Source organism: Peromyscus leucopus, chromosome 9, assembly GCF_004664715.2.
Source record: "Peromyscus leucopus breed LL Stock chromosome 9, UCI_PerLeu_2.1, whole genome shotgun sequence".
NCBI classification, from domain to species: domain Eukaryota; kingdom Metazoa; phylum Chordata; class Mammalia; order Rodentia; family Cricetidae; genus Peromyscus; species Peromyscus leucopus.
In genome coordinates this window covers 20542368-20676469 of record NC_051070.1, presented here as the reverse complement: position 1 = coordinate 20676469, position 134102 = coordinate 20542368, and the positions used below count along the sequence as shown (strand labels likewise).

At 41.7% G+C, this 134102-nt stretch overlaps 1 protein-coding gene across 4 annotated transcripts; it reads left to right on the top strand.

Annotated features, from left to right (window-relative positions):
- The first annotated feature begins 15253 nt into the window (after positions 1-15253).
- On the top strand, positions 15254-71282 carry Slain1 (SLAIN motif family member 1). 4 transcript variants are annotated; one of them, XM_028864820.2, is made up of 8 exons: positions 15254-15935; positions 21959-22098; positions 48497-48646; positions 49651-49800; positions 51976-52317; positions 61690-61845; positions 68212-68494; positions 69526-71282. In XM_028864820.2, exons 1-8 carry the CDS (start codon positions 15382-15384, stop codon positions 69599-69601), a joined length of 1851 nt encoding a protein of 616 aa, XP_028720653.1. In that variant the 5' UTR covers positions 15254-15381; the 3' UTR covers positions 69602-71282. The 4 variants fall into 4 exon arrangements, with proteins under 4 accessions (XP_028720653.1, XP_028720654.1, XP_028720656.1 ...); XM_028864823.1 differs by lacking the exon at positions 15254-15935 and adding an exon at positions 16945-16984; XM_028864824.2 differs by lacking the exon at positions 15254-15935 and adding an exon at positions 16983-16999.
- The last annotated feature ends 62820 nt before the right edge of the window (positions 71283-134102 follow it).

Below are 134102 nucleotides of genomic sequence, written 5' to 3'. Positions count from 1 at the left end.
AACACTCTCTAAATGTGACAAGACTCACAATGAACTGGTCTCCCTCCATGAGAAAGGCACAGGAGGGGTCAAGCCACGCCCAATTATGCCACGGTACTGTCTGGTCCCCCCGACAGTTACCATAGCCGCTTTGAAGCACTGGAGTAACAGATGGTAAATTTAAAAGAACAGCTTTTAAAAATTTAAAACAAGTCCAAATGTAAACCTCCCTCATCTTCTCCATTTCTTTCTGTGCCCAAAAGAGAAAACATCACAAGTATGATTCTGAGTTGCTTATTTTAAAAATATCATTTATCCTAAGTTTTAAAATCCATTACAACTCATATTAAACAGTTTTTTAAATCAACCCTACTATATATATATATATATATATATATATATATATATATATATGTTTGTTCCTTGCTGACACCAGGATATAGAGACAAGAGCCACAAATCTAGGACTCCTGGGAGGCAGGGGCAAAGGAACAAGACATAACCCCTTCCCACTTCGGTCTACCACATAAGTCACCACATCAACACAGGTGGGAATTTTTTTTTAGGAGAAAAATATGACATGCAATTTGTTCTTTTGTATTTTTGAAGTGGGGATTACAAAGCCTTGACTGAGTTCTCTCCTCGGAGTGCAGCAGGCATGCTGGCGGAGTAGCGTGCACTGGAGGCTCATTTTCAGTTACAGCTGAGTGTGAAGGAAGCAGTCAGGTGTCGACTGTGCTGGGGGTTATGGTCCACTGGGTTTTTTTTTTTTTTTTTTAAGTAAATGATACAAGAACATAGACGTATCAACGACATTCCAAGTTCATACTTGTGAATCACTCATAAACCTTATTATGTCCAAGCACAAAACTACAGGAGAATGAAGAAATAAAACAGTAAAATGACTAGAATGATCTTTCTGGATGTGAGCATGTGCAGACATCCTGACGTTGGATGTCTCAGGATGACTTGTGCAGCAACAGAAGCAGCAGAGGCCATAAGAACACCAGCTTCAGGGCCAGAGAGAAGTAGAGTCAGGCTCCCCGTCACTCTCACTCCCCTTCCGTTTGTTCCACTCCAGGAAGAAAAGTCAGAGCCAGGGAAGGCTGCTGACACTTGCTGTCCAGAGTTACAGCCTAGGAGACTGAGTGTCAGAGAGAAAGACATCGGGGCATAGTCACCATGACCAAGCCTGCCCAATACACCATCAAATTGTCAATGTTCCTGATGACATGGCGGAGGGAAGTCTATCATTCTGTCTGTTCTGTTCCTCTAGAGAACCCTACTAATACAGATTGGGGTATCAGGAATGGGGTTCAACCCACACAGAATAGGTCCATTGGGACAGTATTCTCTATAAATAAAGTTATGTAACTGGAAAATAAATGACATTAAATAAAATTAAAATGTTATTTTAGAAGACTTAAGAATAAGTCTATTCTTATTATTTAGAGATACCAAAGATACACACACATATACCTATACATATATGTATATATATAATTAGCATCATTCCAAAGAAATAGGAATGATAGAAAGCTTTTGAAATTCAGTGAACTAGATAAATTCTAGCTGGTATAATTGAAGTAGTACAAATAGGTTAAATGGTCAATACTAATGAATTTATTCAGAATTAACCCAAAAGATAAAAGAAAGTCAGAAAGATCAGTTAACAGATAAGGAAATAGAATAATATGTAGACATGTATAAGTGAATGAATGCCTACAAATTCTACAGATAAGGTTTAAATCTCAAATATGTAAGTGTAAAGTACATAAAACACATATATACTATTGTAATGGATTTAGATTTTTAGTGATTGCTAAGATAGTTTATGCAAGCATTTAATTTCAATCAAATATAGGTAAGTTACATATATATCTATAAATACTAAAAGCTTAGATAAATGTTCTGTATTTATGAACTGATTACATGTGCATATAGTATATACAATATTTAAGTAGACATGTGCTAAACCATAAATCATATCAAATTTTACTGAACCAGATTTACATAGACAATGGTTTCTTATCACAGATTAAAAATTAGTAATATTGGCCAGTAAAATATATACAGCTTGTGAACAAAATTATATCCTGAAATGGCACCTGAGTCAAGACACAATTATAAAGCATTTATGGTCAAACAATTACAAAGACAGAATGTATGGGAAGCAGCCAAAATAGTTAAGGTAAACTTTGGATGTAAGTTTACTCAGTAACAAGTGACATTCACGTACAAGACAGTGTTATAGACAATGTTCTACACCAAACACATCCAGCCTTCTGATCACACAGTGTGGTGGTACATCATGCCTATTCCCTTGAGGTTGTGTACAGCTGTATGATGGTATGGCTGGTTTCGGTCAATGGACTTCATAGAGAATGAATTTTTGCTGTTTTGAAGATGGGAGCTATATGGAGCCAGTACACAGTTGGCCAGGTCCTTGCTTCTTACTCTGGTAGTTTTCAACCTTAGCAGAGCAAACCTCCCTTGGTCTGCACACCTGATGATGTAACAGTCTGCTGTGCCCTGGATCCCTGTCATCCTCTGACTTCTGACCTCTCTCTCCGTTTGTGTTACAGTATCAGAAAACTTAATGTGAAGAGAGATGGCTCAGTGGTTAACAGCACTTGCTGCTCTTACAGAGAACCTGGGTTCGAGTCCCAGCACCCACATGGTGGCTCACAACTATCTGGAACTCCAGTTCCAGGGGATCTGATGTCTTCTTCTGGCTTCGTGGGCTCAGAGGCAGACACAGATAGACATGTAGACAAACACTCTTACACATAAGATAAAAATAAATAAATCTTAAAATTCTCCTCCCTGGTGACTTTGAAAAACAAATAATGCAAGAACTTATCACCACATCTTATTACCCAATTAGGCTTACACAGTCATTGTCTAAGTTTCTGAGCAATTATTTTCAATTTTTTGGTCATAGCTGCACTTGTCTTCTGGAAAAATCATTAAATGAGCTCTCTCTCTCTCTCTCTCTCTCTCTCTCTCTCTCTCTCTCTCTCTCTCTCTCTCTCTCTCAAGACAAGTTATCACTGCAAATCTCTAGTTGGCCTCAGACTCTCAATATAGCCCAGGATGGACTTGAATTTCCAGAGATATACTGCTTATGTGTGCTTTCTGAGTTCTGGGATTAAAAGACTCTTGACATGAAGGGATCTTTTCTTTTTTATGTATCACACATACATACATACATACATACATACATACATACATACATGTCTATATATATCAAGCATGAAGTGGCCGAAGAGGCCAGAGTGGGCATTGGATTCCCTGGGACTGGAGTTAGGGATGATTGTGAGTCACCATATGACTGAGAGGAATCAAACCCAAGTCCCCTAGAAGAGCAGCCAGTACTCTTAACTGCCGAGGTATCTCTCCAGCTCCATGCATTGATCTTTTAAAAGTATTGTCCTGGTTAGTTTTATGTCAATTTGATACAAGCTAGGGTCATCAGAGAGGAGGGAGCCTAGATTAAGATAATATTTCCGTAAAATCATGCTGTGGGTAAGCCTGTAGGGCATTTTCTTAATTAGTGGTTCGTGGGGGGGGTGGGATGGGAGGGGTGGCCCAGTCCATTGTCGGTGGGGCCAACCCTGGGCTGGTGGTCCTGGTTTCTGTAAGAAAGCAGGCTGCCCAAGTTATGGGAAGCAAGCCAGTAAGCAGCACTCCTCTACAGCCTCTCCATCAGTTCCTGCCTCCAGGTTCCTGCCCTGTTCGAGTTCCTATAGTGACTTCCTTCTATTATGAACAGTGGTGTGGAAGTGTAAGCCATACAAACCCTGTCCTCCCCAGCTTTCTTTTTGGTCATAGTGTTTCATCACAGCAATAGAAACCCCAACTAAAACAAGTTGGGATTAGGAGTAGGGCATTTCTGTGACAGACATGACTATGTTTGCAGGGAGGACTGGATGAGGATTTTGGAATTTTGGGTTAGAAAAGCCATTGAGCGTTGAGAGCTCAGTAGGATGATCTTGAGGAAGCTGGAAGATAAGAATGTTGAGAGCAGCACAGAAGATGAAGGCCTGACTTGTGAAGTTTCCGAGAGAACTTTAAAGACTACCAGAGCGATTTGCTATTTTGAAATTAAATTCAGTCATTCTGGCCATCTGCAGCTGAAGTGTCGGTCATGGTTGATGAGAGACTAGCACCATTGAAGAGAAACCTTTGCATCAGTGGGACAATTGATGCTGGTTGGCAGGAGCTAAGGAATCAGCAGTGAGAAAAAGACCAGCATCACTGAGGCAAAACCTTTTGGGAAGTATTTCCTCAGGGTTAGCACACAGAAGCTGTGCTCCAGAAATGGCTTTCGTTTATACCTCAAGCTAGCAGCTGAACTTGGTAGTATGAGTCAGTTACTCAGGTGGTACTGGTTTTGAAGGCATGGAAGGGTCATGGAGAGCAGCTGAGTCCTGGCACTGGGTAGCAGGCTAGAGTCCCTGAAAAGAGGCCAAGAGAAGCTATTAGTGAAAGTTCACCCCAGTTGCAGCTAAGACATCCCAGAAGCTTGGAGATGCCAGTACCACGGGACAACCACCAAAAACTTCAGTGTAGTCGGATTTTTCTTTGGGCTGCCAACTCACAAATAATGACACAGAGACCTCTTACTAATTATGAAAGCTTGGTCTTTAGCTTAGGCTTGTCCCCCCAACTATCTCTTATAACTTAAATTAATCTGCTTTTTTAAAAATCTACATTCTACCATGTGTTTTTTTTTTTTTAACTTCTTATCCATTTCTGTATGTCTGACTTGTTCTGAGTCTCCTGGTATTTCCTTCATAATTCAAGAGCCTAGATTCCTTCTCCTCTTCCTCTTTCTCCTTGGAAATCCTACCTATCTTCCCTACCTAGCTATTGGCCCTTCAGCTCTTTATTACACTAATTACAGCAATACATCTTCACACGGTGTACAAATATCCCACAACACATCAGAGATGGAGGGGCGCCAGCCTAAGCCTAAGGGACATGCTTCATGGAGCTGGAGAGTGACCCAAGCCCCTTGGAGGAGCCAAGAAGCTTGTGATTGGATCCCAGATAATTGGACATTGAGTTACATGCACAGTTACAGCTTTGTTTTGCTTTGTTCATATTGTGACTGTGCCTTGGTTCTTTCTGATTGAAGAACGTATTTAACTTAATTTTGATTTTTACAGGAGCCCACATCTGAAAAGACTTTGGACTTTTAAAAAAGATTTTTTTTTTTATGTTTTAAAAAGATTGAATGTTTTGCCGGGCGGTGGTGGCGCACACCTTTAATCCCAGCACTCGGGAGGCAGAGCCAGGTGGATCTCCGTGAGTTCGAGGCCAGCCTGGGCTACCAAGTGAGTTCCAGGAAAGGCGCAAAGCTACACAAGAGAAACCCTGTCTCGAAAAACCAAAAAAAAAAAAAAAAAAAAAAAATTGAATGTTTTAAAGAGACTGAGCTTTTAATGTGTTTGACTTTGTAAAGATGGTGAGACTTTCAAAGTTATTTATGTTTTATATTGTGATATTGATAGGCCACCTTGGGGATAATTGAGAAAGGAAAGATTTTGATTGAAAAGTGATGTGTTCGTGTGTCAAGTTGACAAGGGGTCAGTTTTACTAGCTAAATTTATGTCAACTTGTCACAAGCTAGCTCATCAGAGAGGTGTAGCTGGAGTTTTCTCTAGTCCTGCCTGGTCCCGCAGTCAGGACAAATCTCTCTCACCTGCCAGTCCTGCAGCCACAAACACACAAAGACTTACATTGCTTACAAACTGTATGGCCATGGCAGGCTTCTTGCTATCTAATTCTTCTATCTTAAATTAACCCATTTCTATAAATCTATACCTTGCCACATGGCTCGTGGCTTACCAATATCTTACATGTTGGTACTCATGGTGGCGGCTGGCAGCGCCTCCTCCCCAGCCTTCCTGTTCCCAGAATTCTCCTCTCTGCTTGTCCCGCCTATATTTCCTGCCTGGCTATTGGCCAATCAGCATTTTATTTGTACAGAGTGATATCCACAGCAGAGAGGAAGGAGCATCAATTGAGAAAATATCTCCAAAAGATCATGGTGTGAGTAAGCTGATGGGGCATTTCCTTAATGAGTGATTCATGGGGGAGGGCCCAGCCCATTGTGGATGGAGCTGGTGGTCCTGGGTTCTATAAGAAAGTTGGCTGAGCAAGTCATGGAAAACAAGCCAGCAAGCAGCACCCCTCCATGGCCTCTGTGTCAGTTCCCACCTCCAGATTCCTTCCCTATTTGAGTTCCTGTCCTCACTTCCTTCAGTGATGGACTACAATGTGGATGTGTAAGCCAAATAAACCCTTTCCTCCCTGGCTTGCTTGTTGGTCATGATGTTTCATCATAGCAATAGAAATCCTAATATCAGTATGTATTGTTTTTGTTTGCTCTGTCTTCTGCTTTCTAGTAGCATCTGGGAACGTCCAGATATTGTTTTCCATGAGCTAGTAAAAATTTTACATTTCACCAAACTAAGTCCAGAGTCTAAAGACAGAAGCTTAAGGGTGTAAAGCTGTAAAACTCTCCTGTCACATCTGATTGGTTATTCTCTATTTCCCAGAACCAATAATCTTCAAGCTTCAATTCTGGTTTGGGAAAGGCGATCATGATCATGTTTTTCATAAAGCATCCTACAGCAATGAATACATATCATTCTTTCTGGTAACAAGCTATTTCCAAAGATTAAAAAAAAAAAAAACAAAAAAACAAGGACATACTGCCATATACTGCTTTATAATAGGGAATTGTCTTGGGAAATGTATTTTATGATGATTTCATCACTGGGAAAGTATCATATAAATGCATTTACAGAAACTAAGATGGCAGTGTCACGTAATGACATCATCCTATGGGACCACTATAGTAAACGTCACTGTACAGTGATTGGCTGTCTGTGTTAGTTCTTTCTGTTGCTGTGATAAAACTCTATGACCAAAGAAAGGCATAGAAAGGAGGGTTTGTTTGAGAGGGGAAAGAGTCTGTCACCGTGGGGGAAGCGTGAAAACAAGCAGCAGACTTGGCAGTTTGAGCAGAAGGTGAAGGCTCACATCTTGTCTCACAAGCAACATATGAAGACTGTGCACTGAGAGGGCTTTGGAATCTCAGACCCCACCCACAGTGACACACTTCCTCCAGCAAGGCCACACCTTCTAACCTACTCAAAGAGCACCACTAACTGGGGACCAAGGACACAAACATCTGAGCCTATGAGGGACATTCTTACTCAAAGGACACGTCCTTAGGCATGATGGTGCAGACTTTCTGTGACAGGATTATAATCAGCATCTCTGTGGAGACCAAGGCCGCTCCCAGATGATAACTTCAATGCATATCCTCTTATTATAATCTTATTATTATTGTTTTTTGAAAATAATTATGTGTACAGAGTGTGTACACTCCTTTGAACAAACACGGACTCCTGGAACATGATGACTGGGCAGCCTTTTGCTCTCTTGTCTTAAGTCATCTTTTCCTAAGATAGAGAACTAATTCTCTGAGTGAGTGAAAATTCCACTACATAGACTGTTGAGATGAGAGGAACATTCCATGAAGACATGAAAACAGATTGTGTTTAAAGTAATACTTTCCACACCTTAAACCCATCCATCCCCTATGGTGGTGTAAATAGCATTTTTCTTCAGCAAGACTCAAATTATGCCAAAGTCATTCTGTCCTATATTGCTAAACTTTGAAAGAAATTAAGGTAATTTTTATTTATTTACCAGCTCACACTGATTGTAAAAACTTGGAGGGATGGCTCAGTGGTTGAGTGCGGCGAGCTCCTCGGCCATCGAGGAAGAACGACCACCACTCGAGGATTCTTCTCAGATCACACTTTATTGGAGCGCCTCTTGATTAAGGGAGAGCGGGAGGTGAGGGGCCCCGAGAACTAAATTGCAGCTGCTTATATAGGGAATCAGGCAAATGTGCCATACTGTGATTAGGTCCTGCCAGAATGCAAGCACCGGGAGCCACGGGATAGGCTGAGGACATAGAGCCAATTACCATATACGCGCATGCACAGGCCTTAGGAGCATAGCCAAATATGGAGTTGTTTACAGCTGGGCTACCAGGAATTCAGCGCCATCTTAGAATGGCGGCTCCCTACGGTTGAGAGTACTTGCTGTTCCTGCAGATGACCTAGGTTCAGTTCTCAGCACCCATTACCAGCAGTTCACGACCACCAGTCACTCCAGCTCCAGGGAATCCAAAGCCCTCTTCTGGCCTGCAAGGGCACCTGCATACATGTGGCACACACACACACACACACACAAACAAAAAAAAACCACACACCCCAAACTCAAATCAGAACAACTCCCCCAGAGCTCACTAAGCTAATGAATTTCTCTGTGACGTCATGACTGGGCACAGAGTGTGCCTCTGTTATGTCGATTATCTCTCCCCTATCTTGTCCCTGCTCCCTCCTCCCCTCACCACTCTCTTCTCTCTCCTACGGGCTCCCTCCCTCTTTCACTTCCATGCTATATAGTTCTCACAGATGAGAGACAAAGTCTGTGGTCCTCGTCCTTCTACGTCTGTATTACTTCGCTGAACACAGTACTGGCCGCTTCTATCTTCTTCCTTCAAAATTTGGCACTTTCTCTTCTTATGGATGAACAATTCCCCCTTGTGAACAAGGACCATACTTTATCCATTCCTCTGCTGACCGTGGCTGACTATGTAGCTTCACTACTGGGAAGAGTGTTGCTTTGTTTATCTTGAATCAGTTTTTAACTTAGGATAAAGTGGTGCATTTTCTTGTGGCATTTTTATATACATCGTGTCTCATCTTACTGTGTTCTTATTCACGCCCCTCCACACGCCCTTCCTTCCCCACTTGCAGGTTTCCTTCTCCCCACGAATAGTCCTCCCTTCAGCTTTCATGTCGAATGGGTTCCATTCCCTTTCCTTTACCCCTTATCTTAACATATCCTTTTCCCCCAACCCCCATCCCACTCCTCACTCACCCCTCAGAGAGGGTAAGGCCCCCCCATGGGGAGTCAACAAAGTTTGACATCCTGAGGATAGGGAGAAACCTGGTGCCAGGGAGACTCCCAGGAATCCACAAGGATGACCCCAGCTTAGACCCCTAGCAATGGTGGTGAGGGTGCCTGAACCGGCCTTCCCCTGTCATCAGATTGATGACCACATTAACTGTCATCATAGAACCTTGATCCAGTGACTGATGGAAGCAGATGGAGAGACCCACAGCCAAGCACCAGAGTCCAGGTGAAGAGAGGCAGGAGGGATTCTATGAGCAAGGGGGTCAAGATCATGATGGGGAAAACCACAAAGACAGCTGACCTGAGCTACTGGGAGCTCATGGACTCTGGGCCGAGGAGCCTGCAGGGGACCTAACTAGGCCCTCTGAATGTGGGTGACAGTTGTGTGGCTTGGTCTATTTGTGGGGTCCCCGGCAGTGGGACCAGGACTTATCCCTGGTGCACGAACTGGATTTGGAGCCCATTCCCTATGGTGGGTTACCTTGCTCAGCCTTGATGCAGCGGGGAGGGGCTTGGGCCTGCCTCAACTTGATCTGTCAGACTTTGTTGACTCCCCATGGGAGGCCTTACCCTCTCTGAGTGAGGAGTGGGATGCATTGGGGGAGGGGGGGAAGGAGGGAGAACTGTGGCTGGTATGTAAAATGAAAAACAAAGAAAGACATCCTTCTCCCTCATGGCTCATGGTTCCCTATCAATTTTCATCTCTTTCTCTCTCCCTCCTTCGCTACCTCCCTCCCTCACCTCCCCCCCTCCACATACAGCTGCACTCCTATTCTGCATATGAAATATGAGCACGTGGTATTTAGGTATGTGCATACTTTAAAGATGCTTTAAGTATATTGCTATTCTTCATGGTTTTTAGCAATCTTAGGTACTTATTTTCAAGAAGAGAAAACCCCAGTCAAAAAAAAAAAAGCCTATTAGCCTATTTGTTTTAGGTAAAAAACATTTCTGACTCTTTTTAAAAGTGTATGTACTTTTATAGTTTTACATATAGTTTTAATTTAAAACTATTTTATTATATATCTTATAGATAATTATATAAATTATAAAGTAATTTTAAAATAAAATACTCTAAAAATAGAGTTTCAATAAAATGTTTTCCCACACAGTGTGACACTTCTTTGGGTGGATCATTGTTTCTTTGGGGCATGTTTAAGAGAGGAATTAGCATGTAAAGAGCTCTAATGTCCAGACATGGGAAAGAGTGCAGAGATGACTCATACCATCCTTGTCATCTGCTCAGAATTGAGCCTTGAGTGAGAGTGAAGAGTCGCCTCAGCATTGCATCTGCACTGGCAACTTTGTAGATCTTAGAAGCTGCCTCTTCTCTAATCTGCGCTGGTGACGACCTTCAGAGTTGCAGAAACACCTCCCCGTCCCTTTGTTCAAGGCAGCCCTGGCCACTGAGTTTTGCAGTAGTTCTTCTTTGCAGGAGACCGTGCTGGCTAATTTTAGGTCAACTTGACACAGGCTGGAGCCTTCTGAGAGGAGGGAACCTCAATTAAGAAAATGCCTCCAGAAGACTGGGCTGTAGGCAAGCCTGCAGGACATTTTTCTTAATTAGTGATTGATGGGGGAGGGCTGAGCCGATTGTGGGTGGGGCCATCCCTGGGCCTGTGGTCCTGGGGTCTATTAGAAAGCAGGTTGAGTAAGCCATGGGGAGCAAGTCAGTGAGTAGTACTGCTCTGTGGTCTCTGCATCAACTCCTTTCAGCTTGAGTGACTGTCCTGACTTCCGTCAGTGATGGACTATGAATGCAGAAGCATATGCCAAATAAACCCCACACCCAACTTGCTTTCTGTCATGGTGTTTCATCATAGCAACCGTACCCTGAAATAAGACAGACACCAAACCAGAAAACTCTGCCAGAGATTCCAAAGACCCAAGGAGAGATATCATGGTCTAGGAACTTGGACTCTCAGGTAGAAGCTAGGTAAGGCTGCCTCGCTATGGCTCCTACTTATTCACCACATAAGCAGTGGGCCAGTTTACCTCCCTGTGTCTCAAGTTCCTCATTTATGATTAGAATGATAACCACTCTACAGGCTGTTTAATGAGCAGATGAGTTCAGATATATGCAGTTAGTAAGGACTAATACCTACTCTTAAGAAAAACTATATGCAATTTCTTTCTCATGACAATGGCAGAAATGAGAGTTTTTAAGAACAAAAGCAAAGTGAGCACAGAGGAAACAATTCTGAGAATTTAGTACTGAGATCTGGGAGCTACATCCTCACTGTTTTGTTGAATGGACGCATCCGGATCCTGAGTAATGGATATCGTACTTGTCTTAATGCTTTCCAGTTGGATGGAAGGGACCAGATGAAGTCATGTCTCTCATTACACGCAGCCTTACCCGAACTTACGGCTAAAATGGCTGTGTTTGGCCACCTCCTACACTGCTTATGTGTTTTCACTTCATACTTGTTACACTGAGTCTTGAGCTATAGTTAGTCATCTGTGTCCTGCTTTCCTCACTAGATAAGGTCTTAGCAGAGACACTGGCTTACTCACTTTGTAAAAATTATATACTAGCGTGACTTAAGCATAATAGACATATAATAAGTATTTATTGAAAGGGGCTTTTAAAAGTATAGCTTGCCAAAGAAACAGACAATTATTATCACTATTACTCTTACTGTAAGCACTACTGTATGGCTTTATAGGGTATAATTACATGACTTTTTGACATGAGTCTAAGCAGGAGTGTTGAGTGAGGTTAAGACATGCAACCCAAACACAGAGTATTATTGATGTACTCATTTCTCTCTGTATTACCCCCTTACTTTAAAACACAGCACATTCAATGTAGCAAGGGTTTTTCTAGTTCTGTCTGGGTCGTATGTAACATAATCAATTACCATGGGTCTACAGAAAGCCTTCTTATCTTCCCATGTTGCTACTACATGATAAATGGGGCATATGCAAATAACTAATTAGGTTCTGATCTCAATTCCAGATACAACCGGGGAATTTACTTATTCATCTTTAAAAAAAAAAAGTATTTCAATGTTTCTTTGCCATGTGTTGGCCACCCCATGGCGCACTGTGAGACCACATGGGCCTCGAGATGGACAGCATTCTACTCTTTCCTGTATGGATAGCAGGCATTTCCATCCAATGAGGCAGACTCAATGAAGCATCGTCCTCTGTATTGTCAACTTGAAAATACAGGTGGAGATCCTTGATCTTCAGTTTACGCTTCAGGTGAATTTTCATTTCTTGAGGAAATTGGATCCATGGTCGTGAATTTATGCAGAACAAAGAGGAGAATCACTGGGCCAGTAGAAACTGTTGAGGGCCAGTAGAAACTGTTGAGGATGCCTGTTGTTTTCATGGCTAAACTTTGGCAAGTAACTGCACCTGGCTCTTTTGTAAAACTAGGATAACAACAGGCATGGTGTCTCTAGATTTTTTAAGGAATTCTGTTCATATCTTCAAGCAGATATTATACTGTGTCTTATTGAGGATTACTATTGCTGTGATGAAATACCAGGACTAACAGCAACTTGGGGAGGAAAGGGTTTGTTCGGCTTACACTTCCCCATCACTTACTGGCTTGCTCAGCCTGCTTTCCTATAGAACCCGGGACCACCAGCCCAGAGGTGGCGCCCCCGACAATGAGATGGGCCCTCCCGCATCAGTCACTAAGAAAATGCTCTGCAGACTTGCCAACAGCGCAATCTTATGGAGGCATTTTCTCAGTTGACCCTCCCTCTTCTTCAGTGACTCTAGCTTGTGTCAAATTGACATGAACTAGGCAGCACATGCCGTTTGTACCATTTTGTTGCTGGAGAAGTGGCTGAACTGCTAATTGATAGTTGTAGGTACCATTAGAGTTACAGGTGACTAAGTTAATTTTAGTTTTTAAAAAGTATCTTCAGTGACCTTGTGTGATTTTAAAGCGTGATGAATAAGGATTATCGGAAAATATGCATTTCTCTGTCCAGTTTTGAGTTTGTGATGTATGGATGTTTCCCATAAAGTTTTTAATGAGACATGCATTTTCCTGTCGATGTCTTTTCTGTAAACTCTGAAACCACCTTTTCATTTCATTTAAAATACTAAAAATAAGTTGAGCAGCTATGTATGCAATTTCTTTCAAAGGACACAGCTTGAAATTTGCATCAAAATAAAAAAATCAAGACTGCTTAATTAAAACCTTGACACCATCAACCTCTCCAATTATGTGTTAAAGAGGTAGGCACCCTGGGGATCTCGACTTAAAATCAGTGTGCATTTTGAGTGCCATTAGCATGTATACACGCACAGTTCTCTGAAGGGGAGAAAAGAGCTCCAGCAGAAAAAAAAAATCTAACATTTCTCTTGTGCATGAATTATTTCACCTTTGAAAAGCAAGGAGAAACCAAGCCTGCAGAACCCCTAAGACAATGTTCACCCTCTTTTCTGCACTTAAAATTTCAAGTATGCTTTCCTGTAAACAGCAAAACATTTTGACAATAATTGTTACTAAAAAAAAAAAAAAATTTTTTTTATAGCCTGAGTTCTGTTTTCTGGGATGTGTTCTATAGACCATAAAGAGTCAGTGCAGGAGGGGAGGGCTGTTTATTGCCCTGCTTCTTAAGAGCATATGAATCTGGCAGTAAAAACGACTGCTCTTCTTTGCTTGGTAATTCTTGTTGTCTTCACTAGTATGTGCTGGCTCCCAGTTTCTTTCACGGATGTGGAAACCCAGCAGCTCTTTGTTCTCATTGTGTCTGTCCTCTCTCTTTCTTTGTGTTTCAGGGATACTGCTGCCCGCATCTGCCACTGAGCATGCGGGAAAAATCCTTCAATAGATTCTTCACTTAGGAGTTTCGATAGTATTGCTCCACTTCTCCAGGTTTTAGTAATAACCAACACACTCAAAAAGATAGAAGGAAACTTGGAAAGGTGAGGGGAGACACAGGTGGTTCAGGGGGCTGATGGTCAGCTGGGACTCCAGGGAAGGAAACTTCAGCGTAGTTACCATGCGTATAACTTATGCAGCTCTTGCCAGCCAACTTAAATTCAGAACACCCACCTTGCACATGCACATAAATTTAGAGATGAAGCTTGACAACTCAGAAGACACCCTGTTTCTGAGCAGTAAAGCACAGGGTCAAATTAAAAACTACTAGATGCAACATCCTAGCCCTGCCACAGAGATGTGTGATCTGTTTTCATCCTCACTGTGTGTACAGCACGAGCGAGGCCCTTCACCAGAGAGGATACTGTCTGAGGATGAGAACCAGCGGCGTGGATTTTTCCCGAAGCATAACGTCAGGCTTTCTTTTGTGTTAAACACGCAAAATGCCAAGTCAACATTAACTGAACAAAACGATTCAATTCGTCTGCTTAAAAGCATTTTTGTTGTTGTTGAAAAATAAATAAAAAGCATGGTTTCCAAGAAGTTTTTTTTTTTTTTTTAAAAAAAGCAGGTGATATTAGAACCTTCCTCTTTCTGCTCAGGCATACCTGACTTTAATAGTGTAAATTATGTAACAGATGGAGCACTCTACAATTTTGCTATATTTCTCCCTGCACTGACTTTTGTCTGTTCACTTTGCTCGAAAAGCCAGCTCTTAGAACAGAGTGGAGCACACAGGGGATGCTCAGATCTTTTTGCCTAACATGGAGTATGAAAATGGAACTCTCGTTTGACGGTGAAAGACTGGTCCAGGAGATAGTTCCAATATGGCTATTTTAGACAGGCTGAAGTGAACACCTGGCTTTAGCAGCTGGCCATTCTCCCTTTTAGTGACAGGAATTTCTTACTTTCCTTCCTCATCCTCCCCTGTCCCACCATTTTGTTTCTGTGCTACCCGATGCTGCCCCGAGCTGCATCTTTTCAAAGCCTTTCTACTACTGAGTCTGTTTAGGGAGTCTCAGCATCAGGCTCCCCAGACCTTCTGTTTTCGATAGGCTTTATCAGCTCGTGGAAGTCCGGTGAAGTCTAACTGTGCTCTTGTAAGAGAGCAAGCCCTTGGCCCAGGGATCGTTTCTCTTAGCTGCAGGCACCTGCTGCGACTTCTTTAGATCCCGCCCTTCAGCTGGGGGGCTCTCCGGCCTGAAGCGGGAGGAAGTGCGAGCGGCGGGAAGTTCAGGCCAGGTCCAATCAGGCACCTGGGGTTAGGTGGCGTGTGTGCATGCGGATGCTCAGGGCGGGTCCCTGCCGCAGGTCCCGCCCCCTCAACACAGCCATCCCTGCAGGCTCCGCCCCTCGCGCCCCGCCCCGCCTCGGGGCCGCGGCTAAAACCCGGAGCCGCTAGAGCCGAGCCCGGTGCAGAGCTGCTCGGCTGCTGCTGCTGCCTCGGCCCGAGCCTGGGCCCTGCCTGGTGCTGATGCTGGTAGGCGGCGCGAGCTGGGCCCGCGTAGCCTCCTCGCCGCGGCGCTCGAGGCTCCCACGATGATGGCGGAGCAGGTGAAATGCGCCTCGCCCGGGGCGGGCTCCGGCGCGGGCTCCGGGCCGGTGGTGAACGCCGAGCTGGAGGTGAAGAAGCTGCAGGAGCTGGTGCGCAAGCTGGAGAAGCAGAACGAGCAGCTGCGCAGCCGGGCGGCCAGTGCGGCAGCCGCCCCGCACCTGCTGCTGCTGCCGCCGCCGCCGCCCTCCGCGCCGCCGCCAGCCGGGGCCTGCAGCCCGCTCACCCCGCACAGGGCCCCGGGCGGCACGACCTCCTCGGGCCCGGGGGCGCTGGGCCCCGGGTTCCCGGGTACCTATTGCCTGCCCAGCCCGGCGCCCTCCCTGCTCTGCAGCCTGCCGCCCGCAGACGCGCCCTTCGTCTACTCCAAGCCGGCGGCGGGCTTCTTCGGCGGGGGTGGCAGCCCGGAACCGGGGACCGCGGGGACCCCGCCGGGGGAAGCCCCCACGCCGCCGTTGCCGCCTCCAACGCTGCTGGATGAGGTGGAGCCGCTGGAGCTGGAGAGCTTGGCCGCCTGGAGCGAGGAGGACGACTACACCTGGTATTGACGAGCTCCACCGCGGTTCCCCCCAGACCCCGGAGTTCTGAGGCCCAGGGTGCGGGGCGGGGCGGGGCGTGGGAGGAAGGGGACCCAGCGGCCTAGCAGGTGCCAAGCCCTGGGCCGAAGCTTTGCATGAAGGCAGAAACCTGTTTTCTGATAGCGTCAATTGGTCCGACTGGGGACTGGGGAGGAACTGACGATCCCCGCCATCTGCCTTGTGTTCTGCTCTTTGCTGATTACCGGGTCCCAAGCGCCTCGTTAGCTTTAACTGCACAACTCATGTCATCCTCCTGTCGTTCAGTCCCGCTCTTTATCCCCGTGTGTGTGTGTGTGTGTGTGTGTGTGTGTGGTGGGAAGGTTTGGCTTCTGCCTTCCCCCTGCTTACTGCTCTTTCCTTTCAAACGAGTGTTGGACAGGATTGGTGTGCAGCCCTCCTTGGTAGCATCCGAAGCCACCTAGTGATGGGTCTCTTCTCAGACATCAGCTCTTGCAGTTGAGTTGTGCAGTTGTGTGTGCCCTCTGCCTGTGATTTCACTGATAACCTCTCAGATACTGGTTTCATTATTAAAGATGTGCTACCCTGCCATGTCAGGAATGGTGTCGGAAGCGAAGACTTGTTAGGGAATGGAGTAGATGGAGGCACTACTTATTAAAAAAAAATTGAACTTAGAAATTTTCTTTAATCTTAAAAATGAAACCAGATTGAAGAAAAATGCTTGCACTGGCCAGTTTTATGTCAACTTGACATAGGCTAGAGTCATTAGAGAGGAGGGACCATCAATGAATAAAATGCCTCCATAAAATCAGGCTATAGGCAAGCCTGTGGGGCATTTTCTTCGTGATTGATTGGGGGAGGGGAGCAGCCCATTGTGGGTGGTGCCATCCCTGGGCTGATGGTCCTGGTTTCTAAAAGAAAGCAGTGTGAGCAAGCCATGAGGAGCAAGCCAGTAAGCAGCACCCCTCCATGGCCTCTGCATCAGCTCCTGCCTCCAGGTTCCTGCACTGTCTGAGTTCCTGTTCTGACTTCCTTTGATGATGAACAGTGATGTGTAAGTGTAAGAAAGGTAAATCCCTTTCTCCCGAAGTTGCTGTTGGTCATGGTGTTTCATCACAGCAACAGCAACCCTAACTAATACAGTGAGTGCTGTTAGAGAAACTTTCTTACCTAATTTTAGAAACTTTCAAGGTTGATTATACGGATGGTCGAGACCTGAAGCATTTATTCAATGGGAATCTGGTTAGCTGTGTGTCTGTGCCCCACGAATTAGTACTTTTTGGAGGGGACTGATCTCTAGACCTTGTCATGTTTTCCTGCTGCCTGGTCAAGGAACGCTTGTCCTTCGGGAGGCTTCTGCTATGGTTGGCTCGGTCGCTAGACGTTCTGCAGGGAAATTGAGCAGTGTTCACTTCTGGATAACAGTGGCAGGATGAAGAATTGCATCATTTTTTGTGTCTTTGGTGCTTTTATTTAAGAAAATCGGGTTTCCCCATTCCGTGCTCTTGTGACACAGGTGCATAGAGGGAAATGGGAGATGGAGAATCTTCCTGGTGTGGCATTGGGAACGACAATATTTCTTGTTTTTTTACACTCTACATGGCAACTAAACTTCTAAGTTTTAAACATGTAAACTTCAGTCATCAATTACTTTGATTTGAGAATAAAAAGCCATAGACTTGTAATAAACCTGTTGTGGGCTCCTCTATCATCTGCCTTGACTCTGCTTCTGGGAACTGTGTGGGTAGCCTGTGTCTGCTCTAACAGCTCAGCATTCCCTGGAACTTTAAGCCATTCTATCTAAACTACTTTTGTGTGTGTGTGTGTAAAACCTAAATGTCTTTCAGCCTGAATATAGTATTGAAAAATGGTCTCGCAGTGGCTTTTATGTTTCACTGATGCCTGTAAATCCTTATGCCAATTGCAAATCATTTGAGTTTGGCTTTTTTTAAATGATGATGTACCTAAACAGTGGGAAGAAATTCTACAATTTTGGTAGAAGTACAAAGAAGCAATCTTTTTAAAATATGGCATAATTAAAAATCTACTATTATCATTAATATTATTTTGTCTTTCTTGAGATAAGGTCTCACACTGTAGCCCAGGCTAGTCTTGGAGTTCATACCTTGCTCCTTTTGTGTTCTGAGTGCTGGAATTATGGGCATGTGATACCACAATGGGCTCTCAAGTTTATTATAGTATTGCTGTTTACCTGGTTACAGATAGTACCTATGCCAAATATAGTTTTTATATTTGCTTCTTTTGAATGGGCTTTTACCACAGTTATTCAGTTATTAGTATATGGTTGACTAGCTTTTTACTCTGTTTTGTCAATTAAAAAAATCCACAGAGTATTGAAATAAGTTTTAAAAAGAGCTATTTAGTGAGACCAGCATATTAGCCCTTACTGTGGTTTGAAGGAAATCTAAATTAAAGGAAATTTAACTTTATTCATCAAATATGTTGTCAAATAATAAGAATTAGTCCTTCATTGCTTTACAAGTGCTTCTGTGGACACTGTTCATGGAGTCTCTTCCTTAAACATGGGAGGAGATCCCAGGTGGAAAAACAGAGGGATCATTAGTTGGATACACTTAAAGAGTTTGAGATCACCTGATTTATGGAACTTTTTTAAAAAACTTTTTATACATTGTTTTTGTTTTGAAACATTTTAAACATTTTTTTAATGAAAAAGTAGCCAACCAGGTTTACTTTAAAAATGTTAAGCCATCTATCTGCTAATGTTCACAGAATACTCCAAATTCCTGTATCACTGTAAACTCATGTCCCCGCCCTGGAGTACCACAGTAGTGTGCCTTCCCTTTGGATTTTGTGGTAGGTTTGCAGCATGCCTCATTTTTATTTCTTATGCACATTAAGCAACAGCTGGAGTGGGTATATATAGTCTACCTTGAACTCTTTGTTAGGCACATGGTTTGCAATATCTTCCCCAAACACGTGGTTTGCTCCTTAATCTTTTAGCAGTGTTTTCCAAGGGAAAAGATTTTATTTTTGGTAAGGGCCCCCCCCCCCCCCCCCCCCCCCCGTATCTCTCATTCTTCTGGATCATGCATGATGTCAGTCTTAGAAACTACAGGGAAGCCATGGTTGCAGGGAAGCCATGGTTGCCGACCGTGGGACGCAGACTTTCACCTAAGGTTTCTAACAGAAGGTTTTTCTTTTTCTGTTTCTAGTTTTGTATCCTTTTAGTTAATTGTGGATGTAGTATGAGGTCTAGAGCTCACAGTTTTGCGTGTGAATATCCTCCTCCCTGCATCATTTGTTTAGAAGACCATCCTCCATTGACCTCTTTGCATTGATAAAATGTCCTGTTCTAGGGTTGGTTCCATTTGGGGACTTTATTTTTCCATTGCCGTATTTACCTGTATGCCACACTAAGCTGTCTTCATTACTGCTGCTCTGTCCTGATTCACCAGGTGTGACGGCTCTCCAGCTTTGCTGCCTTTAAACATTGTTTGGCTGTGGCAGCATCTTCCCATTTCCATGTGAATTTTAGAATCATTTTCTACACACACACACCCTACTAAGATTTTTATTGGAATTTTTTTAATTATAAAGATAACTTTAAGGACCATCCACACCTTAACAGTATTTAGTCTCTGAACCAGGTATATCCCTCCATTAATTTACGTCTTTAATTTCTCTCAGAATGGTTTTGTGGTCTCTGTTGTATGAATCTTGCACACATTTTTGTTAGATTTACATGTGTTTGGCAGTTTTCCAAGTGCTCTTGTAGACGGAAAAGGGAAGATGTGAAAGTGTCAGTGTTGTGTTGCTGGTATGTGCAGATGCACCACGAAGTCCGTTAACCTACCATCTATGAACATTGCTACTAGACGCCCTCATTTTAAAGAGATGGTGTTTTCTGTGAATAAAGAGGTTTACTTCTGTTCAGTTCACATATCCCTAGTTGTTTCATGATTGTATTGGTAGAACCTCTGTGGAACGTTGACTGGACATGATGAGCCCAATGTCCTCATTTTGGTCTGGAGAAGTGCTCATCTTTTCCCATTAGAATGCTTGACATCTTTAAATAGCTCTTCAGTTGGGTTGAGGGTGTTTCCTCAGCTTCCAGTTTTACTGTTTTTTTTTTTTTCTTTTTCTTAATGGCTGTCAAATGCTTTTTCCTTTGTCTGTTGAGATCATCACATGGGTTTTGTTTTTTTTTTCCATTTTAGTTAAAGTAGTAAGTTACATTGATGTTTGAATGTTAAACTAAGCTTTCATTTCTGGAATAAACTTCACGTGGTGATGATGAAGTGTCTCTATGTTGAGACTCAGCTTGCTAAAATATTTAGACTCTGCATCTGTTCGTGAGTGATAGTGGTCATTAGAGACTTTCCCTCTCCTTATAATATCTGTGTCTGGCTATAGAGTCAGGAAAGCACTGTCCACACAAATACTGTATGGAAGAGCTGATGAAGAATTGGCATTTTCTTCAGATATTTGGTAGAATTCCACAACCAGCCTTGCTTCCTAGCTTTGGTTTTTCTTTGTATGTAGTATTTTTTTTTAAATTTTTAAATTAAAATTTTTACTTTTTGGCTTTTCTCTACGTCTCCATTTAAGTTGATTTTCTATAAACAGCACGTACATGCCATTTGTAATCCTGGATTGGTTTAGATTGGCGTAGATTGTATCTGAGGCTTGGGTACGAACAAGGCTCTGGGCAGAGTGGGCCAGTGGAATTCCCTGATTGGTTTATCCCAGTGTCTTGAGTGCGTCCTTGACACCAGAGATACCATCATTGCCTGGGAACTCGTTAGACCTTTAGATTCTCAGATTACCCTGAACCTACTGAGTCAGAGAACCAGAGCTGCTGTGTGCTCCAGTAATTGTGTTTGAAACACCAACGAGCAAGAACAAGTGGCCAGCCTAAACGTGGACCAGAGAGAAGTACCTGGTGCTGGACACAGCAGGAGTCTCTGGGCAAGGAATGGGGGAGGGGAATATTACCCACCTGTGTCGATGGAGGGCAGAGGTGGCACCGGGGAATGTGATGGATGCTTAGTGGATACAGGACTATGGGCCACATGCCAAGAAAAGTATGACTTATTGCAGTTACCATGAAATTAATTAGATATTTTAGGTTTCGCATCTGTAACAGGAGTCACCAAAGAGAGAGTCAGCCAAGCTGCTTTCTTTGTATGACTAGAAAGATAGCTTTTTAGACTTTTAAATGATGCAATGAACTTGTAAAAGAATGTGAAGATCACTGTATTAAATTTTTGTTTGCTTTTTTTTTTTTTTGAGACAAGGTGTTACTATGTAGCTCTAGCATTCTAGAACTCACTATAAAGATCACGGTGCCTTGAATGCACAGATCTGCCTGCCTCTGCTTCCCCAATGCTGGGATTAGAGTGTACAGGAATGAAGTCATGCTTTTTTAGTTAAATTCTGACTGCGGTGCTTGTGGGCAACAACAGCAGAGTTGAGTTGTTGTTAACAGAGGTTGTTACAACTCAAAACCAAGGATCATTACTAGCTGGTCCTTCAGAGGAATTACTTGCTAGCCTCTAAGCTATTGGAGTGAGTTGCCAAAGTAGAAGACAGCTTCCACCTTTGTGGGCCACTGCTGTCACTAACAGGTGGCCAGCTGTTAGTGGCTGTCTAGGATAGCAGAAGGGTAAATGATAAAGCTTGGTGTTTCAGGAGTAGATGCTCGTTAGAATCACAGAAGTTTGGAAGGGTTCTGTTGCAGACAAGAGAGATGGCATTCATTTCTAGACATGTCAAGTGATATCGTAAGATGCCGGTTGAGTAGCAGAAGCTTCTCTCAAACAGAGCTGGGAGGATTTTAGTTGTGTTTTTAAGCAGTTCTCAGCAGGCTTTGGAAAAGTGACCTATTCTATTTGGGGATATTTGCCTGTTAAAACTCTCGGGCCTTTGAAGCAATCAAACTCGGTTCCGTCTCTATGGGAACTGTTCAGTACATGCTGTTTCCTCCAGAAGAGAGATGCTTCCTCTAATCTATATCATACCTATAATGTAGATTTCTTTTTTTAAGGTTATACATCGGCTCTTCAAAGACATTCACCTCACCAGAGAAGGCCCTGAGTCCTCTGCAGTGGTGTAGACGCGTCCTAGATAACCCAACTCCTGAGATGGAAGCAGCCAGACGCTCCCTGCGCTTCAGGCTGGAGCAAGGTACTGTGAATGTGTGCGCTTTCTTTCTCCAATTCTCCTGCCCTGCTCTTGGCTTTGCTTCTGGTTTGGGAGTAGAATTCAGATGAAGAACCCTTACCCTGAAGTGTAGGCTGTTGTGACATGCAATCCCCCTGTCATGTATTACACACAAGAATTCCTCAGTGTAGGCTCTATTGAGTTTTGGGACTACTTTTAGCCAGAGTTTTAGCTTGTAATATGGAGCATGTTTTTTTTTTTTTTTTTTTTTTTTTTTTCTGTTCCAAAAACATGTCAGTAAAGGAAATGGATCTGTCTTCACTCTTCCAATTGGTAATTAGGGTCTGTGGCTCAATTCTAAGTCAAAACTGGGAGTCTATTGAGACCTAAGGACTCACTCATTGAAGTCCACATCATGTTCTGCTTCCCTGTTTAGTTGGGTGTGTAACTGGAAGTCCGTCCTAACCTCCATAAACCAGGAACTAATCCTAGTAGTGTATGAAACATTAGTTAACTGATAGATACCAGCAGATGTAGAAGTATTAGTATACACACACACACACACACACACACACACACACACACACACACACACACGGCAGAGACACAGACAGAGATGGATGATGAAGACAGAGACAGCAGAGAGAGAGAGAGAGAGAGAGAGAGAGAGAGAGAGAGAGAGAGAGAGAGAGAGAGAGAGAGAGTTGTAGGAAAGACACTAAGGAAATGAGAAGTTTGTAGCTTCTTATCTTTTCCTGCATATTCAGTAACTCGAGGCTGGGATTGCTTGGATGTTTGCCCTGTTCTTTAACCTCTCATTGTCTGGTCATTCTCCAGGCACACCCTTTCTGCCCATTCACCCACTGCATCTTAAATCCTACTTGAACTTGAAATCCCAGGTCCCGCCCTCTCCAGGGTAAAGAATGTGCACATGTGAGGGATGGGCAGGGGTGATCTGCACTGGTAAGATCAGGACCAGTGCTTAGGTACACTGAAGTGTACACACTGCTTCTTAAGGTTGCCAAGGATAATGGGTGGTTCTGAGACACTTGAGTGGAAGACAAGCATAGGTAGAATTTTTTTACTTCTTAATTCTATGGTAGTCAGTATTTTATGTTGACCTGATGTAGGTCACTCACCTGGATGTCATTCACCTGTAGAGGTGAGAAGAGTGAAGTTGAGTGACTTATAGAATTGCCACAAGGATATTGGGGGCAGGGTCAGAGCTGGGGTCTCCCTGACATCAGAGATCCAGTCTTTAACAGTACATAGATTCCGGACTGCTGTATTGGCTTGGCCATAAGTTAATATCAACAGAAATCTAGCTTAAATATTTGGGGAAGATAGAATCAAGGCACATGTTTCACTACCATTTTAACTATTGATTTATTGATAGCATGTTGAAGAGGGTCGTAGGAGCAAGGATATACTTGGATCAACACTGGTCATTAGTGGTGTGGTACCCTGATATCCAGAGAATCTAGCATCAGTTCTGCTCCTGCTCAACAGCGTGACCCTCAGAAAACCAGCAAGTCCCTCTGAGTCTCACCTTCTTACCCTAGTAGTCCTTGATTTATGGACATTTTGTTCTATGAATGTGGCTTAATAATTGGAAACAAAAGTCAACTGACATTCAAGAATTACAGTACTTTAACTCAGAGGTCAGTGAGGGTTTTTCTGCAAAGCGTCATGTAATGGATTTAAGTTTTTCAGGCTACACACTCTGTTGTACCTGTGCCATTTAATCATCACCCAGAAGCAACTGTAGATTTACAATTACGTGAACAGAGCTGTATTCCGAAAACACGTCATTTATGGATACAAATCAGAATTTAGAGAGATTATTTTTTCTGTCATGAGACATCCCCTTCCTCTTAAATGTAAAAACAGTTCTTAGCTGATGGATACCACAGAAACAGAAGGCAGCTGGATACCACAGAAACAGAAGGCAGCTGGATGTGGCCCACCATAGCCACAGTGTAGCTGACTGGCACAAGTTAGATTACAGGGTTGAGTTTTGAGAAAGAGGAAACATTTAGTAAATTTAATATAAATCACATTAATATTTTTGATCAGATGTCAGATTATCTAATTTTGCTTTTATTGGCAGATGTGAAGTCATGAGGACATACAGTGAAATGATATATTTTTATTCATGTTTTAGTTTATTTGAATTTTATAGAAACATTTTAGGGAGAGAGCTAATTTTTCAAAACCAAAATCGGTGCCTGACCAAATTTGTATATTAATCTGTAAACTTTTGCTCTGGGACTAAATGCTTCTGTTTCAAAGATCTGTAATTCCATTGTAAGATAACTTGCTGATTTGTGCTGCAGATCTGGGGTGTGGTGGGGTGGAAGCATAAAGCTCCTTGCTGGCATTCTGCCTGGCATGCATTAGTACCTTGAATCCTACCTCTGCATTATGCAGAAGAGATAGGTTGTTTATTGGATGGTTATTTTAAAATGAGCATATACCTTATAAAATCTCTTCAGCTTGAAAAATATTAATCATGAGTATTTTGAGAAAAATTAGCTTCAGAAAATTGCCTCATGCTTTTCCTGCTTATTTCCTAGATGCATTATTTAACAGAAGCTGTTTGTTTTTCTGTTTATGCCTTTTAAAACTCATTTGTTAGATGGCTGTTGAGTTACAGTATCATTTTAAAGTTTTTAATTTTTTTTTGAGAATTTCACACACGAATACTCTATTTACATCATTTCCACTGTTTCCTTCCTTTCTCCCCAACTCCTTCTGTGTCCCCTACTCTTCCTCAAATTCATGACCTCTTCTTCAATTATTGTTACATACATGCTCACTCGCGCTCTCTCTCTCTCCCTCTCTCTCTCCCTCCTTTTCCCTCCCTCCCTCTCTCCCCCCTCATGTGGGCTTTTGATTTTGAGTTGTGAGGTTTAATTTTTCAACTCCCCTCTTTATGTTTTCTTAGCATGGCTTTCCAATTTGTCTTTTTATCAATTATAGGATGCACGAATATTTTTATGCTAGGAATGCTTATGTCTAGGTATTGCAATATTTCATCATATTCGTATCCCACCTTGCTTTTTAGTTAGCTGCTAAGGATGCTTAGCTAGTTTTCTTAGTCTTTGTCCTTAGTTTGTTCCAGACTCTCTGGGTAGACCCTGAACCCAAGGGGTTTGGTTTCTTGTTCTCAGCTGTGCCCTCTTAGTACCAGGTCTCCATTGCCTTCAGCGGCTGTCGTGGTGGAGTGTCCTCTGCTTTATTCCGGACACTGTCCTGACCTCTGCTCAGTGGCCTCGGATGTAAGGTCCCTCTTCCAGACTTCCCTCTTTTGTTGGAACACCCCTTGGAAGGAGAAAAGGCAAGAAAGTAGCCAGGGGGATGAGAACTCTCGCAACTGAAAATGGCATTGTCTGTTCACCCGCCCAGCCGCTGGGCTGCTCCTGGAGTCCGTGGCTGAGTGTTTCCTGGAGGACTCAGCAGGCTTTCCATCCAGTCCCCTTCAGGACTGGAGTCACTCTGACACTGGCCTGCTTTCTTACTTTTTACTTACGTTCCATTCCTACTACTTAGAAGATCATGGGTACTTTAGAGTATTATCCTGCATGTGGGGCATTTTGAATTTATTCATTAATATTTTGGTTTTGCTCATTCAGTGTCACTTTAAACCTGGAAACTTTAGCTGCACAAACATTTCTTGCCTTATTATAAGCTCCCTGTCCTACCCTCTATTTGTTCTGGGTAATCCTGATGGCTGGGTATTCAATTCCTGGATTAATGTTGGAAATTCCCGTGTTTCTAGTTACTTTATAATATCCTTGAGTTTCTTTTCTTCCCCTTGGGCATTTTAATAACTCATCTTTCAAGCTGCTGTATGCGTTTAAGCACTTCCCATGGGTCAGGCTCCGTAGTGATCGCTCCCTGTCCCTTTTGTAAGTTGTCCTTGTTTGTGTTTGGTACCTAACGAGTTTCTGTTTGAGTGTGCAGATGTTAAATCTGTTTTTGTTTAAATGGAGGGAGAAGGAGTTGCCTGTGCTGAGAGGGAGCCAGCCGACTTGAGTGTTTTCCTGTGTCTTTCAGCACAGAACTTACAACCACTGCGCATCAGCACCTCCAGACCCTCCCAGGTTCTTAATGCTCTCCCTCACTGTGGGCTCATAAAACAGAGTGCTGGTGTCCATCTGCCAGCTAGTGCTTACCTGTCTTTAAGGTGCTGGGACCCTCCAGTCAGATGCCCTTACTCTCAGTCTTCCCCGTGGGCCAAAGCTTTACTTGCTGACCTGACACGATTTTGTAAGAAAATTAGGGTTTTCTACTTAATCTTTCCTCTTGAAAATTTACTGGCTTCTAAGGAATTTTTTTTTTTCTTTTTTTGTCAGTGATAGTAGAGATGAGAAATCAGGATATGGCTGTATGTTCCTCACACTGCAATCACTGGAATCATGGGAGCTCTCCATATTTTAGAAGTTTCAGTAGCTTTAAAGCAGCCATTTTCTTTTCGCGTGGGTTTTATTTTGAATGACAGGTGTCACAGAGCACTTTCTTCCAGACTATTCTTCGAGACTAGTGTGGCTTGCAAGGGCAATTGTATCGTGTCCATCACTAAACAGACAAAAGCTTGTGTTTACTTTCTTCTTCCTGTTACCCCCACTTCCAACAAAGGGCTGCCTGTTGGAGAGCAATCGTTTGAGATCGCTGGCCTCTAGTCCTTGACCTTGATGCTCTGGAAAAGAAAAGGGCTTCAAACTTGAAGACTTAACTCATCAGACCCCGTGGAGAGGGCATGGCCGTGAGGTGCCTGAGGGTATCTGGTATACAGGCCTCTCTTGGCTTTCTCTTTTCCTCTGCAAATCCTCCTTTGCCCTAGGCTCCTGGGCCTGACAGATTAACTGTGGTGACCAGGTAGCTCTCTTGCTAAGGAGGAAACCACCCCAGGGATGTAGCTCCAGAAGGCTTTGTCATGGTCTGTTCCCACTCACTTGGCATTTTTCTGTTTTAGACATGTTCTTTCTGTGTGGCCCAGGTTGACCTGGAATTCACTGCATACCCAGGCTGTCCTTGAACTGGCCTCCTGCTTCAGCCATCCATGCAGAGACTGCAGGCCGGGGCTGCACACCTGTCTCCTTCCTGCATGGTTTCTGTAGGCACATTTGGCTCCCTTTCTTCCAGGATTCTCTCCAGGCTTACTGCTACTGTGCTCAGTCAGATTCTAGCTTCTTCGACCGCCGCTAAGCGTCTTCCTCCAGTACACCCTTGACACTCTGGCTAGAGATTACAGACCGTGGCAAACTGTTTGAGAGTTTATGGAAAGTTTCCAGGCTGTGGCTCGAAGCTGTGAGAATAAACTAAAAATCTGGCACTTTTGAAGAAAATGAGAGAGAGGAAGGGTATTTCGTGAGGTATATGTTTTTAAGGAGATAGCAACTACACTATCACTGTCTTAAATATTTTGTTGAAATAATGTTGAAAGTAAAATAATTGCTATCTTTTTGTAGTATCTCTAAATCTCTAGTCTATTAGTATAAAGTTAGTTGATAAAGCCTGGAGTGATATTTGTTTGTTCTGAGCGCTAATCTCACTGTGGTCTCAGGGAAATTCGTACTTGATTCCCTGGTTTGAAGATGGGCAGAGAAATGTTTGTTCTCTTTCCACAGGAACCCTGTTTTGTCCATTCTTAAATTTATGTCTTTTCTGAGTCGATAAAGGATTTGTATCTCAATTTTCTATTGATTACTAACGCTTAATACAACTTTTAGCATGTTAAAATGTTGACTCTTGGGTTTTCTAATTGACTGATCTGATGCATTTAGTTTTCTCAGACGTACAAAAGAACCACTTTTCGTTGAACATTTGGTATTGTCAATGACATCCTACTAATGAAGACAAAAGCCCACAAGTCATATGGTGGTGCTCATGAAATGTTAGCTCTGTGGCTGGGGTTTAATTTAAATCTGTTTTCTTCCCTGCTGTAGCTGCCTCCCTTAATCGAGTAGCTGCTATTGCATCGTAGGCGTTGAATGCTAATTACTGAATGGATGGCTATGGTGGAAGGAATTTTCAACGAGTGACTAGGCTCTGTCCTCAGTGCCTCAGCCTTATTCAACTCTGAGTGAGAGTTTCCAGTGTCTCCCGTGGAAGGAAGGAGCACTCGAAGATGTCACGGGGCTAGTAGAAAGAGTTCAGGAATAGGGAATGTGAATCAACTTTGCAAACTGTGAAGTGATAGAAACACGCAGACATTTCTCCTATGCAGGCCTTCATTTTTTCAGGACTTGAACCTAACACAGGATTCCTCTTTGTGTAGCCGCTTCTGTTTCATAGATGATGTGTCATTTCCCTTCTGGGGGCGGGATCTCAGTGTTTTACACATAAAGAAGCCTGTTTGAGTTAGGGATCTTAACCTGAAGTGTTTTAGAAGGATAGTTTATTTAAACAAATAGAAAATCCAAAACCCTTCCTTAGTCTGTTCTTTCTCTTCTGATTCTTCTTAGAACTATAGGTACATACGGCATCTATAAGGCATCTATAGGTACGTAGGGCAACTATAGGGCATCTCTAAATTGAAAATGGTTATAAAGTGCTCTGAAATTGGCGGCGGGAGGTTGAAAGCCAGCAAGATGTTACAAGCAGAAAATTTCATGCTATGAGTTTTATTTCATACATAAAATTCTTCAAAATACTGTATATGTCCACCTTTAGTCTTTTATGCACAAAGTATTTATGTAACAAGTGAATTTTGTGTTTAGATTTGGGTCCTTTCTATCACTAATATCTTTCATGAATTAAAAAAAAATTCAGGTTCCATGCATTTCAGATAAGGACTACTCAACCCATTTCTGAAAGGCTTATCTTTAGTCTCCTACCCTTTTGAAATGCAAATAGCAAACCCACATTGAACTAGGTAGGGTCAACTCATTTGATAGCCTGAACTGGAATAATGATAATGTAGAGGTTTTGGTAAATTCATGTCATGAGGCTGGGATGTTGACCAAATAATGATCAAAAAGCTTATCTAGGTAATTTGAAGCGCCCAATATGTGGCTCACTGAATTTGCGTCCAGGCAATAAAAGCTTATCTGACTTAAGGTGCTCAGATGTCCAGCTGAATCAGGACAGGTCACATCTGAGGAGTGTGAGTGTCGTTTTCACAGATGGCACAGGCCTCACAGTTACTGTCCTTGGTCGTGTTTTGCTGTGGCGGCCACATCTTATTTCCTTTAGGGTCCTATGCTGAGAAATGTGAATGGACACTGGCCTCTGTTGTTTTCTTCTTCTATTTGTGGGTGATACTTGCCTCCATTCTCTTCTCAGTTGTTATGATGCCGTGTTAATGCCTGAGTTTAGTCAGACCAGAAGAGCGGTTGATGTGACCCAGTGATCTGAAGGTGGCCTTTTCATTTGTAAAAACCACACAGATTGAACGGAGCCATTAGGAGCTTATCAAGTATCTGTCTGCTGGCACCCGCCCAGTGTCTCCTTGCATGGCCTAAGATGCTATCCTTGACAGCTCATGTTTCATCTCTTGAGGTGCTCTGTCACATTTGGAACACCAATTTAAGACTTAGCAAGCAGAGTTCATTTTAGGTAAGCTTCCCAAAAAGATTCTTTCTTGTTGGAAAAAAAAAAAATAATTTGGAATCATGCTAAGTACTTTATGTAGAGAAGGGTCTCTTGGCATTTGCATATTTCTGTGTGCTGAAAATTAAAGACACATTGTCACAGCTGTGGGGTTCCATCATGTGCTTGATTTGCTGTTATGTTAAAATAGCCTCCATGCTTGTGTGTCAGTTTGGGTGATGATTTAGGGTAGTAAGTTACAAATACCTAAGGACTGGGCCTCTATTCAATCTGCCATTATATCCAGCAACCTGGATGTGTTTGCCAAATATCCTTAGATAACCCTTTTTTCTTTTATTCTGCCAATTATATGTGTGTTTATGTGGTATTTTGTTTTGCATTTCCACCAAGTTTAGAAAGGTATTTATTAAAATAACCAGAAACTCATGACAGTGCAAAGTGGTTGTGGTGAATTTATTATTGATCTTCTATTTTATTACTCAATAAAGAAAAAAATAGTTCCCCCAAAGCAGTGTGTGTGTGTGTATGTATGTGTGCATGCGTGTGCATGCGTGTGCGTGTGCGTGTGCGTGTGTGTGTGTGTGTGTGTGTGTGTGTGTGTGTGTGTGTGTATGTATTAGGGGTTGAACCTAGGCCTGGTGTGTGCTAGGCTTATGTTGCATGAATGGTTTCTGTGTCCAAGTCCCCCACATAACTTTTACTACTTTTATACTACTATGATGGTTGGTTAAATTTGATTATGTAAGGATGAAATTAGTTGTGGTAGATAGTTTTGCCTGATTCTTGGGGCTTCTGAAATGTATAGTTACACTTCAGAATCTCTAGGTTCTCCTTTTAGGAAATGCTAGAGCTTGATTGGAGCTGGTTAGAATACTAGGTACTAGCTGTAGGCATGGTGCTATGTGCTGATAGCCAGAGAAGCTCAGTGCCTGGCCTTTGGACTTGCCAAACTCACTCAAGGGACAGATGACGCAGGTAACAGCTCTTGCTCTAGTTCTTCTTCTTCCTTGAAACATTATGAATAGGGCCAATGGGATGGTGCAGGTGGTAAGGGTACCTGATGACTGGAATCCAGTCCCTGGACTCAGGTGGTGGAAAGAGAGAATCAGTTCCTGTACCTTTTCTCTTGACCTCCACATGTGCACTGTGGCCTGTGGCCTCCTCTCATACCCCGGTTAATGAAATGAATGGAATTAACCTTTAGTTTTACAAAACTAGCATGGTGAGGCTAACAGAAAACCTGAGCCTCAGGGATTGCCAAGGATGGCTTTCCTTGGGGGGTGGGGGTGACCTGTCAGAAGAGATGTGAGAATCAGTGGGTTCTTCAGCAGCTGACTCTAGAGGCCCAGGTCAGGGTGGAAGACTGTCCTAAGTGTCTGGACAGATAGAGAAAGGTCTAGCAATGGGATCCAGATGTGCAGTGTGAGCTTAATTGGCAGGACATAGTGGTTGTGGTTAGCGTGGTGGTAGGAAATGAGAGGGAGAAATCCTGAACTCAGTGGCTCTAAGTAAATTGGTGATTATCCTGGGCTTTCAGAGCAGGTAAGGATTCCTAAACCAGTTGGGAAGCCCTTTGGAGTCCAGAACAAAAGTACCGGGTGTTTTCTGGATTGCATTAGAAGGCAGACACTTTTTTCTTTTTCTTTTTTTTTAAGGTGAACTAAAATCAAACAAGACATTGAGTGGCTGCCAGTCTGTGGATGTTCTTCATCTGGTGGTTAAGCCCCATACTCACCACTTAAACACATTCATAGGATAATTTCACCATAGCCTCCCAATTACACAAAACAAAACTCATAGAAAGTGGTTGTAGGTGAGAAAGGAGAGACTTGTATTTTGACTCAGTGTATTTCACTATTTTGCATGCAGATATTATAATAAAGCCATGAGTAGGATAGTTTAAACACTCCTGTTAAAAGGTTTTCCCTTGATGGAAAGTTTAAATTCATGTATTCACTTTCTGTCATCTCTTGGGATGAGGTTCATAGGTCACTGGGATAGAAGGCATGTATATCATATCCCTGAGTGGAAGAAGAGCACCTTGGCCCAGAAGACACTGGGAACAAAAGACTGTTAGAATTCTGATCTCTTTTGGGGGGACCTTTCCAGTGCTTCTTATGGTTGGCTGGGCGTGGTTTTCTCACTGCACCATAAACAATTATCTGTGAGAGAGACTTTACAAGTGATACAAGCTAACCCCATTCTGGGGATGGAAGGACCTTATTCTTTTCGGTGATGAGATTATTTGCCCATTTTTCCTTGAGACACAGTGGTGTACTGTCTTCATTTGTCTAGTCCTTGCTGTGCGGAATGTAGAGGCTAGCTTTCTAGCTGTCTGGCATGGCTTACGTTGTGGCTGTAACTAAGTGGAAAGCCGGTGTCTACTACCTGAGTGACCACATCAGATCAGTGACAAGATATTAGGTCCTTCTTTCCCCTTTGGTTTTGGATTAAATTGTTGCTTTCACAGGGACCTAATTCATGCATTCTATGGCCCCTCTCCTTATTTTTAAACTATAGCAGACAGGTCTAAAAGATAAACAGCTTCCATAAAAAGACATGCATTTGAAGAATGTTTTTAACACATGTATTTGAAGTATCTAACATTTAAGTTGGATTTCTCTCTCTCCTATCAATTTCAGAGAAGAAGGTTGATGACTTGTCAGACCAGTAGGACCACTCCTGCCTTGGATAGAGCTGGATCTGTGCTGGATGTGTTTTAGTCTGGAGTCTCATCTTCAGTTTTGAACCATGATTAAGGAACAAGTTGACAATGCAGAGAAGTTCCTCTTTCTGACCCTGGTCTTAGCTTGAAGTTAGACCAGCATTCTGTCTAGTGAAGTCCTCCAGAAAGAGCCAGTAGTCAACATGACAGTGAGCAAACAGTATTGTGATGTAGTCATGAGGGATGCTGAGGATCTGAGAAATAGAAAATACCCAGGAACTTCAAACGTTCAGCTACATTAGCCATTAGGACCCAGAAAACATTTGACCTATTAAACTTAATATTAAGAATAACTATAAAAAGATGATGATCTCTGCAATGTTGAGTTTCACTATTAAACAATATACCTTAAATTTAATAAACTTGATGAAATTTTGTAGCTCATATTAAATAAATATTTTTGAGCTCATTGTTAATTGATCCCAAATATGTGTAAAGCTTAATCTTAGATAATGAAAACAACTTTCTTTGATTAACTAGATATTCGCTGTATAGGCAAATGAGCTTTTATTTGACTTTTTAAAAAGTGGTATGTAAATCACATTTTTGTAGAATGTCATGATACTAATGCAGAACATCTTGGGCTCATAAATTTTATAATACATATCGTATTTAGTGGTTTTAAATAATTGAATGTATCATCATAGGTAAAATGAGTAAGAACTGTAGGAAAAAACCTAACCCCTGGTGTTCCTAGTGATACTGGGAAGGTTAAAAAGCTTGGGTAGAATGATTGACAACACTGTTTAAATAAGGCTAAGCTGAGCTCTTTACCCCTTTACTAGTCCTTTAGGTCTCCCTCCTACATGGGATTGACAGACACATTACCCTTGGATCCTCTTTCATCTTGTGTATGTTAGGGAAAAAGCCTCATGGACATCTGTCTCAAAGCAGCAGTGGGACTTTCTACACCTCCCTGGTCCCCATATGTTTGTTTATCAGGTCTTGGGTGCTATAAGGAGACAAAGGCTACTCAGGTTTACCCAGGGAAAAGCGTGGATCAGATAAACTGCACAGCAGATGCTGCTCCTCCTGGGGCCTTGCTTAGAGAGGAACCAGCTCAGTGGAGCCGACACACTGAAGATGTTTTTGTTTTTGTTTTTTTTCTTTAGTGTAGTCAGTTTACAAGAGGGAAGTGAGAAAATACAACCTTCCACTGGGTGTTAAAATTCTTTGGTTGTCCAGATATTTGAGTGTGTCCCTGAGCATTTCTGAAGGTTTGTAAAGAAATAACATGACCACTAAGGGACTTTGTACTGGAGGGGATTCTGTATAGAGATAAAAGACTTCTTGTCTTAGTGGGTTTTGGGTATAGCTCAAAATGCTATGGTCTGGATAAATATTTTGGCAATTTGTGGCATAATAAAAAGTCTTAAAAGAGATAACATCTACAAGAATTAAAAGAGCTAATAATAATGCCTCTTGTCCTTCACTATTCTCAGATGAGGCTATCACTGATGGAGACCAACCACATGGCCTTTACTATGTGGCTTGAGTGGAGGCCCAGCTTCTTTTGTATAACCCTGTCCTTGTTACAATGAACAACATGTTTGAGTCAAGATACTTCAATCACCTTGGAACCCTGTGGTTTATGAGGAAATTATTTTTCATTATATATAGATCATTGGTTTCTGCCTTAGTTCTGTTGTTGTGAAGAGATGCTATGACCATGGTAACTCATAAAAAGAAATCATCTAATTGGTGTTGCTTACAGTCTCAGAGGTTTAGTTTATTGTTGCTATGGTAGGGAGTGTGTTAGCACACAGGCAGACATGGTGCTGGAGAAGGAGCTGAGAGTTCTACATGTGGATCCATAGTCAGCAGGGAGAGAGAGAGCTCCTGGGACTGGCTTGGCCTTTAGAAATCCCAAAGCCTACCCCCACTGACACACTTCCTCTAACAAACAAGACCATACCCCCAATCCTTCTCAAGTAGTGCCACTCCCTGATAACTAAATACATGAGCCTATGGTGGACATTATTGTTCAAACCCTCATCACTTCCTTGAGGTAGGTTTTGAGCCAATACATGTTGACTGCACAAACTGCCAGAGGCTCACATACAGTTCAGTACTTTGTTCTGAGGTGTAAACATCTGAGGAAGCCAAAACACCTATGAATGGTCTAGATAACATAAAACATCTGCCTTTGCCTCAGAAGGTAGACTATGTTTGTTACAACTCTCTGGAACTTTTTTTATGAAATGCATTATAATGTGATAATAATATGCATGGTTGGCTTTCATACTCTACACCATGGTCTTATCACCGTTCCATAGATTTGCTTTTTTCCAAACAAGAACACACCAGCTTGAGGATACTGGTGTGATTTGCTCAAGTCTAACAACTAGCCCATGGCAAGATGGAGCTGGAACTCAGGTGTCTAGATCCTTATTCCTGTGTCCATTTAGTCTTGTTGACCTTTATTACAATGTTATGAAAAACTGTAGTAAAGAAGTATTTAGCTGGGTGTGGTGCCGTATGTCTATAATTTCAGCACGTGGAGGCTGGAGTGGGAGGATTTTGAATTCAAGGCCAGCCTGGGCTACATAAGTTCGAGAGGAGCTTGGGCTATATAGGAAAGCCCTGAATCAGATCAGAACACCTGTTTGTTTGATTTTTCTCTTTTCATCATTCCTCACTTTTTTTCTATTACATTTTTATTGTTTAAAACAATTTTTAAATTTAAATGTTTTGATCATATTCTTTCCCTTATCTGAGTCCTTCCAGATCCTCTATTCCTCCCAACCTACCCAACTTTAAGTTCTCAAACAAACAAAAAAAAAAGACCAAAACCCAATATAGCAGCAAAATTCCCCAAAACCAAGAAAACAAAACACCACCCAAAAAGAGAAAAAAACCACCAAACTGTAACCAAATAAAAACACACAAAAAGCTTTGGAGTCCATTATATGTTGGTCAACTACTCCTGACAATGAAGCCTGGCCTGGAGTGGTTGACATACCCAGTGTCTTTCTATTGGAGAAAATTATTTTCTCTTTTCCAGCAGATGTGTGACAGTTGAATTGTTAACCTTTACCCTAGTGGCTAGGTATTCATTCATTTTAAAAAATACAACAAAATAATAAAACCTATCACATTGACAAAAACAGAAGGAAAAGAACCCAAGAGAAGGCACAAGAATCAGAGACCTACTCATTCCCACATTCAGGAACCCCATAAAAGCTCTACACTGGAAGCCATTATGTAAGTGCAGAGGACCTGGTGCAGACCCATGCAGGCCCTGTGCATGCTACCACCATCTCTTCAGCTGTGTTCATGTTGATTAGAGAGCCTTGTTGATGTCCTTCATCCTCACTGGCTGTTATACTCTTCCTACCTCCTCTTCTGCAGGGTTCCCTGAGCTCTGAGGGGAGGGATTTGATGGAGACATCCCCAATAGGGCTGAATGTTTTAAAGTCTTTCACTCTTTTGTCTGGCTGTGGGTCTTTGTATTTGTTCCCATTTGCTTCAAGAGGAAGCTTCTCTGATGATGGCTGAACATGGCATGGATCTATGACTATAGCAAGTATCATCAGGAGTCATTTTATCACTACATTTTTCTTGTTTTTATACCAGTATTTGGTGCTACTCTAGGTCCCTGGGCTATCTAGTCTCTGGCTCTTAGACACTCAAGCAGTGTTGGGTATGGATTCTGTTTTGTGGGGTGGGCTTTAAGTCAGATCAGTTGTTGGTTGGTTACTCCCACAAGCTTTGTGCCACCATTGCCCTAGCCTATTTTTCAGGTAGGACACCATTGTAGATTAAGGGTTTGTGGTTGCATTGGTGGTTACGTTTCTCTTTTGATAGCTTGCAGAATACCACCTTATGCCAAAGACACCGGAGCATAGCATAGACCTATGTAGGTACTGTAGGTACCAGCTCCACATCGCTGTGTTCAATGTTGGATAGGTGTTGTCTTCAGCATTGGGGCCTTGCTATCAGTTGATGGAGAGCAACCTATAGAACACCCCGGTTGTTTGGGGGTTCCCATGGGGCTCCTTTGGTCAATAACTCAGTTGTAATGCAATCACAGTACTGGAAGCTTCATTTCGTGACGAGAGGTGGCCATTTAGGACAGTCTCCCCGATTAATAGGTGGTTTCATTTGGATTGCCTTCATATATATATATATATATATATATATATATATATATATATATAAAATTTAAGGAAGTGTCTTACTTCTTTGGGTTTCTGTTGCTGTGATGAAACACTATGACCAGAAGCAAGTTGGGGAGGAAAGGGTTTATTTGGCTTATATTTGCACATTGTAGTCTGTCATTGAAGAAAGCCAGGACAGAAACTCAAACAAGGCAGGAACCTGGAGAGAGGAGCTGATGCAGAGACCATGGAGGGGTGCTGCTTACTGGCTTGCTCTTCATGGTTTGCTCGGCCTGCTTTCCTATATAGAACCCAGGACTACCAGCCCAGGGGCCACCCTACTCTCATTGGACTGGGCCCTCCCACATCAATTACTAATTAAGAATATGCTCTACAGGCTTGCTTGTAGCTTGGTCTTATGGGGGTATTTTCTCAACTGAGGCTCTTTTCCCTCAGAAGCTTGTGTCAAGTTGACATCAAAGTAGCCAGCACAGGAAGTTTAGACTGTATTAGGTTTCCATACTATCCCTCAAATGCACCTTCATTTTAGCTGTCTCCCCCCATATTTCCTTCCATAACCCCCTCTCTCCTCCTCCTCACTTGATCCCATTTCAGCCCCCCTATTCATATCTTTCTATTCTATTTCCCTTTCCTAAGGACATCTATCTGTTCCCTGTAGTCCTTTACTCTGTACCTACCCTATGTAGTTCTATGAATTGTAGCTTGTTTATCATTGGCTTCGTATCTACATGTAAGCAAATACATACATATTTTTCTTTCTGGGTCTGGGGGAACTTCATTCAGGATGATTTTTTTCTATTTCCATTCATTTGCCTACAAATTTTATGTCACTTTTGTTTGACAGCAGAGTAATACAACATTGTGTAAATGTATCACATTTTCTTTATCCATTCTTCTGTTGAGGGACATTTAAGTCCTTTCCAATTTCTGACCATTAAGAATAGAGCAGGGGTTGGGGATTTAGCTCAGTGGTAGAGCACTTGCCTAGCAAGTGAAGGCCCTGGGTTCAGTCCTCAGCCCTGGGGAAGGAAAAAAAAAAGACAAAATAAGAATAGAGCAGTAGTGAACATGGTTGAGTAAGTGTCTCCGTGGTGGGATGAAACGTCCTTTGGGTGTATGTCCAAGAGTGGGATAGCGGGATCTTGAGGTAGATTGATTTCTATCTTCCTGAGGAACCACCACATGATTTACATAGTGGCTGTACAAATTTGTACTTTCACCAGCAGTGGAGGAGCGTTCATCTTCACATCCTCTGACAAGTGCAAGTAGTTCTGATTTGCATTTCCTTGATGGCTAAGGATATTGAACATTTCTTTAAATGTTTCTCAGCCATTTGAGTTTCCTGTATTGAGAATTCTCTGTTTAGATCTGTACTCAGTTTTTAATTGGGTCTTTTGTTTTCTTGATGTCTAGTTTTGAGGTGTCTATATATTTTGGATATTAGCCCTCTATCACATGTGTAGTAGATAAATACATTTTCTTATTCTATAGGTGGCTACGTTGTCTGGATGATGGTGTCCTTTGTCATGCAGAAGCTTCTCAGTTTCAGGAGGTTCCATTTAGTTGTTGATCTTAGTGCCTGTGCAAATGGTGATCTGTTCAGAAATTATTTTCCTGTGTCAATGTGTTCAAAGCTATTCCCCACTTACTCTTTTGTCGAGTTCAGTGTGTCTGGTTTTATGTTGAGGTCTTTGATCTGTTTGGAGGTGAGTTTTGTGCAGGAAGGTTAAGTATGAATCCGTTTGTATTCTTCTACATGCAACTATCCAGTTTGATCAACACCATTTGTTGAAGATGCTCTCTTTTGTCCACTGTTTATTTCTGACCTCATCATAAAAAGAAAAAAGGCATCCATTGGTGTGTGGATTTATGTCTGAGTCTTCAATTCCATAGATCAATGTGTCTATTTTGGTGCTAACAAATGCTGTTTTGTTATTGTAGCTTTGTAGTACAGCTTGAAATCAGGGATGATGAAACCACCAGCAGTTTATTTTTCAAGATTGTTTTAGTTATTTTGGTTTTTTGTGTGTTTCCATATGAAGTTAATAATTGTTCTTTTAAGATCTGTGAGGAATTGTATTAGAATTTTGATGGGGATTGTGTTGAATCTGTAGATTGCTTTTGGTAGGATGGCATTTTTTTTTTAACTGTTAATCTTACTGATCCATGATCATGGGAAATCTTTCTATGTTCTGATGTCTTCTTCAATTTCTTTCTTAAGTGACTTGATGTTTTTTATCATACAAGTGTCACTTGCTTGGTTAGAGTTACCCCGAGATATTTTATAATATTTGAGGCTGTTGTGGAAAGTGTTGTTTCCCTGATTTCATTCTTAGACCATTTGTCCTATGTATATGGGAGGGCTACTGTTTTTGTGAGTTAATTTTGTATCCAGCTACTTTGCTGAAAGTGTTTACCAGCTGTAGGAGTTTTCTGGTGGAATTTTTAATTTTATCATATCATCTTCAAACAAAGATACTTTGACTTCTTCCTTCCCAATGTGTATCTCCTTGATCTCCTTCAGTACTCTTATTGCTGTAGCTAAGACTTCAAGTACTATATTTAATATATATGGAGAGAGTGGACAGACAGCCTTGTCTTGTTCCTTATTTTAGTGGAATTGCTTTGAGTTTCTCTACATTTAAGTTGATGTTGGCTTGCTGTAAACTGCCTTTATTACATTGAGGTATGTTCATTGTATCCCTAATCTCTCGCTAAGACTTTTATTATGAAGGGGTGTTGAACTTTGCCAAAGGCCTTTTCTTCATCTGAGAAGATCATGCATTTATTTGACCTTCAATTTCTTTATATGGTGAATTACATTAACTGACTGACATATATTGAACCATCCCTGTATCTATGGAATAAAACTTACTTGATCATGGTCTATGATCTTCTGATGTGTTCTTGGATTTGGTTTGTAGATATTTTTCTTCTATGTTCATGAGGAAAATTGGTCTGTAATTCTTTCTTTGCTGAGTCTGTGTAGTTCAAGTACCAGGGTAACTGTGGCCTCATAAAATGAATTGGGCAATGTTCCTTCTGTTTCTATTATGTGGAATAATTTAAGGAATAGAGGAATTGACTTTTTTGAAAATCTGGTAGAATTCTGTGCTAAAATCACCTGGCCCTAAGCTCTTTTGATTGAGACTTTTAATGACTGCATCTATTTCACTTGAGGTTAGAGGTCTGTTTAAGTTGATTATCTGATCTTGTTTTAAGTTTGGTAAGTGATATGTATCAAGAAAATTATCCATTTCTTTTATGTTTTTCAATATGGTGGAGTACAGGGTTTTAAAGTATGTCCTTATGATTCTGGATTTCCTTGGTGTCTGTTGTTATAGCCCCATTTTCATTTCTGATTTTGTCGATTTGGATGCCGTTTCTCTGCCTTTTAGTTAGTTTGGATAAGGGTTTGTCTATCCTGTTGATTTTCTCAAGGAACCAGCCCTTTGTTTCATTGATTCTCTGTATTTTCCTTTTGTTTCTATTTTACTGTTTCAGCTGAGTGTGATTATTTCTTGCCATCTACTCTTTTTGCGTGTGATTTCTTCTTTTTGTTCCAGAGCTTTTAGGTGTGCTGTCAAGTTGCTATTATGAGATCTCTCCAGTTTTTCACATAGACCCTTGGTGCCATGCACTTGCCTCTTAGAACTGCTTTCATTGTGTCCCATACGTTTGAGTATGCTATGTTCATTTCCATTGAATTCTAGAAAGTCTTTAATTTCTGTCTTGACTCATTTTTTTATTCAGTAGAGAGCTATTGTTTCCATGAATTTGTAAGATTTCTATTTCTGTTGTTGATATCTAGCTTTTTATCTTTGGTAGTCTGATGGGATAGAGGGTGTTACTTCAGTTTTCTTGTATTTATTGAGACTTGCTTTGTGTCCAAGTATGTTGTCAGTTTTGAAGAAAGTTCCATGAGATGCAGAGAAGGTATATTCTTTTGTGTTTGGGTGAATGTTCTGCAAATATCTATTAGGTCCATTTAGTTTATAACATCTGTTAGCTCCAGTATTTATCCGTTTAATTTTTTGTCTGAATGACCTGTCCAATGAGGAGAGTAGGGTATTGAAGTCTCCCACTGTCGTTGTGTGCAGGTCAATATGTGATTTAAGCTGTAGCAGTGTTTCTTTTTACACTTGGGTGCCCTTGTGTTTGGGGTATAGATGTTAAGAATTGAAATTGCCATGTTAGTGGGTTTTTTTCCTTTGAGTAAGTATATAGTGTCCTTTCCTATCTCTTCTGATCAATTTTGGTTTGACATCTATTTCATGAGATATTAAAATGACTAGACTAGCTTCTTTCTTAGTTCCATTTGCTTGGAATATCTTTTTCCAACCTATTTACCCTGAGGTGATTTCTATTCTTGATGTTAACGTGTGTTTCTTGGATGCAGCAGAATAATAGGTCCTGGTTTTTTGTTTTTTTTTTTACCCATTCTGTTAGTCTGTTCCTTTTTATTTGGAAATTAAGATCATAGCTTTTTGTTTCCTGTGGAAGCAAAGGGATAACCTCTCCCCAGTGCAACATACTTCCTGATTTCCATTCTGAAGTTGAGACATTCTTAAAATATAAAGGTTTAATTTATTTTCTATAACTGTTCATATTGATTTTCTTTTCTTTCTTTATCATCTAAGCACATTTTGAAGCATTCTGTACCTGTTTAGAGGTCTTTTTTTCAGTGTGGACCTGACTTTTTGTGCATTGGCAGCCTCCTCTGACCAGCTAGACCCTCTGCCACATGGCTAGATTAGCACATGGTGCTGGTGGCTAGCTCTGATGCTTACATGTTGAGATTAATATCATTCCAGATATATGCTAGAGAGCATCTTCTAAGCAATCCCTTTACTTCTCCCTGGTTAGCCCTTTTTCTTATTTTCCATGGTGGTCATTCCAGACCCTTGTTTCAGAAGGTTAGTAGTGTAGTCAGTGGTGGAGTACTTGCTTAGCATGTGCAAGGTCCTTGATTCAATTCCTAGCCCTGAGAAATAAATTCCAGACCATTACTACACGAGACTCTCTGCCAGCCTCTCTCTGCCTTCTCACAGTATACATAGAAGGTTCCATATGACCCGCATTCATCTCCTATGCTCTCCTTGTTTCCAGGGCTCCCATTCCAAGGCTGTTCCTCCCTCTCCCTCTCTGCCCTGTCCTTCTGGTCAGCAGACTTGCTTTCCCTTTTTCGCATGTTTCCTTGTCTCTGCCGGTCCATTTTCTTCATTCTGTGAACACACAGATGGTTTTACTCCATAACACCACCTCCCTTTCCCTTTATCCTCGAGCCCCTCATAGCTCAAACCACAATTCTCCTGTTGTTGTCAAGCTTTCTTTAAAGATTTTTCTTCATCTCCTATCTGTTGATCTGTTAGCACACACAGTGCCTCTGTCTTCCTCTGTAATGTGTGTTCCCAGGGTCTGAGTTGCCCAGGCTAGGAGCCTTTCTTAGTCCTCTTCTACAGGGTTCCTCTGTGACAGCTTTTCCTTAAAAAAAAAAAAAAAGGCAACAGCTACCACATGAGTCCTTCTCTACTAGTCTTGTTTTGTGTCTTTTTGTCTCTCAAAATCTTTTCTTCGAGCCTCTTGCGTCCTTAAAGGTGACATCCCTCGGGTTTCTTGGCTGGTTCTCCATATATCTACTCTTTACCTTTTCCCCTTTTCACTCCGTAGCCCAGGACGGACCGGAACCCAGGGCAATTCTTCTACCTTAGCTCTCAAGTTCTTGGATTCTAGGCCTCCGCCATCTTGGCTCCATATATCCATTCTTAATCTTTCTTCCCTTGCAGCCCTTGTCTTCCCCTCCTCACTCTTCTCCGGCCAGTTCTTTCTTGTCGATGGTTTCCCCTTGATCCCACACCTGCTTGTTGGACTTGTCTGCTTCTGTCCTGCTGTTCTGTCCTGGGTACCAGCACAGGGCCCTGTCCAGTGACCACCTCACCTCGGCTTTGTCTTGGACTTCAGCAGGTGTCTCTCACGTCCTTGGCTTCATGGATGGTGTGACTGCTTTCTTCCTTTCTCCACTCCCATAGTCACTGGGTCGAAAAGTCTCCACTCCAGCTCAGACCCACTTACTGTACCCATTCTGAGCAGGTGTTCTGAGCATGCGTTAGTGAGGACCATGGCTCTCTGAATTTGCTGGGGAGGCCTCCTTGGTTGTCCTTCCAGTCATCAGTCTGTGTGGCTGTCATCACGAAATACACATCTAACTGGAGCCTGTCTCCTTGTCAAAGTCCCATCCTCACTGTAAGGTGTACAGAGTGTAGGAGATGGTATCCCCTCTCCTTCCAGTGTCTTTAGGCCCAGCTCTTCTCACAGATGCCCTCGGCCTTGGCCTAAACATTTGCCACTCTAGGCTGGATACTTCTCCTTTGTGCCTTTGCCCATTCACCGGTGTCCTCTCATTCTAGAAGGGCATTCTGACACACAAAGGCTCTACCCCTGCCAGGGCCCCTTAAACTTCGTGTCTTCTGCTGGGACACCTCCTCACTGTCCGAGCTTTGCCCCGAGTGTGCTACTCACTGTGCTTTCTTCCATTTCCTGCTTTGCTGTCTTCCCCTGGCTGCTCGCTCCTCTTCTGTAATAGCTGCTATTTAGAAGTTAGAGTGGGAGGGAGGGTGTGGACATCCCCCATATTTTATTCATTTCAGTGTGTGTGGCATCTGGTACTTTATAGTGTGACAGTGGTGCCTACACAAGTGAAGGGAGACCGGAATTTTAAAAAGCAGGTGGGAATGTAGGGCCGGGCATGCTTCCCAGCAAGAGTGGAGAGCAGGAGATTCTGCAGTGTGTTTCTGTGGGAGAGAGCCAGCAGCCACGGGAAACTGACCTCTGTTGGTTTCTGTATCTCTTGGCAAATACTGAATGGCTCTGACTGTGTTTTGTAAATATCGATGGTCTGTATCACTCTATAGGCACACTCCCTCCCTCCCTCTCTCCCTCCTTCCCTCTCTCCCTCCCTCCTTCCCTCCCTCCCTCCCTCCCTCCTTCCTGTCAGAGTTGCACAAGACTTTGCTTACAAAGGTTGACATGACGGTTGGCCAGCTCTGCGAGGCAAAACCATAGGAAATGACGGAGATTATGCATATAGCTGTTCGAGAAGAGAGGCCAGGAGCAAAGAGAGAAGATCATGACTTAGAAGAAGAGTCTGTAAAGTTTAGTAAAATATGCTGTTACAAGAGTTTTCAGTAAGATTTTAAAGTCTGAAGAGCCAACACTGGGCTGCTCTGGAATTGCCTCTGTTAGTGCAGCCTCACCCTGCCCGTCTGGAGCACACTGACTCGAGGTCACCTCCTTTCCTTGAGGGGTGGATGGGAGACTGCTGCCTCAAGAGTTGGCATAGTGTCTGCATGTTCCAGCTTGGCCTGTACCTGTTAGTGGAGTAAGAAGCGGGAAAGGATAGAGATCAGGGCTACCTCGGCAGAAATGTGAAGTACTGTGAGACACCCTTGGAGAGATCAAAGCTCAGTCCTCCAGGGCTTCTTCACCTGATTAAACAGCACAGAGGCTTTGTAATCGACAGCAGCGTGTGTGTGAACTCTTTCAACAGGACTGAAGCTCCGAGCTTGCTGTAGATTTTAGAGGATGTTGACTTTTCAGAATTGAGGAAGCCTTCTTGGCCTTTTGTGTGGTTTACTGCCGACTGGCTTGTGTTTTCATTTTCACTGTGCAACCCAGACTTGTTCATAGTTCCTGTAGACAGTGACTCCCATTTAGCTCATTTTCACAGGTTGGTTTCCCCAGTCACAGACCCTCACCATTAGTAATATAAGAATCATTAGCTGCGAGTCACAAGATTAATCCCGATTAAGTTCAGTGATTTAGATTTACTTATGCGTACGGGGGAGTGTTCTGAGGGCATTCCCCCCCCCACACACACACTTAACCTATAGCTGGCTTGAAATGTTGTGTTAGACCACCTTTGTCTTCAAAGACATGCTGAGCACTGTTTAAGGAACTGGATAAAATAGTGTGGCTGTCGGACTAGGAGCGGTAAGATAGTTTTAAAGTCAATAGATATTATCAATTTTACCATGTTTAACATTATTAGTGTGTGCTAATGGTTCTCAAATGGCTTAGAAGTTTCTAGAGAGAAGCTCATCTCCACAGAGAAGAAAGTAGGAAAAGAGTTGTCTAGAGAACATTTGATAGCATTAGTTGTTTCCTTAACTCTGTTATGTATGTGTATGTGTGGGCGTCTGTGGTTATATGCCCTGTGTGTATTTGTAACTGTGGAGGCCAGAAGAGGGCATCAGATCCCCTGGAGCTGGAGTCAGGGGTGACTGTGAGCCACCGGGCCTGGGTGCTGGCAGTCAAGCTCAGGTCCTCAGGAAGAGTCCCCGTGCTTTCTCTCTAGCCCCGTTTTTCTTGGTTTTTGAATTCTCAATTTAGTGTAGAACCGACCTCTCGCGGGCCATCACTGAGATTTTAAATTAGATCAGGTTTTTCTTTCACATGAATTAGGTGATATTGGTTCTCCAGTTTGATTTCGATAATATGCACAGACATGTATTCAATGAAATCTGAATAGTCCCTGTGTTTTTGTGTGTTTAGGCAAAGCTGATTGAAGGAAGCTAGGACTGTCAATATTCCTGGGAGTTTCTCTCATCCACACAATATTTCTTTGGGGGTTGGGATGCAAAACCTGTAAGTTCTTTCTGAAAGCGACAACTGTCGGCCACCCTCCTGGGACTGGCTTATTGTCATCACTGGAGGACTTAACCTAGGATTTTTCCCTCGTAGTTATGTACAATAAAGTATAACAACAATTTCATAAATATCCATTTATTTAAGTTTGAAAAGTTTGAATATGCACAGGAAATAAATGAGCAGATGACTAAGCACATTGGACCTTCTTTCCCCCAAAGCGTTTAAATTCAGTGAAAAACACAACCCATGCCTTCTCCATTTTTTTTTCTCAGGCTAAGCCTTTTCTTAGAGTTGGAGTAAAAGAAAATTGTTGTAGAGGACTTTGTCACCTGTTTTCTGCCTTGGTAAGGTTGTCTTCCTTCTCTTAGGGTCAGTTTGGGCACCTTTGAGTATCCTACAAGTGACCATCTTCCTATTACGACCGTCAGCTCTGCTAGCTGGGTGTGACGGCACACCTCTGTAATCCCAGCACTTTGGCCATACAGGCAGTACCGGAGTTCGAGGCCAGCCTCAGTCACATAGTAAGTTTGGGGCCAGTTTGTGCTATATGAGAAAGAACTTGTCTCAAAAGGACAAACAAAACACACCCCAAATAAACAAAATCAGAAAAAATAATTGAAGACGTAAACTGCCCCTTTTTGTTATTCATAAAAGGTTTCTTTTGCAGTTCTTTAGCTGCACAGGAATGAGGAGGAAACATCCCTTCCGCCTGCCTCTCGCTCCCTTCCCTCTGTTCCCATCACAGCCTTGGGCACTAATAGAGCAACATTGTTTCATGAGATTGCCTCTACAATAATTCTACTCGCTCTCCCTAAACGCCAATTGTTCGCTGAAGAACAATATAGGATGTTCTTTCTTGCAATAGATGCTATTTGTGTTCTTAGCTGGGACCTTGCTGTCATAGCCACAATAACTGTGCCATTGTGCAGGGAGGTTGGGTCACTGCAGTCATTGTGCAGAATAACGAGGGCTGTTTACTTGGGATTTGTTGTCCCCTGCATCTGTGGGCGAGAACACGAAGTCATTGTGATTTGCCTGGCGAGCGATCAGACTCATATAAAATACCATTGTCTGTCGAGCAAGTTAGCAGTCACAAAGAACTCTATTGACTTTGTTTGTTCAATATAGAATTTGTAATGGCAGACACTCAGTAGTAGAGATGGAAGATGTAAGAGCAGCTACCTAGTGTGTGTGCTGCATAGTCACTGCAGTCTTGCAGTATATTGGGGGTCAAGTCAGAGCCAAGGGCCTTGGGGTCCATGTCTGCTCTGGCTCAGAGCGAGAGCTGCTGATGCAGAGACACGCAGGTTGAAGAAGGGACACACAGGACCCGTGTCCGTTAGGAACCAGAGCTCATGGCACCGTCTCCCGGCAACCTGAGGATTCTGAATGTTATCGTGAACATAGTTGCTTTGCTGGCTTTTTAAATATAGGAATATAAATATAGGAAATAAAACCATATTTGCATAATTGAAGGAAGAAGAAACAGTCTGCTCTTCTAAACGACCTTGACCTGCAGAATCCCGGTTTTTTGGTTCCCTGTTTGCTTGCCTGCCCACATCCACCATTTCTCCCCATGCCGCTGGCCATTTTGAGCGATTCTCTCGTGGGTGGGTACTCATCAGTGCTCACCTTAGAAAGGCACTGGGAATGCTTTTCAGAGTTTCTTTACATTTTGTCAGATGTTTAGACTGACTCCATTTCTGCCTTCTGCTTGCTATGTCTAAGTGATTGCCTTTGGGAAAAGTAAACTTTGACAACCTTAGTGGTTTTCCTACTGTGAAGACTCAGGAAATGTTTGTGATTCACTAAAGGTTTTGTCTTTTTCATGAACTTAAGATTAACAAGGATGTGGTTGATATTTTGTGCACCACAATAAACTTACCTGGGGGACAGAGAACAGAACAGTTACTATATTAAACATAGGTTTAGGCAGTGGTAGCACATGCCTTTAATCCTAGCATTCTGGAGGCAGAGATCTGTCTGGATCTCTGTGAGTTCAAAGCCACACTGAAAACAGCCAGGCATGGTGACCCACGCCTTTAATCTCAGGAAGTGATGTCAGGAAGCAGAAAGGTATATACAGTGTGAGGACCAGGAACTAAAGCCTTTTTAGGCTTTTAGCAACAGTTCAGCTGAGATCCATTCAGAAGAGGACTCAGAGGCTTTCAATCTGAGGAAACAAGATCAGCTGAGGAGTTGGCAAGGTGAGGTTAGCCATGGCTGGTTCTGTTTCTTTGATCTTTCAGCGTTCACCCCAATACCTGGCTCTGGGTTTGTTTTTATTAATAAGACCTTTTCAGATTTGTGCTACACAAGGAAGAGGTAGTTTTGAGGGAGAGAAACCAATTAGGATATGGGAGATAACTGAAGAATTAGATTATGTGTTGATTGTAGGCACAATTTCTTTGTTTTTTTAATTTCATATCAAAATAGTATTAAAATACTAATCTGGTAGTCTGCCTTTAAAAATTGCACACACAATATTTGTTCCTTACAGAAAAATGTGCAGATTCTTATAAAAGAAAGGCAATCACTGGTAGTCTCTCCCACTGCCATTTAAATGAGCTGCCATGGTGTGTTGGTGGGGCTGGCTTCTTGTGCTTTGTATACCACTTCTCCCAAAGTTTGTCTAAAAACCAAGGCCTTTGGGAACATAATAGTCCTTATGAGTGTCTTGCAATCTAAATCCAAATTTCTTTATAAAATTTAAAAAATAGATTGATGGAATTTGTATGAGTGCTTTTCCTGCATGTGTGTATGTGTTCCATGTGCATGCCTGGTGCTCATGGAGGTCAGAAACTCTTTCCCAAGACCTGGAGGTAGGAATGGTTGTTAGCCACCAGGGGGTGCTGGAGACACAGGGTCTCTGCAAGAGCAACAAGCGCTCCTAACTGCTGAGGCATCTCTCTAGACATATCTACATACAATTTTTTGATCAATATGTTCTTAAATTAACTGCACTTGAAAGTAAATACAACAATTTTTTAGGGCTCTAAATATTAAGAACAGGTTCTAGAAACCTCAAGTTTTTTATTCTTGTTTTTATCTTTCGGTATTGTTTGTTTGTTTTATGTGATCACAAAACGCTTCATTTTTGTTCAGAAATGGAGACTATTTCTGCTGTAGAAATTCGAAGTTTCCCTTTCGTGCAGGCATATTCCTTTAATCAGAGAGAAGCCGACTGGCCATTTCTCAGTGGCCGTGCAAACGAGGCCCCACGTTTTTGCACGTTTCTCCTTAGGTAGATGGAAGTCCGTTAACATGTGAAAAGTTGCTTTGTTTTCCTTCCTAAAAACATCTCCTTTGTCCCTCTGATGAACGGGCACGTGCCTCTGTGCGCTAACTGCTGCTGTGTTTGCTTCTGTGACAGCGAGCCGATGGCGGAGCCTCTTCTCGTCACCTGCTTCCCTGGCTTTCCCCTATAGTCCTGTCGCGAGACTCAGCCCTTATAGCAATGGCATTAGTACTCCCAGCTCCTCTAAAACCTCCAACAAAGCAATACTAACACCCGAGAGAACAGGTAACCTTTCACCTTCCTGACCAGCTGCTTGCTTTGCTCCTCAGTCATGAAACACACGACTCACATCCATCTGCCATGGGGATCCTGAGGGGGACCTAGTACTGGAGGTCCTGCCACACGCTGACTCTGGGCAGAAAGCACCCGCGTCCGTGTGCTGGGTCTACTGCTTGGTCTCAGCTGTGCTTGGCCTTCAGTAAATGCCTGACCTAGATGGGGTGTGAGCACAGTTTAGGTAGCTCTCTACTGATACCAGACTCACATGACTTTATGTCATTTTCTAAGCAGTTTGTGTTTTCTGTTAGCTTTTAAAATCCAGGCTTCAGGGAAGGAGTAGTTGTATTGGCTTTTCACAAGATTAGTCTCACCATTGCCTTTCTGGTCTCAGCACTGGTGCGAATCTGTCCCACAACACTCTTTCATCTCGCTCTTTCCTTCTTGGGTCGTTTTTTTACTCTACCTACTGAGTATATTTCACTGGGCTTCAGCAAGATTTCCATGATTGCTCACTGCTCTAAATTATGATGTATATATGTCTTTACATTAATGTGTCTTTTATGCATGACATTTTCCATTTATGGCACTACTGTGTCTGCCCACTAAAAATGGACTGGGCTAAATTTAATTGTGAAACATGTAATCAGTTATTGCTAGACATGTATTCATCTGATTATTAGTTTAAAGTATACATGTGTACACAAACACATATACATATATATATATTTTCAAACACCACACCCTTAGTTTTGTGCATTAACTTCTTAGTAGACAGTACTGGGCGATTATGTTTTCATTCTACAAGTTGGATTAAAAAAAAAACAGAAAATAAATTACTTCACACTTAGCTATTGTGAACGTGTAAAGATGTATTTATTGTTTGTTAAATGACAGCACGTTAGTTTTTTGTTACATCATGTAAACAAGAAAAATGCCACTTGCGTATGAATTTTTAACACATGTATACTTATCACTTCTCTACATAATGATGTATTTCCTCTGTGTTTTAGGTTACACCTCCAGGGGCTCCCCTCTTAGCCCCCAGTCGTCCATTGACAGTGAGCTGAGTACTTCAGAACTGGAAGACGACTCTATATCCATGGGGTATAAGTTACAGGACCTCACTGATGTTCAGATCATGGCTCGTCTACAAGAAGAGAGTATGTTCTTTTAATCGAGGGACATGAGGTTTCCGCTTGGACTATAAGTGACGGGTGGAGCCAGGCACTTTTCCCAGGGAGTGGATTCTTTGTTCTGTGTCACCTTCCTTTGTAGTTGGAAGAGTTGCCTGTCCTTCAAGTGCTGAAGAGCATTGTGGGTATTAGGCATACTCTCAGCGTCATATTGATCTGTGGAGATTGTAGGCATTCTTAAACATTTCTCTCACAGCGGTAGGAATGTGTGTTCACATAAAAATCTATACACACATACTCTTAACATCTGTATTTGCCATAGTCTTCTCTCTTGGGGTAAAACGCCATGACCACAGGCAACTTAAGGAAAAGGGGATTTATTTTGGCCTGTGGTTCCAGAGGAGCGAGCGTCCATCACGGCATGGCAGAGGCATGGCAGTAAGCAGCAGGCACAGTGGCAGGAGAAGGAAGCTGGAGATCACATCTGTAACAGCAAACGGGAGGCAGAGAGTGCAGCAGAAGTAAGGCAAGGCTATGAACTCTGGGGAAGTACTCCCTCTGCAGCAGGGCTCACAGCTCCTACATGTCCCCAGATGGAGGACTGAGACTATGCCTGAGACTATGGAGGACATTTCTCATGTATTCCACCAGTCTCTAACTGGACTGTGTTGAGATGCCCTTCTGCAATGAATGGTTAAGTAAGGGTGGTGTGTCCATACCATGGAATACTACTCATCAACAAACATGAGCAAGCTGTTGGTAGGACTTCTTGGGTGGGCTCCAGGGAATCATAAAAATGAAAACAAGATGATACAAGAGATTATATGCAGCGTGATTCTATTTGTGTAACATTTTGAAATGGTAGAACTTCAGAAATGTAGGATGTTGGTGGATGGAGGAGGGTCTTGGAAAGGAGAGGGTGGTAGATATGCTTCTAAAAGCATAACACAAGGGATTTTCATGGTACAGAACTGTTCAGTGTTTTCAATGGCATAAAAGCATGTAGCTAGTAAAATTATAAGAAACTTAATATTAATCTATACATACATAAGTAAATGAAAAATCTGAATAAAATGGGTGGATTATATCACTGTCAAAACCTTAATTATTATGCTAGTCCACACATTTGGAAATCTGTTGGAAGCTGGGTGAAGTGCAAGTATTATGTCCTAGGGCTTTGTGGGAGTCTATAGTAATCTTAAAAATATCAATTAAAATGCAATGATAAATGCTCCAGGATAAGTAACTGTGGAGGACTACTGGAAATGGAGCACTTTATCAAGTATCTGTGTGACGTGCTTCAGAGGCATTGGTACTGTATTTCAAGGGCACAAGAAGATGTACATCACAGAACTGGGCTAGTATAGTGGAGATAGTTAAACACAGCAATTTCTTGCTTTGACAATTAGTCAAGAGTACTATGAAAAACATGGTGATACTTACGGAGGCTTTAATAAGATACATGTTGAAGAGCAAGGTGATTATTTTGTATCATTAATGGCAAATGTAAGTGCTTTAGTGTGGAAAGAGACTGGATGTCAGTTTCAGATATTGAGTGATCCTGAAGAGGTAGACAATGGTAAATAGTGAAAAAGTTGCAGGTTGACTGTATTTGGGGTGGTTGCTATTTAAGATACCCCAAGACTACTGAAGCGTTAAAACACCGCCATGCTATGAAGGAAATACTAGTTAGTGACAAAAGATTAGAGGAGCGGTGACCTTGCTAGAAAATGTTTGCACCTCAGGGTTTAATCTTTCTTCTTGGCCCAGACACTGGTAGAGGGAGCAGGTTCCTTGCTCCACCAGGGATCGGGGTTTTGTAATTGTACTAGTTCACAGGAAACTATAATAATAATAATAATAATAATATTTCTTCCTAAACTCTGATTTTCTAACTATTTCCAAACTTGAAAAGGGATAATTTGGAGAATTTTTGTAGGTAATGATGTCTGGAGTCATGTCAGGTAGGTCTGACCTTCACTGGAGCGGTGATATATTTTTTCAATGTTGACTGACCTAACATTAGATATATGTTTGGTAAATAAATGTATGTTTTCATTTGTGTTGGGAGGGGATTTAATAACCTGAAACAAGGTGGTGTGTCCTTGTTTGAGTAATTCATTGTCATTTTAAGGTAAATATATGAGTTGTAGTTTAATGTTAGTTACGTGAACTTTCCCATGGTACTGTTTGCTTCCATAGGTCTCAGGCAAGACTACGCTTCCACTTCGGCATCCGTGTCCAGACACAGTTCCAGTGTGTCACTGAGTTCAGGAAAAAAAGGGACGTGTAGTGACCAGGAATATGACCGGTACAGCCTGGAAGACGAGGAAGAGTTCGATCATTTGCCGCCACCTCAGCCTCGTCTCCCGAGGTGTTCACCTTTCCAAAGAGGAATTCCCCACTCACAGACTTTCTCCAGCATTCGAGATTGTAGGAGGAGCCCCAGTTCCCAGTATTTTCCTTCAAATAATTTCCAGCAGCCACAGTATTACTCACCCCAAGCCCAAACTCCAGATCAGCAACCAAATAGGACCAATGGAGGTAGGTTATGTTTTCTAGCCACCAATTCTTGGCAGGTGTTTCTCAGGTCTGAGTTCATCCTTATCAGTTTGGTCTAAATTTACATCTAAAATTGACTATCTTCTAGCTGTGCCTCGGGTTTATAGATATCTGACTGCAGGAAAACTACCACGATGATCCCACCTCAGAATCACATTGAGGTGTGAAGATGTTTTTGTGTATTTGTGTGTACACACTGCTTTCGAACACACACACACACACATATATGTGCATGCTCCACTGGCTGGCTGACAAGCCAAGGGTGCGTCTGTCTGCTTTCCCAGAGCTGAGATCATAGGAATTCTTTTTGAGTGCTGGGGGATCTGAACTCCTTATGCTTGTACTGCATGTCTTTTTACTGACTGAGCCATCTCTCAGCCTCTGAGTGTGGAGATCTTTGTGTTGCTGTTTGTCTACTGTAGGGCGGCCATACTGTGCAGCCTGAGGACTTCATGGCCGGGCTCCATGTCATCGAAGGCCGCGTGCTGCATTCATAACGTCACTAGCCTCTTACCATGGGTTTTGAACGTAGACAATGTTGAGAGGATGCTGCTTTTGCACGCTCAGATTTAGGCGGAGTCTGGTAGAGCATGCTTCAGATGCTAACTTTAACACCTGGGAAGCAGTAGGGTTGGGGAAGTGGCTCTGTGGCATGTTCGTGAAAAGTTCATCTGTATGTCGGTGTGATGGGGCAGAATTCTCTTTCATATTTTTTGACTGTTCTCTTCCTCATATTCCAAGGAGTCTGACTCTGTGACTACCAAGAACTACAGAGAGAACAATCATGTAATCCCCCAAGGCTGGTGTATGTGTGTATTTATGATCAGCCAGACCTCCATGCACAGCCTAGAAAGCTGGAAGGAAACTGTTTTGGACCTGTATAGTTACAGCCTTTAATTATTAAAACATACCATTTCTCAAAGTCTAGAAGTAAATAAATAGTATTTTTAAGTGTCACCAGGGTGAATACAAATTGGATTACAGATCAAATGTTACACATTGTAGTTTTCATCATTTCTTCCACCATACTTGTATTATTCTGCAAACTGAAAGTTCATTTGAAAGTATTTAAAGCATTATATTCTGAGTTTCTCTCTTGATACCTTCAGATTTTAAATGTAAGACTTGGCTAAAGAAAGTCATAGCAACTAATATCTTAAAGCTCCTAATGGTAGCCAGATGGGGCTCCATTCTCCATGATTACTGGCTATCATGACACCATGTCACAGCTGGAAGATGGGCACCTGGCCTTGTTACCTGCAGCTGTTTTCAGGCACCACAGTTGAGTCTGTCATGCAGCCAGCTGCTGGCTCTACATCTCGGCTGCTATTGTAGTTTAGGCCACTATTTCTGTGATGAAAGTCCATGACTAAAAAGCAAGTTGAGAAGGGAAGGGTTTATTCAGCTTACACTTGCACATTGCTGTTCATCACCAAAGGGAGTCAGGGCAGGGAATCAAACAGGACAGGATTCTGGAGGCAGGAGCTGATGCAGAGGCTGTGGTGGGGAGCTGCTTACTGCCTTGCTTCCCATGGTTTACTCAACCTGCTTTCTTAAAGAACCCAGGACCACCAGCCCAAGGATGGTACCACCCACAGTGAGCTGGGCCCTCCCCCAGCAATCACTAATTGAGAAAATGCCTTACAGCTGGATCTCATGGGGAGCATCTCCTCAACTGAGGCTCCTTCCTCTCCAATGACTCTAGCTTGTGTCAAGTTGACACACAAAACACATCACTATTAAGTCACAACCCATCCTTTTTTATTCATCCCCAAGATATCACATTAAAAACATAAATAACTTTGAAAGCCCCACAGTCTTTACAAACTCAGACACAATAAAATTCTAGTCCCTTTAAAATAACCAATTTCTTAAAATCTAAATTTTAAAATTCAGTCTCTCAACCATGGCCTCCAGTGAAATACTTTCTTACTTCAAGAGGGAAAAATAAGGGTACAGTCACAGTCAAATCAAAGCAAAACCAAATTCCAGCCATCCAATGTCTGGGATCCACTCACGATCTTCTGGACTCCTCCAAAGGGCTTGGGTCCCTTCTCTGCCTCCACCCTCTGCAGCGCACACAGCTTGTCTGTCTTCTGGGCTCTGGCTGGGCCGGCTCCACTCACTGCTGCTGCTGCCCTTGGTGGTCTTCCCATGGTACTGGCATCTCCAAAACACTGGGGTCTTCTGCTGAACCTGGATTGCACTTTCACCAATAGCCTCTCATAGACTCTCTTCTTGGTGCCAAGCCTCAACGTCTTTCCATGACCCCTGCAGTCCTGGGCCTTCAACTGCCTCTGAGGCTGCACCTTCACCACTGTTCTCTCCTGGCCTCTCACAGTGCCAAGCCTCAGTTTCTCTCCATGACCCCTTCATGCCTTCAAAACCAGTACCACCTGGGTGACTCTTACACATTACCAAGTCTGGCTGCCAGCAGGAGGTACAACCTTGGCTGTCTCTGGAACATAGCTTCTCTGTGCTCTCAGAGAATTTCCCAGAAGATCTCACCTCCATGATGCTGGTCTCTTCTTGATTACTGCTAATTTCTTAGCTCCAGCTGACCAGCATCAAGTATCCCAGCAAAGCAAAGTTTCACTTTTACTAAAGTATCTTATCAATCACAGCTGATTCTTCAGCCCCAGAACCACAGAATCTTAAAATAACAAATGGCCCTGATAAAGTCTTCAAGCTTCCCTCTGAAATTTCACAGGCCAGGCCTCCATGTTCTGCTCTGTTCTCAACATTCTTATCTCCCAAGTTTCCACAGAACACAAAACACTCTTAACACTCAATGGCTCTTCTAGCCCAAAGTTCCAAAGTCCTTCCACAGTCTTCCCCAAAACATGGTCAGGTCTGTCACAGCAATACCCCATTCCTGGTATCAATTCGTCTTGGTTAGGGTTTCTATTGCTGTGATGAAACACCATGACCAAAAGGAAGTTGGGGAGAGAAGGGTTTATTTTTATTTGGTTTATCCTTCCACATTGTAGTCCATCACTTAAGGAAGTCAGGACTGGAACTCCAGCAGTTCTGGAATTTGGAGGTAGAAACTGATGCAGAGGCCATGGAGGGGATCTGCTTAATGGCCTGCTTCCAATGGCTTGCTCAGCCTGCTTTCTTGTAGAACTCAAGACCATCAGCTCAGGGATGACATCACTCACAGTGGGCTGGGCCTGCCCCTTGATCACTAATTGAGAAAATGCCATACAGTTGGATCTCCTGGAGACATTTCCTCAACTGAGGCTCCTTCCTCAAAACACAAAACAAGCCAGTATACCTGGTATCATCAGTGGGCTTGTCCTCTTCCATACCACTGTTTGTTCTACTTAGAAAAGCATAAGACTGTCGTCAAACACCATTGGGAGAGGACTAGGTTTCCCTAAGCCCACACTGTGATGCTGCCCATGAGAAAACAGGCACGGTACTCCAGTCCAGGTCTGGTTGTGGTCGTTTTATTTTTAAGTTTCTGCGTGTGAAGGAGCACAGAATACAAAGGTAATTTTCTGGATGTGCTTCCGATTCATCTTCTTCATGGCTGAGAGCACAGGCTGTGACGTCAGCGGGCCCTGAGTTCCAGTCCTGTCCCTATCACGCTGAAGTTTCTCAGGTCACTGAGCTTTGGTTTTCTAAGCTGCAAAACCAAGAAAAAATAACTTGTAACTTTCAGAAAACATCACTGTAATTTCACATCAAACCATCTGGTATATTTTCTCCCAACTTAAATATGTTATAAGGAATAAATTAAATAATGAATGCTACATTGCCTGGAGTAGATGTGCTGAATAAAATTTTTCTCCCGCTCCACCTACACTTTTTGAACATTTTGAAACATATGGCTCTGATATCTCAGCCTCCGTTTGTTACCACAGAATGTTATTTGAACCAACTTATGAAAGAAAAATGGTAACTTTGAGACTATCCAATGTTCTTCTCAGTTACTAAAACTATATAGATGGGAGAAAATAATTATTAGCTCTTAGATCTATTTAAAAATAATAAAAAATTTAGAAGAGGACATGAAGTTGGGATCCTGGAATAAATTGGAGCAGGGAAGGGAGGATTAGATTTGATAAAGAAACATGTATATTCGTATGAAATTTTTAGACTAAATAAAATACTATTTTTAAAATGAACTGAATTTTGTATAATTATTGTGACAAAATATGCCTCACTCAAACTAAACCCAACAGGCATGGTGGTGCACGCCTTTAATCCTAGCATTGGGGAGACAGAGGCAGGTGGATCTGTACGTTCAAGACCAGATTGGTCTGCATGGTAAGTTCTGGGCCAGCCACACCTACATAGTGAGACTCTGTCTCAAACAAACAAAACCCATGTAAAACAATAGAAATAGATTTTTTTTTAAACTTACTGGTTTGTGGCTCATATCCTGTCTGGTTTCAGAAGAGATAGCTTATACAAGTTCTTGACATGCTTTGGGGACTCACTGATTGTGACTTGTCAGACAGTATACAGTCGGTCAGAACACAGAGGTGACAAGGCTTCTTTCCTGTCTTTCCTGTGCTCCTTCAGGGTCTGTGGTACAGCACAGTCCTTGGTAGCACAGTGACCCTCCCCGGGTCTGACTGGCAGGGGAAACTCGTGTTCCTGATTCCTTGGTTGTGTGTGTTCCACAGAAGGCCAGGATTTGCTGCCCCCTGACTGTGAGCATCTGAACTCTCTTCTGGGTCTCTGACTTTTCTCTAGTTTATTGGCCCTTGAAGATGAAATCTCTGATTTCTTAGGAAGATGGAATTAGGATATTGCTTTTTAGTCCTTGGACTTTAGGGTGTGTGAGTGCATTCCGGATTGTTTGCCAGGAAGTGACCCATATTTCCTGATGGTCTGATTCAAGAGATCACAACTCACCCCAAAGTGTCCTAAGGATTTATACTCAGCTTATTAGTACGGGCATATTTCAGGATTATGGAGTTAGCAAATTGGCTTGGTACCCAAATACGAGCAAAGACTGCTTTTAAAGATCAGTGTGTCTGGATTAATGGAGATTAACCACACATGATGTATGTACCTTACCTAGATCATGGTTTAGGGGGGAAATGTAACAAATGGCATTCTTGAGATGTTTGGAAGATTTTTGCTTATGAGTTATGATGTTACTGTGCTTAAATGTGATTCCACAGACATTTCTTCCTCCTAGGAGATCCATGTGCATTTAGGGTTAAAATATCAAGAGTGTCTGAAGCTTTTATACTGTTGAAAGCAAACAAATGTATATGTTATGGTGAGCTAGCTGTGGCAGAATGGAAAACAGCTGGTAGCTTGAGGACGACAACACATGTGCTCAGGGTACAATTTTTAATTGCTATATTTAAAGCATTTATGGTAGATTTTTGAAAATAAATGCATTTTGTTTTGTATTAATTAATAGTGCTGGGGATGTAGCCCGGGGACCAATCTGTGCTAGGCAAACTGTTCTACCACTGAGCCACACTATCAGCTCCTGGAATTAAAATTTCAAAATATAGCTCAATTTTCTAATAGCATATGATTGTTCCCCTCTGCCTCTATGCTACCTAGAACAATATGTAGTGGAAATAGTCTCATGTTGACATAGGCTCTTCACATCGGATTTGTGATGTCCGAGAGACCTAGTGATGGGTTCTTTGAATGTCATTTATCACATACTCTGCCTACACACACACACACACACACACACACACACACACACACACACACACACACACACACACACCCTCTGTAATATTAAGTGCCTGCTGTGTGGAGCTAGGGCCTTTAATAGGCCTCAGGTAGGTCTGGGGGTGAAGCTCATTGGTAAGAGTGTTTGTAGCACTTGTGAAGCCTTGGGTTTATTCTCAACTCTGGGAGTCAGGGGACGCCTCAAAAAGATAGTCTTCTCTTAATCTGAGATTTTGTTTTCTGTACTTTGTTACCCTGCTTACTGAGTTCAGAAGATATTAAATGGAAAATGTTGAAATAACTGTGCTGGATAGTTTTATGTCCACTTGGCATAAGGTAGAGTAATTGGAAAGGAGGGAGCCCAGATTGAGAAAATGCCTCCATGTGAGTGGGCTGTAGGGCAGATGGTGAGGCACACCTTTAATCCCAGCACTTGGGAGGTAGAGGCACTGGGATCTCTGAGCTTGAGGCCAGCCTGGTCTACAGAGCCAGTTCTAGGACAGAACAGCCAGGGATATACAGAGAAATCCTGTCTTGAAAAGCCAAAGGGGGGCGGGGGGGGGGGGGGAAATCAGACTATAGGCAAGCCTGTAGAGCATTTTCTTAATTAGTGATTGATGTGGGAAGGCCCAGCCCATTGTAGGTGGGGCCACCCTTGGGCATGTGATCCTGGATTCTATAAGAAAGTGGCTAAGCAAGCCATGGGGAACAAGGCAGTAAGTATTGCCTCTCCACGGCGTCAACATCAGTTCCAGCCTCCAGGTTCCTGCCCTGTTTGAATTCCTGCCCTGACTTCCTTCAGTGATAAATATTGATGTGGAAGTTGTAACCCCTTCCTCCCCAACTTGCTTTTGGTCATGGTGTTTCATCACAGCAATAGCAACCCTAACTAAGACATAAACAATAGATTTTAAATAATTTTTTTTTTTTTTTTTTTTTTTGGTTTTTTCGAGACAGGGTTTCTCTGTGTAGCTTTGCGCCTTTCCTGGGACTCACTTGGTAGTCCAGGCTGGCCTCGAACTCACAGAGATCCACCTGGCTCTGCCTCCCTAGTGCTGGGATTAAAGGCGTGCGCCACCACCGCCCGGCTTTAAATAACTTTTATTATTGACTAGCTTATAAACTTTTAATAATTTTTTATTGTAGGTATAAACATACAAGAAAAACAAAGTATGTACATTTTGGCACTATCTATGGTTTTGGATAGCTGGGATTTTGGAGGGAATCCTCTGAGAGGAGGAGGAAATGACTATAATGAAAAAAACAACCGTGAAGAAGAGTCTATGGCAGGATGCTGTAGCACTGCGCACAGGCAGGCAATGTGGGAGTGGGAGAGTCCTCAGCCAGCAGGTGTCTAGAAGAGCCAGCTCCTCCATGAAGCAGGAGTCGAGAACATTCTGAATGTATTAGTAAGAGTTTGAAGGTTAGCCGAACCCTTCTGGTCTTGTATCATTACACTTTCCAAAATCTCTTGTGCTTCATCATACTTACTACATAATATGCTTTTTACACTTGCATGATTTTTCTGTTTGTCCCCTAGACCACACCGAAGGACACAAAGTTGCTAGACAGGTACAGTTAGTGAATATCAGCAATGAAGATGGTGTGGTATAGATGTAACCAACCGTCTTATTAAATAAGAAACACAGAAATAATGCAAAAGTCCCGAAGGAGACTCTATTTCCTGTCGGTTCGTCTATTTAAAGTATTTTGTTCTGCCTTCTCATTGGTTGCAAACCCAAACACGTGACTGCCTCGTCACTGTCTGAATGTACAGCCCCCTAGGTCTTAAAGGCATATGTCTCCAATGCTGACTGTATCCCTGAACACACAGATATCTGTGGGATTAAAGGCGTGTACCACCACCGCCACACTCTTGCTATGGCTCTAATAGCTCTGACCCCCGGGCAACTTTATTTATTAACATACAATCAAAATAATATTTCAGTACAATTAGAATACCACCACAGTGTGGTGTGTAGGGGGAGAAGAGAAAGGCTGTGGTTTGATTTCCAGTGCATCTTGAGGAGTCCAGTACATCATTGGTTTCTGATTTAGTGTGGGAAAAAAAAAGTGACCGTGAGACTGTATGACCTGATATGCACACTCAGAGTATTAGAGTATATTTCATAGGTGTAATTCTTAATGGATTTGAGCAAAGAAAAAAAATACAACACATTTAGGCATTACCATGTTTATGATCCAAAATTTCAGCCCTACTCTACTTTTCAAAATATTATCCTTTAATATTTAATTTCTTTCATTTTGGAGAAACTGAATTTAAATCCATGTTGATTTTTCTCTCTAGGATTGATAATGGAACAAAAGATAAGAAATGCTGGTTTAAACCATAAGTTCAGTGAGAATTGGAATCTGGTGGTCTCACTCACTTTGGCACCCTCAACATATACAGAGTGCTTGGCATTTAGCATATGCGTCGTAAATATTCCTCTGTTCATTCCTTCCTTCCATGGAATGGAGAAATATGTCCAAGTGGAGGGACCATTGTGCCCAATGAGAGGTACTCCCCTGTCGTTGGGAGAGGCTGAATCCAGGAATGGGGCGTCGGGAGGGAAGTCTTGGGGTGACTGTTGAGCCTGTAATCTGGAGGCCTACTCTGACCTGTCCGTGTTCAGAACTGTAGGCTTTGGGGTTGAGGTGAGAAGGGTGGAAGCAGAACTGAGCCTGGTGTCCCCGTGTTCTAGAAGAGCGTGGCAGGGCCCCTGGAAGCCAAGCAGGTGGATTTTGTGGAAGGTGGTGACGGAAAAGGAATTGTGGACTGTGGGGTAGGTCTGCTGACTGTTAAGGCTGACAGGATCTGGAGTCGGGAGTCCAGAAGGCAGGGGCGTAGGACAGACTGGAGGGGAGAGGAATGAAGTCCAGTTCAGGGCTGGTTTGGGCTCACTGGTCACATGCAGCCTTTGTTTTCTGAGCTGGCCTGAGCTGATGTGTGGTAATGGGGGGGGGGTGGCTAGCAAAGAACCTTTGATCTGGAACAGATTCTACATGCTTTCACATCTGAGCCAGGCTGTTCATATATAACTCTCTGCCCCCTCCTGGTGGCAGAGGATGCACCTAGCAGGAAAGAAACAAAAAGACCCCATTCAGTCTTCAGTCTTTTCTGAGTCTGCAAACAGCTCGCATACTGGGAGGGTTAACACCTTTAAGAAGTTCATGCACCTGGAGGCCATCCTAAGACAGTTAAAATTGGATTTTTTTGGGGGGGGGGGTTAATTGTGTTAATTTCTTCCACTTTGACCTGTAGCAAAAGATTTAGTAAGTTTGGATTTTGAGTTTCATATTTTTTAAATTTAGCATGTACCTTTGTTTTTAGTGTTCTCATTTCTAAATGACTCCAGGGTCATTTTCTAACCTTATTTGATGCAGTGTTACTACTCAGTAAGTGGAAAAATGTACTTACTGGGTAGTACAAACAGTAAATTGATTAGGAAGGCCCCTTTTTCTTTGTAATAGAATGTGTGTTTTTCTCTTGTCAACGACGTATCAGTTAGGATTTTCTAGAGCGTATATTGCCCTTGCAAGAGGGTACTTTTCCCTTAGCCTGTTTGCTATTTTCTGTGTGTTGTCACTGATCAAAATGGCTTTTTTATTTATTTATTTTCAAAAGCAAATGTTTTGATTGGCGTGGAATTTATTTGTGGTTTTTAACTTGAAAAACATCCTTTCTGCTTTTAGATAAGCTACGAAGAAGTATGCCTAACCTGGCCCGCACGCCAAGCACGGCTGCCGTCAGCAGCAACCTCAGCTCTCCCGTGACCGTGAGGAGCAGCCAGAGTTTTGACTCAAGCTTGCACGGAGCTGGAAGTGGGGTCTCAAGGGTGCCGTCCTGCAGTAAGTGTGACAGTGACGGCGCTAACCACTCTAGGGTGCCGTCCTACAGTAAATGTAGCATGAATTTTAAAAGTTCTTATTAATAAAATCAACCTGAGGCCAGTTGTTGTGGTGAATGCTAGAAGATCAGAGAAGCAGAACAAGTCACAGCTACCTCACCTGGCCAACTTCTCAGCTGGTCCTGTTTTCTCAGACTGGAAGCCTCTGAGTCCTCATCCAGAATGAATCTCAGCTGAACTGTGCTGCTCAAAGCCTGAAAGCTTAACCAGCCAAATGTTTCTAGTTCCTGGTCTCCATGCCTTATATACCTTTCTGCTTTCTCCCATCACTCCCTGGGATTAAAGGCGTGAGTCCCCATGCTTGGCTGTAACCTTGAACACATGGATTTCTGCCTCTGGAATGCTAGGATTAAAGGCGTGTGCTACCACTGCCTATCCTCTATGTTTAATATTGTGTTAGTCTTCTCTGACCCCAGATAAGTTTATTAGCGTGCACAATATTTTGGGGAACACAATACCACCACAATTAAGTGTAACAGTGGTGGCGCTAACTTTCTAAGTAGTCATTACCCTGGGAGGAAAATAGCTTGTTTCCACTGTTTCCTTTTCACTTAGCACACCAGAGGAGGCTATTCTCTGTCTTGTAACTTAGTTTTCACTATCATCAAATAGTATTTCCTCCAGTGCCCATGTTACCCGCTGCTACTACTAATAAATTATAGGGGGCCTTTCCACCCAAGGATAACTAAATACTCACTAGTTTGCCCATTATACCAACCTCTTACCCATGCAGGTTCTCATCGTCTTTCTGTTAGTCTGTCAGTTTTCTGTAGAGACACACTAGCTTTGTTCAGCTTTTACTTTGGTCTTGTTTTTCACCATTCCAAGCATTTCACTCCAAAGATGAAGGTATGTTTTAGTGTGTCTAAGGGACTTTGTATCCCTCCATTCCAGCACACCACGTAGTTGTTGCTCACTTGCTATCTGTCTTCCTCATCAATGAGCAATGTAATGCTAACCCTAGTGTGTGTTCTCAGCCCCTGTGGGGATGCGGTGGTTAGGAGGGGTTGGGTCTTCACTGGCACTAGGAGGAAGGCTGTAAGCCAGTGTTTACATGGCCGTAGAGGTCCATGGAGTGTGCAGAATGTGCTGGCTAAGGGTTTGCATCTCAAGTAGTTTTAAAACCTCCAAGCCCAGTTTTGGATACCAGTTTAATTCCCAACATGTGGTCATCTTGATGTCCTGGTTCAACACTGAAATGACTGCATTTATTCTGTGTGAGGAGCTGTGCTAGCTGGGTATAGACATGATCTTACTTTGTCTACCAACAGCTCTGTGAGGTTGTTCCTGTTATCATTCCAATTTTGATGATGACTAACAGTTTCAAATAGGTGAAGTAGCAATGTAGCCGAGGGTGGGCAGGTTGGAAGTGCAGAGTCAAACATGGGTCTGCCGGAGCTAATGCTTTCAGCTACCGTGACGCTGTGCTCCTATGGGCAGTCTCTTTTTTAGTTCTTCTGAGTTTCTTCATAGCAGAACCTAAAGACCTCTGTAGCTGGAGAGTTTTCTCTCCAGGTCCTACCAAGCCCCGGCAGTCGGACAGCCCACTTATAAAATAAACAAACAGACGCTTATATTATTTAAACTGTTTGGCCTAATGGCTGAGGCTTCTTGTTAACTGTTCTTATATCTTAAATTAACCCATTTCTATAAATCTATACTTTGCCATGTAGCTCATGGCTTACTGGCATCTTCACATGCTGCTTGTCATGGCGGCGGCTGGCAGTGTCTCTCTGCCTCAGCCTTCCACTTCCCAGAATTCTCCTCTCTCCTTGTCCCGCCTATATTTCCTGCCTGGCTACTGGCCAATCAGTGTTTTATTTATTAACCAATCAGAGCAACACATTTGACATACAGAACATCCCACAGCAGACCTCATCCATTGGGAAGTCCTCATTGCTTTACTGGGGACCCTAACACATGCTCCTGCATACTATAGAGCAAGGATGGGTAGATTTTTGGTCCAATCTCTCTTACTCAGTGTACAGGTTGAACTTCTACAACCTAGAAATCAAGAATAAAGAATTCCAAGATCTGAAACTTTTGAAGGCTGTGTGACACCTCAAGTGGACAATTCTATCCTGTGAAACTGTTTCATATAAAAGATATTTACTATGTTGTATGAAATTACCATTAAGGTATGTGCATATAAATGAATTTTGTGTTTAGACTTTGGTTTATCAGCAATGTGTGAACGTTGCTGTTGCTGTTCCTGAGGGAGGTGACTTAAAAGGAAGAAAAATGTATTTGGTTCACATTTTCCGAGGGGCTTTTTGGTCCATGGATTGTGGCTCTATTGCTTTGGGCCTGAGACAAGGGAAACATTCTGGAATATGTGGAGGATGTGGCTGCTGAGTTCATGGTGGCAGGGACACAGAAGATAACCAGGGAGAGGCCACACTCCTCCAGTGATCTACCCCGTGACCTGCTGCTTCCATCCCCAAGTCCTGTCATCTTCAGAATAGTTACCAAGGCTTCGACACCTATGCCTGTGGGTGACCTTTTGTATTTGAACTATAGCATTTTGTCCCTGGCCAGCTCTTGTCCATCTGGTAATGCAAAGGGTATTTAACCGATCTCCATGAATTCCCATGGTCTTGACAGTACCTGCAGTGTGCCAAACTCAAAGTCCCTCTAATACCTAAGCCAAGTCTAAGCAGTAAAGCACTGTGAGATCAAGGTCAAAGTCCGTACTTCTAGCATTAAGTGATGCAGAGTAAACATCCCCATCACATCAGGGGACAGTAGGGTCAGAAAGGAATAATGGACCAAAGCAAGGCTGAATCCCACAAGTGAGCACCTGCTGCCACAGTGTCAAGCATTCTGATGTGTGATGCTGTAATATGAGCACCAGGGCTCTGGGCTGGCCCTGCACCTATGGTTTTGCCACTTGCAGGCCACGTGGCTTCTCCCTGTACTAGCTCCTCTCATTCCCTGCAGCTTTCCTTGGCAAATGTCCCATGTTTGTGCATCTGTAGTTCCTGAAGTCTCAACCACAGGGCTTCTGGCCCTCCCACACACTCCTGTCCAGTCTGTCTTCTTCACTGTCCTTTAGTGCTTCGACAGAGGCTCTGTGACCCTGTCACTCTTGCCCTCTGCTTACCTGCAAAGCCAGCATCGCGTGAATGACTCCAGAGTCTCCTAGCCAGCTCAAGAAGCAGCCGAGCACTTTTGGACCATAGCTATAGCAGTCTGATTCTCTCAGAAGAGTCCTCATTTCCATCTGTACCATCAAGAACACAGCCTTTTCTATCTTCATGTCTAGTTGGCATTCTGGTCTTCTGAGCTACTATAGGAATCAATAAGGGCAAAGTTTTGTTTTGTTTCTTGCCTGCTTCTTCAAACACTTTCCAAATTCACAAATTCCTCCTGCAAACCAATGCCAAAAGCTTAGGAACCATAAGGTCTCAGGGAAAGAGCAGCCACCTTGCTTTCAGTGTTGCTAGATTTTTTTTTAATCACTGTGGCACATAACTAAGAGAAGGCATCTAAAGGGAAGAAAAGTTTATTTTGGTTCAGTTTTGGATGTGTTAGTCCCTGACTGACTGGATGTGTCGCTCTGGGTCTGAGGCACAGCAAATGTCATCCTGAAGAGAGCAGGTAGAGGAGGGAGTTGTTGAATCAGCAAGGGCCTAGAGACAAGGTATGTCTTTCCAGGCTGTGACCAATGACCTGCTTCCTCCAGGCAGTCTCTACCTCCTAATGTTTCCAGTGTCTCTCAGAACAAGGCCACAAGCTAAGAACTAAGGCTTCAACACATGAGCCTGCCTGTATGGGACATTTTATGGTCAAATCACTAATACAAAAGATATGTCTATGTGTATGCAAATGTTCTTGAATTTGAGGCACTAGAGAGATCGCTAAGTGATTAGCTGACTGTTCTTTCAGAGAACCCAGACTTGTTCCCAGAAGCCACATCATAGCTCACAACCTTCTGTGACTCTAGTTCTAGGGGATCTGATGCCCTCTTTTGGACTCTTGGACACTAGGCAAGCACAGACATACATTGTTAAAACACCCATGTGAGAGATAGATGGTAGATATGGATGGATGGATGGATGGATGGATAGATGATAGATAGATAGATATTCCTCTGATCTCCAGGCAAACTTTATTTATTAACATACAAATAAAATGTCACCACATTTCAGCACAAATAAAATATCACCACACAATCCATCATGGCAGGAAGGCATGGAGCAGGTGGCTGGTCACATGACATCTGCACAGTGAGGTTCTCAGTCAGCTGCCCTCTTTCTATGCAGTCCAGAACCCAGCCGATAGGATGGTGCTACCCACATTTAGAATAGGTCTTTCCTCCTCAATTAAACCTTTCCAGAAAAACCTTCCTTGACACACACAGACATGTGTTTCCATGGTGATTCTAGTCTGTTGAAGTGACAGTGCAGAGTAACTATCACAGATGGCATTTAGAATATAATTGATCTTTGTGTTTCAGGACTGAATTCACTTACCCTAATAGTTGAGGGACTCTGTATATACCCAACCTAGTAGTTCACATTATCAACAAAACATAATGAAGAATGTTCATAAACCCCAAAGGAAACAAACCAGTCTCCCATCATCAGGAAAAGAGATAGTTATGACATTCCATAATAGCATGTGGAGCTCTCTCACACATCATGTTGGGTAAAAGAAGCCAGACACAAAAGGAAGGGAACATAGGATGTGATTCCAATGTCGGACTGGCCAGGGTGTGATAACACAAGAGGGAATGTGTTCTTTGGAGATGTTTTCCCTGTGAGGTGGTGTGTGGGAGTCTGTGATGAGGGAGTGAAGCTGTATACATGTCTTCAGATGGGGAGTACACAAACATGTTCCCTGTAGAAAGTCACAAACACATGTACTTAAGGTTTATTATATATAATGCTTCAAAGGAAGTTGAGCCAGATTCACATATTGAACTATGTTTTAACAGAATTTTTTTTTCCATTTGAAAACAATTAACTTAAAAAAACTTTTGCCCGAAGGCAAAGCAGTACCCCTTCATCCTTAGAGAAAAGGAGTACAAACTTAAATATTTCTGCCTGTTTATTACTGTTGACCATAAAATGATGTTCAGTGTTGATAAACACTTAAGGCTCATTACTCAGATTGCTTCCTTCATTTTACAGATTTTTGCTACTGTTATAAAGGTCAAAATAGTGCTTTTTAATTGAGTGGTTACTAAGGGCTTTAGGTACTAAGGCTTTAAGTAGATTAATGAACTTAATTATCAAGTAAACCCTGAGATAGTGTCCTAATGAATGCTACTAAAGGAATACGTTTGTGCCTACAAACATCACTCTTGGCTTCCTCTATAATTACAGCTATTAAATTGTCTCCATGTTTTGTTTTCATGAGGCTATCCTCAGAGCAGCTATCAAGAAATGCTAATGGGGTCTGGAGAGATGGCTCAATTGTTGAGAGCACTTCCTGCTTTTCTAGAAGACTGGAGTTCAGTCCCCAGTAACCACGTCAGGTCACTTAGACAGCCATCTGATGCACACACAGGCATACACTCACACACAAATGCACACATACACACACAAATAAATAAATTAAAAATCAGTCTTAAAAGAAATCCTAATAATTTCTAAGCAAACACAAATTTGTTTTGGAACAATTCAGAGTTGCTTAAATTTTCTAAGGGGGAAAAACATTGCACAGAATTGTCTTCTGAATATTTGGTTGACCTTTGAGCAGCACAGATTTGGTCTGAGCAGGTTTTCTTACACTTCTTTTCATGTGATTTGAAAAAAAGTTTGAAAAACTTGCAACTAAATCTTGCAGTTTAGAAAACTTGAGAAAGTTGAAAAGAATATGTAATTAATGTAGAAAATAAAGATAGATGGTATTCTGTTTTCATTATTTAATACCATAAATATTTTCAAATCTGTTATAAATAGTTTGTCATAATTTATGTGCACACTTATAGACCATGCACAACCCCATATGCCAGTGAAATGCAAACAAATATAAAAACACCATGTAAATCCTAATTATTTTAAGTGTAATCTGACAACGTTGATCAGGCTTTGGGTCAAGCGGATACTGATATAAGTTTGGGGAAGTCACAAGTTATGATCTGATTTTTTGCCCTTTATGCTATTCTTGGGTCAACTGTATTTAGGCCGTGTTGCTGATAGAATGGGGGACCATCGGGGGATTTTCCCTACTATATGTAGGTGCTTAGAAACTGTATGTCACTTACCTCTTCAGACAGTGTAGGCTCCTCTGAATATAAAACACATCTAATTGGGAGACAGTTGAGAGTTCTTCACACAGATATCATTTTCTCTTGCAGTCCCATCACCAGGACAGATTCAGCACAGAGTTCACAGCGTGGGGCATTTCCCGGTGTCTATCCGGCAGCCCCTGAAAGCTACAGCCTATGTGAGTCCAACCGTTCAAGGCAGCAGCAGCATGCCTGTGTCCAATGGCATGCAGCTATATTCCAATACAGGAATCCCTACTCCAAACAAAGCTGCGACTTCCGGGATCATGGGCCGCAGTGCCCTGCCGAGACCTTCACTGGCAATAAATGGGAGTAACTTGCCTCGGAGCAAAATTGCACAACCTGTCAGAAGGTAAGAATAACTTTAGTTATTAGTTTATTTAGCTCAGATAGCTTTATCTGTACTTGGAAATTCAAAATGTATCCAGGTCAGCCTCACTTTTCTCTGGCTGAGTTTAGCCATAAGTCACTGTCCTTGATGGCTCACCCTTGGTCCCTCTTTCTCAGTTAGGTGTCTCTGTGTACTCAGAATCCCTTCTCTTAATCCTTGTCCCATGTCCCATCTATAGAGCTTGTCATCCCCCTGCCTCAAGTTCCTTGTGTGGCTAGATTCCTCCCGTCTTCAGGTCTGTGCTCGCAGTGACACCTCTGTCCAAGGTGTCCATCAGGAACTTGGCCAGTTTGTATGGGTAACCAGATGGCTTTTTCTCAGCTTACAAAGGTCAAGTTCTTTGTAAGGATACAGTTTAGACAGGGGTAGTAAGAGGAAATCATGACTTATTTTCCTTAGTAAATGCAGAGATGTACCATGTTTATGGCTAACAGAATTATATGACTTAATATATGTTCATTATTGGAGAACTTCCATTTTTTTCTTGATAAAAATATATCTTGAAGGAGGAGGACTGCTACTGTCAGAGAGTTTGAGAGGGTCTGTTTTTTTCAAACCTGAGAAAACATTGGGTTTTTCAAAATTATTTTTGAAATATTTTTCAAGTTTTTTTTACTATGATAGGAAAATATTTAAAATGCTAGGAATTTGTGCATGAGTTTATATATCTAAAAACGTTGCTGTATGTTTTTTTTTGAACTGTTTTTCCATTAAAGACTTTACCTTTTACTTTCTACCTCGACCTAGTTTTGGTATATTGAAAACTAACTTGTGCACATGGGATACATGTGGCTCTGTGCTCTGGCCTCAGGCTTCAGCAGATGGGCATGCACTGTGAGAACCCAGAAGGATGTAACTTGACACACATTTGGGACAGCGCCAACAGCTCGTCATTCCTGGATGGAGGAACACTCATGGGAGAGGGGACCAGAGAGAGCGATGTGGCTCGTGGGGTTATTAACAGCCCGTTTGCTTTCTTCGTTTCTTCATAGCTTCCTGCAGCCCCCCAAGCCCCTGTCCTCACTCAGCACGCTGAGGGATGGAAATTGGAGAGACGGTTGCTACTGATGCAGTCTATGGACCCTTGAAGAAGCAGACACGAGTGAAAATGAGGGTTGTGTTACCCAGCTGGCTGGGTAGCAGTGGATGCTGGGATATTCTTTCCCGTTCACATTTTAACCTACGTACTGCATTGTTTCCAGTGGACCAATCACCAGAGACTCACGATTGCACTTCCTCTCTGCCTGCGATACTGCCGCATTCTCAGACTCGTGGTTGCAGTATGGCTACACTTAGATCTAGGAAGTTTTTGTAGAACTGCTCTGTATCTGAATACTTTTTGAGAGAATTGAGACGTATTAATAATGCTTTGCCATATGAGGTTTTTAAAGTACCTTGTTCATTTTACTTACATGTTCTAAACATCTTTCCATTACATGTTCTGCATTTTAATACATTGCATATTTACAACTAGGTTCTATAACATGGTTTGAATTTTAATTTTTTATAGTTTACAGGAATTTTATTTTTTTGTGCCTATTTCTTTTTATGCCCATGTGAGCCACTATGGAACAACTTAAATTTTGTGCCATAAAAATATTTTTGTGGTAAGGTACTATTTTTTTAGCTCTAGGGATATATCAGCAAAAATACACCATACAATTTGAGACATAACTTTACGTTGAATGAGCACAATTTAATCTAAAGCATTGCGAGGAGACAGCCAGACGGCAGAGTTGAACGGTCTTGTCTTTTTCATTGTTAATTTATTGTCTTACATGAGTTTCATATTTATGATGGTATCACAAGCACATTGCACTTAAGACCTGCAATGTTTGCTGCTCAACCACAATTGATTTTCAATACTTTATTACAAAGGATGAAACTGTAATGTTTTATTAACAATGCTTCTGGAAATGAATGCATTTTAAAGCAAATAAATCTTTTTGATAGACCTTTTACAAAACCCATTTGCACTAATGAATGCTTTCTTATGGTCTGTGACTTACTATTTGTTACTGTGTACACTGCTGTTTTGGAATGTTCAGAAATAAAGACTCTATTTCAGCAATATCAGGTCACGCATGAATGTGCAGCATCAAAAGTGAGGCCTCCTTCCATGCTCATGGTTCATTACCGTTGTAAAAGCAGTATCTGTGGCCGTGTTCCTGGATAAGCGCATCGCAGAGACGCTTAGAAAGCGCACATTATAAAGATTACATGTTCTTTTTTTCTAAAATGCATTTGATAAGAAGTACAAGGTTTTAGTTTTGTGACAAGATTTGGTCTCAGAAAGGCCACTAGAACTCAAGTAGCTTGCTGTCAGGACATACTTAGGAATGAACAGTGTCAGTGGGGATCTGAGTAGCCATTGGGTGTTGGATTTGAAGGCTTTCTCGGTATCAGTAAATAGCAAATTGCTGTCACTGTTCTGTATGACCTCATCTGAAGATACCATGAAAAGTTTCAGCAGAGGTTTAAAGAATGTCCACAGTTATTAACTTTCAGTGTTCTTGTGTGCAGTTCTATACAGAGTTAAAAGGACTTTTAAAATGACGGTCACTGAAAATGAAGAGTGGGTACATGGAGATGGATATAAAAGAGGAAATAATAATTACCAAACATGTCTTCAGTGATAACAACCATGCTAAGCGTTTTTGTCTACATCCATTGAATTTTATATCTAGCAGTCACCCACTGTTATTCACCCTTTAAAGACGGAGACCCTGAGAGGTGATTGAAAAAAAAAGGTCAAAAAAAGGTCAGCCTCTGGAGAGCATTTGGCTGGCAGACGGTGAAGCTGCTCTTTGTTCCCGTCCTTCTGACTCAGAAGTCTTTCCTTCACTGTGATGTTCTCTCCTGTGAATGTGTGTGTGTAGTTAAGTTAGCATATAGATGCATATATCATATACATGATATTGATCAGCTAATATATTTCATTCAAGGTCTCTTCATCTTGGATTTTTATATTGTTCTAGAGAGAGAGTATAATTCCTTAAGTTAGCAAACCACAGTCTTCTCCATCCTGAGAGCCATGGAGGGAAAAGGAACTGTGGTAAGGAAACTTGAGAGGACACTGGGCATCATCTAAGTCATGTTCAAAGAGGCAGCTGGCCAGATGGCCTACTGGACAGGCACTGAGAGAGAGAGACTCACTCCTAAAGACTCTTCATGACTTTTTTTACCTGGAAATTCTTCATAACACAAAATCATGGATGTTTTCATATTTCACTGTAGGATCCAGGTAAGTACGGTAGACTCACAGGAAACAACCTAAAATGTTACACAGTAGGTAAGTGGGTGGTAGTCATTAGACTGTGGTCCCCACTCCAGGTGAAGGGTGTTTGGGAGATTTGGAGAATAGGCCTGAAAGTCATGCGGATGAAGTCAGGAAGGTGACATGCAAGGCCAGGTAGGGCATGGTAGGCCACGATGCGGACTTTGATTTTACTCGGAAGAAGAAATCTCGTTCCTGATCTTAAGAAGCAGAGTCTGTGACTTGACTGACCATGACTGGCATTTGTGGAGAATGGACGGTAGGAGCCCAATTGTGGACACCAGCAAGGCGAAAGCAGAGGAACTTCCACCTGGTCTGGAAGGGGCATGCCATCACTTTTACAGTCAATTCATGAAAAGCTTGTCACTAGGTCCAGTCTTCAAGAGGAAGAGTTTACACAGGAATGTAAGTACAAGGAGATAAGGACTGTGAAGGTCCTGTAGAAACTGTTGGTAAAACATTTCTATGACCTTCACCACATCTGTGCCCATCTAAAAGCAGTACAATCCTGAGTGTTTTCCAGTGGCATGCAAGAATTCTGGTTGTCCCTAGGTGTTGGCATATTTTGCCAGCCTTTAATGTTTAAATTGCAGCTGTGTTCATGCCTCTCTGGTCCCTGGGTTGCTAGTGAGATTAAATATCCTTTCATTTTCATTCATATATTGAATGCTTATATAGAATCATTTATAGATTTTTGTTCAGCCCATTTTTCTATGAGAGTTTTTTTTTTATTGGTTTGTGATGTTATTTATATGTTTTTTCTAAGTCTTTTTTTTCATTTACATATGTGGTCTTTTAATTTTCATGGTAGGGTGTTTTGATAAGTAGAATTATTCATCAAATTTGAATTTTATGCAGTTTGTCATGCTGTTGGGAGTTTTGGCTTGTTTTACTTTTTACAAATATTTTAGAAATATTTGGGTTTTTTTTTAAGTGTGTGTGGAAAGAGAGGGAGGGGAGGAGGGAGAGAGATAGGAAAAAAATGTTCCCGAGGAATCTGGAGACATCGGAGCACCTGAGGAGCGGCTATAAGAAGTGTGCAGCCTCACATGGGGGCTGGGGACCCAAACTCTGCACTTTGCAGGCACAGCACATGTTTCAAACACTGCGCTGTCTCTGCAGCCCTTGCCATGTTGTTTTTAAAGGTTAGTCCTGTGTCTCTTAAAGGAATGTGCCCTTGTCCTATGATCAATAAAAAATGGATTCTCCTATATTTTAGAAGTTTTATTATTTTGCTTTCATGCACAGGTTTATAGTCAGCCTTGGTTTTTAATGGGCTATATGAAGTAGAGGTACAGTTATATTTTGTGTCTTCCATGTGGCTGTCTGGCCCTATTAACACTTACTGAAAAATCCCGTTCTTCTCTGTGCTGCACATCAGTTGTCCTGTGTCTGTCTGGGCCATCTGTGCTCTCAGAACCGTACACTCGATACCACTGTAGCTTCACATGCTTTTTAGAGCAGAATGATCTTGCTACCTTGTTTTGTTTCAGGTGTCATGGCTAATCCCTTTTATTACACACACACACACACACACACACACACACACACACACACAGATACATTTATTCAAACTCGTCAGGTTCTTGCTAGCATCTGGCTAGAATTTTTACTAAGAATGCATTCAACTTGGGATAAATTTAATTTTTACAATTTTAAGTCTTAAACTCCATGAACACAGGCTAACTTTTATTCAAGGCTTCTTTAAACTCTTATTAAAATTATACAAATTCCTCATGGAGGACTTCATGTTTTGCCAGATTAATCTATAGGAATTTGACCTTTATGCTATTTTGTAATTGATATCTTAAAAGATTCTCCAAGGCTCCCTACGAATATTTTATTCAATAATCTTAAATATATGCTGTCACTATATTTATCTTTGTAAACTTTATATAAGCCAAACGTCTTTCTGTTAGATTGATTTCTTTCTTTTCTACCTGTTTATTTTCTTTTTGCCTGAATGACAATAGAAGGTATCTTTCTTTTTTGTGTTTTACTAATTTTAAAAGGAAAGGAATTTTAATAAAAGTTGTTCTTTGATAATTTCTTATATTACATAATACATTCTAGTCATTCTTTCCCAACCTTTCTTATTTTCCTCCCACTCTTCCCAGCATCTCCTTCTCTTTCTTTACAAATGTTTCCCCAAAATTCATTGTGTTTTGTATCCTAGAGAGTATAGTTAGAGCTCTCTGTGTGACCCTGGGTTTGGAACTATCTATCAAAGCCTGGCTGTCATGCCTTTCTCTCAGAGTCTGTTAGTTGCTAGTACATCAGAAGTGATAGCAGGGCTGGCCCCTTGGATCCCCTTCCCCACCCATGGCTGGCTCTTAGGAGTACCTGACTTGTGTGGGCCCAGTGCCAGTAAGTGCCGCTGCTGTGGACTCATGCTCGTCATGGCTGGGTCGTGTTTGAAGATGGCATCTGGCAGTTCTTTCTATCTTCTGGCTCTAACATTCTCTCTGCCCCTCTCCAGCAATGTTCCCTGAGCCTTAAGTGAATGATAGAAATGTCTTCTTTAGTTTGCTAATAAATACTATCCTTTGAAGAAAAGAATGTGAATATTAACACACATATCCTGCATACGTAAAATTAGTGTAGTCAGTCTTTTTATTTGCTGACTTACATAGTTTTTTTTTTTCTGTTGAATCTTGAGAAGTTGAGGTTATGATATTCTATCGTGGTTATGATGTGTGTATTAAACCATTCTATACGGTTGTGTGTGTATCAGTTACTTTTCTATTGCTTTCATAAAATGCCGTGACCAAAAGCAGCTTATGGAAGGAAGAGTTTGTCTCCTTTGTTCCAGAGGGAGAGAGTCCATAGTGGTTGCAGATGGCAAGAGCCGGAATCTTAGAGATCCCATCTTCATCATCTGCAGACAATGTAGAGACAGTGAACTGGAAGTGGGACGAGGCTCTAAACTCTGAAAACCTGCTCTCAGGAACACACCTAAAGGTTCCCTGTCCGTCCTTAACAGTGCCACCAACTGGGAGAGAGGTGTTCAAATACATGAGGCTATGGGGAACATTTCTCATTTCAACCACCACAATGAGCTATTGTGAAAGCTGGGAGGGGCTTGGGTGAGGGCTGTGGTGAAGGCTTGAGTTTGGGTTCCCAGCATGCACAAGAAAGCTGGGCATAGCAGCACATGTCTGTGGTGATATTTTGTTCCCCAAAATATTGTACACCCTAATAAACTTATCTGGGGTCAGAGAACAGAACAGCCACTAGACATAGAGGCCAGAAAATGGTGGCACACACACCTTTAATCCTAACATTCCAAAGGCAGAGATCCATCTGGATCTCTGTGAGTCCAAAGCCCCACTGGAAACAGCCAGGTATGATGACACACAACTTTAATCCAGGAAGTGGTGGCAGGAAGTATATAAGGCGTGAGGACTAGGAACTAGAGCTGGTTAATTTTTTAGTAGCAGTTCAGCTGAGATCCATCTGGATAAGGACTCAGAGGCTTCCAGTTTGAGAAAACAGCATTAGCTGAGGAATTGGCGAGGTGAGGTGAGGTGGCTGTGGCTTGCTCTGCTTCTCTGATCTTCCAGCATTCACCCCAATAACTGGCACTGGCTTTGTTTTCATTAATAAGACCTTCTAACAATTCATGCTACACATGTCTGTGACCCCGGTACTAAGGGAGACATCAAGTGAGCCTCTGGAACTTTCTGGCCAGCCTAGCCGATCAGCTCCAGGTGCGGTGAGAGATCTAACTCAGAAAAACAAAATGGAAAGTGATTGAAAAAGATTGCCGACCTTTATCCTCCACACACATGCATACACCCGCATGAGCATGTACACGCAACACACATAGATACACAAGTGCTCAAAAATTAGATGGATTTGATTTACTAATGTTTTAAATTTTATCCAATTTTATGGAATCAGAGTATTACAAAAGTCTGTATAAGAAGAAAGTACTCCAAACTTACTTTTGAGATTAACATTATTGGGGAGAAATTGTCTTGTATTTGAGTTCCCCGCCCCACTAAATATCTGATAAATGTTGACTTTGCAACCATCAGGCTTACAGTGTTGTTCAAGTTGGAGTTTCATGATATGGGTTGATATTTATTCTGCATCTAAGAGCATTGTGATGTGGCCTCCAACAATGATATTTCTGTTTATGTATGTGGTTGTGTCAACACTTGCTTTATGCCTTTTGAAGTCACGTGACTTTGGTGAATCCGTATGTAATATACTTTATCTCCCTGACAGAGTGAACTTATCATCAATGGAGCTTCCTGGTGTCTAATATTTTTAAACCCACTTTTCTGATATTAGATAGATACCTTGTATTTCTTAGCTTCTGTAGAGTAGATATTTTAAAGCCTTATGCTTTCAAAGGTTTAGCTGTTTCTGAAATATTTGCTTGTTTTTTGAGACAAGGTCTCATGCTCTCCTGGGCTGGCCTCAAGATAATGATTCTCAAGCCTTAGCCTCCCCCTAAGTGCTGGGTTTCAGGATGAGCTACCATACCCGTCAAATCATTAGCATTGCTGTGTGCAAGCAACATGGTTCAGTTTTTGTTTTGTGAATGACAGCTACAGAAATCATTGCCCTCGGTGTGAACCTGTAAGCCATCACTTCATGAGATCATCACTGACACGTTTGAATTTAAATCTACCTTAGCTGCTTCCTTTTCTTCCACTCACCTTTGTCTCCATTTTATACTCTCCTGGGCTGTTTGATCTTAAGATTTTTTTCTTCCCCATTATCTAGAGAGTATATTCTAATTCCCTTTTGTTACTGTTCTAGTAGTCACCCAAGAAACTGCAGTTTGTACCCTCAATGTACACATACACACACACACACATATATTAATTTATTCAGCTTTACCATCCCTTTAGGCAATATGAGATTCCTTAGTTTCTTCCATCTTTCTAATCTTTGTATTTGCACTTCAAGTTTCAGGTAGAAATTGGGGAAAGCGATCATATGTAGATGGTGGGCATCTTGGAAACTCAGAGAAAAAAACATCGAAATGATTCAACATTTAAGATAAAAGATCTAGAGAAAGGTCCTCGGTGTTGTGATGAGGCTGAGAGGACAAACAGTCTCTAATGGGCTCGGCAGGTTTCTCAGGCTGCTTCATTTTAATTCCTTCTTTTCTGTTATTCCTTTATGAGATCTATGGTGAACTTGTCATTGCCCTGCCTGAGCCTCCCCAGTACCTAGCATTACAGGCATGCACCTTTACATGTAGCTTGATATTTAACTTTGAATGAGGTCCCGAGTTCATTCACTGAACAAGTATTTATTCAGAGTCTGGGTTTTGTGTTAGATGCTGAGGACGTACCAGACATGGCTCAGAAGAGGAAGCTGAGCACCTGTGGGCATTACAGGAGGGGATGATTATCCAGGAGAGATGGAGAAGAATCTGAGGTGTTGGAAGGGCCAAAGGACAATTGGTATGTCTGGACCTGAGTGCTTGTGCAAGACTGACTATGTGATTTATGGGCTAGTGCAAGGTGAAATGCAGGCCATCATTGAAAACATTCAGGATTTAAAAAAGGAGATAGAAAACTATCAATCCAGGCACAGGACCATTTTGTGTGTGTCCATGAGTGGGCTCCTGTTCTCCTGTGTGTGTCTACGAGTGAGCTCCTGTTCTTCTGTATGTATCTACAAGTGAGCTCCTGTTCTCCTGTATGTGTCCACGAGTGAGCTCCTGTTCTTCTGTGTGTGTCCACGGAGTGAGCTCCAAGCACTAGAAGACATAAGAACTAAGTTTCAGGAAGACGCAGGGCAAGGTCCTTTAATTGTCAGGTTTAGTTTAGACTTGTCCCACTAGCTCTTTTAACTTAGTTTAACCTGTTTCTATTTACCTATGCTTTTTCGTGGTTTTTTATTTTTATTTATTTATTTATTTATTTATTTACCTTTCTTTCATTCTGTATGCCCTACTTTCCTGCTTCCTCTGTCTGGCTGTCTGGACCTGGCATCTCCCTGTCATCTCATTTTCTGTTTTCCTGAGCCTAAATTTCTCTTCCTACTTACTCTCTCTGCCCAAAGTTCCACCTATACCTCCTCCCTTGCTATTGGCTGTTCAGCTTTTTACTAGACCAATCAGGTGCCTTAGGCAGGCAAGGTGAAACCGCAACACATCTTTACATAGTTAAACAAATATTCTACAACAGGATGGGAAGCTCGTATTGTGCAAGCACATGAGCAGGATGCTTCTCAGTTCTTTAGAAACATCACTGATGAAATCCACTTACAGCCTTGGAGAGTGAAGTGTTAGTGTCCTGCCTTTAAAATGAGAAAATTCAGGGAAAGAAAGGTTAAATAGTTTGTCTGAGGTCATGGAGTTGTTTAGAAACAGAGCCTGAATTCAAAGTCAGGCTTTTCAACAAACAAGGACTGACTTGAGCAAATATGAATTCAGTCACCCACTTTACCTTTCTATGAGGATGGATTGAAGAGAGCTCAGGGTGGAATCAGGGACAAAATATTCGTGGCCATTTGGTTTTGAGGGGATAACATATAAAAAAGAAGTGTGTGCAAAGAATAAAAGTTCAACTCTGAATGAATTGAATTACTTCTCTGCATTGCAGAGTGGGGAAGTACTACAGAGGTAAGCTGAGGGGTGGGCAGGAGGTCAGTTTGGCGGAACTGCATTCGAGATAAGATTGGTAAACTGGCTTTGAGGGAAGGCATAAGGACACACTTAATTTTAAAGCAATTTTCCCCACCATGTCAACTGTTCATTATTCTTCCTGGTTAAACATTTAAGGCAGTCTCTTGTAACTACTCTTAAATACGCATTGCCAGTCACTAGAATGAACCACACAATCTAAGAGCAGAACTTACCCGTCTGTCTAACTGTAACGGAGCTTGTGTGCCAGCATCTCTGTTCTCTGTGACCCACACCCATAAACAACTATTCTACTGTCTATTTCTGTCAGTTCATTATTTTTATCCCATATGTAAATGAGATCATATGGAATTTGTCTCTGGACCAGCAGTTTCAATGGCATACCCCCAAACTGAAATAAATACACCCCAAAGATACTTGCCCTTCCCATGGTCATTGTAGAATTATTTACTGTGCCAAGTTATAGAAATGGCACCAATTGGAGAAAACTTTAACACACACACACACACACACACACACACACACACACACACACACTGGAATCCTATTCAGCTTTAGAAAAAAATTGTGACACTCTGGATGAACTTGAAGGAAATTACATTAAGTGAAATAAGGCAGATTTTGATAAGAGGTATTTAGTGTCTCCAGATCATTGGACAGGCCATGAGCCAGGTTAGGTGTGCCTCTGAAGATGGCTGTCCATGTAGCATCAGAGACAGGGTACCTGCCAGGGTGTAGGAATGACAAGTCTTAAGTTGCTACTGAAACTGATCTCCACTCACATACTGCACTTGCTATGGACCAGGGATCATAGCTGCGTCAACCTCAGCCAATCTGCACCAACCAGGTTGGATGAGTCATGTGTCAACAATCTTAAAACTGTGACCAGAAGTGGGACTTCCAACAGCACTGTCACAGAATGAAGGGAATGCCCCCGGAGTAGTGCTAACAGAAATGTCATGTTCTGTTGACCAGTCCTGTTTCACTGCAGGGATGCTGACTGGTGAGCACTAACTCCATCTGAAAGGGAGATAGATAGGAATATCATATCCAGCGGAGGACTGTAGTCACATAGACATGGATGAATGAGAAGCGAGGTATAGAAGGAGCATGAGCATCAGGTGGACAGGCTTGGCAGAAGATTTGGTTTCAACAGGTAAGTCACTACAGGGATTGGTGTCTGACAGTCTTTCATCCAAAGAGAAGAGGAGGAGCTGTCCCCCCCCAATCTGATGTTATCACAGGCCACAGCTTTAACACATACCTTACCGCGGTGTACTGTGGTCAGCCTTTCCCCACCCCTGAGAGCCATTTTCCTAGTCTCATTGCTTGACAGCTGAATGGGTGACCGCCCTGTCACATTAAGGGGGAGAAGCACCCCACTTCCTGCACCCGTTCTTAAAGACCAATACAGTGTCAGTCTGAGACAGGCCCGGTAGATTAGCTGGGAAGTGCAGGAAATACTGCATGTGAGAAAGGACAAGGGAAGTATTAAAAGGCTGATTAAGCAGCATGCCACTGTGGACAACTAGCTTAAGGCCCCGAGGACCTTCTGAAGGCAGTGTAAACACGTCCCCCACACACTCAAGGGCTGAGCTGTTCGTACACCATGTCTGTGTTAGCTGGATTTTTTTGTCAGCTTGATACAATCTAGGGTCACCTGGGAAGAGGGAACCTCAACTGAGAAAACGCCTCCATCACATTGGCATGGAGGTAGTCTGTGGGGGCAGTTTCTTGGTTAATTATTGATAGGGGAGGGCCAGAGGGGGGTCCTGCAGGTGGTCACAGCAGGCAGGGAAACAAACTGATTTCAAGGAGTCAGGTGCCAGGTGGTTTATTCACAACAAATCTAAACACAGTATAATTTTGGAAAAAGTTTCCGGGTGTAATAGAATCCGAGGTGCACAAGGGGGCAGAATTACATGAAAACTCGACTCAGGGTATGTGTCGTTCAAGAAGATGGGTTCTCAGCCGGGCGGTGGTGGCGCACGCCTTTAATCCCAGCACTCGGGAGGCAGAGCCAGGCGAATCTCTGTGAGTTCGAGGCCAGCCTGGGCTACCAAGTGAGTTCCAGGAAAGGCGCAAAGCTACACAGAGAAACCCTGTCTCGAAAAACCAAAAAAAAAAAAAAAAAAAAAAAAAAAAAAAGAAGATGGGTTCTGGAGATAGGCTACCTTTACTAGCTTAAGGGCCTAGGGACAGTTCTGGCCTGGTCTCAGTCACACAGATAGCACAGAGGTCATTTGGGCTATTAGCCACCTCTGGTCCTGGTTAGAGGAGCTTGCTGTGACCTGACCCAACAGATAACACAGATCACCAGGCTATTAATCACTTCCAATTCCAAACATTCTGGATGGAAGAACAGGTTTTGTGTCCGTTCCTCTGAGAGGACAATCCTGTGTGCTTAACATTCCTGGCTTCTCTGGAGATTTGGGGGGCGGGGTAACAAGGACCTTCACACTGGGCTCCCAACATCAGCCCACTATGGGTGGTACTAACCCTGGACAGATTGTCCTGGTAGGTGTAGGAAAAGTACCTGAGACTGAACATCAAGTCAGTGAGCAGGATTCTATCATGGCTTCTGCTAACTGACTCCAGGGTCCGGCCTTGAGTTCTTACCCTGACTTCTCTCCGTGGTGTTCAAGGATAGACTGTGATGAGAACACATAAGCCACTTAACCTCCCCCACCCCAAGTTGCTTTGGTCATGGTTTTATCTCACAGCGCTAGCAAACCAACGAGGACCACATCCCACCAGCTGGCAGTTGAAGTCCACCTCTGGGAGTGTTAGCCGGTTCATCCAGCGCCCTCATGTTGGAGTGCGAAGCTGTCTGTCTTCGCCAGCTTTGGAGGAAGCTGTCTGTCATCAGAAGAGCCATCCATGGTGCTCTAAATCAGGGCTGCCAAGCCATGGCTCATAGTCTAAGTCCTGCCTCCAGCCTTCTTTCATCGTTTGTAGATGAAGAATGAGTTTTAGATTTTTATAGGTGTGAAAACTATATGGCTTCCATAGCCTGAAACAGTCACTAATGAGACTTCACAGAAAGGGTTGGTCAATCTCTGATTAAAATGATTGTATCGCAGTAATCCTTGTCTCAGGTTCAAACCAACCATCCGTCCTCACTCCGTGTTCCAGTGTGGTCCTGCCTCACTTTGTAAAGACAATAGGGGGCGCTAGAGTCCAAGCCAGAAGAGAAAATTAAATTGAGCGTGCTAACTTGGTGAGGCTTCACGTCATCTTCCGCTGCCTGGTGCAGGGCCTCTCTCTCTCCACTGCAGAAGGAGCGGGTGCCACAGCCTTCTATGTCCAGGAAGGCGAGAAACCTGGATCCTGCCGTTCACGCCCTTTATGACGCTTCACATCGTCCCTCCATTTCCCCAGTATAATTGGGTTTTGAACCAAACACCCACCGATTTAATGTATTTTCCTATACTAGAATATAGCATGTAAATTTATTGAAAAAATTCTAAATATTTCTTCAAGGTTATGACTTTTTAAAAAACAAAAACATTCTACGTGGTTCTATAAAATACCTCTTTCAAAGTCAAAGATCAGATGAATTCTCTACCCCATTTTAACGAACGAGCATTTTGTTCAGTTGTACAACGGTCAACAATAGTTACAATAACTTAATTTTTAAATGACACTCAGACTGAACTGAATTAACCCGTTACAAAGCCGACACCTGAATGTCTGGGTGGCGGCTTTCCTTTTTAGTGATCAGGGTCTTCAAATGTCAAGCTATGAGCTGTGGGACTAGACACTTGTTTTGTTGGCTCTGTTTCGCCCCAGGGCCCAGCAGCGTTTTGTCCAGGAGTCCTTTCGTAATTGTCTCTGGCTCCAAGGAGTCTTTCTGAAGGGATCCAGGCTCCTTTAAGACCCAGCTTGTTTAACTCAAATCAGATAAACCTGAACCCAGGAGTCATGGATTCTATCAGAGGCACATTTTAGCGGGAGCTTGAGGAATTACACAAACTGCTCACTAGGGGGCAGTAGTCGTGCGGCACCGCCTTCAAGTTGCGCCTACCACACTTCATTTGTTAAAGGTCAAATTAACAGAAGGGACCAAAGAATACTTCCTGATTAAAAGTTTCATATTATCCAGCCAGTCTTACACCATCTGTAGTTCAAAAGGGTCATTTTTTTATTCGCTTGGGCCTTCAAAACATCCGAGTAATTCCGTCTAATATTTCCTACTTAATATTTTCTATTTTGTGTCATTTCTGTTAAAACCAGGTCACAAGCCAAGATTTGGAAAATAGTTTTAAGGGACACTTTTTTCCCTTAATAAGTAGTACGGGTAAATTTATTCATAGACAATCATAAAATTATGTTTATGCGAAATAATTGTTTCTGAATGGATTTAGTAGGAACTTCACTGTAGGTACAAATGGATAAAGAGCTGTGCAATAATCCAGAAGTTTATTTACCATTAGCACGAGACAAACAGCAATACCAGTTCGGTCCTCAGGAGGGCAGCATCTACCCAAGCTATAGAGAGACCTCAGTAGCAGGCTTCCTTTTCTAGGGGTAGACACTCTGGTAAGTGAGTTACTCTACCGCGAGCAAGGAGCAACAAAAAGTGGCTTATACTTGGCAGTTAAGAATCGGTCTTTCAAAACCAAAGAGCTCTGATTTTGTTTGTTTAATCCAAGGCATTTCGTTAGTACTTTGTCCCTGGCTTCTGTCTTTCCTTTTACATTTCACCCCCCGCCCCCTCCCACTAGGTCATCCAGGCAAGCCTTAGTAACAGTGAGTCCTGAAGATACGGCAGTCATAAACATAAACGTACTGTGCTGATTCAGAGTCACTGCAAACAGTCTGCCTCCCCACTCCCCACCGCCCCCCGACTCTGACTCCCACCAGCCGCCTCCCATGTGTGCTGACTGGGGCTTGTCTGACTGGCACCTCCGTGAGAAACGATGAATCTTTTGACCGGTGTTCAAGAGGAAGAAGCCCAGTGGAGACGCTGTTATCTGCACACTTTGACCTCTGGGTGCTTGGGAGAGGTTCTTTCTAACTCACAAATAAACAAAATCAAGCTGTTAAATAGGACGTCCTTACAATATCCAGCCATTTCAGCTTAAATCTGTGCTGACTCCAGGAATGAAACATACCATTTTCATTGGCTTTCTTTTGTGCTACTGTGGACTCAGAACCACCTCACCTTGAAAATCACTGGCTGAGTTAATACTGCCCTGTCCTCAGTTCCCAGGAAATAGACAGTGGGTCCACTCAGTCCTGTCAGATGCGGAACAAATTTCCTGCTCTTTGTTTTACTTGGGTGTCTATAGCCACAGGTTGTAGCACTGGCCCTAGGTAGGTATTTGTAGCATGAATCTTAAATGGTCTTAATAAAAAACAAACCCAGAGCCAGATATTGGGGTGAATGCTGGAAGATCACAGAAGCAGAACAAGCCACAGCTTCCTCACCTCTCCAATTCCTCAGCTGATCCTGTTTCCTCAGACTGGAAGCTTCTGAGTCCTCATCCAAATGGATCTCAGCAGAACTGCTGCTCAAAAGCCTAAAAGCTTAAACAGCTCTAGTTCCTGGTTTTCACGCCTTATATACCTTCCTGCTTCCTGTCATCACTTCCTGGGATTAAAGGTGTGAGTCACTATGCCTGGCTGTTTCCAGTGTGGATTTGAAGATCCGGATGGATCTCTGCCTCCCAAGTGACAGGATTAAAGGCGTGTGTGCTACCATTGTCTAACCTCTATGTTAACAGTGTGGCTGTTCTGTCCTCTGACCCCCAGACAAGTTTATTAGGATGCACTATATTGGGGAACACAATATCACCACAGTATTTGTTGCAAGTAATTCTTTTTTGGGTGATGTTTATTTAAAAAGACCGTGTTTTTCCGGTTCTGAAGACCCAAAGTGTGTTTGCTCTATTACTTCTGAGGACACTGTATTATTTCCTTTGACCAATGTGCACATAGTCTTCTGGCACTTGACCTGCCTCCTCCCGCTCTCCGTCCTCCGCACATGTTGCTTGCTCTGCTCACAACGCTGTGCCCATGACTCACTCTCTGAAGCTCCTTTCTATACGTTGGTGGTCATGGAGACCTGTTTGGGAAGCTTATCTCTCCCAGCTGCTCAGAGACTGGCCTCCAGCAACAACCCAGGACCCACCGGCATCCTTACCTTTCCCATAAGTGATCAGGGTCACGGGGGTTGCTGTGGCCCAGTGTCTGCTCAACACCAGGGACCAGACTGTTATTCTGGGGCTCATACAGGAAATACATTGTACATGTGGAGGGAAGTATCTCCCAGGCTAGGGACAGAGAAGGCAACTCATGGCTCAGCCTCTCAGCAGCTGCAACTGTTTGAAACCACAGTTTAGAGACGACATGGGGGAAAACGCATTTCTAAAACTCAGGGACAAGCCACATTCTAGAACTTGGCTAATGCGTTTGATATGGGTACAAATACTTCAGTATGGATCATGGAAGGACAGACCCTTAGGAAAACCAGAATCCTCAGTGAGTCTGTGCAAGCTGGGCTGCTTGGCTTTGTCACAGCAGGCACTTCGGTTGATGGACTCACCCGGTTGTTTCTCCAACTTAGGAAAGCACAGTCCATGTTCACTGCTGACACACAGATGAATGTTAGAAGGGGGAGTGAACTGAACACCCCTTGATTCCACCTTTTAATTTTTATTCACATTTCTAAAAACACAGTATGTGACTGATGTTTGAAAAAGAAGTACAAGAATACTCAGTGAGAAGAGGATTTCTGTTTGAGTGTGTTGATTTTAATCTTTTGAGACAGAGTCTAGGTGGTCTAGGATGGCCTTGAACTTATAATCCTCCTGTCTCAGCCTTTCAAATGCTGAAATGACAAGTGTGTATTTCATTGGGGTGTGGTGTGGTGTGGTGTGTGTGTGTGTGTGTGTGTGTGTGTGTGTGTGTATGTGTACATGCTCAGGTGAGATCAGGTGCCTAAGGAAGCTAGAATTGGGTGTCAGAATCTCTGGAACTGGAGTTACAGGTGGTTTGTTGGACATGGGTGCAGAGAACCAAACTCTAGCCCTCTATAAGAGCAGCAGGTGCTCTTAACAACCAAGTCACCTCTCCAGGCTCCCCCTCATTATTATCAGACATATAGGAAGCAATCTGATTGAGCAACAAATAGAAATATGGATAAAGAAACTATCATTCTGTATTTACACTGAGTAAGTAAAAGCACACAGAACAATATAAAAAAAATCTTGGAAACATGATGTTAAATCAGGAAAGCTAGTGACAAAGCAAATTTTCCAAATGACAGAGTTTGGGTAAATTTTACTATGGAAGCAAAATTATAAATGGCATATAATCACATAAGACTGTAATAAAGCTTACAAGGATCTGTAAGAGGAGCAAAGCTCCAATTCAGGAGAATGATCTTCCAAGCAAGGAGAGGGTTAAAACATGAGGAAGTGGGAGGGATGGTTGTTATAATTAAAATATCATTTTTTAAAAAAATTAAAATTCTGCAGCTCATCGAGTAAAATGCTAAAACTTATTCTGTTTTTACAGTAGACACGTAGATGACTGCTTTGTCTTCTTTGGGTGTTTATGGGGCATAAAGATGAAATTATGCCTCAAAGGAGAATGGCGGCCTAAAGACTTGGCTCATCTGTCGCTAGCCCCTTTAAATGGATCCCTTCTGTGACATCACTGGAGGGGGAGGCTGCAAGAAGAAACACATACATTTGGATACCAAGAGGTTTCTATTTTCTTACACACTGGAAGCTCCCAAAAGGAAAAAAAAAAAAGTCTGCGACCTCTGTGTGCCAGTCTAGTGCCTCCAGCCCAGTGCTAGAAACAAAAAGGGAGATAAGAGGCATCTTAACAAGACATTCACTTGTTCTTCTGAATAGCTCCAAGTGCGTTCCCAGGACCCCGCATGCGGCTTCACTGGGGTCCCGAGATTCCCATCCAGGTCACATTTCCAGCACTATTGCCTGGTCTCTGCAGTCTTGTCCTTTTCAGTATGGAACTGGAAGGGCTTTGTTCTAGGAATGTGGCCTGGGGAATCCTGGGTAGACAGGTTTAGCCCGCTTGCATCTGGCTCATTGGATTACATCTGGCTCGTTACTGGGTTGGCAAACGTGGAAAGTGAGAGTAGTGTAAATTTGAGAGGAGTTTTTATTTAGCACTAACTGATGAAGCCTTAACATATTTTCTCTATGTGCCTGCCACATTTCTGAAGGTTTGCATGATTTCTATGCCTACATCAGAGTTTTTGCTGTTTTCTGAGCCAAAGGTGTAGTGAGAATTACATCAATATGAAACAGAGAACTGGAAGTTGGTCTCACGTTATTTTCTATGTGAAGTCCTGGATTCAAAGTTGCATTTTCTCCAGGCAGAAAGAGGACAAACATTGGTGTTTAGTGCTCTCGGGACTGGTGACTGACAGCCCTGTTGAGTTGTCACAGTGGCGAGCCAGGTGCACTGTGCACACCAATCGATCATTGCACTTCCTTTCCAGAGGCCCCTCTGTCATTAACGCCTTAATTTCCGCTACCTATCATTTGTTTCAAGCAGTTCATCTGATTGCTTCCAAAGGGAAAGAAAAATCCCTGGGCATTCTAATGCAGACGTCAGAGCTTACTGAGTAGTGAGTGCTTGGGTAGATGTGGGCTCTACTGTAAGTTTAGAAATTTAATCTCACCGTGAGAGTTCTTAAAGAATATAGAAGCACGAAAAACCATCAGGGTTGGATCTCCTACACCTACACCTCTACTGCGTTGCTCAAGCATGATGTAGGGATCACCCTCCCGAGTGCTGCCGCAGAGGAGGGCAGCTTCAGCTCTTCCTTTCTTATGACCTCAGGACCTGCCTCAGGCATTGATGGGGGTGGGGCATTTCTCTCCCATCCAAGCTGTGGAATAGCAGGTGAGTGACGGGGACAGCTCTCCCATGCTCACAGCATTGGGGCTGGCTCACCCACATCTCTGCCAGTGGGGTTGGCTCTATTTGTGTTGGCTCTATTTGTGTTGCCCATGTGAAGTGCAGGGCCTGCTGCACTTGAGCAGCTGGGGGCAAGGGAGACAGGGGCAGCTCTCCTGCCCTTCTGACATTAGGGCCAGCTCTCCTACCTACCTTGGGCATTGATGGGGTTGGGGGGTAAGTCAACTTTTAAATTAGTACTCTGTATATATATATATTACCTAAAACAATATCTCATATCAACATTTTATGCATCAAATTGGTGATTTGGCTAAAGAGTTAATGGAAAATATAAAGGGAAATACAAAAATGGACTCAAAAGGGCACTTTCTACAAAAACCAGTCTTCATCTACCCTTCTGAAATATGGCCCTCAGAGATACCACCTCTCCTTGTACTCACCAGGAAGAGCTGCACAGTCCAGCAACCAGGTGCCTTGTGCCTGGCTCTTTAGATAAGCTGGAACAAGTTGGACCTAGCCATCCAGCCATAGCTGGTCGGTTTCTGAAGCAGCTCTAGGATTGGCCATGCCCCTGATCCAGGTTTGTTTTCCCGTGCCCCTTTGGGAAGAATACCTCAACAGACCCACAGAACTAGAGTTGTGACCACCTTTGGTCGTGACCAGCCTTTAACGCCTTCTACAACCCTACTCCAATGTATGTTCTTCCTCTTCCCCAAAGGTCTCCAAAGCCACGGTCCTGTCACAATGGAATCTGAATGACTCAGATCCCTTAGCTGTTATCATAGCCTAGATCGCTATGTTTCTGCTCACTCTTAGGCAAACTCACCTGCTCTGCCCTCTGATAAGGTCAAAGAGCCCTGAGCCTAAAGCATTTCTTGCTTTCAGATACTGTGATTCGGGCTGTTGGCTGTTCCAATGAGACTGAACCCTACGTACATTTGGGTTAGCCTCTTTAGTCTATTCTCTGAAGATTCATACTCACTTGCTTTTCTTCCATAGCCCAGTTTTGAAGGTTCATCAAGCTTTGTAAGCACAGAGATACACATTTGAATGTAGCCTCTAACTTATTAAGGTTGAGCTTCAGCTATTTGAAGTCAACAGCTAACAGAAACAGCCTTTCATGAGATAATTCAGTTATAACTAGGATATTTATCTAATGAGGGGACATCTTGCCTGCTAGCCCTCTCCTCATGTGAGTCCTTGACAGCTTTTCAGCCTCCTTCAGACAGAGGAGTTGACAGAAAGTTTGGATTCTCCTGACATGGAGTGTTTTTTTTTTTTTTTAAGTGAGTCTTTGCCACATGACTTCACAACTTGCTGGAGACCGTGATCTTACACTTCTTCTCCAGAGCACACAAGTTCTCACCATGATTCTTGGTCACCAAGCAAGGGATGTCCACTGCCCAGTCAATTCACTGAAGGAGCATTCACATCCTTCTGCCCCATGTTCCATGAAGTTGGAGCTGAATTCACAGTACTGCTTAGTCACAGACTTGCAGATTATTGCCTCATTTCTGTTTGGAAAATCCCAAGAGAAAACTAACCATTCTCAAACTGTTGGAAACTTGGTGCTCCATACTTGAAAAGAGTCAAGTATATATTGAGTGGAGGCCTTCAAGAAAATGGCTGCTTTTTTTTTTTTAAACCTAATCTTAAGCTTCCTACTCAGTCTTCCAGCCAGACTGACATTAGTTGTTTTATATTACTTTCCCCATAATGTCTTGTAAATAAAGTGTTATTGTTTGGGTTGAAATTCTTCCTTTCTTCTCCCATGTTCACAGGCCATTTGTCCCCGGCAATGCCTGCCTGGATTTGTATCTTTGAGACCCTACACTGAGCCAGATGCATGCTTCTAGAGTTTTGTGATCTCTCTTGACTCGGGTAAATGCTCCAATGGATAGGATTATTGTTTTAGCTTAACTGGATGGATCACTCAGTGGTTATTACCATCAATAGCATCAGGCACACTGTAGAACAGTGCACTTAACATGTCTTTGAAAGCAGGCTGTTGTGGGATATTTGATCGCACTGTGATACTCCGAGACTGTTAATAAAGTTAACCTTGAAGCAGGGGACAGCGTCAGAGAACCAGGAATAAGGATAGAGAAGATTGACAAGAAAGAAAAGGGAGGGACTTGGAATTTGAGGTCTCTCTTTGATCTGGGAAGTGTAGAGAGGACAGCTGGTCGCTATTCCTCTGCTTCTTTGATCCATCAGGTGTTTACCCCAATATTGGACTCCTGAGTTTTTATTAATAATAGAACAACTTAGCCAGCCCTAACCCTGCCTTCCAGAAGGTTACAGTGCCCAACCCTGTTTCAACAACACGGACAACTCCTCAGCTTTCAGTTACGCTGCTGCTGCTACCAGGTCCGACCAAAGAGGGTTTTCTTTTTCTCAATGAGTCAGCGATTCCTTCCGGTCACTTCCCAAGTGCTATGCAAATCACACTGGGAGGTGTAAAAAGCTTCCAGCTTTGCCAGACACAGCCTAATGTGGGCAGGGAAAGACCTGTAAAAGGAGGAGCTGATGCACTAGTGGATGCCTTGGGAAGTTTTATAGGCCCAACAGACTGCAGGCCCCACCTCCTACCTTTACCTACACCCCCAAGTTCCCAGAACATGTGGTCTACTGTTATACTCCTCAGGCATTGTGACCCGGTGCCAGTTTGCAAACCTGCATTTCGAATTGTGTACTTTGCAATCTCTGCTTTGATTTGGACAGCTGTCTTAGTTATAAAGAGAGTGGTTTGGGCTTAGGAATCAAGGCCAAATGCTTAAGTGAAGAAAATCCCCCAGTTCTGTGAATCTGTGCGCCTGTTTACAGAAGGGAAGCATCTGATGGTAATTCTCACTGTTTACCTTCTCTTCCTTGGTCCCTGCCTCCTCTGCTACTTCTCTTCAGCCGCTGTTATCTAACATGCAATGGAGTCTTGATACTAGAAAGTATAAAATTTTAAATTAAAGAAATGAAAACCCGGCGGTCTGTATCCGTGCACGTCGGTCAGGCTCGGGAGCCAAAGCTTTCACGGGCTCAGCCATCTCACCTGCCCAAACAACTTTTTTTTCTTCTTCTTAAATGGCTAAGACATTTTCCTTTCTCCAAGGTGATTATTGTCACTGCAGAGACAGGTTATCGTCACCATTCAGTTAAGAAGAGGAGGAAATATGTGAAACCAAAACCCGAAACACAGCCGGGGTTCCTTCTCCTCTCTCTTTTCTGCTAGACCCTCATTTGTTTCCGAGGAGAAATACTGTCATCCTCCAATTCATCGTTTTTTTTTTTTTGACTCATATGCCACCCACATTTGCTCAATTTTCGTTTTCTGTTGTTTCTCACATAGGGACGTGTCATCTTTGGAATGGGTTAATTAGCCTTAATTGGGCAGTCTGCCTCAAACCCACCCATCCTTTCGCCCGAAATCCGACTGACAACCAATAAACTCATCTGTTTCACATTTTCATGTGCATGACTCATTAGCTGGAGTTGCTTTCGTCCATTATCTTAATTGAATCCTTCCTCTACATGTAAACATTTCAAAAAGAAATGTCAACTGGACTAGCACAGAGGAGGACCTTGAGTTTGAAGACTCTGTTTTATTGATTTTTAAAATATACTATGATATTCAAACATGCTTTTGCCTCAATGAAATTACCTCTAGTGCCTCTACTTCATAGATGTTGTAAGAAAAGGAAATTACATAAGAGACACAGACTTTTTTGATTGTTGCTTAAAAGACTTTAATCACACATTAAAATAGTGGGATATCAAAAATGGAGTTCCCTATGCACAATCCAGAGCAAGATTTGTAACGTTTTGTACTTCTCCAGTGTCCCCTGATGTCTGTTTTAACTAATTAACTAATCACTTACATGATTTCTTTTTTCTTTTTTTTTTCTGGAAAGAGGGATGTTGCATTGTCTGATAAAGTAGAATATAATAAGGTAGACTGACTCCAGCTTGGACCGATGGCATCTTTGGGCTCCTTCTTTTGGCCTGGTCACATAAAGTCTCGTTCCCACAGACATATATACCTGCTTAAAGTGACAATGACTTAAAAAAATCTGAAAATGAGTTAAGTCTTTCTGTTTGTTCAAAGAAAGTGTGCACAAAAATGTCCACATCCTTAAGTTTACAGTGTGGATGAAAGTAAGAAAAACATGCTGCTGTTATTTTCTGCTTTTTTTAAAAAAAAATACATAAAAGATTTCTGGGTAAGGTGTGGTGGTGCACGCCTTTAGTCCCAGGTCTTAGGAGGCACAGGCCGGTGGATCTCTATGACACCGAGGCCAGCCTGAGCTATGTTGTGAGAATCTATTCATAAACAAATAAATAAGTAAATAATTTCTTCTTTTAAATTTACTTAGCTCATAGAATTATTTCAGCTATTATGCCACTTAAAAAAGGAAATCTGTTCCAATAGAATAGATGGAAATTCAATGGCTTATGGATTCTTATCTTTGTAAAATTAAGGATCACTGTCATGCCTCAAAATTTAAGATACCAAAATTTGATTTCAATACTGGTTTTCAAAAAATCAGCTGAACTTATATATACACCCCTCAAAAAACAGCTGTTTTTAAATTAAAAAGTACATTTTTAATTAAAAAGTTATGTGTATGGATATTTTGCTTGTATGCTTATCTGTGTATCATGTGTGTACAGTGCCCATGGAGGCCTGAAGAGGGCAACAGAACTGGAGTTACAGGCAGTTGTGAGCTGCCTTGTGGGTGTTAGGAATAGAATCAGGGTTCTCTGGAAGAACCACCAGTGCTTTTAACCTCTGAGCCATCTCTCCACCTCCATCTTCTAACCGGATCATATATTATGTCCTCAAGGTTCCTAAGAGGTATGCTGCTATATTTGGAGTAGACGGCTAACCACTTACTCTAACATATAGGGCTCAGTATCGTTCACCTTGGCTCACTTAAGCAATATTATCCCCCACTGACGTCCTTTGTATAATTAGTTTCTCCTACACTTATCTCATTTATTTGTCTACTCACTTTACAAATATTTTGGGAGGATTTAGTATGTACTGACTATTATTTTTTTTTCAATATCATTGAGATTGAAGCCAGCGAAGTTCCTGTCTATAAATGGTGTGTATCCTAGGAGCAGCTAAGCAATAAATGAAATAAGATGTAATTCTTTAACGGTGGAACCAGGGTTGCCAAATGTGGGCTACACTGCCATCAAAGATGAAGCAAACTCTCTTGGCAAGGCAGGAGCCAATGAGAGGATGGATTGTGATGTGGAGGAAGAGCAGTCTACACAGACAGAGTGAAAACACCTTGAGGGAGAAATGATTTTATGAATCTGAGAGACAACAAAAAGACATTGTATTGCTAGAAAGGAACAAGAGAGGAACTTGGCGGACAGGGGTATGAAATGAAGTGAGAGGAATGGTGAGATCATTACTTGTGATGGATTTTAGAGATAAAGTACTCAGGCCCACAGAGCATGAGACAGAGACATAGCACCCAGTCTCCGGGACTATGTGTCCCAAGTTCAACTCTGTTTCCATGTATTCCATTCTCTAAATCAAATCTCTTGAGTTATGTTTCTTTGTGTAGAATGTGGGAATATTAATGACTGTATCAAGAAACTGGTCCCAAATTGTTCTGTGGAAAAGGACTAGTAAGTAGCTCCACTACTGAGCTTGGCTCTACATTGTTCCTGACAAGTTAAATGGATACCCTGTCTGGGTCACTGAACACTCTGATGCCAAAGAGAGTAACTTCTATTTTCTTGTATTATACACAAAAGTAGCTCAGTTTCAGAATTGAACTGGGAACCTGGCATGCGCATGCTCTGCTTCTTAAAAGCACAGCTTTATTTCAGCTCACAGTTTTGGAGGTTTCCTCTGATTGCCCAGTAGAGTCTGGGTTCCGTACATCGTGTCAGAAAGCTGTTCACCTCAAGGCCGGAAGGCAAAGGAGATAGGAGAAGAACAGACAGGATCCTATGATCCCTTTTGAAGTCACACTGGGTCTGAAACCTCCACTGGATCCCTGCTAAGGCGATAACCGAGTGACCTCCTCTAGGAAGCCCAGGAAAAGAGAACAGAGCTAGAAACCAGGCCTTTAACAGGTAGGCCTCTGGAGGATGCTGCAAGCCACACAGTAGCAGTGGCTGAAATCCATACTGTGTTTCGACTCCATTCCTGGAAAGAGCTCTTCCATTTTTTATCCCCTGACCCCGTCCCAATCCCTTTTTTCATTCTTCCTTCTGATTGCCATTACTTTTTTCCTTCTCCAAATTTAGAAATTATACTTGCTTATTTTAGGGGGAAAAGAGACATTTTTAATTAAGAGAAGGCTTAATTAAACCAGTTAGAGCCACCACAGATGATTTGTTGATATGGATTTCCTACCAGGCAATTTCCTGGCTCTCCTCCAAGTAGTCCACCTTCCTGTTGAGGGCGGGAGCTTCCTGTTCTCTTTCAGCAGACAATGAGGAAATGCAAAACAAACAAGCAAACAAAAACCTCTTGGGAACTACTCTAGAGTTTAACTTTGTAATCTCCTTCCAGTTCCTCATTTTCTCTTCTACCTTCTTTCTGCATTAGCATCTTCTTTCCTGGAGCATTTGCACCTTTGACATATTTCTTTTTCTCTCCCTATTTTTCAGATGTGACTGAACCCTGATAATTCTTTATGCTAGCTCTGTGATGCTTTCCAGCAGTTGGCCGTGTTGTGTAGCACTGCTGAGGACTTCTGTGCCCAGTGACAAACGATAGTATTTTAGGAAGCAGGCTCCCAGAAGGAAGCATTTTGGGCGAGGCTGCCTCTTTTGTTTATTGTTTCCTGGAGGTACAGGAGTCTAGAGAGACAAAATGTGCTCCAAGGGATCCACCCTACCTCCTCACCCCACAACAGGATCTCTTTATAGTTCTGGCAGGGTGGCCTGGAACTCATTATGTGAACCAGGCTGGTCTTGAACTCTTCTTTGCCTCCCAAATGCTGGGATTAAAGGTGTGTGCTACCTACCACACCTAAAAGGTCTGTTTGGTCTTTCTCTCTGTGTGTATCTCTGTTACTGTTTTTCTCTTAGAAACCATTGCACTGGGAAGCCCTGGAACTCACTTTGTAGCCTGGGCTGGCCTTGAACTCAGAGGCTCTGGTAAAATGCATGGACAATCACACCCCACTTGAGGCTCCCTTTGAAGAAAGCTACAACCTCTGTTTCTGCTTCAGTTGTGTTTGTCACACTCTGTTGCTGCTCTGTGGAAAGGAAGGGGCAGGCCTGAGTACTACAGAAGGAAGCAGGACCCACACAGACTTCAGGTTAGCTATTGTTTCATGGCTGGAACCAGACAGCTTTTCCGCGCATGTGTTCTCCAGGAGTCTTCAAGCACTTATGAGACCTCCTCAAGCACCTGTGACTTAAGCTTTGAATGTTGCCAGAGTTTGTATGGCACAGTTTTGGTTTAGTTGAAAAGGGATACTTTGAACTTAATCCCTGAAGACTGCTGGGAAACAGAATGATGTGAATTGAAATGCAAATGCTCTGAATTATGTTCAATGAATGAAGTGTGAAACCTGAGAAGCCTTATCTCTATAAGGGGCAGAATGGATGGGAGAAATTCAGAACTATGAGAAACCTTGTCTATTTGCCTTTTAGTTTTCATTTGTCCTCGGGAAAGAAGGAGTTGTAGGAAAAACCATGGAAGCCCATTGATTTCACTCAATCCTGAAACTCTTAAGTCTGAGTTGCAGGGGAAATCCCAGTGGTAAATGTTGAATCTAGATCTCAGTGCAGTTGTAGTAGAAAAGCGACACTCACTTCTAATCCCAACACTGGGGAGGCAGAAGCAAGAGAGTCAAGAGTTCAAAGCCAGCCTGAATTCCACCGTGAGTTAAAGCAGCCAAGGACAAATACATAGTGAGATCCTGTCCCAAAAATAAAAGACTCGTCATTATAAAGCATATAATGTTTGCAAAACTCTTAACCACAAGTTAAGAATAATGATATGTTTTGAATTTTTGAAAGGTTTCAGTCATTCACAAATATGATCCACATATATGCCTTGTTCTAGGTGAAGAGTGTATGGAGGGGTGTTTCTTGGGGGGTTATTTTGGTGGTATTAATAATTTTAAATAATCAAAGCAAGTAAGTAAATTCAATCCAACTCATTCACTACAGAATGCTAATCAATAAGGTTTTGTTTCCTGAATCCTTAATAAATCAGTCTTCTATTCTGCATAAAAGTTTCAAGGTTTTAGAGAATGTTAAAAGTGAGATATCAAGGGTGACTGCTACTTTTCTACCTAAAATGAACAGATTAACAACAGAGACACAATCCCAAACAATGGCTAATAGCTGCCAGATAGTTCTCTTGGAATTCCCACACAGATATCAAGGTGTCACACAGAAGAAACCTGTGATGTTTTACATCTGGTCTCCACCACTTATTATCTGCTCTATAAATTTCCACTAGAGTGGGAAATAAATAAGTCCCTCCCCTTGACCATTGTATCTATCCTAGGAATTATGGGCAACGCTGTCCTCTTCTGTGGTAGCTACTGAGAAGAAACCAGTTGTAGAACATTATATTCTATCTACTGAACACCATTAGCAAATGTTTTCCAGGTCCCTGAGATACCATAAAAGGAACTCTGTTAGGCCTTTACTCTACTGTGAACTTCCTGGGAAATTCAGGGATGTGCAAAATTTTGTAGGCTAAAGTACAATCATACATGTCACAGACAAATTGTTTGCTTTGTCTACTCACAATACCAAAGACATAGAATCAAATTGCAGTGGTTTGAATAAGAATGAGCCCCATATATTTGAATACTTGGTCCCCAGTTGGTGGAATTGATTGGAAAGGGCTAGGGGATATGGCCTTGTTGGAGGAAGTTTGTCACTGGGGGCAATATTTGAGGTTTTAAATGCCCACACCATTCCCAGTTAGCTCTCTCAGCTTCTGCTTGTGGATCAGATGTAGCAGTAGCTCTCGGCTTCTGCACTAGTACCATGCCTGCCCACAAGGCCATGCTCCCAGCCATGTCTGTCATGGATTCCCTGGAACCACGAGCCCCAAATTAAATGCTTTATTTTATAAGTTGCTTTGGGCATAGAATTTTGTCACAGCAATAGAAAAGTAACTAAGGCACAACCTAAGCATGCAGCAATGAATGAAGGAAATGCACACGATGGTGTACTGTTGTTCAGTCTATAGGAAGAATGAAACCCTGTCATTTGTGCCAACATGGATGACCAGGAGGAAACTATGTTAAGTGTAATAAGCCCAGCACAGAAAGACAAGAAGCAGTTGCCCTCACTCAACATGCATAATCTAAAGAAGCTGGTCTTATGAAAGTACAGAGTTCAAGAGTGGCTATCAGAAATGTGTGAGGCTAAGGGATAGTTGGGTACAGAGAGATTACTCACTAAAAACAACCAGCATTACAGACGGGAGGAATAAATCCCAGTGTTCCTCAGAGAGGAGGTTTAGAATATTATCACTACAAATAAATGATAAATGCATGAAGCAATGGATATACAGAATACTCTGATTTGATTATTATATAACATATGCAAATACCTAAAACCTGTACCCAATCATATGCACATGATTATACGTCAATTAAAAACAAAATAATTAGAATTTTTGCTTTTTTTTTTTCCTGGTGAGATCAGAAGCCTTTTGACACACAGTATATATACATGGGACCAGGCTACCCTATGGATGGTGACCTACTTCTTCTGGGTGTTTCTGCTACAGAGGTTTGGCCAGCAGGCTTTTCTCACTTAAACATTACTTGGATGTTTGAAGTTGTTTAGGATGGTGTTATTTGGCCAATTAAAACTGTTCAAAAGTCTATGTACTTCTCAGTACTTCCTTACAGTTGATTGATTAAAGTTCAAAATAGGCATTATCTTTCAGAAAAGTTATTTCGTCCAGTGATTTCCAGATTATTTTCCTGAACATACCCAGGTCAGGCTGATAGGGATTCACTTGCAACCTTTGGCACCTGCTGGAAATGTAGAGTGTGATACTGTCTAGATGTGTATCCTTGGCAGACAGCAAAGCTTAAAACAAGCTAGTAGATGTGGCATGAGGTGTTGGATCTGGAGTAGTAAATCTAGTTCTGCATGAATTTCAATAGTCAATAACCTGTAGAGTAGTGCATGTTAATATGCCACTTAAAAATCCTGTTCTTTTCTACTACTTCGCAGCCTGAGCACTTGGACCATCTGATTGACATCCTACTTATGAATGGATGCTTATTCTTCCTATAGTTTACAGAAAGTAGAACATTTTATTGTGAGCCTAAACTGACACTTTATCCAATCTTATTTGAATAATGATTTAATTTTGCCTAAATTTATTGAATCACCTGGATGGGTCCCAGTTTTAAATAGCTCTAATAATATTTTTTTTTTATACCAGCAAGTCATTTTCAGCAGTAGATTGATTATACAAGATGGGAAACCTTTAGCGCACCAACCACGAGCCCAGTTCCTGGGAAATAAGTCAACGGAACACTAATCAGTTCGTTTAGGAACTAATAACATCAGCCCCAAGGCTACAAGAGCCATTCAGAAGAGGCTCCTCTGTGAGGGGCACATGGTCTCTCTGAACTGGTAGTGAAGTGGATTTCATCAGATAAGCTGTCAAATGCTTCATAGAACATGCCTTGGAGAATTAAGTTTCCACTGTTCATACAATTTTATCAGACACTAGCAAAGTAGATTTTCCAGTAAAACAGGAAATTGCCCTTGGGCCATGCTTTTGAACATTTATTCAAGATGTACTTTAAATGCTGTTTCAGCTGTCATTTTCTTGCTATCGGCAGAAATGGTTTGCTTTTGTTGTAGATGAGCAGCTCTCTTTAATCACCAAAATCAACTAAAGGGCAGGGAACACAAGAGCTGTGAAATTAGGGCATTTTCGAGAAGGGGTGAGGAGAGGCAGGTTTTGAAGAAATGTAAGTTAAGCGGGTTTGGAACCGGGACCTGGTTTGTCAACAAAGAGCCTCTTGTTTCTTTTAACAGATGTAATAAGATGTCCTATGTAGTGCAATGTAGACATAGGCAATGTCTTGGTGAGTTAAAGTGTAGACTGTGAGATCAGACTGGTACCCGATGTTATTTTAATGGTTCTAATTTGTTGGCTCTGGACAAATTACTAAATGACTTGGATTTAGTTTCCTCAGAAATAATTACATAGCACATCAGCAAAACTAGACTACAGAAAACAGGTGTAACAATTAGAAAACATTAATAATAGCATAATTGTAAAATATAGAGTAAGTAAAAGATCATATGAGAAATAGAATGTGAGCATACTATATGGTAATTCAAGTATACACAACGACTTCTGAAAAGTATAGGATTTTAGGAACTAATATAAAACCGAGAACTTTCTTTAGGAAGTATGGGATCAGACATAAGGAATGAATGAGTGCATGGCCAGTTGAACACTTGCTTTTCCGTAAGTAGGACTTGGGGCCTCATACCTCATAGCAAGAAGAGACCTGTTGGTAGATGGTAGACCTTTTCAAATTACTACATTTTACAAATATCCTTATCACAGCTAGTAAATGAAAAGCAGAAAGTTCTCACTTTATTATTTGTGAATCCCAACCAGAGACTCAGGAAATGAGTTCTTGGTCTCACGTGGTATTCATGAGGCCTCTCTCCTTCCTTCCCTCTGAGAATAGAAGAGCCATTAATGCCTTTTGCCTCCAGTCATTTCTGAGGAACATCAATTCATTTCCTCAGTACAGTGAAAGAAAATGATGTTACCTCCCTGATACTTGTCTTAAAACTCTAACTTAATGTTAAATTATAGTTCAGCTCTTCAAACATTCTCCTGATTACTGAAGAAGTAAATTGCTTCAGGGCACTTCGGCTGCTATGGGCAAAACAAGCAATAGTGTCCACTAAGTGACCAGCCTATTGTCATGGGGTAATTGGTGAAGCTAAATTAAGAAAAATGTATACTACTCTTTCTAAAGATAGATATTGTTTTAAGCATCACCATCTCAGAAAACGCTTTCTGCTGTGTTAGTTACAAATAAATTGAAGGTAGTCATTAGTGTAACTAATTGAAGATAATTATCAAATCAGAATAATTTAAAATTTTAAATGCTTCATATGTAAGGCATTATAGTGATTTTTACTACTTATTGCCAATTGTCATGAAATTATATGAAGTAAAGAGGGAACCAAGGCATAACTGATATTCGTTGAGCTTGAACTCTCGATCCCTGCAGCCTTAGTGGCTCCATGGATTTTATACAACAGACCTTGTAAGATGAGAAGCCAGAAAGTGTTGTGATGATTCTGTACTGTAGAGGGGCGAGTGAGCCGACTGAAGATATGTATGCTCGAAGTTTCCCAGTTCTCATTCATCTACTCCTTTCCTAGACTCCCGAGAAGATTGTATTTCCCAGCCTCTGTGGTCTGTGTTATGGTCATCCTGACCACAAGTGACACATATTCCTCCCTGCGTCATCACATTCTTCTTCCTGTTTGTCTCGTGGTGACTATGGAAAACCATGTGTAATGATTAATATTGATTACCAACTTGATTGGTCTGAGAAACACATGAGAAATCAGTAAAATCCACTACTAGGGCGTCTCTGTGAAAGGATTTATGAGAGGATTAGCCGGAATGGGGAGACCCTCCACGCACGTGGGAGGGCCTCTAAGGCTGGGGCCCTAGGTGGGATAAATGTGAAGAAACCTACAAGCCCAGGTTATCTTTCTCTGTTGGCTGGCCACCACTGTTCCCCACACATTCTTTGCTACGATGACCTGAAGTGCGTGAAACCTTGAACCAAACACACCTTTTCTCCTTGGGGTTGTGTCGGACATTCTGTCATTTTGAAGACAATAACAAATAACACAACACGCTTTAAAAACATAAGGATCCTCAAGTCATAGTTTAATTTGCATTGTGCTGTGTATTATCTAAGAATTCAAGGTAGTTTTTCATTACTTCAGCACATCTCAACTAATCCTGAACAAAATACAAGGATAAGGTGATAGAGTTTTAAAGCTCACTGATACAGTACACATGCAAAAGATTTTTCTCTGCATGCTGTGACAACTTTCAAGAGGAAGAGAAACAAGCTTGGGTACTTTCCAGAATATCTGTTTTCAAGAGAATATTTTACAAAACATTAGACTGTAACTCACCAAATACATTAACATGTGATATTTCTTTGAAAATCAGAAATATTTTTTTATCAATTGGGCTTCCAAAATTACTTGGCAAAGTTCAGTGCATTACATACATCCTGCCACATGCATCCTCTGTGACTCAAATGATGGGGATAATTTCTATTTACAGGCTTTTGGGTCATTTTTCTTTTTATATTTTCTCAAATAAAAGCATGTTTAATATTTAAGTTTTAAAAAATCATCTCTGTGATTAGAGCAGAGATAAACTTATATGTGGTTCTGCCTGGAATTTAGGAAGGGATGGATGGGAGTGTATTTATGTTAGGGGTTATTTTATGGAGAAGGAGCGAGCTCTGTATGGAGCCTTGATAGGTAAAAGAAGCAGCTTGTTGAAGAAGAGGGCAGAAAATGTTCCAGACCAAATAATCAGCATGAGTATGGAGGCTGTGAAGAGTGTGGTGACTTTATCAATCTTTAGGAGGCTCATTCTGACTGAACTGTTTATTTGTAGGAGTAGCAAAGAAAAAATTTATATTGGAAAGTAAAAATGATGGAATATCAGTATTCACATGCTAACTGAAAGAGAGATGAAATGATCTGAGATGTGTGGGCAACACACACACACGCACACACACACACACACACACACACACACACACACACACACACACACACACATTTCTCTCTTAGTGTATGGATCAGTGTGAGAGGATTATGAGAGGCCTGGATTCCGCATTGGAGACTGGGGTGAGTGGTTAGTTGTAACAGTCACTGCAACAGAAAACAAGGAAGCAGGATCAGGTCTGTGGGTGCCTGGCACATGGTACATGTGAAGCCATGTATATGCCAAGAGGAGAAAAAAATTGAGTTGGGAACAAGATGAATTAAAAAGGCTTGTGAAAGTTCTGTGTGGAGTTGTTCAGAAGACAGTGGCGGATTCCTATGCAGACTGCAGAAGAGCAAAGATGAAACAGGGAAGTTAGGATCGGGGAGTCATTGAATAGACTAGATAAGGTCTCCAATCCAAAAAGATGAAGGCACGCGTGATGGTTAATCTTCATGCCAACTCGATTGACTTTGAAATCACTCAGGAAACACACCTCTGGGCGTGACTGTGAAAGTAGTTCTACAGAGGCTAATAGAAATGGGAAGAAAGAAAGAAAGAAAGAAAGAAAGAGAGAGAGAAAGAGAGAGAGAGAGGGAGGGAAGGAGAGAGGGAGAGGGAGAGAGAGAGAGAGAGAGAGAGAGAGAGAGAGAGAGAGAGAGAGAGAGAGAGAGAGAAAGCAAAAGTGGCATCAGCAATCATCTCCGTTAGCGTCCTGATGAGGTGTCGCATGGCCAGTCGTCTCGAGCCTCACACTCTCGCTGTCTTGTTTTCCCAGCCACGGTGGACCATGACCTCAGACTGTGAGCCACAACAAACCCTTACGCCTTAAGCTGCACCTGTATTTCCGGTTACAGCAACAAGAAAAGTGACTAACACAGTGGATTCCAAAGCCGGGGCAGCAGGCACGTTTAAGGAAAGAAGAAGGGAAAGCCATGGGGAATTCTGAAAGTGGTCACAGAGCCAGGAAGTAAGAGCGATGCCATGGAATGAGGGAGGATTTCAGAACAAGACGGCCAACAGCATTACATGTCATAAACACACCGACACAGAAAGAACTTCAATTAGATTTTAAAATGTGAGACGACTGGGTGGACTTGACAGGGCAGTGATGGGAGTGGAAATCAGATTCTGTGTAAGTGAGAAGTGAACTTGAATTATAAAGTAGAGGCAAGGAATACATAGTGTGTTTTAAAGGTCTTGGATTCTAAGTGAGAGTGAGGTATAGTTACATGAAATGGGAGACAGTGTCAAGGGGGATGAAGAAAAGAGACTGTTTTTAGATAAGGGGAAAAGGATGCTCAGGATTAGCTGGAGCTGTGAGAGTACAGACATCAATAGATGGAGATTTTCTGAAAAGTTAGAGAGGGCTGGGCCCTGTTACTTACGGTAGGATTGCAGGACATAGATGAGAAAGAGGAAACTCTAGTGTAGACCCAAATATATTCCAGAGTATATTTGAGGTATTTTGTTTGTTTTTGTAGTGCTGGGCATCGAGACCAGACACATGATAGACAAACACTCTGCCAATGAGCTATATCTCCAGATCAGGAGACATTTCACAAAAGGAGCTGACTATACATAGAAAAATCTTGTATAGTATTTAGATTTCAGTTGAAGTTAGGATAGGAATATTTGACACAAGAACTTGCTATGTTGCATGGTTTTTGTCTAGGAGGTAAAATGAAATGGTGTGTACCTAAAACTGGAGTTTTGGGGTAGGTAAAGAGAAGAAAATAAGCAAAGAAGGGTCCTGGTAATTATAAGAAATAAAAGTCTGGTTTATTCTGAAGTAGTGTGGAGGGCTCAGGACAGAGACGATGGAGACTGAGAAAACAGAATGCATTGATGTAGGTGATGTAATCTTAGATTGTAATCAATAGAAGGTAGTGGTCAGAATCGGGACAAAGAAGCTTGTGGTCAGTTGAAATGGTCCCTAAAACACGCCTTGGCTACTTATTCCAGGAGCCTGTGGATGGTAGTTCAGGTAGAAACAAAGCCATTGCAGAATCTTAATATGGGGGCCTTATCCTGAATTACTTAGGCAGCTTTAATGTAGTCACAAGTGTCCTTTTAAGAGAGAGGCAGAGCAAAGTTTGCTACAGATGAATGAGAGGCCAACTGAGAGGGATTTGAAGGAACACTGTGAAAGTGACTGTAAACCAAGGAGAGTGGGCTCACTGAGGTCATCCAGAACGGTCCATTTGGGAATTTCATAACTGGGTGGGGTTAGACATTCAGTTGAGTTGCAGTGAAATCTAGACCCAGTTGGGGTTCGGAGACAGTGGCATGAATGGACTGTGTCTACCCATGTGTACAAAGTTCCTTGCACAACGGAGAAGCTGAAAATGGAGGATATTTGTTTGTGTTAAGGCAGGCTCTCACTAAGTAGCCTTGGTTAGCCCTGAACTTACAGAGAATCACCTACCTCTGCCTCCCAGGCTTAAAAGCCTGTGCCATTGTGCCTGGCAGAGGAGGATATTTGAATTCAAAGTGGAATTAGTGTTAGGAGGCTGAGTGGAAATAGGGATGATGTGTGGGAAAGGCTGTTATCTCTAAGTTTCATTACTCTGAAAAGCGCAGGGAGGCACACATGAAGTAGAGGGAGTACCAGCCAGATGGGGTGGAACCGCCTCTCTGATGCCCAGTTCCTGCCATGTGGGGCACCAGGAGAAAATCTGTCTTGTGCCCAAAGACTCAGAGGAAAGTGAACTTGGAGAGAGTGAGCCAGGTTTCATTTCAAAGCAGGTAAAAATACTTACCTGAGGTACATTCAGATGATTTGCTTATTAGTGTTCCTAAAGACAGATGCATTCACTATTGGATTTTAGGTGTCTCCTCCAATCTTTTTTTTAATGTATCCCCTTTAAAACATCTTTGTTATGTCTGCTTTTCTGTCAAGCATTTTAGCTTTTAATATCCTTTAAAAATGAAGCTAAAAGTAACAGAAACTGAAGACAGCAGAAGCTGTCTCATGAACATATTGCCAGAAACAGGCTATTACATAAACATATTGCCAGCAACATGCAATGCCATTATTTTTCTCTTATTTCTTCCATTAGGGCCATAGGGGCAAGCTGGGGATTGTACTGCATGAACAGCTGGCCATTGCTGGACATGAACACATTAACTAGGAGCAGTTGGTGTTTACACAATGCACCCCAGGCCTGCGTATTTTACAAAGAAATGTTGACTTTCATTGGAGATTATGATTTTTAGGATATTACAAGCAGATATGTTGACATAGCTCAGTCTTTGATACGTAAGCAACACAACTTTGTTATGCATTTTATAAAGATTCATTCCTTAAAACTAATTATAGACTTCGTCTTGGTGGTCTGTGGAATACTATCTGTTCTTTGCACTGTTCCAGTCTCATGAGGAGAACACATTCATCCTCATTTAGAGAATGTAAAAGGTAGATGGAGTAAGCCTAAGTGATTTGCCCATGTTAATTATATTCTAAAAGGAGATAACAGTCCCTGCTCTTGGCTTACAACCCTGTGCTATGTGTTTACTTTAGCTCCTTTTAGAAACATTAAAAACAAGAGTGTATTTTGATGACAATTTGGTATTTTAAAATATGGATCAAGAATGTTTCATACCACACACACACAGCATGGTAAGTCAGTTCTGCTACGACACTGACTTTGAAAGTATGAGTGTGTTCCAGCACAGTCGATGAACAGTTGGAGCCCTGATGTAAAGTGCACATCTGTTTACATGAAATCTCATCCTTAAAAACACTAGGTAAACATGGCCGACTACACCCAGCTGGCTCTAGCAGCACAGAAATATACAAAAATCACCCCACATACCTCACATGTCTACCAGCTCTTCGACCATTGGCTGTGTTGTTGGCCAGTACACTCCACATCTGTCAAGGCAACTTTCTTTCCCATGCAGAAAACCTACACAATGACGCTTAGACACTCACTTCCACAGGCAAACGCCAGGATGTTTTCCAGTAATGTGCCCTGTTAGCTGCAGTATTTATTTCTTAACTACTTAATGTGTACGTGACTCTGCTGCTGGTTTTACTACGTTCATTCCTATCTTGTTTTTATGTGCCAATAATGAATATTTTCTGTGTCCTATGATTCATATTTTACATGGTATTTTACACAAACTTGATAAGAATGCACATGTCATATTATGGATGTAAAATGCAGAGTCTCTAACTCCATAGTAGTTTTATAGAACTTCCATGAATATTTGTAACATAAGTCATACTGTTATTAAGGGGTTATGTAAGTAAGGGGTTACAATAGTGAGATAGAAGAATACAATTCTACTTCCCAAAGACCAAAGAGGGGTAAGTGTATAGGCAGGTAAGGAAATAATAAACTAGCACTGCTTTGAAAGAATTCGCCTTTCTTGGGATTGTTTTTTGCCTTGGTATTATTTACTAGTGTAGGTAGAAATCTATGAAGAATGTTCCTTACTTTAGGGACTTTCAAACCTCAGGGAAATTTTTAGAGAGACATCTGGAAGGACATGGACCACAGGAAAACATTCATGGATCATCCATCACATACTGGGGACTATGCAAGTCGGTGGACAGGCCACCATGAATTCTTATATTCTTACAGTTTTCCATGCCCATAGCAGAAAGGTGGAGATTCTTCTTAAAGGAATAGTAATTATTAACCCAGAGTGCACATTAGAATCTGCTGGAGGGATGAAAGGAACTTTAAAAAATCTTTTTGTCTAGAATATAAACCGTACCAGCAATTAGGACCTAGGGGGTTATGTAAGACTCAGATTTTTTTTTTAAATTAATGGGTCCTGGCAATGGTCAAGCTAAATTGAAAGATCCTGCCCCAGTGAAATGCCTGAGGTCCCCATATACCTACCTCAGAGGGAAGTTTGAAAACAACTCTATAAGCAAAGTCAGTTTCAATTCAATGGTAACTGTGTAGACTGTTCTCTTGACACAATAATACCAAAAAAAAAAAAAGACATTCATAAAGCCTTCTCTTAAGCTTACTTTAAATTAGAATGTGTGTTTGTGGGACCTATAGAAGAATAAACTTCAATGAAGGCCTTTGTCAGTTTCTTAGCCAGCCCCGGATTTAAGAATCAGCAAGCAGGGTAGTTCTTGCCACCAGGATGCTAGAAACAAAGACTATTCCAGAAAGCGGGTGAAGATGATGCTCTCAACCCCAAAATAAGTATTAGAGAAACAGTGCATGAGCTGAAGAATGCAACATGGGTCATGAGACCCAGAAATCACACAGGCAATGTTATAGAAAGAAGAATGAAAATTCTCTAGTGGGGAAAGTGAAGCACAGAGATTCATGATAGATATTAGTGGGGAATCAGGAAAAACTGGTTCTGGAAAATACCAGCCTCCAGGTATCGATAGAATCAATGGTACAGTAAGAGCTGGCCATGTGGCACAGGCATGCAACACCAGCATTTAGGAGACTCAGGCAGGACACTCTTCATTTCAAGACTAGCCTAAACTACATAGTGAGATCTTGTCTCAGAAAAAAATAATAATAAAAAAATGAAAACAAAACAAAAGACAGTGCTTTAACAATAAATCTCTTAGATATTAGCATTGTAACATCCACAGTAGAAATAAAGAAGACAGAAAGAAAAATATAATTTTGGCTGGTGGTGGGTACATAAGTTTGAGGGTGGAACTGTCTAGGCAAAGAGAGATGTGTTGAATTTGCTTCTGGTGCATGTTATTTTAAATTCAGAAAGCTAAGTCCATTTGGTGTTCAGAAGCAAGGAAAAGGCACAAAGTTGTTGCTGTGGTTTCAGTAGGTCACTAAGTTACGCCTTCATCTGGGTCTGCTCTTGAGGATTCTGAGCTCCATGCTTGCTCACTGTCTGTTCCTGTTGGTCCTGAGCAAACCCTTTGAGTCGTTTCTGTCCCCAGTGGATGGCCGTTTTCTCCCAGACAGCACAGAGCAGAACAATTTGGAATAGCAACACCAAGACTTGGAGAGAATTAAAGGAAATATAAAATTCTCTTGATAATTTGCTAGGTGATTTCCAGGAACATCAACAGCATCTACCTTTTCTGGGATTTTGTTGTTCTGTCTTTCTTTCCTGTTTGTTGTATACTTTTTCTTGTTTTGGGCCCAGGAGGCCGATTCTGGCCTGAAATGGGCTCCTGATTTGATTTAACCAATGAGAGACCCTGGCAAGAAATCAAAGGGTAGGAAGAAATACAGTCAAGGGTTCGACTCCAACTCCACCCTGCTTTGGTACTTCAGTAGTAGCTAAAACACCACCCTGGCCAGAAAGGCTCTCATCAGTTTCCTCAGTTTTCAATGTATTCTGATAAAGCTGTTTCCTTCCTTTCTTATTTAACCACAGTAATAGTAATGACTTCCTTTGCCTGCTAATCAGTGCCTCACCTGCTCCCTTAGTCCTGCTCATGGCTCCGCAATTATTCCCATTATCAAGGTCTCTTCATCTCTACTCTAGGGATCCTGACTCTTAGAGGTGTCTTGAGAATGTATACTGGTCTTAGTAACCTTACCCCAAGTAAGGACTTTTAACCTACTATGAGATTATAAGACCAAACCAGGATCTAAAATTTGAAAATGTAGGTCATTTATCATATCCAGATGTACCAATATACTTGGGAGCTAAGAAGACCACTGAGCATCCTTTGTGTTTCAAGACCACTAACTATCTACATTATTTACAACAGAATGAGGTTTAATGGACAAAGAAAGCCACTGCACATACATCACACAGGATAGTGAAGTATCTGAGATACCATTCTCCTGACATACTTTATAGTGAATTAACATAGAAATGGTTAATATATTTACTTTTAATAATGTTCTAACATGTTTGAATTCAAGCTTTAGGTTCCCAACTAAGTAAAGACTTTCAGTATTTTTCCATTATGGTGGTTGGACACAATGCATTTCTTATCCAAAAAACAAGTCTCCAAAAATTATAGAATCATAGAAAGGAGCTCAGTTGGTGAATGTGCTATCATTTACACATAGGTGACTAAACTCAGTGAGTGTGTCCATCAACAATTAAATTTGATACACAAGGGCTGTGACTTTATTTCTATGCTGTAGTGTCTTGTTCTTATTTAGAGCTATGGGGAAGATACATGGAGTTTATAAGAGATCCGTAAAACTGGTCAGAACATTAGAAAGAAAACACTTTCTGGAGTCTTTATGTCAATTTAGGACAGTGGTAAGTGAAAAAAGATTGAAGTTAACAAAAACCTTATGATGAGTTTTACTCGTTTCTTTGGAATAAGATGATATTGCAAACATTTGCTATCTCAGCTACTTTCTGATCTTGACTGGAGTTTTTCCTGTTTAAAGCACCTTTAATTAATTTATTTATTTGTCTCAACAACTCCCCTGGGCCAGGATGCTACAGGGTGGGGCAGGAAATATCCTGAGTGACAGCCTGAGAGATAAGCCGATAGAAATGTCAATCAATAGCAGCTGGGCAAAGGAACTTACTCTAGCAACCTGGCCTCTGGGCAGGATGGGCTACATCAGAAGCGCAGAACAGAGAGTAACAGGTTCTCTTTGCAACTAGTCATGCCTAGCTTTCTGTGTTTACCCTGTCTGTCATCCTATGGTAGATTTCCTGAGGCCAGGGATATGTATTCACTTAATTTCCCAGAACTCCCCATAGGGAGCTTGGTAGTTAGATTATTTGTAATTGACTTATGATCCAGTCGAAATTAAACCCCAGACGCTAATGCTGAAGTAGATACATGGAATTCCTTCCTTGTTGAGCATTAATCACTGTCCATATTATGTGATCAGAAATGACTGCATTTGCCTTGAACTAAAGTTTAAATTAGATTATTCAGTAAGATCCTTTCTGGTCTTCATGTTCTAGAACTAAGTGGCAGTTACCAACACTCCATAATGCTGATTGCCAAATGAATTAATGACTTTGATTGAAGTATGGAGAAGATTGCCTGTTGGAAAGGGAATCCAGCTGTAGACAAACTCTTTCCCCAGAAGGATCTTGAGAGGATTACACATGGACTGGGTGAGACGGGGCTTTCTAATAGGCACAAGAGGCAAAAAGTAAAGTCTGCCTTCCTCCTATTCATGTAATTGTTACCAATCTTCAAGGCTCACAGCAATAAGCAGGATGCAGGGCTGATGAGAGGGCTGGTGGAAAATCCCTATTAGAGGTGAATGAGGTCTTCTCCCTCTTACTCAATCGCTCTGCCGCTAGAGTTAATGTTTTGAGTCTGAAGGACACTATGACTGTTATCAGTTTTATTGGACAAGTGACTATAAAGGTAATTAAAGAGACCATGCCTAATAACCCAACTCTTACAATTTAAAAGTAAGAAAGAGGCCTGATAGGGTACCAGGGATAGACCTATCATCCTAATTAAGTGCTAACAAGACAGTTGTCCTCAGTTTGGGAACTCGAGTGTATTCCCTGTGTTAACCATCTCCATCCAGTGGGCTCATCTACATTTCTTAATTCTTCGCCACAGTTACCCTTCCTCATTCTCCACACGAGCATAAGTTTCAGTGTTTAGCAGGTGGTGTCCCCAAAGCACTCACCCCAAATTGTTCACCCAGTCTGTTCATTTGTCCACATTTCCTCTCCTGTAGTTAAGATCTGATCAAACTGTCATGCAGTTTGGACTAGCCATGCCTCCCAGAGCCCCTGCTTTATTAAGGTAGCATGTCTCAAAAGTGAAAACAAGAAGAGATGCAAGGCAAACCCTTTCTCTTTTGAGTGAAATTGAAAAAAAAAAATCACCTAGCTAACTTGGCCTAGCACCATGAAGTGAGTAGAAATAAATCAAATGTTTAAAGGAATCAGAAGAGGGTAGACAGTGAACATACATAACCAAGAGGCAATTTTCCAAGTCACAGAAGCATCTGGCTCTAGCTCTGTCCCAATATCTGAGTGTTTTGATTAAATATGCCCAAAGCAGACATGGTACTTATTTTAGAAATGTAGAACAATGGATTCTAATATACAAGTCAAGTATCGTTAATTACTCCAACTTCCCAATTTCCTTTGTGAATTTGTATAGCATCTTTTAAATTTTAGAGTGGATGTGTATTGCCTTTTTTCTGTGAATGACATCTGTTAAACTCCGTTAGCACAAGTAGAACATTTTTTTGTACTCTGTAACACTTACTAACAATCCTTATGTGCTTTAGTCACCTAGATCCCATACAAGAACTTTCTCACTCTGCTTCTCTGTGACTATGGTCAGTCATTTAATGCAGGAAGGTAGCCTCTTGGCCTGCATTTGCCTCAAGAAGAGAAAATACAATTCATTGAAGAGGGAATGTTAGAAGAATTTTTATCTGACTTTATATAGTGTTGTAGCCTGGGTGTGTCTTGATTTTATTTTTATTATCTTCATGCTTCTTGTAGACGACTATACTGTCTATCTCAAAGCATATTTGCTAGAAACCAAGGAGTTGGCTGTTGGCATTCTTTGTATCCAGAAACACTGAAGGAAGCACTTATTAAGGTGCTTTTAAACATTAAATATATAATTACTATATGTATTATCCAGAAATTTCAGCTACAATTTGAAACGCTCATGGTTGCTTGAGCAGAGAATCTTGGGAAATTCCATTGACAGTAATCCAGGAGGATAACAGAATATATTCAATATCAGATGGCATTTTAATGAATTTACTCTAACCAATCTCATAGACTGTATACAAATCAGAATATCAACTTCATAATAGAAACATACATTTTCTTTTTCTTCCTCCTTTCTTGCTTTCTAAACTTATTTTTATTCATTTTTTTACATAGTTTCTCTTCTTTATGAACGTTCCCATTTTATTGATGAAAAACAGACATTAACAAATGTTGAATAAATCATGAAGGTTCACACAGCTCATATATAGAGGAGCCTAGATATGAATTGAGGTCTGTGTAGCTTCAAAACTACTGCTGTTTGATTCATTTATCCTCACTGCATTGGATTACAGGCTTCTGGCCCACTAACTGCCTTGTTTCCCTACAGGAAAATCACCACTGAAAGTTGTATTTTTAACTGGGATCTTCAAATCAGAGAGAAGTGAGCTGAGTGATTTATCACCAGGCTACTATAATTGAGCAGTTTATCTAGATTATTTTATTTCTCTCAGAGGCCCAGATCTACCAAGGGAATTCAGTATTTAATTGTACGAGGTAGAACATCCTTTCCTTGCAGAATATATATTTACTTGAAAAGACTTCTTTCTCTTGGCCTCTCCTATTGACACTGTTTATCCCCTAAATATCCCCTAAATACAGAGAATTACATATGGTTTATGCAATTATTTGTCACATTTTCTATAACTAATAACTGTAATTATTTCCATTAGAGATATTTAGAAATATAAAAGGCCTTGCAGAAATGAAAAGAAATGCCAAAGAGTCAAATTTAATGATGACTTTACATTGTTTATTATTTTTGGCAGAAAAGAGACAAGTTTCAAGTAGTAGAGTTGTAACTCTCCAGCACCTGGTACTGTCTTTAAATTAGAGAAAGATGCCCATGTGAGTTCTGAGGAATATTATCTTGCTTGAGGTGTGACCCTCCTGGATACCCAATGGAAGATGAGTCATCACTTGTTGGGAACACCATTGAGAGGATGTCTGTTGATTGGCAGTTTGGATCAGCTGACCTCCTGCACATCATACTGGTAGTAATTTTTGTAAGGCATGTATATATTACATAGAGGTGGCCTCTGTGTCAGATGGGAGACTCACTGGAAAGAGTTTAAACCAAGGACCCAAGTCTAGGTAGGCTTTGGCTGTCTCCACCTGCCTTTGGGATTTTGAGAAAGTAGCTTCTCCACATTTGATTTATTCCTCTAAAAAATAAGAGATTTTTTTGTGGTTTAAGAAAAGTTAATGGAAAGACTCCATTTTCTTTCTTCTTCTGTTAGTGGCTTATATTATGCAGAACCTAAAAATTTGATCTGTAGATGTGTCTGATCCTGCAGAGGCCAGGCTGAGTCAGCTCATGGCTTCCCTCTTTACCTCTCTTCTACCAGCTACCATGGAATTGTCGATCTGTAGAATATGGCCTGGAAACATTTCTTTTAAACATTGCCAAGTTTTAGATAGTCTCAATGTAGGCAATGTACAGAATGTGAGCAGGAAGATGATCACAGACTTCACATCCATGAGTGAGAACTGGCCTGTTACTTCCCCTCCCCCACTTCTGTTGCTGAGTTAATACTGACTGAAGCCATTGTACTCATTGGCCCAGGAAAGGAAAAAAGTTTCATCCAGGAATCATTAAATACATGGAGTCATATTCTTTGGCTTTATGCAAATTTGAATATCTGGCGACACTGAATGCACTTTTTCAGATGTTCTCCTAAACTGCCAATCTCTTTTTACAAACATTCTGACACAAAAGTGTTTGCCCACTGTTCACATAGTGAGGCTTTTAGACATCACACAAATGGTGCTATTCTTAACAGTGAAATAACCGACTTGCATCCCTTATGTCTGACCTAGCATTTGCCCTCTTCCTGAATGTGTGCCTTGAAATAAGTATGTAAAGTAAGAAATAGTAGTTCCATTCCTAAAGTGATTTCTTTATGCTTGTTTTATATCAGTTTCTTGCCCAGCTTGCAAGCTACAGCCTCAAAATGCATAGACAGGGCCTTTGTTATGCTTTGAAGATCTGGCATACTTTTCTGTGAATATCATTACAGCTGTAGCATTTGAATTGGGAAAATCCTTTGTGTGATTTCAACAACCTTTTGTCCTGGGAGTTAAAGGCACTGACAGGGCTTTTTGACAGAGCCACCGAAAGAAAATTCTCTGCTGAATAGTTAATCAGTTCCTAAGCTGGCTGGCTTCCATTTTTTCTTCTTTCTTCAAGACTATGTTGCCAGACTACTAGAGGTTTTTACTTGGGAGTTTAATAAAGACAAAATAAGCTCAAGCATTTTCCATACCACTCTATTTCCATCACACACTATATTGTTTTCTATTTTCCCACACCTAATCCACTGGGATATAGTGATATTTTATGCTTACACTTTTGAAACATGAGTTGTTTTTATTTTTTTTAAAAAACTAATACATGCCTTTAAATTCAATGGATTAATTCTTAATTACTTATATAGATTATTATGATGCATTTAGTTATTGATGTAGAAATCTAAATAAACCAGGATCCTAAAGAGAAATCCTTGGGGTCATGGAGAGCTTATTGGCAGTTGCTCTTACACTTAATAAAGAATGATGGAGGACAGGAAGTCAGATTTCAATTTCCCCTCTGCTCATCTTTCACAGCAGGAACTACTTCTGGCAAGTTTATAAGCTGAGAAAGGCAAGAGTCTTTTGGGTGTCTGGAGTGAGTGGAACAGACCATGGCTAGCTGACTGCTTGTTGATTCTTTGCCTTCCAAGGTAATCAAATCAACCACATGTTTTCTCATTGTATATTCTCTGGAGAAATGGATCTCAGTTAGCAATTATCTATCTCATGGCTCAATTCTTGAAAAAGTTTCTTTCTTACAGACAGACATTGGCAATGATGGTAACCATTTATAATAAATACCTCAAACTCTCTCTTTGGCTCTTAATTTTAATGTGGAGAGAGAAGGTCATCTTTGTTTAAACAGGGATTGAATCTGGGAGAAACATTGCTTTGAGAGACACAACATGCATTACAACATCATGATGTATTCAACCAGATGTCTGCAAGACAGAAGGTCACGTGGGTAACCGCACCATGTGAATGTTCTTAAAGGTGGAAAAAACAGAAAAGAGAATCTAAACATGTGTCAGATACTTCCTTTGTGCCTCATGTTATTCCAAACCATATGGGTCCCTTATGTTTATAATTTACCAATTATGAGCTCTTCCCTACATTATTAAACTCAAGGATCACTAGCACTTTACACGCATCTTATAGTCTTGAATTGACTATATCTGTTATTTATATGCATCTAGCACTTCCCAGATATCTGTTAGGGTAGTTGTTAGAATATAGTGAGAAGTTATTTTTGACACTTATGATAACTTATATAGATATTCACTTATTCTGTTGGGATTCTGGCACATATATTTGAAAAGAGTATGCATATGACAATCCTGAATAACACAGTTTCATTTGAATTATATTTTTTTGTAGTTGACAATCCCATGCTCATTATATCAATAAGTATTCACTGGGTGACCACCATGTAGACCATATTTCTCAGTTATACATGAATCATTATGTTCTCCAGGGGAGGAAATTCCCTGTTGCAAACAATGGCCATGGATTTATTGTCATTTTACTATATTTTTTAACAACCTAGTCACTTCTTTGGTGATGTTACTGCCCAGTGCGGTCTCTGGGATATAGTAGGCACCCTGTGTACAATTGCTGAATGGAAGCATCAACTGACTCCCAGGGCATCCGTTTTACTTTCTCTGCAGCTCCACCACCAGCATGACAAGAGCACAGACAATGTGCTAGCTTAATGTTTTCCTCCGTTCCCCTAAACTATTTTCCCACAAGGCAGCAAGCTATGTACTTTGTCATGCGTCCCTATTAACTGTGTAGGTATACTCCAAGTAAGTATTTTATTACTAAAGTACTCTACCGCCTTATGAAGAAGAGTTAACCACTGAGGAACGAGATTAAGTCAAGTGTATTAGAGGATCATTTTGCTTACTGGATTGCTCCAATCTGGAGACAATTGCAGAGAGAATCGAGGAAGAGTAATTCAGTGATTGCCTTGAGTAGCTTACATCATCTGATAGATCAGATGAACATAATGCAGGGAACATACTGAACATAATGAGAGGGAAATTATTTTATGCTATTTTTTAATGGAGAGATACTGTATATAATTTTGCTATAAATACCATATTTAAATCAAACATCTTTTTAACCATTTCTTTTCTTTTTTTATTAATTTTTAAAATTTATTTTACATACCAACCAGTTTCCCCTCCCTCCTCTCCTCCACAAAATAAGCACAGTGATCCTGTAAATAACCCAACAGCCCCAATCTCTCAGCTAGCAATCTGGACACTCACATCCAGGAAACATCCTTTCAGCTACTGTGTATGTCTCCCTCCAGGGCTCCTTATCTCTCACTCCCTAATTTTTCCATCCTTACTCTTCATTTCCACTTCTCTTTTTCAAAGATCTTAGCTTATAGTTACCTATTTTCAACAAATTCAAGTAGTTCCAAAATAGTAGAAAGTATCACTAATCTATAGTAAATCTAATAAATATCCATAGAAAGACGATCTCTGAAGCCGTTTGTGGAATTCTTTTCAAGTCTTTATCAAGTGAGTTAGGTGTATTCTCACAAAGAATGTGGTGTAACAGGGCTGGAGAGACAGTTTAGTCAGTCAAATTCTTCCCAAGAGAGCATGAGGGCCTGCGCTCACAACTCCAGCTTTGTGTAAAAGCCTGCTCACTATATTGTGTACTTATAATCCTAACACCAGGAAGTAGATGCAGGAGGGTCTCGAGAGCCAAACTGGTGACCTCTGAGCTCAGTGAGAGACTCTGTCTCAAAATGTATAACATAGAACAACTGGATATGACACTTCATATCAACCTCTTGCTCCATATGCATGAACACACATAAGCTTACACACGTGGACACACACACACACACACAAGCACACCCTTACCCCCAGAAGGGTATAACACTAATGTCCTCATTTATGCTATAATTTGACTATTTAAAATAATCATGTAGGCAGAATGGTAGTGTACACAGCATCTAGTGAGATAAAGGGACCCCCCAATGCAGAGGTTACCACACATTGCTCTAAGCAGCAACTGTGGTTAATGTCTATATTTGAAGCATACCTGGAGGCCAAGGCAAGAGGATGGCCATGATTTTGAGGTTAGTATGGACCATATAGTGTATTTGGAGCAAACTGTGATACATATCAAGATGCTGTTTCAAAAATACACCCCTAAACAAAAACAACAAAATAAACACACACAAATCCTCTTCACCTGGGGCCCCAGCTCGCTTCTCTGACCTTATTATTTCTTGTTTGGTTAGCTGTCCTTGCACTTCCTCTGCTGACTTCTATAGTCAACATATTCTGTACTTAGTTTACTTTGAGTGCCTGCCATGTGTTAGTTATGATAACACTAACCACTGTGAAATACACACCCCCAAACTTCAGTCAATAATCAAAACATAGAAGGAGCACACCAATGTAGACACTTTCCATGGAGCAAGAGGGAGCTTTTCAATATGGTATCCAAACTACTGGGGGAAGGGGTCATGGCTGCCTTTGAGCTTTGGTCTTGGTTAATTTTTGTCATCTTGACTCAAATCTAGACACCACTGGGAAGAGAGAATGTCAGCTGAGGCTTTTTCTCCATCATACTGGCCTTTATGCTTGTCTATAGGATGTCTTCACAGTTGCTGGTTGATGTGGGAGGGCCCAGCTCACTGTGGGTGGTCCCATCTTAGGTCAGGTTAGCCTAGGCTTTATAAGAAAGGTAGCTGAGCAAGCCAAGGAGGGGAAGGTAGCCTGCAAGCACATCCCTCCATGATTTCTGCTTCTAGCTCCTGTTTTGAGTTCCTGCTCTGATTGTTCTCAATACTGTGATCCAGACACGCAAGCCAAACAGAGCCTCTCCTTCCCTAAGCTGCTTTTGGTTAGTGTCTATCACAGCAACAGAGAAGTTAAGTAGAACAGTATCTAACAGCAGAAGCAATTTCATGTGGGTAGGAAAGCTCACCGACTTCATAACTACCCTCAAAGGAGGGACATGTATTTTTCCTTCTCCATTTCTACCAGGGCAAGTCAGTTACATGCCCACATGCAGATAAAAGGAAAGGATTAAGAAACGCAAGTCTCTGGCAGGTCAGGCACTTCTCGGTGGCGGTAACTCCACAGTAGGGAAGGAGAATGAGGAGTTCTGGAGAACAGCTAAGTCCTCTGTCACAATCCATAGCATTGTGAAATGTTTCCAAAGGACAGGAGAAATGTTCATGTAATCATCAAAAATCCCTTGCTTTGAAAAGTAAACCTTTGATGCAGGGTTTTGTTCCTAAGAACAAGGCATGTATCTTACAGTAACATGAAAGTTTGACTTGGGAAGCACACTGTTTAGATTGCTTTCAATATACAAAGTGATGCTGAGACTAACAACTACCAACACTCTTGGATGGAGACAAGTAACACATAGACCTAATATAGACATTAGCTAAATTATTTGATTTAATCTTAAATAGGAGAGGAAAGCAAGCTCCTTTTTTGTTTTATGTTTCATAACTACAATAAGAACTAAGAACGTGCTCCCCGCCCCACCCCAGATTATTTGTAAGTGCCTGGAAGAAACAGGTTTGAATTTTTTGTTCTGTTTTGTTTTTATATGCAAAATCTTAATAGATCAGAAGACTAATCTGGGCATTTATTTTATGGTGTGGGGATCTGTTCATGGAGATATTCTGTGGTATAGAAAGAGAGTCTATGTGATATATCAAGTTACAGAAAATATCACTCAAAGATAAATATATATTTCTTAGCACATGGTACTTTAGAAATGTAGAAGTATTTAATGGGCAAGAGATGGGCTGATGTAAATATTGAAGCTACTTTTCCAAAAAAGGACATGTAATCTTAAATGTATTTAGTCTTCTTGCTAGTACAGTTTTTATGTGAAGATGCCCTGACTTTATCAATTCTATATACAATGAAATAAAAAGCAAATACAGAGTCAGAGCAACTGTTTAAAACAAACTTCTTATTGAAATTACTTTCTGTCTTATTTTATTTATTTTCATTAAACTTTTTTTCTTCGAATGAATTGAATTGTTGCCATTGTTATAAATAGTTCTAGTGGCTAAAGTGGTGAGCTAGCTCTCACCCACTTGATCAAAGAAAAAGTCTCAAGGGAAAAAACCATGTCACATTTAGTAAGACAAGTGGAGTAAGGACAGAATGTGTCAGAGTCTGAGGTGTCTGTCTGGGGCTAGAGTGCAACTTGGTGACAGAGACTTGCCTAGCATTTCAAGACCTTCAGTTCAGTTGCAGCACAAAACACACACACACACACACACACACACACACACACACACACACACTATCTGGATGTTTTGTTAATCCATGTTACTATCTTATGCAAGACAGCATAAGACAGAAAGCCTGAGTATTACAGTGAAGAGGGAAATTCTGGGTCTGATACCTTCCTTCCCAAATCGAAGAGCATCCAGTGAGTAGAATTCTGTAGGAAATACTATGGAGTCAGTTTGAATGGTAATGAGGCTAGTACCAAACCAAGGGTTAAAGAACTCCTCTATTAGGTCCTATATTAGATGATGGAAAATCAGTCAACTTCAGAATGTCCATACAAGAGCAGTTCTATTCTTCCTTCTTACTTTGTGTATGTGGACCTCAGTGTTCGAGGCTGAGTGATTTTCATAATCCCACATAGTTATTTGTGAGGAAGGAGTATGAACCCAGTGGCGTGAGCTCACAGCCCTTACCCCTTTCCCTGGGCCAGTCCTGCTCTCTCTGTAAGGTCTCCACAACAAACTTTTGGGATCTGGAGACAAGTTTATCATCACACTTTTGCAAGTCTCTGGTCTTCTTCTGCTCTGACTTCAGTGACTGCCCCAGGCACGAGCATCTCCCTGCACACCATAGCAATTATTTATGACTGGGAGATTTGCAGCCTGGGGCTGGTTTACCAGAACTATTTTGAACAAAGACAAAAGGAACTTTTTCCTTGGTTGCTCCAGGATTCTTTGATTCTTTGATCCGGAGGAACTCTGTCTTCTGTCGAGCCGTGGAGGAGGAGCACACAGAAGAAAGGCCTTTTGTAGGCCATTTCCCCCGCTCATTTTATATTAGTTTAACTTTCATAATAAATCTTACCAACAACAGTGATTTCCTTGTGGTCACTTAAAACTCCTATAGCGTTGAGGTGGGGGAGAACTAACTGGAGAATCAATGGGATATGTCCAGATATGGACCAGTGAAACGCAGACCATGTTCCCAATAAAACCATCATTTCATGCTGTAATTATATCACACATCCTTGTCTGGTCACACACTTACACCCACGCAGCTACTCCCAGCCCCTTTTGCTGGAATTGGAGTAGTCATTATGTTTATTTGTATTTTAGCTCTCCCCTACCCTTTTAAAGCTCAATTAATACATCATCTTCTCCAGGAGAATTTTCTGCCTTCATGCTGGGGCGAGGTGGCCGTAGCAAGTCTGCATTATCACACTGCTGAGTGTGAGAATGAATGTTTGTGTCTGATAATGAAGGGGAACACTGGGCATGGGCTGTGTCTGTGCATCTTTGTATTCTTGATGCCAGCTTCTAATGCCCTGGGAATTCTGGGTGAGTCTTTAGGAAGACTTAAGCTTTTACTTGTTATTTAGTTATAATGAATACCGACCATGTGGAACTAGAATGGCGAGGGAAGCCTGGCTTCCCCCCTTGCTGCTGAGGCCACAGTTTTCTATGCAGGAGACTAGAACTCTGCACTGAAATTTGATATCCAAATCCACTCAGACTCCACGAAACTAGGTTCTTTCCCTCGAGTATAAACACTGCATGGGCATTCCAAAGGTGGGCCGGTGAAGAAGGAAGTCACCACTAAAGTAGTGTATGTGATAAATGATGAAGGAAGGTAGTTAGGAGTTTGCCTCTGGCATCTGTGTGAAGCATAAGTGTGGACACAGGATGGTATGTAAGTGACTTTGATACTGTATTGAAGGAAAATGTCCTCTTAGAAAGATTAGCTCTGGCCAATTTCTTCTCTCCTCGCACCTAAGTCTGAGGAGAAAACTTAGCTGGAACTTGTTCCTGCAATCAGACTTATCATTCCACATAAGCTACTTCAATATAAATCTGACTGGCTGTGTGAATCTCCTGCTGAACATTTCTTGTCAAAAATATTTCATTGCCTTAGCTATTCCTACAAGGTAATGAATGGGTCACAATATTAAACAAGCTAACTGCTAAGTTCTACTTTTATATGAAATGCTTACCCTGCTTTCTGGTGATAGTTGCATTCTTTGTTATTCCTTGCTTTAAAAATGATCATTGCACAATACAGAACCCTACGGTCCCACATCTAGCCAGCAGTCCATTCCCCTACCCTTCTATACACATCTGGGCACTTCTGTTTTTAGAAAGTCTTTTATCCTCTGAGCAATATTTCTTGTGTTCACATCGCCCTACAGAGATCAGCCTTAGATATATGAGTGTCTGTCCCTTCCCACATCCCATACATACTTCCTAAAATGACACTCATTACATCACACCATACATTTAGGCAAAGAATAGGATTGATTTTAAAATCTAATAGGAAAAATTCATGTCTTACTCATCTTTAAAGTCTTACTGATTAATACTTAGGGCCCTCATTAACTATATTTTGAATGAACAAATGTAGTGTGTGTGTGTGTGTGTGTGTGTGTGTGTGTGTGTGATTTGCAGGTGTACACATCAATGTGTGAGCATGCAGAGACCAGGAAAAGCCTGTGCTATCACCTTCTGCTAATCCTTGGGAATCCTAAACCTAGCTGTTTAGGGGTTAGGCTGGCTGCCCTCGTGATCCTTCTGGCTCCTGCCCTTAACACCAAACCAGAGCTGACTCTGCAAGTGTGAGCATCCACATCTGCCTCTTACATGTGTGCTGGTGATCCCAACTCTGTTCTTACACTTGTACTTCAGGTACTTTCACCCATCTCCCAACTCAACAAATACATTGTTGACTCAGATCATTCAACTTCATTTATTTTTTTCTAAGAGACTTTCTCTTCAGAATGTTTGATGCATTTTAAATGGGTACAGTTAACCAACAATACAGTATTGTTATCTCAAAGTACTATGTTGTACAGTACATCTCTAGAATTTATTTATCTTCTGTAACTGAAATTCTATTAGAAGTTGCCGTTTCCCTCTGCCCTGCATCCTCTGGGGCATCTATTCCTTGCTTCTATGAGCGTCATTTGCTGTGAGGTGTCTTTCTGTACGCTGTGAATAAGTGTGGCTCCCATTGGATAATACATAAAGCTGTTTTGGCCTGTGTCAAGAAAGCTTACAGCTAGGTGAGAAATCCAAGCAGAGATTCAGGAAAGAGGCAGGTGGGAAGAGGAGATGCTGGCCCACTGCCTAAGGAACAACAAGATGCCAGCAGACCGGTAATGCTGAGAGAGAGAGAGAGAGAGAGAGAGAGAGAGAGAGAGAGAGAGAGAGAGAGAGAGAGAACCAAAAGCTTCAAAATTGGAGGATTCTAATTTTGTCTTTTTCTTTGTTTCCAAAACTCCTTTGTCCTGTTAGGATCTGAGTGTGAAGTATCCCCAGCAGGCTCATATATTAGTTCTCTGGTCCCTAGCTGATGGGGCTATTTTGAGAGGTTGTGGAAACTTTAGGAAGGAGGTCCTCACTGGAGGACATGGGGCCGAAAGGACACACATTCAAAGGTTATTCTGGTCTCTATCTCCTTTCTCCCTCTGCCTCTGGTCTTTCATGAGGTGAATAGTCTCTGCACTCATTGCTGAAACTTCAAGTCCTTTTTGGAAAGCATCAATTATCTTGTGCAATGTATTAAAAGTAACTTTCCACTTACAATGCGTTGTGGTCCAGCTGCTACTTGATGCTGTACCACTCACTTCAGTTCCCACCAGCTGAATTATGTGCTGGCAATAGTCTGTTGCACAGACTCCTTAACAGCCGATTACAGATGCACTCATTATAATTGCACAAATGAATTAAACATTTAAAATACGTGAAAGGCAGAATAGAAGGACAGGGGAAACACGGGGACATGAGAGGGAAAAGGAGCTCCTCACCTTGGAGTCTGGTTCAAACCCTTACCAGGCAGCAATAAAAATGTGTGGGGCTGGGAATTTAGCTCAGCAGTAGAGCAGTTGCCTAGCAAGCTCAAGGGCTTGGGTTAAGTTCTCAGCTAAAAAAAAAAGACAAAGGACAACTCCCCAAAACACACACACACACACACACACACACACACACACACACAGAGAGAGAGAGAGAGAGAGAGAGAGAGAGAGAGAGAGAGAGAGAGAGCAAAAGAAAAATGTGTTTCCCAGATTCAGCAGAAGAGTTGCATGGATGAACTCACAGCAGTTGTGACTGCATGCATGTTGTGACTGCATGCATGTTGTGACTGCATGCATGTTAAGAGCAGGGCCAGATAAACTCAAAGTCCCACCCTTAGCTGAGGAGCTTTGGTGGCTGACAGCTGCTGGGAAGAAAGGGAGCCAGTTTTCTTCTGGGGTACAACCCCCGACAGGCTACCCAAACTCCAGGAATGGTCCTGACCCATGCACATATAGGAAGCTCTGGGTGGACTCAGTAGATTTTTCAAAAGAACTCTTGGGTGGAAATTGTGGAGTGGAGGATGGGGAGGAACTGGGCGGGCAGGCGGGCACGGGGGTGGGGTGGGGGGAGATAAATGGTGGACTTGATCAAAGCATATTATGTGCGTGCATGAAATTCTCAAACAACAAAAATTCCAAGCTAATATCCATTTGCTTGAGTGCCACCCTCCAGCTGTAAACTTGCAGTTTTCTAGGATTCTTACCAGAAAGGTAATTTACAGGGAAAGGGCATCCTAGAGCCCCTTGTACAACCTAGTGGTTCCTGTTTTTACTCAATCAGATTGTAGTCCTACTCAAGGCACTTCTGAAGCCACCCTATAATCTCATTTATATGTTAAGAAATGAGGAAAAGAAAAGAATATTTCCTAGCAACCCCTGAGATGTCACTTGAGAGATATACGTATTTCATTAAGATACTCAATTGCTGCTTTTCTTTGAAAAACACACACCATGATTCTGGGTGTGTCTTTCATTCTGAGCACTTTTCTTTCTCTTAACCATTGTGATTAAAATCCACAATTAAGAACATTATTAATAAACTTCAATTGTGCTTCATACTGAGTTGTATTGGAATTATTCCATGGTCTTCCCAAAGATCTGTTTTGTATCAGAGTTGAAGTCCTTAAAAGATTAAAGTTTTTCTCAGGGTTCTGTGGACTATGTGTGGAGATATGCCTCCATTCTTTGCTCTGTAGGCAGAAAACACCATAGAAGACACCACAAAGAGGAGTGATTTCAAAAATTATATCAAATTTGAGTTTAATGAGATAACACTGCTTTGGGGAAGAATTTAAATATAGAATTCTGCATTAAATTCATTTTGTAAGCACTTTCAAGTGTTACATTTACTTAAAATAATTTTTAAAAATGACTCTGAAATCTTAGGCAAACCCTTAAGAGAGTTGAGCAAGGGATATGCCCAATAAGCAAATTCAATGGGTTGAGTTCTGTTAGAAGGCTAAAAACAATTATACAATGTTAAATTAAAGTTCTTTGTGTTTTGTGCATGTGCACACATACATTAAATGTCTTTTTTGATTAATAGTCACTAATAAATTCCTAGTTTGTCAGACAAGAAGTCTTTTTATGTATTTTTTTTTACTTTAAAATAATTTTGAGGTTATAATTATAACATTTTCCCCTTTCCCTGTTTTCTCTCCAAACCCTCCCATGTACCCCTCCTTGCTCTATTTCAAATCCATGACCTTTTAAAGATTAACTGCTATTAAACACACACACACACACACACACACACACACACACACACACACACACACACGCACACGCACACACACACACATACACACACATTCCTTAATATAACCTACTCAGTCTTTATAACGTTATTTGTATGTATGACAATAACCTCACGGGAACAGCAGTGGCACAGACACCTCGTTGGTAACCAACAGCTCTCTAGCTGGACTTAAGACCCACTCAACAAGAGGGAAGCCATGCCTGATATTGGAAACTTAGCTAAGTACTCAGTGTTACTGAAGTCATAGATCTTGGAGGAGACCACACAACCACTGCTTTACTAAACCAGCATAATCCCTAACAACAATCCTAATATTTGTCCTTGTACCACAGATAAGTATAGTCTTCATGCCTCATGAAGGAGCCTTCTCATTGCAACAGACAGAGATCACTATAGGAAACCACAATGCAGAGTTATGGAGCCAGTCCCAATGGATACATCTGCAAAACACTCCTGCACCTAAGACTCAGGGAACATTGCAGAAGAGGTGATGGTATTTTAAGAGCCAGAATATCAGGGAGTTTGCTGAATTGAGAGACTGTGGGTTCATTCAAGGCTAAAGATGATCAGGTTTGATCATTGAAGAACCCCTGAAATCCTGGTTACAGAAGTAAACCTTGAAGAACTACAAAACATGTATTTTACCTGCTCAAACATAAAACAAAATATCATCTTTGGCTGACTTGTATACAATGCACAGTTTATACTTGTATTAATACAGATATGTATGTTACTTTTAAAAGTTTATATATTCTCAGAACAAGGGACCAGACACCAATAAAAATGGATGGCCCACATGATCCAGCATCCAGGACAGCTTCAAGGCTGCTGACAGAGATGATCCAGCTTCACAGAATATTACAGCCAAGACTTAATCATTATCCTAAATTTTCCCAAGGTCCAAAGATGTCAGTGCCCCCAAACAACAGGAAGTATTTCAGAGAATGATACCCATATTCCCCCAAAATGGGTTATGGATGATTATTATCATTTAAGGGGGGTTGGTTACAAGTTGTAATGGTCAGAAAAAAGTAACCAAACAAAGAGTTAAATTCAAAGACCTCTTTTTAAAAGAAAAAAGGAAGATTTGATATAGAAATGATAGGATAAAAGGGTAGATTATTGAATCTACTTTAACCTCCAAACCACTATTAATCTCAAAATATTTTATACTGGTATGAATTTTGTTTATTGACACAAATTTAAAGTTAATTTTGTTATACTATATGTATGTTTCTACTCTTGTTTATGATATTGTGCTTATACAATTCATTTAAAAATTTAATATATAATTAAGAAATACAGATTAATAGTCATCTATAATAGTCAAACTTAAAGTCATGTTAGGTATGTTTTCAAGGTTAAACAGATATATTTATATAGATAGATGGTCTTCAAACACTTCAAAGGTCTACAGAATATGGCATTTAAAATGTTTAGTAACCTAGGCTTTGCATGACAATGAGACATACATGCCTGCTCCTGACAGCACCAATTTACTTCAGAGAGGGATGGTGGGCATTGAAGAAACTCTATATTGAATTTACTTTCTTTGTATCAAAAGCTAGCCACTGGGCAAAGAAACTGCCCTTACCTCAATTGCTGATGATATGTTGTCCAAATTGAACCAACAGGACACAAAAGAAAGAGATTGACAAACTTTGCCAAGACAAGGTAGGACATTCCTTCAAAAATTCCCTGCTTCTCAGAGATGTCTGTCAGATATATCAGGCCTGTAGGCCAAAGTTGGATCCCCCAAATTACTGAAGAACCTAGGGTGACTGTCCAGGCAGCCAGATTCCCTACCATTGGGTAACATTTCACCCTTCTGGGGACTTTGATGGAATTGAAGGCTAGATAGTCATAGTTAAAGTTTTCCTTAGTAATGATAAAAGATAAATTAGGTATAAAACTTTAGACTTACAAAGAAAAGATAAATAATAGAGTATATTCTCCAAATTTGCCAAATGCAAATGAACTGAATATTGTAACTGTAATTATTACTTAATAACTGCTTTGTTTTATTTTTTTACTATGCTAAGATTAAAACTTTCCTTTTTAATTAGATAAAAGGGGGGAATGCTGTGGAATAATCTTTCTGTACACTGTGAATAGGTATTACTCTGATTGGTTTAATAAAGAAGCTGATTGGCCAATAGCTGAACAGGATAAGGCTAGGCAGGAGAGTCATACTGAGAATGTTGGGAGGAAGAAGGGCAGAGTAAGGAGTCACCAGCAAATGCAGAAGAAAGCAAGATGGGCATGCCAAACTGAGAAAAGGAATGAAGCCATGTGGCAAAGCATAGATTAAAAATATGGGCTAAACTGGGCTGGAGAGATAGCTCAGCCATTAAAGGCTAGGCTCACAACCAAAAATATGGGCTAAATTAAATGTAAGATTTAGCTAGTAACAGGCCTGGGCTATTGGCTGAGCACTTATAATTAATATTAAGACTTTGAGTGGTTATTCAAGAGTGGCTGCTGGCACAGAAAAACTCTGCCTATATAACTTTGAAAACATATACGGGGGACTAAGTAAGGCTTATTCTTGTAATTAATTATATTCATACTTAGCATGACTACAATTAAAGAATTTGATCATTTATAAGATGATTGACTACTAACTTATGTTCTTTAATAGTCTACAATTAGTTTGCAGCTTTCATAAGACTAGGACTTTATGTTCCATTCCTGTTTAAGGTGACTGACCATTAACTTGCATTTCTTAATTATCCTTAGCTGTTAACAATAAGTTAGTACCTTTTATAAGACTAGGTAGGACTTTATGTTCCATCCCTGCTAGATTTATCCTTAAAAATAATAATTCTGAATTGAAGTTCTTCTAGTATCAAACTAAAACTTTTTAATCATAGATAACAGACTCAGTAAAGAAACCAAAATAGCTGTTCCACAGGTCAAAATGGTAATGTGGGGAATTTACAAGGCAACTCCACATAGTTAAAAAGGAGGTTTATTTTGAGGTAATGTACAGCCAGTAAAGGGGTCAGTTACAGGATCCGAGAAAGGTGAGGAGCAGTCCAGTGGGGTTTTCTGGAGAATTCTGAATTAATCTGCCATCTAGCATCCAGGATCACGAGGAACCAAGAGGCCCAACACGTCTGGTCTCAGGTCATAAGGCCTCCCATCTCGGCCCTGCCCTAGGGGCATGTCATAGGTAGTTGTGGCAGTTACCAGAAGCCTCACTAGGGGTAGTACTTCCAGGTCAAAGCAGGAACAGCTACCCACTACAAAATGGAGCAAGTTTGTTCCAAACTGCTAAGAATGTCTCCTGAGAAGGTAAGGAAAAGTGACAGGGAAAAGATCCCCAGGGCCAAATGGGAACAGGGAAAAGGAGGCCAAATGTGAGCAGGGACTGAGGAGCCCAGAGGCCAGCACTACCCTTGATAAGCCATGGGGGCCCCTGTCCAAGTGCCCAACCCTGGGAAAAGGACCCTCTCAGAGGGCCAGATATTTCACTGTAGAATATTGCAGTTTTTGTATAGATTAGTTTATCCAAATAGCTAGAGCTTAAAGTGAGCAAAGATGAAGCAAGACAAAATTACTGTGAAACTGAGTAAACCTTAGGAATCTATAAATCTTATTTATCAAATACCTTATTTATCAAACATATGTTGCCACTTATCTAAATTCTTAGAAGCTTGATGTTGAACACTTAGTAAAGACATAAGTACTTAGATATAAATTCCTAAGTCAGCTTTTGTTAATCTGAATGGAATGGACCTTTATAACCTTAAAATTTTTATCATCATATAGAGTATATTCTAAACCAAAGTTGAGTCACATATACAGTATGTTGTAACAAATATAACCTTACATTTCTATCATCATATAAAAGTCCATACCAATCAAAAATATTTGAGACTTGTTGTTTCCTTAGTCTAAAAGGAGAGACAATGAACAGAGAGCTTATTAGGACTAAGAAGTGTCACATGATATGTACTTTTTCATCTTAGTAAAGATAGTTGCCGACCATGTGACCATCTACATCCTGATAATGTCACCAGCCAAGATGGAGGATAGCCACATGGTTGCTATTTAAAACATGTTTTCCTAAACAAATAGTTGAATCTAAGTTACACACACACACACACACACACACACACACACACACACACACACACAGTTGAATTCAAGTTACATATACATATATGCAGAGTTAAATCCAACTTAAATTCACACACATATATAGAGTTAAATCCAAGTCTCTTTCTCTTTCTCTCTCTCTCTCTCTCTCTCTCTCTCTCTCTCTCTCTCTCTCTCTCTCACACACACACACACACACACATATACCTATGTATTGAATTTTAATTATTAGACTTTTGTTATGTTTAAAGCCAAATTTTGTTACAAATTATATAGATTTTAAATCATACCCAATGAGCAATTTACAAATCCTGAGGTAAGAGTTTACAACATAATCTTAAGATATTATTATTTTTTGTGGGAGCAGAGTGCAAAGAAATCATAAAGATAAGAGATTTTTAGGAGTAGTGAAGTAGAGCCTTAGAGGTAAGGGACTTTGGAAGTATAGCAGAGCAAATTTAGGTACAAGATATTTATGGACCCTTTGTGGCAGTAGCAGTTGTTACTAATTTGTGAGAATTTGGAAATCAAGTTTGCAAATTTTGGCCATTGATTTGTAGTGAGGCCAGGCTGTTGTAATAAAATCTGAGTTCCTGGAGGAAGAAAGAGAGAGTCACAAAGTGGAAGACTGTGAGTGTGTGTTCCTACAAGCTCCAAGGGGAAGTTGAGAATCAAGACATGCTGCAGTACTGCAGGCAGGAACTGAGACAGTGTACTGAATGAGTCTACAGGCTGGCTGCAAGGTGAGAGAAAGAAAGCCAGGAAGAAGCAGAAGAGAAGGGAGGTTTCCATGTGGGTCAGTAGGCCACTGATGCAGGCCGCAGGAATATCATAAGAACTCAGCTGGTTATGGCAAGGTCACTACCTGGAGGAATCAGGGAATTCCTCCAGAGGAAGCCAAAAAGTTTTTGGTGTTACTTGGCTTGTTATATATCAGCTGTCTTCTGTTATGAAAATCATGTGTGCCTTCATAGATCTCCCAATTGACTTTTCCCTAAGAAGGGCTAACAGTGTGGACTGATCACTCTCTGGACGTACACATTTCAGGTATTTGGAGAACAGCCTCAGGAAAGGCTTTCTCTGGAATCAGATATCTCCCTTGGCTACTTTCAAGGACTAGCAGTAATAACAGTCCACATGCAAGTCTTCTGATTTAAGATAAATTCCACAAGGAGACACCACCTAGGTCAAGTGGATGTTAAGTAATAGCTTTACACAATTCAGCTTGGACTCTCCTTTCTTACAGCCTTACTAACTTTATAGACCACTAACTCCTTACCTAACCACTTCTAGGAATATTTAGATAACCTTCTGCACTGATAGCTATGCTCAGCCAGAACCCCAGTTCAAGCCTCCCTGTAATTATCATCATTGGCAGCATCCGGCCAGGTCCATTCCCAGTTGGAGGAAAGTACCTTATCAGAGATATCTCTGTACTCTCTAAGAACAGACTTAAGCGTTCAGACTACCTGTTTGAGAAGGCCTGGCGGATGTGCCAATTAAGCTTTACTTCCTCCTTTCCCAAATCTTACCTCTGGTTCCAGATATCCCTTTAACTATCACCAGAGGCATCTAGCTGTGCACAGGTTGCCTAGCGACTGAGCACACTTTCCCCCACCCTGAAGAAAAAACAACAGATAGCTTGGACAGATAGGAGCCACAGGAAAAAAGACAGTTTTATTTTCTCCCATTGACCTAGCAACTTATAGATTCTTAACATTTTCTACCAATCACATTTAAGAGTTTTATAGTTGAGCACATAAGAGCCCTCTTCTTAGATATTACCTGAATTTAGCCTTTAGTTAATCCATTTCCCCATTGGTCACTTCCCTTTGGGGTTGCAAATGAAAATTAACGGTTATTGCCTCTCAATGTAATTCTTATCACCCCTCCTTTTGACCCTGGAAGCCTGGCTTTATATACCAGGACTTCCAGGGCACAGGAGGACAGAGAAGAGAAAAGAGAATGGAAGAACTAGACAGGTAAGAACTTGAGAGGAACAAACTGAGATGGGGAAGAATTAGATTGAAGGACTAGAGGAGAGTACCAGAGGAACAAGATGGAAGATGAGGAAGAGTCAGATGGGGAAGTACTAGCTGGGTAAGAACAAGATGAAAAGGACTAGACAAGGCAGAGTTAAGACAAGAGAATTAAGATAGAACTTAGAGGAAGCAGTAGATAAATATAGAGAGAAATCGGCCAAGAAAGGAGCCAGACATGAGTACAGAACTGAAGCTGTGTATAAATGATGTTATGCCAGAGGAATTAAAGCAAGTGGACTATAGAGCTCGGTGTGCTGAGATTCTATTTCCTGAAAATAGTCCTCACCAATAGTAGTTCTCTCTCCTGGGCCCCTGGGATGTATAGTATTAAGGCTGGTCCCTCTAATATTATACAAGAGGCCACAAGAGCCAGAGCCACGTGGAGAATACAGTGGGCTAGAGCTTAAGCTGTGGATCTCCCAGGCTGCTGGGAGAGAGGTGCAAGCAGAAGAGAAGTCCACGTGGAAAGTAAGCAGGACAGACAAATGCTCATTATGTACCTCACTGAGGGTTAGATCGGCAGGCGCTGCAGAGGAGAGCTAGTGTGTGTTGAGCAAGAAGCTGGCCTCTCTATCTCTGACTCCCACGTTGCAACAAACATAAGACCGGACATTTACGAAGTTTAGTGAGGAAGAGCAGACAGAAACAAGCTGGTCTTGGAGCAAAGAAAAGAGAGGGGAGAGTTCTTTCTCAGTTCCCCAACCTACTGGTCCAAGGTATATTGACGCCAGATTTGATTCAAAAGGAGTGGTCAGGGGTTCTCCAAAAGATATCACAGTGGGAGTGAGAAGGTATATTACACAAATCCCAAGAATGAGGCAGAGGGAAGTCTAGAACATGAGAGCCTCAGGTGTCCCCAGAAACTCAGAGGAGGACCAAACAAAGCAGGCTGTTCAGTGCGTCACTCACGAACAGGGGCCGAGGGCTAAGAGTCCAAGCGAGACACAGTTGCTTGTTACCAGGACTTCAGGAAAAAAAAAAAAAAAGCCAGAGGGTGAGTGCTGTGCTAAGTACATGAAGCCTCACATCCAGGGGGAAAGGTCAAAGGTGGGTAGCTGTGCCAGAGACCCAATTGCCAGTATTGAATGGAAGGCAAAGTCTCATCGGTGAACAAGAAAGCAGATCTGTTGCAGGTGGAAGAGAGTGGATCTGTTGCAGGTGGAGCAGGCAGGTAGGATCCTGGTGTGGCCAGACAAAAATGCCAAGAGAGCCTAGTGAGTCTAGGCAGCAATGTAAGAATAATAATAATAATAATAATAAAAAAAAAGGCAAAGTAAGTACCTTTCGGCGGGCCCTGGCAAGGTATGCCACTAAGCAAACATGCCATGTGCAACAGTGTTAGTGCGAGAGGTTTATTGGGGGAGGTGGGAGGGGGAGATGAAAGAGTGAAAGACCATGTTGGGGTGGGGACGTGACAGAGGCAGGCAGATGGAGAGACAGAACAGGGAAGAGACAAGAAAAAGAAGAGACAAGGGGCAAGAAAGCAAGCGTTCCCTGACGGGCACTTTTAAGGGGTGCACATGTCGAGTAGCTGACGGTGGAAAAGGCGCCTGGCAACAGGTGATGACGTAACTGATTTGGTGGCAGAGCAGGCTGCTGCCATGGCAGGAACTAACACAGCATGTCTACAGATTAGAAGTAGCATGTGCTGCAGAGAGAGAGAGAGTGTGCCCACTTCTGGTTTTGGATGTGAGAAAACCCACTAGAACAACTAATTTGCAGAGTGGATGCTACCACATCCTTTCCCGAGGAATTGTTTCACAGGACCGTGAGCACGTATTGATGTTGCCTGGTTCAGTCAGTAGTTACTAGAGACAGACGTAGAGAACCAAAGAACACGAAGGAACCCGAGAACACCAGCAAAGGGTGAAATAGGGTTGATTTTCAGAAACAAAACTCCTTGAAAATAATTTCAAGCCAAGTGAAAGGGGTGAGGCAGGAGAAGGAGCGTTGGCCCAAGGCTCCATCCTTGCAGCCTTGCTCATTGTGTGGAGAAATAGTCATTTGGAGCCAAATGGCCACTTTCTGAAACTTCGAGTATTTGTTTTTTAACGCTGTAGTTTGGCTAGAGGCTTTTCCTAGGTGGACACACTTGAGAAAAAAAAAAAAAAACCTTTATATTGGCTGAGTCCTTCTCATTTAATTAGAAATAAAAAGATTAGCCTTTTGTGCTTAACACGAGGAAGGCAGTAAATAATTGTTTTTGGAAACCACATTCCAGCCCTTGAAATAACTCAGTGGGATGAGTATGAGACTGAAAACAAAGTTGGAGAGGGAAGGAAGAGCCCTCTTTCCCTCAATGAAATGTCCATTAGCAACGTGTGAAGAAGCAGTAACAAAGCCCCCAGTGTTCCCTCAGAGTCTCCTCTGTCTGTAAGAAGCTTTCTTTTGCTAATGTGGCCTGAATCATCGACAAAGGCCCGTGTTGGGGGTTGGCTTCCACGCTCTAATCCCTGGAAGGGGAGGGAAGGGAAACCTTCATTGGATAGCTTTGTAATGAGCTTGTCAAACATTTTAAACCATTTAACAGAATTCTTTTTGTATTGTGATGACAAGACACAGCATCTCCAGTTCTTAAGATACATGTGCAGGGAAGCAACCCCATGGCTCTACAGGCAGCAGCCATGCAGGCACCCGTGCAAACTCTCTCTCTCTCTCTCTCTCTCTCTCTCTCTCTCTCTCTCTCTCTCTCTCTCTCTCTCTCTGTGTGTGTGTGTGTGTTACTCTGTCTTGATAATTAGTTTTGACTGTGCTTATTGGCTTATTTTACAACTGTTTCCTTGCAAAATTTGTCATGAATGTTTTGCTGTAAATAATAAATCTTCCAGTTAATCTTAAATTTCCTTGGGAAAGCCAATAAAGTCATGATTACAGACACGTCTTGTTCCACTCTCAGAAAAGGACATTGGGGCATAACAAAATAAGACTGGATGGAATCTTCCTTTATTCTGCCAATTGAAGATTAATTTTCAGACGCTTCTTTCCAAGCCAAATACAGTCGGTATCCTGTTAGTTCCTGTCCGTCTAAATGGCTGAATCTAATACCAACTTGTTCAGGGGATTAATGTAGCTATTGTTCTGATTTAACAATGGATTGGCTTTATGGCTGCCAAGCTCTATAAAATGGCACTAGCCACACACCTTATGATGATTGCTGGGGTCAAAGGCAGGACTCCGCAGTATCAAATGACACTCATTGCCCCAATCAAATATGCTAAGTACTTTCAATTTTTATTTGAAATAAACAGAAAGAGAAGGATGGTGAGGGGAAGAGACTTTAGACTTGAGACTAAGAAATCTGTAGTTTTACAAGTATAGAGCTCTGACCGTTCTTGTGCCATCTGGAAGAATTTGGAGGGTGTTAGCACTTGCTGTTAATTGCCTTTGGTTATAAACTGTGTTATTAGCAGGAGACAGGAAAGGATTGGTAGAAAGTGGTAAGGCTCAGAACCATTGGTTCCCAGAAATGCTCTAATAAATATTTTCATCAACCCCCCCCATTTCTCTTCTCTTTTTATTTTTCTTCCTCTCCTTCTTTTCCTTATTTAGTCATCCCTTCCCCTTGGCTGAGCTGTCTCATTCACTTTTCTCAATGGCTCCTTTTCACTTACACTGCTTGTGAGGAATATCACGTAGGGGTGTGTGTGTGTGTGATACCTTTCTGTATACTGTGAGTCTCTGTTGCTCTCATTGGTTGATAAATAAAGCTGTTTGGCCAATGGCGAGGCAGAATAAAGTTAGGCAGTACATTCAAACTGAAGATGGAAAGGAAGAAGGATGGAGTCAGGAGAGACACCAGTGCACGGCCCAAGGAGCAACAAGATGCCAGCAGACCAGTAATGCCATGGCCACATGACAGCATATAGATTAATAGAAATGGGTTAATTTAAGATGAAAGAGCTAGTTAGCAAGAAGCCTGAGCCACTGGCCATAAAGTTTATAATTAAAATAAGCCTTTGTGTGTTTACTTGGGACTGAGTGGCCATGGGACACTGGAAAACTTATGTCTACGTGTGTGTGTGTGTGTGTGTCTGTGTGTGTGTGTGTGTGTGAGAGAGAGAGAGAGAGAGAGAGAGAGAGAGAGAGAGAGAGAGAGAAGAAGAAGAAGGAGGAGGAGGAGGAGGAGGAGGAGGAGGAGGAGGAGGAAAGGAGCAGAATGAATAGGAAGGAGAGCTGGAGTTTTCTGGTTCTCACCAGGAAGCAAGTTCTATAATTATCTTTAAATGATCTAGTGGAGAAACTCTGTATGGAGGAAAGCATGTCAGCATCCTCATTGTTTATTTTAGCACCATCTGCTAGGTTCAAGGCTAGGAGAACTAGATTCAAG

Coding starts and splice junctions, on each gene's coding strand:
- Slain1 (XM_028864820.2), top strand. CDS start 15,382: ATGATGGCGGAGCAGGTGAAATGCGCCTCGCCCGGGGCGGGCTCCGGC. Junction 15,936..21,958: donor GAGGAGGACGACTACACCTG/GTATTGACGAGC, acceptor TCTTTTTTTAAG/GTTATACATCGGCTCTTCAA. Junction 61,846..68,211: donor CTCAAGGGTGCCGTCCTGCA/GTAAGTGTGACA, acceptor TTTCTCTTGCAG/TCCCATCACCAGGACAGATT.